The 144,179-nt window shown below is 37.2% G+C and overlaps 6 protein-coding genes and 4 pseudogenes across 7 annotated transcripts; 5 read left to right on the plus strand and 5 right to left on the minus strand.

The window, feature by feature from the left end:
• Nucleotides 1-11,073: 11,073 nt before the first annotated feature.
• Nucleotides 11,074-22,275, plus strand: LOC148193394 (uncharacterized; annotated as a pseudogene).
• Nucleotides 22,276-27,627: 5,352 nt separating this feature from the next.
• Nucleotides 27,628-28,594, minus strand: LOC148193395 (receptor like protein 21-like; annotated as a pseudogene).
• A 28,644-nt stretch (nucleotides 28,595-57,238) lies between these two features.
• On the plus strand, nucleotides 57,239-61,793 carry LOC148193396 (uncharacterized; annotated as a pseudogene).
• A 3,998-nt stretch (nucleotides 61,794-65,791) lies between these two features.
• LOC124844076 (cuscuta receptor 1-like) lies at nucleotides 65,792-71,056 on the minus strand. Its single transcript, XM_088098211.1, has 10 exons — nucleotides 70,134-71,056; nucleotides 69,904-70,038; nucleotides 69,628-69,786; nucleotides 69,383-69,532; nucleotides 69,219-69,296; nucleotides 68,949-69,104; nucleotides 68,686-68,760; nucleotides 68,373-68,528; nucleotides 68,143-68,292; nucleotides 65,792-67,999 (listed from the first exon to the last, which is right to left on the minus strand). Exons 1-10 carry the CDS (start codon nucleotides 70,486-70,488, stop codon nucleotides 65,844-65,846), a joined length of 3,570 nt encoding a protein of 1,189 aa, XP_087954337.1. The 5' UTR covers nucleotides 70,489-71,056; the 3' UTR covers nucleotides 65,792-65,843.
• A 791-nt stretch (nucleotides 71,057-71,847) lies between these two features.
• DET2 (3-oxo-5-alpha-steroid 4-dehydrogenase family protein) lies at nucleotides 71,848-72,977 on the plus strand. The gene has a single exon (XM_047311936.2). It carries the CDS (start codon nucleotides 72,003-72,005, stop codon nucleotides 72,783-72,785), a length of 783 nt encoding a protein of 260 aa, XP_047167892.1. The 5' UTR covers nucleotides 71,848-72,002; the 3' UTR covers nucleotides 72,786-72,977.
• A 1,347-nt stretch (nucleotides 72,978-74,324) lies between these two features.
• CAC3 (acetyl Co-enzyme a carboxylase carboxyltransferase alpha subunit) lies at nucleotides 74,325-80,037 on the minus strand. The gene is made up of 12 exons (XM_047311935.2): nucleotides 79,747-80,037; nucleotides 78,997-79,372; nucleotides 78,770-78,844; nucleotides 77,967-78,074; nucleotides 77,684-77,844; nucleotides 77,448-77,562; nucleotides 77,212-77,366; nucleotides 76,589-76,640; nucleotides 76,414-76,482; nucleotides 76,101-76,178; nucleotides 74,922-76,011; nucleotides 74,325-74,624 (listed from the first exon to the last, which is right to left on the minus strand). Exons 2-11 carry the CDS (start codon nucleotides 79,333-79,335, stop codon nucleotides 74,923-74,925), a joined length of 2,241 nt encoding a protein of 746 aa, XP_047167891.1. The 5' UTR covers nucleotides 79,336-79,372; nucleotides 79,747-80,037; the 3' UTR covers nucleotides 74,325-74,624; nucleotide 74,922.
• Nucleotides 80,038-83,593: 3,556 nt separating this feature from the next.
• Nucleotides 83,594-83,989, plus strand: LOC124841626 (uncharacterized). The gene has a single exon (XM_047317929.1). The coding sequence runs from the start codon at nucleotides 83,594-83,596 to the stop codon at nucleotides 83,987-83,989; it is 396 nt and encodes a 131-aa protein (XP_047173885.1).
• Nucleotides 83,990-84,040: 51 nt separating this feature from the next.
• Nucleotides 84,041-84,517, plus strand: LOC148193397 (uncharacterized). Its single transcript, XM_088099411.1, has one exon. It carries the CDS (start codon nucleotides 84,041-84,043, stop codon nucleotides 84,515-84,517), a length of 477 nt encoding a protein of 158 aa, XP_087955537.1.
• Nucleotides 84,518-101,108: 16,591 nt separating this feature from the next.
• On the minus strand, nucleotides 101,109-113,828 carry LOC124841627 (RING/U-box superfamily protein). 2 transcript variants are annotated; one of them, XM_047317930.2, is made up of 4 exons: nucleotides 113,602-113,828; nucleotides 112,768-113,115; nucleotides 111,436-111,494; nucleotides 101,109-102,299 (listed from the first exon to the last, which is right to left on the minus strand). In XM_047317930.2, the coding sequence occupies exons 2-4, from the start codon at nucleotides 113,020-113,022 to the stop codon at nucleotides 101,306-101,308; spliced, it is 1,308 nt and encodes a 435-aa protein (XP_047173886.1). In that variant the 5' UTR covers nucleotides 113,023-113,115; nucleotides 113,602-113,828; the 3' UTR covers nucleotides 101,109-101,305. The 2 variants fall into 2 exon arrangements, with proteins under 2 accessions (XP_047173886.1, XP_087954582.1); XM_088098456.1 differs by lacking the exon at nucleotides 113,602-113,828 and adding an exon at nucleotides 110,925-111,037 and having other exon boundaries at nucleotides 112,768-112,850.
• Nucleotides 113,829-121,750: 7,922 nt separating this feature from the next.
• Nucleotides 121,751-122,275, minus strand: LOC148193398 (uncharacterized; annotated as a pseudogene).
• Nucleotides 122,276-144,179: the final 21,904 nt, after the last annotated feature.

A 144,179-nucleotide genomic window follows, 5' to 3' on the forward strand; every position in this document is an offset into this window, starting at 1 on the left:
CTTCATATTTTTAGAAATAAGAGAGCTGGACAGGTTTATGCTTGATTTCAGTGTTTTTGTGCAGGTTTTAAGGTGAATTTGGTGAAAGAAGTGAAGAAGGAGAGAGATGAAATCAGAAAAGACATCAAAAAGTGCAAAAGGAGAAGCCGAAGTCACCGCTCAGCGGCAGTTTACCGCTGAGCGGCACTCAGGCACTCACGGGAGATCCGCTGAGGGGCAAAATGGCCGCTGAGGGGAGAAAACAAGACACGCACTTACCGCTGAGCGGTAATTTATCGCTGAGCGGCACTTTAATGGGCTTGGACCTAAGTTTTTGTAATTTACGAATGGTATTTAAGCTTTAGGGTTTCCTAGGGTTAGGTATCTTTGGCTGGAACGAAGCAAACACTCTCTCTTCCACCCCTTTGAAGGAGGATCTTGGATGCTGAGGCTTCCTCTTCACCTTTTTACGGTTTATTCTTTCATTCTTTCATTGTAATTCATCTAGGTTCACCATGAATATGGTGAACTAAACTCTGTATGTTTGTTGGGGAATCAATGTAATCTTGTGAAACTCTCATATATGGAATCTTTTTTACATCTTTTAATTAAGACTTATGCTTTCTTTCATCATTAGTTAGGGTTTTTCCTCTTTGCTTAATGCTTGCATTGTTTAACTCATTCGATGCATGATTATTGGTTTTGTCGATACGGGCACGTACGGGGAAGTCTAGATCTAGGGAATTTCTCCCAATATGATATTGGTTGTCGTTAAGCTCCTGCACTTATGAACTGATCATTAGGAATGCTAGGAATTGTATGAACTCCTGATTAGGGAGAAGCCTTCTAGAAAGGTACTTTAGAGAGTGGCATTAACAATGATGATTTGAATGTTGAATTCCTAAAATATATGAGAGTGGATAAGATGAAATTGACCCCCAACAACATATTCATACATTAATATCATTGAAAGTGTTTATCTTTTGCTTTTTGCCATTGATCAAAACTTCATGCATACATGTTTATTTTCTGTCTTGCATATTAAACTCCTAATATTTCATTTTTAAGTCTTAGCTAATCAAGAAACCACATAACTAAACTAGGCCGTGAGTCCTTTGGGAAGAACGATACTTGGTCTTACCAAGTTTATTACTTGAACGATTCGGTCATACTTGCCGATTGAAAAACAAGTTTGTGACATCATATTTTGGTGTTCATAAATTTGTCCATCAATATCCATGCTTAATTGATTGATCATTCATGAAAAATAGCATTTGTTGAAATTTAAATGACTTTGTGAACATTAAAGCATATGCACATCTTGATTGAATTCTTGGTCATAAGTTTGATTGATGTTTTTACTTATCTTGAAAAGAAGATTTTTGAATGAAGTGAACCATCATATGAATTGGTTGAAGATGGAGTTACATCTTGTTTGCTTGAGGACAAACAAAGTTTTAAGTTTGGGGTTGTGATAACAGTTGAAAAACTATTATTTTCATGCTTAAAATTGATACTAAAAGCAACCTTTATACTTAGAAACTAGCTTGAAATCATGCTTTTCTTCATATTTTCAGAAATAAGAGAGCTGGACAGGTTTATGCTTGATTTCAGTGTTTTTGTGCAGATATTAAGGTGAATTTGGTGAAAGAAGTGAAGAAGGAGAGATATGGAATCAGAAAAGACATCAAAAAGTGCAAAAGGAGAAGCCGAAGTCACCGCTCAGCGGCAGTTTACCGCTGAGCGGCACTCAGGAGCTCACGGGAGGTCCGCTGAGGGGCAAAATGGCCGCTGAGGGGAAGAAACGTGACACGCACTTACCGCTGAGCGGTATTTTACCGCTGAGCGGTATTTTACCGCTGAGCGGCACTTTAATGGGCTTGGACCTAATTTTCTGTAATTTACGAATAATATATAAGCTTTAGGGTTTCCTAGGGTTTGTATCTTTGGCTGGAACGAAGCAAACACTCTCTCTTCCACCCCTTTGAAGGAGGATCTTGGATGCTGAGGCTTCCTCTTCACCTTTTTAGGGTTTTATCCTTCATTCTTTCATTGTAATTCATCTAGGTTCACCATGAATATGGTGAACTAAACTCTGTATGTTTGTTGGGGAATCAATGTAATCTTTTGAAGCTCTCATATATGGAATCTGTTTTTAACATCTTTTAATTAAGACTTATGCTTTCTTTCATCATTAGTTAGGGTTTTTCCTCTTTGCTTAATGCTTGCATTGTTTAACTCATTCGATGCATGATTATTGGTTTTGTCGATATGGGCGCGTACGGGGAAGTCTAGATCCGGGGAATTTCTCCCAATATTATATTGGTTGTCGTTAAGCTCCTGCACTTATGAACTGATCATTAGGAATGCTAGGAATTGTATGAACTCGTGATTAGGGAGAAGCCTTCTTGAAAGGTACTTTAGAGAGTGGCATTAACAATGATGATTTGAATGTTGAATTCCTAAAATATATGAGAGTGGAAAAGATGAAATTGAACCCCAACAACATATTCATACATATATTTCATTGAAAGTGTTTATCTTTTGCTTTTTGCCATTGATCAAAACTTCATGCATACATATCTAATTTTCGTCTTCTGCATAAAAAATCCAAATATTTCGTCTTTAAGTCTTAGCTAATCAAGAAATCACATAACTAAACTAGACCGTGAGTCCTTTGGGAAGAACGATACTTGGTCTTACCAAGTTTATTACTTGAACGATTCGGTCACACTTGCCGATTGAAAAACAAGTTTGTGACATCATAATTTGGTGTTCATAAATTTGTCCATCCCAATGATACAAGATTCTTTACATTTGAAGAGTATCCTTGTGGTACCTTAACTTCTTTAAGACATTTACAGAAACTTGTTCTCTCCTTTTTGGACAAAGTGTATGTTGCTAACAAATAATTTCTGTTACCAACTTCTTTCGGTGCTAACTTGTTTCATATATTAATTTCAATCAAATCCAAACGACGATTAATCCTTCGTCTTCTCTTTTATATATAAAAGTGTTCGAATCAAACTGTCACACACGTTGATCTTGAAATAATCTTTGTAGTTTTCGAGATGGTAAAGTTGGTTCTAAAGAAATATTAATGGTCTTCAAAATCAATTTAGAGAAAATTCAAAGAAAATAAATATAAAAAGATAATATTTTTTTATGAAATGAATAATAAAAGGATTAAGTTTTTAATTTATACCATTAAATTAACTTGAAATTTAATATTTGTTATTTAAAAGTATTTCATCCAAAAGACAATAGTCCTTGACATTTAGTGTTTAACAAATGCATTTTATAAAGAATATTAATATTGAAATCAAATAAAAATTAACATATACATGAAACTAGCATTGAAGAAGAAGACCAAGAGATAATAAGATGACACAGGCAAGACAGGAATGAGGAAGAGGCCTCGAACAATGACAAAAAGCAAGGCAGTGGCGACATGAAAAATAGTGGTAGTGAAAAATAACGAACAACAACTTCAAAGGCTTAAAATGTAATAAACGAACAACCAAACATCTACGAACTCGAATGTAGGCAGCACGACGGTGAATGACGACGAATGGTGTCCTAAAAATATATTTGAACTGTGCTAGCAGTGCTACATCGACAATGGGAATTGAATACGAAGAAACTGTTCAGATATAGGGAAGTGAAAATTGAAAACTATTTAACCCTGACATGTTTTTTAATGACAATTTTTCTATTAAACCGTCATTATATACTATTAAAAACTTTATAACTGTTAAAAACTTTATAACGACGGTTTAATAGTTAATCATTGTCATTTTTTACATTTTTAACAACAATGTTACACTAGCTGTGGTTGTTTCATCATTTATGGCATATAATGACGGTTAAAATGACCATCGTTGTTATAAAGTTTAATCTAATTACTATCATTGCATTTTTATTTTATTACGTAAGTTTAGTAAACATTGTAATTGCGTGTCGTCGTTTTGTTGTTTTTGCACTAGTGTATTTTGGTAACTCACTTGCTCATATATAGACTCAACTTTGAAGATAGAAAATTTATCATGTGTCTTCAAATCATAATATTACACGCTTATAGGCCATAGAATATTATGTGAAAATAACACTTAAATATATATATATATATATATATATATATATATATATATATATATAATATGAAATCCATCATAACCATAATTCAAACATATATTTCAAAATTATAAAAATTCAAATTAGGTTATTAAAATAATTGTCTTGAAGTCATTAGTAAAGATCAACTAATCAAAGTTAAAGCTACAAACACAAAACTATCTAGAAGAATTTCTTTACTACATAACAACAATTTCATAGTCTTTTTATAACGTGTGATTTTAAGTGTGGCTTCCAAGTATCCAGTCCAAGAATTTTGTCACTTTTCTTATCATGAAGGTGCCCAATTTTCAATGAACCCTCTCTAATTTGGCTCCAAAAGTTTTCTTCCATCTAATTGTCTACCCAATATGAACCAAACCGAGACTCATCCAAGTCAACGTCCCTAAAACTTTTGTTGGAACTATATCTCCGCAATATGAAAATGGAGAATGCATGCACCTTAGCATATTTGTAGTTTGCTTTATCACAATGTGGCCTCTCACCAATGCTTACCACTTCACCAATTGCTTAGGTGCTTAAAATCCCTTCATGCCTTCCTAATTCATACCAAAAATATTACTAAAAATTTAAACTTCCATAAAATTTTTTAGAAGATTTAAAGAGCAAGAAGACAAAAAAATAATGAGAAAGGATAACAACATAGTTGCATAGTTTTACAATAATTTAGATACAAGAAATTAACATGTAAAGCTTGTACAGCATAATTTGATCATACATTGTTATGCTACTTTAAAGTGATAAAAATTAAACTCGTATACTACAATAAGCATACAGTTGCAGTGAAGAAATTAATTCTAGGCCAAAAAGATCGATGATCAAATTTGAAAGTGAAATGAAGCTTATAAACAATGTTCATCGCACAAGAATGTAGCTTGACTCCTTGGATGTTGGTTGCTAGTAGAATTTACCAAATGGAGAATGGTGGATAGCACAATTATATGAGCAGATGCACGCCTAGCTGAATACCAGGGGAAACTGTTGCTATTGGAGGCCAAATAGGGAGTTGTTGGGAATCCAAGTGAGTTAGAAATGAGAAAGTAGAGCACTATATAAAGATAAAAGACTCATTAACCCATTGTCTTAAGGTTTTGGGTAGAGTGTGATGACAATCTCTTATATAATTGGGCTTAGATGTCATTGGTATTGGTTTCCTCGGTGAACCTCCTCCTCGATCGACCCAATTGATTACTTGAATTTCCATATTTATGATTTTTACAAGATTATTAAATTAATGATTTGTTTACAAAGTAAGAAGAAAAGGAAAAATAAAGTTTAGTTATAGTATTTATACACCTTACTTATCATTTTGCTTAGGTTTTAGTCTAAAATCTCCTAAAAAATTGTTCGAGTAGTTATAATGTTCTACTTAATATATATTGAAAATAAAGCCTAATTTGACAAGAAGGGTTATCGGTTAGAATGATTTTAACTCATTTTTGAAAGTAGATTGTTTTCTTTGTTGTTGAAATTTAGAAGTTAACCACCATGCACTAGTACAAAAAGAAGAAAAGACACCGGTTCTTTTTGTTTATAGGCACTGGTTTTACAACCAAGGCATATACGACCGAGGTAAAAAAAGTAGGCTATATGTCTTGGTCACGGACCGAAATAAAACAAGATAGGATTATGCTTCAGTTTTTAGAGAACCGAGGCAGTAACGTGTTCTTTTTTTCAGATTTTAGAACTCGCCACCGTCAATCAGTGAGATTCAATTTCTGAGGCTGAATCTGAATGTAAGAAAACCCAATAAATTATCAGCAGGAAGACAAGACCCTCGCCACCGTCACCACTGTCACCACCGACACCAGTTTCCTTTGCTCGCCGCCGATCCGCACCGGGGTCCAGTGGTTCAAGCCTCGTTCCTCGATCTGCACCGTGGTCCATTGGTTCAAGCTCTCTACTCATCGCCGATCCGCACTGGGGTCCAGTGGTTCAAGCCTTGTTCCTCGATCTGCACCATGGTCCAGTGGTTCAAGCCCTCTACTCGCCGCCGATCCGCATCGGGGTCTAGTGGTTCAAGCCTCGTTCCTCGATCTGCACCGTGGTCCAGTGGTTCAAGCCCTCTACTCCACTACTGGAAAAGTGGGAATTACAGACGGCATTTTACCGAAGGCCTTGAAGCCCTCGGTATTTAGACGTTTACCGAAGGCTGTGAAGCCGTCCGTAAGGACCTGAATAACTTAAGTCCCAAATTGGGTTCTTCGATGCCCAATTTCATTTTCTTCAGCATCGTCGTTTTTGTCCGTCTCCTCCCTCTCTTCACACAGTTCCCTCCCAAGCTTCACGCTCCGTCAGTTTGTCCGTTAGTCACCGGTGGTGGTCCGTCACGGTGGTGAGTGGTGCGTTGTTCGATCTTCGTTCACGGTGCGTGGTGGTTTTGGGGAGTCGGGAGCTAGGGTTCGTCCTAGGTTGGTTGGTTCGTTGAGGGCTGGTGGTGTGGAGGTTGAGGGACTCTGTCGGAGGGGCCGTTGTGGGCTTCTGTTGCTGTCGTGCTCGTGAAGCAGTATCTTGGTAGAGGTAAGTTCCACAGAACTTCATTCACACTGTCATGTTCATTTTGCTGAAGCCTAGACACTGTTGCTGCCTTCATCTACTTTTCATTCACTTGTTAGTATATGATTGAAGGAACTTGGTTGAGGGACTTCGTTGGAGTGGCCATTGTGGGGCGTCGCCGTCGTGGTGTACAAAGGTTGCCATCGTCAAGGGCTATCTCGGTTGAGGTAAGTTGTGCGTTTAAAAATTCATTATGAGTTATAATGTTCTTGAATCTGTTTGATGTTGTTGTGGCATCAGTGTATGTTGTTGTTTGATTGAGAAAGATTGGTTTTTAATTGGAATGAGGGGCAAGGAATTTAGTTGGCAGTGAAAAGGTTATATAACCTTAACCGTAGTTTAGGGAAAATAAAAGCAAACGAGGTGGTGAAGCTTGAGCAACAGTGGCAATTGTTGTAACTGTTGCGTTTGCTTCTAATGCCTGCAAGTGTGTGCTCTAAGTACGCAAAACTTCAACTATGAACCTTTGAACCTGTAACCTCCCCTTGATTTGCTTCCAATCAACGTACACATAATGTTATATATTGTAAATGGTTGATAATATAGCAGTACGTAGCGGTCCAAACTATAACTCCTTAAATTACGTTTTACACTAATCCTTAAATTTGTCATCCAGATATTGTGTAGGTTGAGCATTTTGATTTTGCAGACATTTTCAAAATTCTCATATCTATTATCTCAAAGCTTAAAGAGAGTAACTCAACACGAACAGGCATGCCATATATGAGTTGAGCAAACAATAGGTATATTTAAGAAACGTCCACGATTATTGTATATCACTTTCATTTGTGGTACGTAAAATATTAAAGGATTGGATAAAGACAGGGATATATAATTTCAATGATAAAATCTATGTGCAATAGTAAAAGATTTTTAACCTGTTTTACATTATAAGATAGAATTTAGAGTGGTAGATGAGAAGGTTCTTGTATCCATGGAGTCAAAGCACATGTTTTAAAACTGAGTGAAAACAATAGAAAGAAAAGTATTGAGATATTAAAAGAAAGAGTGAAAGAAGTAGTAGATGTTGCTAACAATTAACCTATAAGGGTAATGACACGCTTCAAACGCACTTCATCCTTTTGTGTAACACTTTGAACAAATTCTAGTGTGTTGACCCTTGACATATATATCATTCATATATACTTATCTCTTTTGCAAGCGACAGAATCTATCTCCTACCTTCTATTCCCACAACCCAAATCTTATCTCAACAGCTAATCTTTCACATCAATGCATGGTCTACGTTATCTATAAATATGTAAACTTGTTAGAAGAGAAGGAAAAGAAGGAGAAAGTTTATCAGTATTCCTGCAATTTTTATCTGTTCAAAGCTGATTTTCATGGAAGAGTGAATTGGAAAATGTGAGCCAAGGATGACTTGCCGGTTGTTGTGTAATATCACTCGGTAAAGTCTTTCTTGGCTCTTATTTACTATTTTTCTTTTCATGTAAAATCTTTGAACATTTGTAACACAAGATTTGTAATAGTTGTGCAATGTCCATGCAATCCAACAACATAAACTCAAATTTTAACCTAGCAGTAGATTACAGTTTGTTGCTTATGATAGACCACCATCATCATTCCTCTACCAACAACATTATCTGTACCACAAAGACTCAAATCTCGGGAGTCCTCCTATCAGATCTATTTGCTACTGCAGAATAGTTCTTCTTTCGTAGACCTCCTTCTGTTCACTAAGATGGGCTGCAGAATAATAAAATGGGCTGCACCAACCTCTCAACAATGTTTCACTGACACAGCTCCATAATATATATGTATGTAATGGGTGAAACAATACCAAAAATTTTAAAGAAAAGGAGGAACGAAAAACAGTGACAGGTTAGTAAAAAGGGTACCCAGTTGGGTACAGGGGATTGGGTAATATGGTATTGTACGTCACTATATTTTCTGTCTTAAGGCTTCATTCATTCAGCTTCTCCACTCATATCTCCCCAAAAGCTTTTGTTTCTTTCTACTTATGGAAGGCCCTTAAACTTTCTCACTCTGCTTCACTTTCTCCCTTTAGCATTTTCTTGGGAAAAATTTCCACAAAATCAGTAGCAGTTTTTTTCGGTCTCTGATATACCAAAACTCCTATTCTGTTTCTTCTTCTTCTTTTTTTTCTGAAAAAAACTGTTAAGGAATTTGCGCGAGCGCGGATCTACTTAGCTTTTGAGCTTTGTGTTTACTTATTATTTGCTGAAGAGGCTGAGGTTGCAAAGAAGAGTGAACTAGAAATAGGAAGGGAGTAGTAGGGCATCCTATTTTGCTAAGTCTTCCTTTAATTACAAACTCGCAAGGTTGTTTATGTGCCTTAATGTTGTGATTCTGTTATATCTATCTTTTTTTATGCTTAACTCTGTAACAGTAAAACCATGCTAATTATTTACTTTTACTTATTTGTTTTTCACTGTGATTGGTTGTTGGCTGAGTTGCTAGTTAATGGCATGATTGTTATGACTGGACCTTTTTTTCATCATGCTGAAGCCCGATTTTCTCATAAATGGTGTTTTGTCGTTAGCATAGGGCTTTTTGGGTTGCTGTTAATTTGGAGTGAACGATGGATTTGACTTTTACTGTTTCAGTTTTTGGCACTTTTTGGATTGCTAGTTAATGTTTTGCAACATGAATGTTTTTTCATATTTACGTTAAATATTATACTAGTTTAATCCCTCAAACATTAAAATATAGATTACTATGATGTATTATCAAGTTTATATTTTCAAATCATAAAAGTTAACAAAAGCTTAAGTTCTTTCTATACAGCATCAATACTTTTAAAAAGAATTACTGTAAAAGTTAACAAATTTATTAACCAACTAAAATTTCTTTACACTGTTAATCCACAAACTATTCACATAACTGATGAAGAAAGAATGGATTAAGGTATGTAATAGACTAATTAAGATTGAGATGATGATAGCATGAAGGATTAAGTGAAAGAGAAGTAATGTGAAGGTCTTAGATAGAAGGGTGTGTGTCTTAGGTTGGTTTGACCTTACGGCTTCAACAAGAAACATTTGAAAATGGGCTATTAACAAACCTTTTTATCATCACTCAATCACATCTATTTTCTTACTTTAAATGTCTTGTATACAGCTCTAAATATATAAAACATGTTACACACATTTTGAAGTCTAACTTAAGATGTGAATATAGTTCAAAATACCAGGATAGAAAATCAGGTTATTTTTCTTTTATTCTAAAAGAAGTTCATACCATCTATAACTCAATAAGTTTATCACAAGTAACAAATTGATGAAATTATTCTTGTTTAATAAGTATCTCGAGTTTAAACTTTCTCTCTCTCTCTCTATATATATATATATATATATATATATATATATATATATATATATATATACACATACACACACACTTGCATTAACTGTTAAAAATTGTCTTTATGTAGTCTTGTACCAAAAAAATAACAGATATAAACCCTGTATGTTATTGTAAAAAAGCGAAAATAAAATGCATTTGTATTTTCCTCCTTAGTTTTATTTTTTTGGTGCTGAGCTCCCATTTTTTTTATATACTGAAATTCATATACTGTCAAGAAAATTAGATACCAATGACATATTTTTCATGAGCAGAAGTTAATAGTTATTTTTTTCTTTCCTTACTTTACAATTGATTATGGTTTTGCCAACTTTGATACACAGTACTTAAACATGCAGATCCTAAACTATGATGTTTTAGTATACAACGTTACATGAAAGACAGTTACCAACCTCCAAACTTCTTCTTTTTCACTCATTATATAGTCCTCTGAGTTCATAAACGGCTAGACACTCATCCCACTAAGTTAATCATGGAGAAGTCAAGCACTAAATGTGCTTTTAATGTTTAAATGCTTAGTTTCATTTGTTGTTTTGTTCTTTTCCTCAATAACATTTCCAAACTGTTTCACTATTGTTTTTTCCATTTTCCATAATTTTCCATGCATTTAGACCACCAATGAATGTTCATCTATATGTTGTATGTTGATGTATATATTGTATGCTCCTGTATATTGTATGTTAATTTATTAGGGTACTCCTTCATTAAGTTAAGTAGTCATTTAATGTCCTATGGTACTAAAAACATTCTCAATAGAATGAGAAGGGTAACAGTACCTTAAACACTGACAATGTACAAAATATGTAAAAGTACTCTATAAAAGAGAACTTTAATAATGTCAGATTATTGACTCCCCCAAATTGTACACACAACCACTTAGGATGTCAAAGGCATTTCAATACTGAGGACTTCTCTTTGGATGCCCTTATTGAATGCCTATGACAATAGTGTTGAAATTGCCTTCCATGTTTGACTTGAGTAGTAATAGGTTTATTACTTATGTCTCATGGAGTGTTGCTGTTTTGGCTAAGTTTTTATTTGTTTGGCTTGTCACAGAACATGGCCCATTTTCTCAACCATCATGGATGGATGTACGACCGTTGTTATAGTGGAAGGAGAGGTTTGAAGGAATCTTTTGTCATCGGAGTTGAAGAGTTTGTGGAGACGGCCCGACGAAATAAATATTATGTTGTTGATGGAGGGATTCGATGTCCATGCATCAAGTGCAAATGTACAAGGATTTTGAAAGATGAAGTCGTCAAACTTCACCTATACCAAAAAGGGTTCATGCCAAATTACACGGTTTGGACATTTCATGGTGAAGAAATTCCTTCGACCTTTGCAGCTGAAAAGCGGGTTGCATCAGGTTCGAATACTATTGTACATACATCTGAGATAGATTAATTTGCCGATATGCAAGAGATGGTCGACAATGCTCTTCGTCGCCATGCTGAACAAGAAGCAAACGATATTAATTATGAAGAGCCTCCAAATGAAACCACTAAGAGGTTTTACAATTTACTGACAGAGGCAAATCTACCTGTATTTGAAGGTTCAACTGAGTCAAAATTATCAGTGTGCATTAGACTCATGGCTGGCAAATCTAATTGGAACGTGTCCATTCAAGCAATGGACTTTTATACAAAATTGATGTTAGATTTGACACCACCAAACAATTTTATGCCGAAGAATTATTACCAAGCCAAAAAGTGTGTTTCAAAGTTGGGATTGGAAGTGAAGAAGATTGATTGTTGTGTTAATGGATGTATGTTATTCTACAACAATGAAAGTGGCAAAAATGATGCATTGTTGGTTGAATGCAAGTTTTGTGGCTCACCTCGATATCATACGATGCATGCTGGCCGGAGGCAAAAAAAACCCATTCCCTTAAAGTCCATGTTCTATTTGCCTATAATTCCAAGATTACAAAGAATGTTTACTTCAATGCAAACATCAGAACACATGACATGGCATGATGGTAACAAAACTGAAGGATTTTTGCGTCATCCTTCTGATGGTGAAGCTTGGAAGCACTTCAATCGTAAACATTCATCCTTTGCTAGTGAACCGCGGAACGTCAGACTTGGTCTATGCTCTGATGGGTTTACCCCGTACATTCAGGCGTCTGCATCACGATATTCATGCTGGCCCGTGATAGTTACCCCATACAATCTACCACCTGAGATGTGTATGACAAAGCCTTACATGTTTTTATCGTGTATAATACCAGGTCCATCTAATCCCAAATCATTGATTGATGTATATTTGGAGCCTTTGATTGATGATTTGAAGAAGTTATGGAATGGTGTTTGGACGTATGACGTTTCAAGGAAGCAAAATTTCCTTATGAGGGCAGCCTTGATGTGGACTATTAATGACTTCCCAACGTACGACATGTTATCTGGTTGGAGCACGCATGGTCAATTAGCTTGTCCACATTGCATGGAACATACAAAGTCATTCCAATTGAGTTATGGTCGGAAAAGTAGTTGGTTTGACTACCATCGACGGTTCTTGCCCATTGATCACCCCTTTAGAAGAAACAAAAAGGCATTTCGCAAAGGGCAAGTTGAAACGGATTTGCCCCGGCCCAAGTTGACTGGATCACACGTTTGGAGAAGAGTTAAAGAATATCCAAAAGTCACTGAATCTGGTCACAATAGGATAGAAGGGTTTGGAAAATGGCATAATTGGAGTAAAAGAAGCATATTTTGGGAACTTCCCTATTGGAAAGACAACTTGCTAAGACACAACCTCGATGTCATGCACACAGAAAAAAAATTCTTTGACAATGTCTTTGATGGACAAATTTGTAAGCACCAAAATATGATGTCACAAACTTGTTTCACAATCGGCAAGTATGACCGAATCGTTTCAAGTAATAAACTTGGTAAGACCAAGTATCGTTCTCCCAAAGGACTCACGGCCTAGTTTAGTTATGTGATTTGTTGATTAGCTAAAACTTAAGAACACAATAATTGAAGTTTAATATGCAAAGACGAAAATTAAATATGTATGCATGAATTGATCAATGACAAAGACAAAAGATAAACACTTTCAAGGAAATATATGAATGAATATGTTGTTGGGGGGTCAATTTCATCTCATCCACTCTCATATATTTTAGGAATTCAACATTCAAATCATCATTGTTAATGCCACTCTCTAATGTACCATTCTAGATGGCTTCTCCCTAATCAAATAGTTCATACAATTCCTAGCATTCCTAATGATTAGTTCATGAGTGCAGGAGCTTAAAGGCAACCAATATAATATTGTCAGTATAATATTGGGAGAAATTCCCCGGATCTAGATTTCCCCGTACGTGTCCGTATCAACAAAACCAATAATCATGCATTAGAATGAGTTAAACAATGCAAGCATTGAGCAAAGAGGAAAAACCCTAACTAATGATGAAAGAAAGCATATGTCTTAATTCAAAGATGTACTCAACAAATCCATATATGAGAGCTTCAAGAGATTACTTTGATTCCCCAACAAACATACAAGGTTTAGTTCACCATATTCATGGTGAACCTAGATGAATTACAATGAAAGTATGAAAGAATAAACCCAATAAAGGTGAAGAGGTAGCCTGAGCATCCAAGATCCTCCTTCAAAGGGGTGAAAGAGAGAGTGTTTGCCTCGTTTCTGCCAAAGATGCTAACTATAGGACGTGCAAGCCCTTATATACTAATCTAGAGTTACAAAAGATTACAAAAGTCCAAGCCCAAAAAGTGCCGCTCAGCGGTGATTGCGCGTCTTCTTTCTTCCCCTCAGCGGCCATTTTGCCCCTCAGCGGTTCCAACGTCACCTCTTGAGTGCCGCTCAGCGGTAGTTTGCCGCTGAGCGGTGCCTTCGACTTCTCCTTTTTGCACTCTTTCTTGTCTTTTCAAATGTCCTCTCTCTTATTCTTCACTTCTTTCACCAAATTCACCTCAAAACCTGCACAAAAACACTTAAATCAAGCATAAACCTGTCCAGCTCTCTTATTTCTGAAAATATAAACAAAAGGCATGATTTCAAGCTAGTTTCTAAGTCTAAAGGTTGCTTTTAGTATCAACTTTAAGCATGAAAATAACAGTTTTTCAACTGTTATCACAACCCCAAACTTAGAACTTTGCTTGTCCTCAAGCAAATAAAATGTAACTCCATCTCCAACCAATTCATATGATGGTTCACTCATTCAAAATCCTCTTTTCAAGATAAGTAATAACTTCACTCAAACTTAAGACCAAGAGTTCAATCAAGATGTGCACATGCTTTAGTGTTCACAAAGTCATTTAAATTCCAACAAATGCTATTTTTCATGAATGATCAATCAATTAAGCATGGATGTTCATGTGCTTATGGAATATTTCCTCACTAGGTAAAGTGTTTCACTCAACACACAAGTGTATAAGAGGTAAAGTGTTTCACTCATTCACTCCACTATCACAATGTCACATGAATCAACTTTGCCTTTCATTTAACCACAATCAAATACATTCACAAGCATGCATCATCACAAGGACTTTTCAATGGCTTATAATGTGGCTGGGCTAACAAGAAAATTGGTTTTTCTGGATCACAAAATCCTTGAGTTAAGAGAATCATAACAACACAATCTTCTTATTCATTCCCAACTTTCTTTTGCCTTTGCTTTTGCATTTGCATTGAGCTTTGCTTCTTTTTCTTTTCTTTTCTTTGCATATTCTTACTTTTTAGCTGTTAGCTCAATGTTTTTTCCTTTTTCATGTTTCCCCAATAACCCCAAACTTGAACATTTAACAATACCACACAAGATCTTCTACTTAACTCAAGGTAAAGATTTTCAATCAAGGGTGTTCAGTGTATATTTAAGGCTAAGGGTTCAAAGGATAGAACACAACGTGTTCTCTTTTAGAAGGCTAACTTTATGAATTTGGCCAATAAAAAGGGTTTCAAAAACACGGCCTTTGATCATATGATGCAAAACAAGCAATTGATTCAATCATAGAAAACCTGGGCAAAGTCATTCATGCTTTCAAAGTAATAGCATTCAACAATAACAACTCTGGAGCTCAAAACCTCACATATAAGCTCATTCACATTTGACATACACATCCTGCTTAATTTCACAATCACAATCATGATATTATGCATTTGTTCACAAAGCTTGTGAATCACCTGTATAAGCATTTTAATGTGCACATCATCTCAACATTAATCAATCAATAAGCATCATTCAATCATTACTTATCACACAATCACAGTTAATAGCAAACCATCATAAGGAACCAGGTGTTCAATAGAGTACATCAAACCCTAATCTAAAAACAAAAACAAATAAGTTCAGAAAACTTAAACCACAAAAGCATAATCATATGATAGCATTCATCAGTAAATGTTATCTCAGCTCCTCATCAGTCCGAGCTCTCTGTATCTTCCTCTTCCTCTTCATCATCATCTTCATCAAATGCATCCTCCTCCTCAGCTTCATCTTCATCCATGTCTCGGGCTGAAGCTTCAACTGCTTCAGCTCCTCCATGCCATGGTTCTTCTGGCCAAGCTACCACATTATGGAATTCATCCATAGTCCACCTGTGTGCTGGAGGGGTATCATACATCCCCACTATCATCTCAGCCGTGGCCACCTGCCCTCTGTGGATGGACTGCAACTGAGCACCTATAAGAGACATATACATGTCCCTCATCTGGAATGGTTCTGCCTCATGAGTATCAGCAGAAGTCCTGCTCTGTGCTGGCCTTCTCTCTCTACGAGCCTGGCGTGGTGGCACTGGCTGGGCTGCCTCCTCACCTCCACAGTACTGTCTGTAATAGGCCTCATCTATAGCTTTTCTTGGCCTCTCAAATGGTGGAACAGAAGTGTCCACCCCAACTAGCTTGCAAAGGTGAGTGATCAAAGAAGGATGTCCCAGTGGTGCTTTGTTGTTTGAGGTGTTAGCACACACACTAATCTCATCAGCTATCACCTGCCCAATATTAACATTCAAGTTTCTGATAGCACAGTAGATGAAGAGTGCCCTGCTGAGAGTAATATCTGACACATGTGAACATGGCTGAATGTTGGCATGAGAAAATGCCATCCAATACTTTGCAAGAGGAGTCAAATCTGTCCTCCTAATATTAACCACTGAGCCAGATCTATTCCTTTGGAAGTGTCCTCCAGGTATGCACAATACTCTCTCAACATCCTCAAAGTCAGCACCTTCCTCCATGCTAAGAGCAAACTGGCATTGCTCACCAGCCCACACAGTATCCAGAAAGTTACTGATGGAGTCAGGATCATACCTGATAGCATGGCCTCTAACATAGCCCAAATAATTCTCAGCTGGATAATCACCAATCTTCTTTGCATTGGTGTAGAATTCTTTCACCACAGCTATGTTGGCAGGTGATGGATAAGTGGCTAGCTTCCCCCAATCATTCCCTAACACTTGCTCTCCAAATTGAGGAGCAAAGTTAGGTATCATTCCAACCTTTCTCTCCATTAGAAGTCTCCTGTCCTGAACCACCCTAAAGTGCTTCTCATGTTTCCTAGAGAGGAACCTGCCATTATGGGGCTGCTCTGGTTCCTTTTCCTTTCTCTTGGTTGCCATGGTTTTCAATCTCTTTCCTGAAGAGGATGTCATTCCTGCATTCAAACATAAATCCAAAACCACAGAACACGATGTTAATCATTAGTAAACACAAAACAAAACTCCTTTTGAAGCTAAACCACCGCTGAGGGCCAGAATTTCCCCTCAGCGCCACCAGTGCCACATTCAAACACGCAACAAACCAGAAAAAGCAAATCTGGCAGAGTGCCGCTCAGCGGTGATCTGCAGATTTTTGCAAATCTCGTTTTTAAACTGTCCTAACTCCACCCAAATGCAATTTTCAGTTTTCCAGTTCATAATCAAGCAGTTTAATCGGTTCAAACATCAAATATATCATCAAATCATGCATAGAAATCAAAACCCCTAAATATTCATGCTTTGACAATCACAGTCAATTTCAAGAACCCTAGAATGAACAAAATGCATTTTACTTACTTGGGTGGAGATGCTAGATGATATGAGAATGCTTCCAAACTAGAATGCTCTCTTCCAACCCCAAACTTTGATAGCACACTAGTGTAAAAGTGAGTGGAAGAGAAATTTTCTAAAGAGGGAAGAGTAAAAAGATGTGGGAAACCTAAGAGGAGATATGTGGGAGTCTTAGTGCAGAGAAGAGCTTGAAAGAATATAAAAACGCGCAGCTTAGGGTTTAAAAATACCCCAATGGGCTCGGGTTCCGCTAAGGGGAACTTAAGCCCATCTGCGATAGTACCGCTCAGCGGCACTTTCGTGATGTGCCCTTCTCCTTCTTTTCTTGACCTACGTGCCTTCCTAGTATACCCCTCATAGGTTCCCTGCAATTCAATGTTAAAAATGCTTATGCAAATCCTAAAAATAAACAAACAGAAAACAATCAATCAACTGGGTTGCCTCCCAGGTAGCGCTTGTTTAACGTCACGAGCCTGACCCAAAATCCACCAACACCCATCAGTAGGTGTTTCCAACTTACCAGCACCCATCAGTAGGTGCAAAATTTTCTCACCAACACCCATCAGTAGGTGTTACAAACCTAACATCCTTCAGTAGATGCTGGATCCAACAAAAATATTTACAAAACTAATGTTCACAAATTAAAAATTACAAAACCAAATCAAAAGTTTTTAAATTCACTGGGTTGCCTCCCAACAAGCGCTCTTTTAATGTCATTAGCTTGACCCAGTAAAGCTCAAGTTCCTTCTTCTTTTTCTTCTTCTTCCTACTGAACTTCTTCAGAAATTTGATCAAACCAGGAACCTGTTGCAGTGTCTCAATCATAGGAACTTTAATCTCCAATTTTTTGAAGATTTCCATGAAGCACTTAAATTTCTTTTCCTTCCTATGATTCTTCTTTAGATGAGGATGTGATTTTTCATGTGATTTCTTCTTCTTTCCTCTCATCTTCTTTTTCTTCCTTTTTCTCTCCCTAAATTTTCTCTTTTTCTCTTCTTTTATTTTTTTCTTCCTTTCTCTTTTTCTCCTCAACTTCTTTATCTTCACACAAATTTTCTTTCTCTCTTCTCTCTCAACCAATTCTTTTTCTTTTTCTTCATCTTTATCTTTCTCACTCAACTCTTCTTTCTCTTTTCTCTCTACCCTTTCCTCATCTCCCTCTAATTTTTCCTCATCAAGAATCTTGTCACTTTCAGTGATAATGACTTGCCCTTCCTCCTTAAGGTTAACATCAGTATTAACATCATCATTTAATATCTGACTAATGTGACGAAGTTGCATCTCCATTCTTTTACATGATTCTTCAATGCTTTTCTGAGTAGAGTCGGAATTTTTCAAAAATCGTTGAAGGGTGTCCTCCAACCTATCCAAACTTCCTGATAGAAAGGGTTGTTGCTGCCATTGTTGTTGTGGTTGGTTCTCAAATTGTCCAGCAGCTTGCCAAAATTGGCTTTGATCCATGCTTGAGTGAGGTTCCCACCATTGGTTGAGATTACTTTGGTAGAATTGAGTGCCCCTATAGTTAAACTCTTGACCAAATTGCATTCTGCAGACATTAGGCACAAAACCCTAAAAACAATTGTTAGCACAAAAAGATAGAGAAAAGAAAAAAAATCAAAGGATATAATTGAAAAGATAAGAAGATAGGAAATAAAAACAGAAAAATAAAAACATAAAATAAAATAAAATAAAATAAAATACAAACAGAAAATTATAAACAGAAAAATAAAATAAAATAAAAATTCGAAATTTAAAATAAAATAAAAAAAATAAGTCAAAGATAATCAATAATCACACAAATTAACCAGTTAAACCATGAATCCCCGGCAACGGCGCCAAAAACTTGATGGACAAATTTGTAAGCACCAAAATATGATGTCACAAACTTGTTTCACAATTGGCAAGTATGACCGAATCGTTTCAAGTAATAAACTTGGTAAGACCAAGTATCGTTCTCCCAAAGGACTCACGGCCTAGTTTAGTTATGTGATTTGTTGATTAGCTAAAACTTAAGAACACAATAATTGAAGTTTAATATGCAAAGACGAAAATTAAATATGTATGCATGAATTGATCAATGACAAAGACAAAAGATAAACACTTTCAAGGAAATATATGAATGAATATGTTGTTGGGGGGTCAATTTCATCTCATCCACTCTCATATATTTTAGGAATTCAACATTCAAATCATCATTGTTAATGCCACTCTCTAATGTACCATTCTAGATGGCTTCTCCCTAATCAAATAGTTCATACAATTCCTAGCATTCCTAATGATTAGTTCATGAGTGCAGGAGCTTAAAGGCAACCAATATAATATTGTCAGTATAATATTGGGAGAAATTCCCCGGATCTAGATTTCCCCGTACGTGTCCGTATCAACAAAACCAATAATCATGCATTAGAATGAGTTAAACAATGCAAGCATTGAGCAAAGAGGAAAAACCCTAACTAATGATGAAAGAAAGCATATGTCTTAATTCAAAGATGTACTCAACAAATCCATATATGAGAGCTTCAAGAGATTACTTTGATTCCCCAACAAACATACAAGGTTTAGTTCACCATATTCATGGTGAACCTAGATGAATTACAATGAAAGTATGAAAGAATAAACCCAATAAAGGTGAAGAGGTAGCCTGAGCATCCAAGATCCTCCTTCAAAGGGGTGAAAGAGAGAGTGTTTGCCTCGTTTCTGCCAAAGATGCTAACTATAGGACGTGCAAGCCCTTATATACTAATCTAGAGTTACAAAAGATTACAAAAGTCCAAGCCCAAAAAGTGCCGCTCAGCGGTATTTACCGCTCAGCGGTGATTGCGCGTCTTCTTTCTTCCCCTCAGCGGCCATTTTGCCCCTCAGCGGTTCCAACGTCACCTCTTGAGTGCCGCTCAGCGGTAGTTTGCCGCTGAGCGGTGCCTTCGACTTCTCCTTTTTGCACTCTTTCTTGTCTTTTCAAATGTCCTCTCTCTTATTCTTCACTTCTTTCACCAAATTCACCTCAAAACCTGCACAAAAACACTTAAATCAAGCATAAACCTGTCCAGCTCTCTTATTTCTGAAAATATAAACAAAAGGCATGATTTCAAGCTAGTTTCTAAGTCTAAAGGTTGCTTTTAGTATCAACTTTAAGCATGAAAATAACAGTTTTTCAACTGTTATCAATCTTCAACACAGTTATGAATGTTAAAGGTAAGACAAAAGATAATGAGAAAGCAAGAAAAGATTTACCTTTGTATTGTGGACGAAAAGACTTAGAGTTGAAGGCGCAAGGTAATGGCCGATTATTTAAACCAAAAGCAAATTACACCATGTCAAAAGACGAGGCAAGAATAGTGTGTGGATGGATCAAGGAGCTTAGAATGCCATATGGATATGCTTCTAACTTGTCCAGATGTGCCAATGTTCAGAACGGTACTATTCAAGGGTTGAAGAGTCATGATTGTCATGTATTCATGGAGACTTTCATCCCTCTTGCGTTCAGTTGTTTGCCAATGCACGTGTTAAATCCACTGATAGAAATTAGAAACTTCTTTAAAGATTTGTGCTGAGAAACAGAGCATCTGAAAAGGGTGGCACCCTGCATACTGGTGGGTCAATAACCATTCATGAGCATGCCATTCGTATGGTAAAATTTCATTCCCTAACTTTTTCTTTCATATATAAGTTATGTATTTTCTATTCCATATATGCACTTCAAATCGTAAATTATGTTACAGGCACAAGCTCTGGGACGGGCGGTCCATGTTGATGAGGTCTTTGCACAGACTCATGTAAGGAAGGGCACTAATCAATTCGTTGATGAAAGATCTCGGAAGACTCATGTAAGCAAATAACACTATTACTATTACTAATTTTTCATTTATGTTATTCTATCATTCCCTAACATTGCTTTTAATGTTTCAACAGGAAGAATTTTCTACGAGACTTTCACAGGTCAGATCTGAACATGAGTCAGCTCCTACACCGGATGATGGCAGTAATGCAGAAGACGACATACGTAGGACACAGTGTTGGGTTGAGATCGTTGGTGGGAAGAAAAAGGGTCGACTGTACGGTGCAGGACAACTTGCTGCAAACTATACAACATCCAGAGGAGGTACTCTGAAGCACCAACCTTCTTCTTCCACCACTGCTCCTGACGAGGTCGTTCTCCGCCTCACGCAGGCACTGGAGCAACGTGACCAGGAAATCACTGATTTGAGAGCATAGTTTACAAACTTTAAGGCCCTGGTCATGAGAGTTTTGCCAGAAACTTCACAGGACGTACAAAATATCCCTCCGACCCAGCCACGACCCTCCTCGTCACCCGCTGCCCCTCATGAGCCCACATCAGTCCAACCCTCATCAGTCCAACCCACATCAGTCCAACCATCAATAGAGGAGGAGGATGATGAAGATCATTCTGATGATAACTATGTACATTATTAGTTTCATTTTCTTATTACTTGTTATAGAAACATTTGGATATTAGAACATTTGAAGTTTAGATCATTTCGATGTTAGATCAACTTGGTGACTTTGGATGTTAGAACATCATTAAGATTGATTGTTTTATGTTTTAACTATAAATACATGTTCTATGGATTAATGGATATTCTATGGATTAATGTTCCTTCTATGGATATTGATCAAAGATTGCATCTTTGAGATGCACATTATGCAGGTCTGTATGTGCTTGAAAACTGTTATGCAGGTTTGATTGTGCTTGAAAACTCTTATGCAGGTCTGTTTGTGTTGTTGGTTTCGCCAGAAATACAATTGTCCCTTACAATTCTCTCCAACTTACCGAAGGCTTTTGCCCTTCGGTAAATACCCACGCTAGGTAATTACCGAAGGCTTTTGCCCTTCGGAAATTACCGAGGGCTTTTGCCCTTCGGTAATTACCGAAGGCTTTTGGCCCTCGGTAATTACCGAAGGGCAGAAGCCCTCGGTAATTGTTAGCGACAATGGATTTACCGAGGGCTCCTTGGCCGTCGATAAGCCGTCTGTAACTACCCTTTTCCGACGGTTTATGGCATTTTCCGAGGGCTTTTGGCCTTCGGTAATGCCCTTCTTTTTTGTAGTGCTCGCCGCCGATCCGCACCGGGGTCCTGTGGTTCAAGCCTCGTTCCTCGATCTGCACGGTGGTCCAGTGGTTCAAGCCCTCTACTCGCCGTCGATCCGCACCGGGGTCCAGTGGTTCAAGCCCCGTTCCTCGATCAGCACCGGGGTCCAGTGGCAGCAAGCTTGGCGAGACAAATGGAGGTAGCCGCGACAAATGGAGGAAGAGGCAACAGCGAACCCAGAAATGAGAAGCACTAGCGACGGAGATGGAAGCAAAGGCGCGCTCCAAACGTTGCAGAGGAAACAACCAAAGCACTTGGCGGTGGTGAAGAAGATGAACAGGAGAATGGTTCTGTTTCGCGCTGAGAAGAAAATGAACAGGAGAGAAGAGTGGTTCTGTTTCACGAAGCAATTTAAACAGCTTACTACCTCGGTTCTCCACTTAACTGAAGCATAAACACCTTACGACCTCCGTCAACAACCAAACCGAGGCGTAAACATCAGACAGAATTACGAGAAAAGGCATCGGTCTTCGAACACCCGAGGCATGCAAACGTTACTACCTCGATCAGCAATGTAACCGAGGCGCAAAGAATCGACAAAAAAAAAAAGTTGCATCATCACCTCGGTCAGTATGGAAATGCGAATTGCAGGCCTTTTATGCTTCGGTTCTGAGTACAACCGAAGCAGTAGCTGTACATCAGAACAGCCAGCCGGCAGAGCAGTCCCATCTAGGCAGGCGGAGCAGGTATGGAGCAGAGTTTTATGCCTCGGTTTAGCTTAGAACCGAGGGAGTAGCAGGCTTTAGGCATCGGTGTCGGGGCAGCCGAGGCATATAGATCTATACACTTCGGTTCCTATAAAATCGAAGCCTATATGGCGCTTTCTACACTAGTAAAAAAAAGGGATTAGAAAGCGCAATATACGCTTCGGTTTAAGCGAAACCGAAGCGTATAAAAGTACGGTGGCAAATTCGTAATAATAGCTTAAGTATATGCTTCGGGTTTCCCATGACCGGTGCCTAAAATGTGCTACTAACTCGGTTCTACGTAAAACCAAAGCATAAACCGGTGTCCAAATCTGCTCCACTTTACAGCTGATGGGACTGATAAGAGCTACTAACTCGGTTGCCCAGCAACCGATGCCTAAAGGGCACTACTAACTCGGTTTTGATAAAAACAGAGGCATGTGCTCCTACTAACTCTCCATTTCTCTGATATTTTTCACTTCCACCGCCCAACATCTTCTTCTTCCCTCCCTCGTGCTCTCACTTCTCCCAACATCTTTCGTGCTTTCTCTGCCGTGCTCTCCCACTCTTCCCTCCGTTCTCTCCCATTCTACTGTAGCCTCCGCCACTGCTACCTTCGTCGCTGCTGCCTCCGCCGCTCCAGATCGCCATCGCCAAGCCGCTCTAGATCGCCAAGCTGCTCCAGATCGGCGAGCCCTCCGCCATTGCTGCCTCCGAAAACGAGATCCCTTCGGCTGTTCGCGAAAACCCTACCGTTGGGAGCCACCACCTCGTCGTGCGACGCCTACGCAGCTTCCACCTCGTCTGAGTGCGTCACCTCTGGAAGAACAAGCGGTGGCCGTTAGGGTTTGATGTTGATGGTTGTGGATTCGCGGCGTCGTCTGAGGTTGCTGATTCGCGACGGCCATGGAGGTTGAACAGGTTGCGATTGGGGTTTTTCTGATGTTGATGGTGGTGGTGCGAGTTAGGGTTTGATGACGGCGGAGGAGGAGGAGAAGCGGCAGAGGCAAATGCGGAGGGCACGGCAGCTCTGCGGCGGAGAATGTCTCGGTCTGAGAAGGTGAGATTTGGGTCTAGGATTTTTATTTGATCTGTGTTTGGATTTCTTTGGGATTTTTGCTTGATTTGTGTTTTGGGCGCGGCGGCTCTACGGCGGGGAAGTATGGAAAACTGGACGAACAGCAGGGCATAGGGCAGTACGTGGACAAAGTTGCCGATTATCTGCACCAGTATGAGGACAAGGCTGTTGCACCTTCTCAACCTGCAGATTCCAAACCTGAAGAGGGTGGTGGTTTGGGTGGTCTTGCAAAACTTTAGTGTTGTTGTTCTTCTTCTATGTAATATTGAATAAATATGATATGATCTCGTGTTTGTAGAAGAAAGATCTTTTCTTAGTTCCACAAACATTAATCATTGAATGGATTTGCCTGCAAGGTGCACTATCAGATTTTGTTTTTGTTTGTGTTCAATGCTTTTTGCTTTCAACATTGCATTATCAGATTTTGTTTGTGTTCAATGCTTTTTGCTTTCTGCTTTCAACACAATGCTTGCTGCTTTCACTGTACTGCCTCGGTTCAGGTCCCAACCGAGGCAGGAGAATATGAGATATTGACTCGGCTGACAACCGAGGCAAAAAGAGATAGAGTTTTTACCTCGTGTGGATATGCACCGGTTATAGAACCGGTGTTTATAAACGTAAGTAACCGAGGCCATATCCCTCGAATGTACTAGTGCTAATCCCTTTATTTTACTAGTGAGGTTTGCTTTTTTATTTTTCTGTCACCCTTCGCCAACACCCAATTTTCTTTTTGGAAGATAACAAAATGAATTGACCGATTTATTTTGACCATTCAATGAAATGTAGGATTCATATTTTATTTTATTTTCTAAACTTACACAAAAAACAACAAACAGCCTCTCATCGTTTTCATCATTTGGAGAAATGGTTGGGGCTTAAGGACAACAACTTTTTAGCAATGGAGGTCTACAAAAGAAGAGAATTTCCTTCATCACTGTTTTCATCAATGGTATGGCTTTTTCGCTCGGGTGTATCACATGATAAGTTGTTATGTGTAACACTAAATACAAGAGAGCACAATTGATTTAGTTGTAGAGGAATTTTACCACTCAACAGTTGAAAGAAACATCCAAACTTTCTATCTGTACTAAATTGGAGAATGCAACTGGAATTTGTCCAATCAAATCATTGGTGAGACAAATTCAATGCTCGAATTCTAGTTATGTTTCCAAGCTTGCAGACATATGAGCAAGGTTGTTTCCCTATATATGTGTAGGATCTTTTCTTCGTAGTGAAGTTTGCTTTCTATTCTATATTTGATAACGAAGCATAGCTATAACTTTTACCACGAAAGCCATTAAATGTAGCCATTGGTCATCATTATCAAAAGCATTTTACCGAAGCAATAGGGTATTGGACCAAAGAAATTATTATAAGAAAGATCTAGTATACCCAAATCTGCCCATTGGCATAGTTGCTCTGGTAAATGTCTTGTAAAGCAGTTACCTTTCAAACTTAGTATGTTCAACCTTATATGAGCAAGGTCTTGTATCAGATCTAGAATGCTATAGAAAATTTCATTGTAGCTAAGGTACAAACTTGTTAAGAAAAATCGTTTGCTAAATATTCTTTTGGATAAACTACTTAAACTGTTGTTGCTCAAACGGATGTATTCACTGAAGCATTGACAAAAGATGGCACGTAACCTGTCAAATTGTTGTATGAGATATGTAGATATGATTCCACTAACCTTTTCGAAACAGACCTGTTCTAGCTAATAGATAAGTTTCTGATAGGGTGTTAAGGGTTTATGGGAGGAGGAAGAGAAATTAATGAAGAGGTTAGGAGGTTAGGGGTTTGTAACTGTTCGGTTAACAGTTGGATAGTTAGTAAGGGTTGCCTTTATAAGAAGGCAGGGGCTCTTGTAAGGTGGAGAGCTTTGTGAATTCCTTGTATAGACAGGACTATTTCCTGTGAAGGGAAAGTGTTCCCTCTAGAGTTTTGAACTGTATCATTTTATTCTTTGATTACAAGAATAATACAGTTTTGTTTTTCCAGTAATCTGGTTGTGTGTAATGTTTTGAGTGATAGATTGATTTCTTGACCAAAGAAATCTATCAAATTGGTCCAACCTACTAGATACTTGCGGGTGAGGAGCGTGATGGAAGCAAGAATGGGTGTTGTGGAGGGAAGGTTGGATTCGCTGGAAACGACGGTGGAGGAATTAAAGGCCGAAGCACGGGGGATATACCAAGAAGTCAAAGAAATCACGTGAATTCTTGGAATAAGGGAGAGGAACTAGGATAGGAGCTTTGAGGGGAGTCAAGGATCGGTGAATGGAGATCGGTTAAGAAAGAAAGAAGGCTCTGAGAAGGAATTGGAGGAGGAAAGGCTCTGGTTGGCTTACATTTGTATGTAGGGAGGCACGAGACTGGTTTAGGTTCTGGAAAACGAAAATCAAGAACCCTTCTTCGGAAGACCTGAGGGAGGCGCTGATCAGGAGGTTTGGGGGAAGTAACAGAGGGTCTGTGTTTGAAAAACTGGCAGCAGTGAGACAGAAGGAGACGGTAGAGGAGTACGTTCAAGAGTTTGAGATGTTGGTGGCTCAAACTACCGAAGTAACCGAGGAGCAGCTTCTGGAGGTAGCCAGATTAGACCCCATAATCCAAAGGACCTGCTAACAGCCATGGAGGTAGCCAGAGACGTGAAAGAGGTCAGTAAGAACCCAAGAATGAGTGGGGGAATGACCAGTAAGAAAAATCTGACATGGGGAAGGTATCACGGGGGTTCTGGGGCGGTATTTACGACCGAAACATTCAAGGGAGGCCAGAGTGGACAAAGGTCCACAAGCAATGTGAGTACGACAAGGAAGGAAGGAACATTGAGTACGGTGGGGTCCAAGGCAGGAATTAATGCAGTCGCGGAGACTCGGACTAGGGGTGAGGAATCAACCCTATCCGGAATATATAAAGAGAAGGGAAGAAGGGAGGTGGCATATTTTAAAAAAATTAATTGGAATGGATAATCTTTCAAAAATATACATCCAACAACAAATAAAAATTTTAAAGATGCTCTTATTCTTTAAGACATTGATCACTCATTTGATTTAAGGTGTATCATTGTTGGGATTTATATTCTTCATTTAATTACTATTATAACATTTGTTCTAACTTGTGTTATAAAATGGGTATTTGACCTTGGTGGAAAAGCATACAAAACTCCAAAGAAGATAAGGAAGTTTGCCTTGTTTCATGTTGAAAATTTGAAGGCAAATCCTTTTCAAGAGGGACGGAATGACGGAAAACCACTTAGCCATGGTCAAGCACTTTCAATGAGGGCAAATCCTTTGGAGCCATCATGAAGCATGGATTGAAGAGTAGTGTAGGAATTTAGGCCATGTAGTGTAGGTTTGTTTAAAGCTTATATTAAGGCCTAAGTAGCATAGGATTTTCCTTGAAAGTTAGACATCTAAATCAAGTGGAAAGTGTGTGCCAAGTGTGATGCTTCCATTGGAGATGATTTACTTTTTAAAAGGTAGCCACATGGATATTTACTTTCTTGTTTTTGCATTCAAAACCCTAAATTATTCTTAAAAGTCTTAAATAGTTAAGTAATTACATGATTGTTTAGTGTTGTGAGTCTCTTGGGAAACGATACTTGGTCTTACCATTTATTATTACTTGATACGATTCGGTATACTTGTTGAGGTCTTAAAATGTGACATACTAAGAATTGATCTTGGAGTCAATTGAGTGTATCCTAAATTTAAAGACTTTAGAAATGAAAGTCCACTAATAGCATATGCAATCACTGTCACTCAAGTTGTTTCCAGACAAGTCAAAGACCTCAAGATTCTTTAACATAGAGCATAAACCTGCAAGGTAAAGTGACACTACATACGTTTATTTTTATCCTAAAGCTATTATCCCTACAAATGAAATAGGAAAATTACTCCACCTTGAATATTCATATCCGAGTCCAATTCATTGTCAGACAAATAGAGTTCCTTCAAAGATGTGAATCCCCCGAGAGATGGCAACATCTCATTAGTCAAATAGTTCTCACTTACGTCAAGGATTTCTAATCTAAGCAACTTCGATGAGAGAGTTTCAAAAACTTAAGGCATACACATGTGTTAGTGATCATAGTAATTATAGAGATGCTTATCACATCATCATAAGAATACATATCCTTACCGTTGAATGTTGCATTGAACCCATTTTATGTTTTATCGAACCCGTTGGATGATTGATATAGAGCCTTGAGAGCTGGAAGGCCATTCAAACAAACTAGAATGTCGGAGAAAGCGTACATGCCACAATTAGTCAAGTCAAGGACTTCCAGATTTTCTGACCTTGCAAAGTATTAAAATTAAATGGAAATAATTATTCATGTTTCACACAGTGATCAAGAAATAGAATGTGTAGGATAATAACCTTCACTGTCCGCACAATCTAATGTTCAATCACTATAGCTCAAGTTGAGACTCTTCAAATCTTTGAAGACAACAAGATCAGCGTAACTTATTCTTAGACTCCCTAGGCCATGAAGATCAAGTTTGGTCACTCTCCCTGGGGAGGAGTTGCACTCCACTCCTTCCCATTCACAACAATTTGTTCCTTTCCTTTGCCGAGATGAAGGGAAGCGAAGACGGGGATTTAAACTCCAAAGAGCTTCTCTCTCTTCCTTTCAACACCCTTCGCACCATATCACTTCCATCAAAACAAAAATCAATAAAGTCACACTAACGCTCTTCATTTTCATCTTCATATTTTGCAACAAAGGATTTGGGCGTTTAAATAAGAAGGAACCAATTATGTAAAAGGAAGAAAAAAAGGAGAAAATTTGTCTTATTATTTTTGAATGAAAAATCAAAGATATATACAAGAGAGAGTATCTATAATTCTGCTATTTTATTCCTATAATTACTCTAATTTGATCCTATAATAATGCAACATTATTCATGTCAATCAACTATTTAATATGGATAATAATAACAATATATTCTCTCAATAATCTCTGGATATGATTTATTTTCTAACACTCCCCCTCAAGTTGGACAGTGAATATCAAGAACTCCCAACTTGCGCTTCATGATAGAAAACACTTCTTTTCCCAGTGGTTTGGTGAACACATCGGCAAGTTGTTCAGCTGAAGGTACATACTTAGTTGCGACTGAGCCATCCTCAATCTTATCATGAATGAAGTGGCAATCCATCTATATGTGTCTAGTTCTTTCATGGAAAACTGGGTTAGTTGCAATATCCGTAAGGCTGCTTTATTGTCACAATACAACAATGCCGGTTTAGGATGCAATATCCGTAAATCTTTCAACAATGATTATAACTAAGTCAACTCACAACAAGTACTAGTCAATGCTCTATATTCAGCTTCTATTGAGGATAGAGACACCATCTTCTGCCTCTTTGTTCGCCAAGAGATAAGGGAAGATCCCAAAAAACACAATAACCTGTAGTTGATTTTCGGGAAACTGGGCAACCTCCCCAATCTGAATCACAGAAAGCACGCAAAGATAATTCATTTTGTGAAGGGAAAAACAAACCTTGACCTAGGTTATTTTTTAAATATCGTAGTACAGTATTGTAGCTTTCATATGAGGCTTGCATAGAGCGTGCATGAACCTTCTCAATATGTGTACCGCATAGGTGATATCTGGATGGGTAATTGTTAAATAAATTAAGCGACCAACAAATCGCTTATATATTGACGGGTCCTTTAATAATTCCCATTCATCATAAAGCTTTATATTTTGTTCCATAGGAAAATCCATGGGCTTAGCTCCAAGATACCCACGATCTTTAAAAATTTCCAAAGCATATTTCCTTTGTGATATGAAAATACCTTTCTTAGAACGAGAGACCTCAATACTTAGAAAAAATTTAAGATCACCCAAATCTTTTATCCGAAAATGATTGTGTAGGAATTGTTTAAGATTGGATATTGCAATAGGGTCATTACCAGTTATGAGTATATCATCAACATAGATCAACAAAGTTGTACAGGACTTGCCTTTTGTACAAAGTTATGAATAAAACCAACACTTGGTGAGTTTCAAGATCATATAACTTGTAAGCTTTTTTACCAAGAGGATAACCAAGAAAAACACATCTTTGGGCACGAGGAGCAAACTTATGAGAAACATGAAAATTATTATCATAAGTAAGACATCCAAAAACTCTAATGTGTGAATAAGAAGAGATTTTACTATATAGGCGCTCAAAAGGTGTCTTGCGTAAAAGAAGAGGTGTGGGCAACCGGTTAGTTATATGGACAGCAGTAGAAACACATTCTGCCCACAACTATAAAGGAAGATGAGCTTGAAAACAAAGAGCTCGTGCTGACTCAAGGATATGTCTATGTTTACACTCGACAACCCCGTTTTGTTGTGGTGTGTAAGTGCAAGAATGTTGGTAAGTGGTACCTTGTTGTTTAAAAAAATCTTGCAGAGAAAAAATTTCTTTCCATTGTCAACCCGAATATTGGCTATATTGGTATTAAATTGAGTTTTGACAAAAGAAAAAAAATTGGTAAGAATAGCTCGTGCTGACTCAAGGATATGTCTATGTTTGCGCTCGACAACCCCGTTTTCTTGTGGTGTGTAAGTGCAAGAATGTTGGTAAGTGGTACCTTGTTTAAAAAAATCTCACAGAGAAAAAAATGTCTTTCCATTGTCAACCCGAATATTGGCTATATTGGTATTAAATTGAGTTTTGACAAAAGAAAAAAATTGGTAAGAAGATGTTGGGTTTCACTTTTATGGTGAACGAAAAAAACCCAAGTAAAGCGAGAAAAATCATCCACAATGGTCAAAAAATACCTAGCACTAGAAAGAGAAGGAATTTTATACGGTCCCCAAATATCAAAATGAATTAATTGAAAAGGTTTAATGGAATAAATTGAACTAGTTGGAAAAGAAAGTCATGTATGTTTTATAAGAGTACAAACATCACAAGTTTTATTTGACTCTAAGGAGAGATTTAACATAGTTTTAGCCATGAAGTCTAATCTAGATGGAGATAGATGTCTTAGTCATCGATGCCATAAGGTAGTAGAAGTGTTTGAAGGAGAAGATGACTTGGTGGCATGGGCTGCTATGGGTTGAATGGGAGTTTGTGACTTATTTGATGTCATTGCAACCAAGTAACAGAGTCCGCCTCGTTGTTTACCCAAACCAATTGTCATCATCGTCATCAAATCCTGCAAAATACACCCAAAAGGAAAAAAAGTTATTGAACAGTTTAAATCTCGTGTGACTTGACTTACCGACATCAAATCTACTTTGCAAGATGGCACCCCAAGCACATTTTTTAAATAAACAATTGGGCTCAAAGGTAGAGTGCCAGTAGAGATAATTGGGGCCCAATCACCATTTGGCATAACAATTGGTGGTAAAGAAGTGTTTTCTTTACTGTTAACAAGCAAGGTTGGTGAAGAAATAATGTGATCGGTAGCCCCACTATCAATTATAAGTTTGGGTAGTGACAAACCTGAAGAAACATTAGCATTGTTGGCCTTAGGACTAGCTGATTGAGATGATTCATTACCCTGTATAATAGACAATATTTGTTGGAGTTGCTGATGGACAAATTTATGAACACCAAATTATGATGTCACAAACTTGTTTTCAATCGGCAAGTATGACCGAATCGTTCAAGTAATAAACTTGGTTAGACCAAGTATCGTTCTTCCCAAAGGACTCACGGCCTAGTTTAGTTATGTGGTTTCTTGATTAACTAAGACTTACAAACGAAATAATTGGGGTTTAAGATGCAAGACAGAAAATAAACATGTATGCATGAATTTTGATCAATGGCAAAAAGCAAAAGATAAGCACTTTCAATGAAATATAGATATGAATATGTTGTTGGGGGGTCAATTTCATCTTATCCACTCTCATATATTTTTAGGAATTCAACAGTCAAATCATCATTGTTAATGCCACTCTCTAATGTACCTTTCCAGAAGGCTTCTCCCTAATCACGAGTTCATACAATTCCTAGCATTCCTAATGATCAGTTCATAAGTGCAAGAGCTTAATGACAACCAATATAAAATTGGGAGAAATTCCCCGGATCTAGACTTCCCCGTACGTGCCCGTATCGACAAAACCAATAATCATGCATCGAATGAGTTAAACAATGCAAGCATTAAGCAAAGAGGAAAAACCCTAACTAATGATGAAAAGAAAGCATAAGTCTTAATTAAAAGATGTAAAAACAGATTCCATATATGAGAGTTTCACAAGATTACATTGATTCCCCAACAAACATACAGAGTTTAGTTCACCATATTCATGGTGAACCTAGATGAATTACAATGAAAGAATGAAAGAATAAACCCTAAAAAGGTGAAGAGGAAGCCTCAGCATCCAAGATCCTCCTTCAAAGGGGTGGAAGAGAGAGTGTTTGCCTCGTTTCTGCCAAAGATGCCTAACCCTAGGAAACCCTAAAGCTTATATATCATTCGTAAATTATAAAAAGTCAAGTCCAAGCCCATTAAAGTGCCGCTCAGCGGTAAAATACCGCTCAGCGGTGAGTGCGTGACTTGTTTTCTCCCCTCAGCGGCCATTTTGCCCCTCAACGGACCTCACGTGACTTCCAGAGTGCCGCTCAGCGGTAAACTGCCGCTGAGCGGTGACTTCGGCTTCTCTTTTTTGCACTTTTTGTTGTCTTTTCTGATTTCAACTCTCTCCTTCTTCACTTCTTTCACCAAATTCACCTTAAAACCTGCACAAAAACACTGAAATCAAGCATAAACCTGTCCAGCTCTCTTATTTCCAAAAATATAAAGAAAAGCATGATTTCAAGCTAGTTTCTAAGTGTAAAGGTTGCTTTTAGTGTCAATTTTAATCATAAAAATAACAGTTTTTCAACTGTTATCACAACCCCAAACTTAAAACTTTGCTTGTCCTCAAGCAAATAAGATGTAACTCAATCTTCAACCAATTCATATGATGGTTCACTCATTCAAAAATCCTCTTTTTCAAGATAAGTAGCAACTTCACTCAAACTTATGACCAAGAGTTTAATCAAGATGTGCACATGTTTTAGTGTTCACAAAGTCATTTAAATTCCAACAAATGCTATTCTCATGAATGATCAATCAATTAAGCATGGATGTTCATGTGTTCATGTAATATTTCCTCACTAAGTCAAGTGTTTCACTCACACTCAAGTGTATAAGAGATGATCACTCATTCACTCTACTATCACAATGTCACATGAATCAAATTTGCCTTTCATTTTACCACAATAAAAAACATTTACAAGCATGCATCATCACAAGGACTTTTCTATGGCTTATAATGTGGCTGGGCTAACAAGAAAATTGGTTTTTCTGGATCACAAAATCCTTGAGTTAAGAGAATCATACAACACAATCATCTTATTCTTTCCCAACTTTCTTTTGCCTTTGCATTGAGCTTTGCTTCTTTTCTTTTCTTTTCTTTTTCTATGCATATTCTTACTTTTTAGCTCTTAGCTCAATGCTTTTCATGTTTTCCCAACAACCCCAAACTTGAACATTTAACAATACCACACAAGATTTTCTACTTAACTCAAGGTAAAGATTTTTCAATCAAAGGTTTCAGTGTATATTCAAGGCTAAGGGTTCAAAAGGATTGAACACAAAGTGTTCTCTTTTAGTGGGCTAACTTTTACAAATTTGGCCAATAAAAAGGTTTCCAACAAACGGCCTTGATCATATGATGCAAAACAAGCAATTGATTCAATCATAGAAAACCTGGGCAAAATCATTCATGCTTTCAAAGTAATAGCATTCAACAATAACAACTCTGGAGCTCAAAATCTCACATATAAGCTCATTCACATTTGACATACACATCCTGCTTAATTTCACAATCACAATCATGATATCATGCATTTGTTCACAAAGCTTGTGAATCACATGTATAAGCATTTTAATGTGCACATCATCTCAACATCAATTAATCATAAAGCATCATTCAGTATTACTTATCACACAATCACAGTTAATAGCAAACCATCACAAGAAACCAGGTTTCAAATAGAGTACATCAAACCCTAATCTAAAAACAAAAACAAATAAGTTCAGAAAACTTAAACCACAAAAGCATAATCATATGATAGCATTTATCAGTAAATGCTATCTCAGCTCCTCATCAGTCTGAGTTGTCCTCTGTATCTTCCTCTTCCTCTTCATCTTCATCATCTTCAAATGCATCATCATCATCAGCTTCATCTTCTTCCATCTCTCTAGCTGAAGCTTCAGCTGCTCCAGCTCCTCCTCCATGCACTGGCTCCTCTGGCCAAGCTACCACATTAGGGAATTCATCCATAGTCCACCTGTGGGCTGGAGGTGTATCATACATCCCCACAATCATCTCAGCAGTGGCCACCTGCCCTCTGTGAATGGACTGCAACTGAGCACCTATAAGAGACATGTACATGTCCCTCATCTGTCGCAACCGGAATCGCGACGGGACGACGATCCAAAAAGAAATGCGGGTTTTGAAAAGAGATTTTGGAGTCGCCACCATAGTTTATTCTGGAAAACTACGGAAAAACCATAAAACGATAAAGCACGGTCCACGAAAACCAAAGATTGGGTTCGGGAGTCGGTTACGCGTGGGGAAGGTGTTAGCACCCCACAACGCCTGCCCTAAGGCAGTACCTTTAACTAAATGCACGAATATGATGTGATTTTCAAAATGTTTAACTATCCCCTAAAATAAAATTCTAAAATAAACAAAACATATTTTTTAGTTTTTGGGCCCGACAAGGATTGACCTTGCTCCTACGTATTCTCATTCAAAATGAGAAATCAGGGTTACGTAGTTCTTTTAGAAAACTGCTTGAAAATTTCTTTGAAAATTGTTTAGAAAATTTTGTTTGGAAAATGATTATGGATAAGTTTGGATTTTTGGGAAAGTGAACCTGACAAGGGCTAGCCTTGCTCCTACGTATCTCCACTTTTGATGGAGAATCAAGGATCACGTAGTTCTGGGTAGCAAGACTATTTGTTGTTTAAAATTGTTGATGTTTTCGGGTTTTTTGAAGATTTTAGACCCCTTTTTTTTTATTTTGTTTAAGAAAGAGAAAAGGTTGTTAGCACAAGGACGATGCGTGCGATCACACATGTGCATAAACCTTTAAAACATATTTTTTTTGGTTAATTTTACTTAAGGAAAAGAAAAGGTTTTTAGCACAAGGACGATGCGTGCGATCACACATGTGCCTAAACCTTTAAAACATATTTTTTGTAATTTTAATTAAGAAAGATAAAAGGTTTTCAGCACAAGGACGATGCGTGCGATCACACATGTGCCAAAACCTTTAAAACATATTTTTTGTAATTTTAATTAAGAAAGATAAAAGGTTTTCAGCACAAGGACGATGCGTGCGATCACACATGTGCCAAAACCTTTAAAACATATTTTTTTGTAATTTTAATTAAGAAAGATAAAAGGTTTTCAGCACAAGGACGATGCGTGCGATCACACATGCGCCAAAACCTTTAAAACATATTTTTTGTAATTTTAATTAAGAAAGGGAAAAGGTTTTTAGCACAAGGACGATGCGTGCGATCACACATGTGCCTAAACCTTTAAAACGTATTTTTTTTGTAATTTTAATTAAGAAAGAGAAAAGATTTTCAGCACAAGGACGATGCGTGCGATCACACATGTGCCTAAACCCTTAAAACGTATTTTCATAAATTCCTTTATTTAAATTGTAAATATTGCATTATTAAATATATATTTTAGGATAAGTAAATATCTAGAATAAGTAGATAGAACAAAATAAAATAATAAATAAAAATAAAAATAAAAATAAAAGAAATAAATAGGACAAATGAAATAAGATAGACAAGAATAAATGAAATAGAATAAAATAAAATAAGAAAAACAAACAAATAAAAATAACGAGCGTTGGGTGGATCATAAACGGACGTTGAGAAAGAGGAGAAATAACGAGCGTTCGTTTCGGGGATTAACGAACGTTCGTTGAAAATGAGGAGGAATAACGAGCGTTGGGGGATCATAAACGGGCGTTGAGAATGAGGAGAAATAACGAGCGTTGGGGGAATTATGAACGGACGTTGGGAATGAAGTGAAATAACGAGCGTTCGTTTCGGGGATTAACGAACGTTCGTTGAGAATGAGGAGGACGAACGAGCGTTGGGGGGATTAACGGACGCTCGTTGAGAATGAGGAGAAAGATCGAGCGTTCGTTTGGTGGATTAACGAACGTTCGTTGAGAATGAGGAGGAACGAGCGTTGGGGGGAATTGACGAACGTACGTTGAGAAAAGTAGCCTGGATGACGAGCGTTCGTGGGTGATATGACGAACGTACGTTGAGTACAGGAGGGTAGATGACGAGCGTTCATTGGGACAGGAGGTTGAGTGACGAGCGCTCGTTGGGGACGAGCGTTCGTTGGGGAACTGACGAACGGACGCTCGGAAAGGGGCTGAATGACGAGCGCTCATTGGGACGGGCGTTCGTTGGGGAATTGACGAACGGACGCTGGGAAAGGGGCTGAATGACGAGCGCTCCTTGTGGACGAGCGTTCGTTGGGGAGTTTGCAAACGGACGCTGGGAAAGGGGGCCGAATGACGAGCGTTCGGAATGGGTTGAAAAACGAGCGTTCGAAAAGAGGGAGTAACGAGCGTTCGAAAAGGTTGAAAAACGAACGTGAGAAAAGAGGGAGTAACGAGCGTTCGTAAAGAGTTGAAAAAACGAGCGTTCGGAAATTCTAAAAGACGAGCGTTCGAAAAGGGGGAATAACGAGCGTTCGGAAAGAGTTGAAAAACGAACGTGAGAAAAGAGGGAGTAACGAGCGTTCGTAAAGGATTGAAAAACGAGCGTTCACCTTTGGGCTTGGCCTAGCACCGGCCCAGGGTGGCCTTTCTGACCTAGAATCCCCTAGGGGTTCTCTCACTCTACACTCAATGCTGCCTTCCTCCATCGAGACCCAGGTCTCTTTCTCTCTGACCAGGAAAAGCTAGGGCTGGGATGCATGCCCCGCCACCTACGCCACTACTTCTTCCAACCAGCCACCGCGCCACCACCTTCCACCCGTCTCGGCGTCGGCGGCGACCCCAAGCACCACCGGAACCACGGCCGGCCACGGCGTTCTCTCCCCCTCTCTCTCTCGCACTAGCCTAGGGTTGAGGCTTTTCCACCTTGGGCACCTCCTGCCGCCGCCTCTGCCAGAGCCGGCCACCGTCGCCTCTAGCTGGAGCGCGCTTCTTCACCGGCGCCACCAGTGTCACTTTCCTCCCTCTCCGTCCTGGTTTTCTTATTGGCTGCTATTCACTGGTTCAAATCTGATTTTGTATGGAATTGGTTGATGAACAAAAACATTGAAGACTATGGAAAATCAGAGAGCTCGCTGCTCCATGTCTTCGAAAAGGAGAGACCGAAAATGGATTTTTATAGCTTCATTGTACAGGATATGCATTGGAATGTGTTTGTGTGCGTATGAGTAGGAATGTGATAATTGATTCTCTACTTTTCAGGTGATGGGATACAGCAAAAACCATGTTCATGGTGTTGGAGTTGGGGATGAATGAGTGGCAAGGGAGGGCATCCATACGAAGTTACAGAACACAGCCAAATGCAACGAAACAAATACCATTCCAGATACTATCCCAATGACGATATGGCTTCAGAAACTGAATTTTTTTTGGTTTTCTTCACGTGGTTATGGCTTTGGATGGTTTTCTTTGCCTCTTGTAGATGAAAGGCAGCTGTAGCAACAGGGAATGGATGACGGTTGCAGATTGGGTGAGGGGATATCAGTTTGCAGGTTGGTGGTGAGGCATGTTTTTGTTATTAGGATGGGTGACAAGCAGTATACGAGGCCAAATCAACTTAAAGGGAAACAAACAAAAGCAGACATCACGAAGCATAAACAGATGTGAGACCAAATCATCATCATCAGATGGAAATAAATAGGAGCACATATCACCCAACATACACATACGACAAAACGTCTACCATTAGCAGTGAAGCTTTAAGAAGAGGAACTTACCTTTTGCATTCAAGTTTTCTTCTCTTTGTAATTTCTAGTAACCTTCCTCTTCTGATTAAAACCTTCTCCCTCCTATTCCTTCGATTGCTCCCTTTCTTCTTTGTTACCAATGATGAATGGTTCCCTCGGAATTTATGGTTGGTCTTTGGGTGAGGGGAGTCAAGGCCTAGTTGAGAATCCAAGCATGGTGGCTTGAGAGTAAGACAAGGGTTGGAGTGGGCCGAGGCTCCGAAAATGAGTGAATGATGATGAAGGTTGGGGGAATGGATTTGGGAGTGAAAAAAGGAAAAGTGGTCGGGGTGGTTACAGGTCAGAGGAGCAGAGGAGTGGAGAGCCAAAACGGGAGTGTGAGTGTCAGAGTGCGTGTGATGGAGGAAAATAGAGAAAAGGGTCTGAGGTCAATGGTGGATCTGTTGGAGGTGAGGAATTGGGAGTGAAAGGGAAATGTGGTTGGGAGTGGTTACGGACGAGGGGAGCAAACAGGGGCGTCTGTCAGTGTGCGTGGTGCTGCCTCCCCCCGCTCTGTAGTCCTTACCTGCATCAAACCGTTTTCTGTCCCCTCCCCCCTTTAACACACATACACGCGATAAAACATTTATTTATTTTTTATTATTATTTTTCACTAAAGACAAAATGGTACGTTCCAAGCCTTTTCCTTTTCATTTTTTTTAAAACTATGTTAATTCAAATTAACCATATTAATTATATTAGAACAAAACTAAAACTAAAAATAAAAGTAAAACAAAGTTAAAAAATGGAAATTATGAAAGGAAAAGTAAAATAAAATAAAAATGGAATACTAAAAAGAAAATAAGAATAAAATAAAAGAAAAGGAATGAAAATGACAATGTAAATGAAAACGAGTAAATAATAGAATATAAGACAATAGAATACGATGAAGCCAAAACCAATCCGGACGAAATTTGGTATTGACACTCTGTATCTTCCTCTTCCTCTTCATCTTCATCCATAGTCCACCTGTGGGCTGGAGGTGTATCATACATCCCCACAATCATCTCAGCAGTGGCCACCTGCCCTCTGTGAATGGACTGCAACTGAGCACCTATAAGAGACATGTACATGTCCCTCATCTGGAATGGTTCTGCTTCATGTTCAAAATGCTTATGCAAACCCTAACTAAAACAAATCAACAAAAAATATTCAATCAACTGGGTTGCCTCCCAGGTAGCGCTTGTTTAACGTCACGAGCCTGACCCAAAATCCACCAACACCCTTCAGTAGGTGCAAAATTTTCTTACCAACACCCATCAGTAGGTGTTACAGCCATTGTATCCTTCAGTAGATACTTAATCACCTAACATCCTTCAGTAGATGCTATATCCAACCAACTAAATACAAAAATAAGGTTCACAAATTAAAAATTACAAAACCAAATCAAAAGTTCACTGGGTTGCCTCCCAGCAAGCGCTCTTTTAATGTCATTAGCTTGACCCAATAAAGTTCAAGTTTCATCTTCTTTATAGTTGATGTTGTCATTCCACCAACTCCTCAGCTGTTTCCTTTGAACTGTTTTGGTTCTTCTAGAATATGGAGACTCTATCTCTATCATCTCCTTCTCTTTAAAGCCCTTCACAACCCACAACTTGTTCTTGATTCTTACAGGTGTGCCAAGTTGGAGTCTTCTTTTCTTCCAGTCTCTAGGAATTTCTTCTCCTCTTCCAATCTCTTCTTCCTTGGGTACCTGAAACAACAAACAATGGTTACCTGAAACCTCAAGATTTTCATCTTTACGGCTAGTCATGGGTGCATCTCGAAATGCAGCTTTATAACTAGCTTCTTCCTCCTTTGCTTGCGTCTCATCTTTGAAGACATCTACCACCACTCTCTCCTCTCTGTCCTGGAGCACCACTATACCTTCATTTACATCTATGATAGCCCTGGCCGTTTTCATAAACGGTCTTCCTAGTATGATAGGTATCTTCTCAGTCTCCATCTTCATCACCACAAAGTCTGCCAAGAACTGAAGTTTGCCAACACAAATATAATGTCCTCTCTCTCTTCTCTCTCTTTTTTTTCTCTCCTCTCCTCTTCTTCTTTTTTCTTTTTATCTCTCTCAACTCTTTCTTTCCACTCACATGTTTCTTTTTCACTCTCACTCTCATTTTCTTTCTCCTCTCTTTCTTTTTGTCTCTCCTCTAACACTCTACCACTTCTCGTCACAACAGTTTTACACTCCTTTCCGAGATTATCATGTTTCATCTCGTTAACTATTCTCTCAACATAAACCTCCATATTTTTAAATGCAACATCCACATTATGACAATAAGACGCATTCGTCTTCAAGAATCTTTGGAAAGTCTCTTCAAGCTTTGTTGTTTTCTCAACTGGAGTAAATTGCATCTGCCATTTTTGTTGTTGCACTTGAACCATTGAGACCTGTTGTATTTCCTATGGGATTTGAGAAAGTTTCATAGTTACTTCTTCAAGCTGTTGAGAGATAATTCTATTTTGAATAAGCAAAGCCTCATTTGATTGTAACAACTCCTTCTGACTAAAATCTCCTTTTTCAATGTTGAGTTCGTTGTCACTAGTAGCCATATTTTCAATAATTTCAGTTGCTTCCTCTGGAGTTTTCCATTTAATGTTTCCTCCTACTGAGGCATGAAGCATCATCTTAGTTTGTGAACCAAGACCTTCAAGGAAAGTTAGGACTACTTCTTCTTCTTTGAAGCCATGCATGGGTGTTTTTCTTAGCAGACTTTTGTATCTATCCCATGCATGCCCTAGTGATTCTTCCATGCCCTGCTTAAATGAAGATATCTCTTGCTTGCCTTTTGTCACCTTTGATTGTGGAAAGTACTTGTTCAAAAACTTTGTTACCACTGCTTCCCACTCTGTGAAACTTCCTTCTGGAAAAGAATTCAACCAAAGCTTAGCATTGCCTCCCAATGAGAAAGGAAACAAACTAAGTTTGATCGCTTCGTCTGGCACCCCCTTAATTTTCACTGTGTTGCAAATTTCATTAAATGTAGTAAGGTGCTCATATGGGCTTTCATGAGATAACCCATTAAATTGATTACTCTTCACCAGTTGGATCAGTGCTGGTTTGACCTCCATGTTAGCTGCATTGACTCTAGGTCTAGCTATGCTGTTAAAGTGCTGAGGTCCAGCTATATTGGTGTAATCAGCAAGAGTTCTTCTGATATTATTGTTCTCCATATTTTCTATGCTATTGTCAGAACCTTGTGGTGATGGTTGCACCAGAGTTTCCGGAGGAGGAAAAAGTTCTCTAGATGTTCTGATTCTTCTCCTCCGTCTACTGTCTTCTAATCCTTCAAGTAGAGGTTCTGTTGTTTTCTTGCTCCTAGTTCGAATTGCCTCCTGCATACACAAGAACACAAAACCCTAGAAAAGATTTGGTTAGCACAAAAAGATATAAGAGAAGATATAAGATTTAGAAAATAAAAACAGAAAACAGAAAAACAGAAAACAGAAAAATAAAATAAAATAAAATCCAATAAAATACAAACTGAAAAATAAAAACATAAAATAAAATAAAATAAAATAAAAATTCGAAATTTAAATTAAAAATAAAAAAAAATAAGTCAAAGATAATCAATAATCACACAAATTAACCAGTTAAACCAGAGTCCCCGGCAACGGCGCCAAAAACTTGATGGACAAATTTATGAACACCAAATTATGATGTCACAAACTTGTTTTCAATCGGCAAGTATGACCGAATCTTTCAAGTAATAAACTTGGTTAGACCAAGTATCATTCTTCCCAAAGGACTCACGGCCTAGTTTAGTTATGTGGTTTCTTGATTAACTAAGACTTACAAACGAAATAATTGGGGTTTAAGATGCAAGACAGAAAATAAACATGTATGCATGAATTTTGATCAATGGCAAAAAGCAAAAGATAAACACTTTCAATGAAATATAGATATGAATATGTTGTTGGGGGGTCAATTTCATCTTATCCACTCTCATATATTTTTAGGAATTCAACAGTCAAATCATCATTGTTAATGCCACTCTCTAATGTACCTTTCCAGAAGGCTTCTCCCTAATCACGAGTTCATACAATTCCTAGCATTCCTAATGATCAGTTCATAAGTGCAGGAGCTTAATGACAACCAATATAAAATTGGGAGAAATTCCCCGGATCTAGACTTCCCCGTACGTGCCCGTATCGACAAAACCAATAATCATGCATCGAATGAGTTAAACAATGCAAGCATTAAGCAAAGAGGAAAAACCCTAACTAATGATGAAAAGAAAGCATAAGTCTTAATTAAAAGATGTAAAAACAGATTCCATATATGAGAGTTTCACAAGATTACATTGATTCCCCAACAAACATACAGAGTTTAGTTCACCATATTCATGGTGAACCTAGATGAATTACAATGAAAGAATGAAAGAATAAACCCTAAAAAGGTGAAGAGGAAGCCTCAGCATCCAAGATCCTCCTTCAAAGGGGTGGAAGAGAGAGTGTTTGCCTCGTTTCTGCCAAAGATGCCTAACCCTAGGAAACCCTAAAGCTTATATATCATTCGTAAATTACAAAAAGTCAAGTCCAAGCCCATTAAAGTGCCGCTCAGCGGTAAAATACCGCTCAGCGGTGAGTGCGTGACTTGTTTTCTCCCCTCAGCGGCCATTTTGCCCCTCAGCGGACCTCACGTGACTTCCAGAGTGCCGCTCAGCGGTCAACTGCCGCTGAGCGGTGACTTCGGCTTCTCCTTTTTGCACTTTTTGTTGTCTTTTCTGATTTCAACTCTCTCCTTCTTCACTTCTTTCACCAAATTCACCTTAAAACCTGCACAAAAACACTGAAATCAAGCATAAACCTGTCCAGCTCTCTTATTTCCAAAAATATAAAGAAAAGCATGATTTCAAGCTAGTTTCTAAGTGTAAAGGTTGCTTTTAGTGTCAATTTTAATCATAAAAATAACAGTTTTTCAACTGTTATCAGTTGCAATTCAGTTAATCCATGCATTGGAGACTGCATCTGTTGCATCATTGGAATCGTTGTGACAATATTAGCTAAAGACTGACTACTCCCATTGTGCTTAGAGTAAGCATTCTTGGTTGCTCCATGCTTTGGGTGTTCAGGAGGATAACCATGTAACTTCCAGCATGTGTCTTTTATATGATGATCTCTATCATAGTGAAAACAATGTAGCGGCTTTTGATTAGATGAATTACGACGAGAAGAAAAGCCTTGTTTGCATAGAACAACAAGGGCTACTGGTTCTATTGTGTCACATGTGGTGCCCAAATGTCGTTGTTTTTCTTCTTGAATGATGGAAGAATAAGCTTGTGTAACATCAGGCAATGGATTCATTAAAAGGAGTTGGCCACGAATAACACTATAAGAGTCATTCAACCCCATAAGAAACTGCATCAATGTGTTGAATTTAATTTGGGAATATCAACAGAAAATATCTTCCAAATAATTTTATCATTATCTAAATCTTTTAGTTATTTGGAAGATATAGGATATAAGATAATTGAGTTAATATCTATCAAATATTCTTTAAAACTGATTTAATCTAATGAATATTTGAAAGATATAATATATCAACAGAAAATATCTTATCAACAAACTATTCAGAGTCCAAGCCCAATCAAGCCTATACAAAGAGACCCAAGGGAGGCAGAAAAAGGGGACTTCATTCAATTCATTAATTCTCTCATACTCCTCTCACTTTTCTTTCATCTTGTATTCAACTCCATTCATGGAGAGCTAAGCATCTAGGGCTATTCTGCTGTAATTCCATGACGGATTCTGAGGTTACGTTCAGTTAATGCAATTGTTTACTTTGATTATTGATTTAAGTTGTTCTTTCTATGTCTTTCATCTCTCTATCTTGTTAAAAGTAAAGATTTTTGCATCATAATGTGTTTGAATCTACATGCATATTGATTATATGAGTTTTAGGGTTTCTAGGTTTAATTGAGAATCTACTTTGATTTAATTTAGAAACTTTCATATGATTAAATGGTTTTTACTATCAATTGAGAATGTACTTTGATTGATTAGTAATAATTTCAACTAAAATCAATTGAGAATTTACTTTGATTGATTAGCTTTTAATTTGGTTAGGAGATTTAAGAACAGACATGATTAAACACAATAGAATTTGATTGAGAATGTACTTTGGTTGAATTTATTGTGAATAATCTAGAAAGGTTTTGCATTTGATTGAGAATTTACTTTGGTTAAGTGCATGATCGCCCTCAAATTAATTAAGAATGTACTTTAATTAATTTGAAACTTAAACAATAATCAATTGAACAATTATCCGTGAATAACCGATGATGAATCTATCTTGGAAAAGCAGTGGAATTAGCCTATTTCATCGTAACTGTTTTTAAGTTTCTTATTTATTCTTTAAACACTCTTCAACCATTACTTTTATTCATAAGCATTGCATAGCATTCGTAAGAGTCACAGATATTCAAAAGCAATTCGGTGTTCGTTGGGAGACGACTCAGGGTTACTTCAACCCTGTCTACTTTCTTGAATACTACTTGGCAATACTGAAGTTGCCTTGAAAAGTAGTATTAATTTGATAGCTTCAACGACAGCCTATCAAATTTGGCGCCGCTTCCGGGGAATACGATTAGTATTTTGAATATTTTGATTCTTATTTTTACTTTTATTTTTACTTTTATTTTTATTTTTATTTTTTTTGTTTTTTATTTTTTTTGTATTTTTTTATTTAACGCACATACATTTAATTTAATTTGAGTTATTTTGTAGCCTTTAGTCATTCTTGGTTTAGCAAAAAAAACTTTGTTCTTGTTTTTATTAAGAATTTCTCTTGAGAAATACTTGAGGCTAGTTTGAATACACTCTGGCTAGGAAAGACTTGGTACTTAAGTTGTCCATTGTGACGCACCTCTCTTTCCTGGGAGTGGACCCAACAAGTCTCTCTTATCTCTTATTTGAAATCTTTATCAAAAGCAAGAACAAAAGAAAAAGAAAAGTAACAGAGGAACAACTTCCAGCAGATTGTGTAATGCATGACCAGAGCTAACCCGGGAAAATTTTATCAAATTAACCCGGAAGTTCAAAGGAATTTGCGTAAGCTGCGGAGATGATTGAAATTTGGGTGTTCTACTGAGGGAACACTTCCTACATCTGAAGTCATACCACCTTCATTATCTCTCATCACAAACATACCATCAAATCCTTTACCTGATCCTAACCCAAACAATATGGCGCAAAGAACCATCAGACAGTTAGCCACCTCCCACAATACAGCTATCCGAAGTAACATTGAATACCCTAATGAGGAGTGGGAGTTGAGACCTGACCTGTTAAATGCCTTACCAAAGTTCAATGGGTTATCAAAGGAGAATCCACACAAGCACTTGAGACAATTTCACATGTTGTGTGAAAACTTTAGATCTCCCAGGATCACAATAGAGAGCCTTAAAATGAGAGCTTTTCCATTTACTCTTCAAGGAGCAGCTCAAGATTGGTGGTATTATCTCTCTGCACGGATTACAAATTGGGAAACTATTGAAAGACTCTTTCTTGAGAAGTATTTTCCTGCATCCAGATTATCAGCTATTCGCAGAGAAATTCAAGATATAAGACAGAGAGATAGAGAGAATCTTAGTGAATATTGGGAAAGATTCAAGAAACTATGTTCTTCATGCCCTCAACTCCAAATGGAAGATTTTATTCTAAGCTTTTATGAAGGCTTAAGTCCTACTGATAGGTCATGGGCAGATGCTGCAAGCGGAGGATCTTTCTTAGACAGGTCACCAGAAGATGGTATAGATCTAATAGAACGGAAGGCAGTAGACAATCAACAGTATGGCACAAGAGAAAATTCAGTGACTTTGTTGAAGGGAGTGCATGAAATTGATAACGGTGCAGTTGATGGAAAGAGGATAGATGAAAGATTGAATAAGCTAGAAAGCAAACTTGACGAGATTGCAAGTTTGTTTAAAACCTCAACTCCACAAATTGCTAAGAAGTGTGGAATTTGCATTTCAACTAACCATTATACTGATGAATGTCCTAGCTTGGTGGAAACCACTGTGGAAAATCCATCTCAAGCTTTTGCTGCAAACATGATTGAAGGAAATAGACCATACCAGAATTATCATGATTCGTCCTCCAATAGATATCAGCAAAACAGACAACCTTGTGTTCCACCTCAACGAAGGCAGCAATCTGAGCCTGAAATGTCAATGCAAGATTTCATGAAGACAATACTTGAGCAAAATTCAGAAATCAAGAAATCAATTGTAGAGTTGACTCAGAGGGTGGAAAAATTAGAGGCTAAGGAGTCAAATAAATTACCTGCACAAACAGTGATCAACCCGCAAAATGTAAGTGCTATTATTTTGAGAACGGGTAAGCAAGTAGAAGACCCTGAAGGAGCCCAAGAGGATGAAGATAAGGAGAAAGAAGGAGCGCAAATTGATGACAATAGAGGATCAAGTGAACCATCACCTGAGACTACCACTGATAAATCCAGGTTAATATCCTCTAACTCTTCTTCTAAAACTTCTTCTTCTTATTCTCCACCTCCTCCATATCCAAATCGGTTGAAGCCGAGAAACAAAAAAATGGAGGAATTAGACCAAGAGGTTTTAAATATTTTCAAAAAGGTGGAGATCAATATTCCTTTACTAGATGTTGTTAAGCAAATTCCTAAATATGCCAAGTTTTTGAAAGAAATTTGCACAAATAGAAGGCATTTTAGGGATAATGAGGTTGTGAATTTGGGAGAAATGTGTCAAGTTTGATTAAGAAGCATATTGAAATACCGCGAAAATGCAAGGATCCAGGTATGTTTTCTGTTCCATGTGTTATTGGAAATTCAAAGTTTGACAATTCCATGCTAGATATAGGGGCTTCCATAAATGTAATGCCTTTATCAGTGTTTACTTCTCTATCTTTGGGACCTCTTAAGACTACTGGTGTGGTCATTCAACTGGCCAATCGTAGCACAGTTAACCCTGCAGGTGTGCTTGAGGACGTCCTTGTCCGAGTAGACAAGTTAATTTTTCCTGCAGATTTCTATATCATGGACATGAAGGATGATGAAGGAATCAGTCCAACAACTATTATCTTGGGAAGACCTTTCATGATGACAGCACAAACTAAGATAGATGTGCATGCAGGATCATTGACAATGGAGATAGGAGACGAGAAGGTGCGGTTCAACGTGTTGGAAGCTGGGAAGCACCAGATTAAAGATCATTCTTTGTTTTGTATTGATTTATCAAGTGATGTTGTAAACAATTTTTCTTTTTCAAATATGTCGTGCCTAATTTTGGACGAAAAAGGAAACTGTAAAGCATGTAATATTGAGGACGCGGTATTAATAGATGATACCTCTGTGGCGTCCGAGTGTGATGTTGAGGTGGCTGAGATTACCTTAGGCAATAAAAGTTTGCCATCTGTGGTGCAGCCACCCATTTTGGAGTTGAAACCTTTACCATCCCATTTGAAATATGCTTATCTTGAGAGGGATGGGAAACTCCCTGTTATTATATCTGCATTGCTTACTGATGAGCAGGAAAAACAACTATTACAGGTTATCAGAGACCACAAGAGAGCAATAGGCTGGACTTTAGCAGATATTCCTGGTATTAGCCCTTCTTTTTGCATGCATAGAATACTTTTGGAGGAGGATGCTAAACCAGTGAGACAACCACAAGGAAGACTAAATCCTCAACTGATGGGGGTTGTAAAGAAAAAGGACACCAAGTTGCTACAAACAGGTCTTATATATTCAAATTCTGACAGCACTTGGGTGGACCCTATACATGTGGTTCCCAAGAAATATGGAATCACAATGGTCAAGAACGAGAAGGACAAGTTGACTCCTATTCAAGACAGAGGTGGGTCACAAAATGTAGTAGTTGATCATCTTAGTAGGATTGAAAAGGGAAAAGATAACATTCCTATCCAGGATGACTTTTCCAATGAAGTCCTACTAGCATTCCTTCCACCATGAAGGAGGTAAGTTCCCTCATACTCTTTCTTTGCATTTTATATATAAGGCATACATTGAGGACAATGCATAGTTTAAGTGTGGGGGTGTGGGGAAACAATTAATTTTGTTCCCTATTTTGTTTGTCTATTTTGTTTGTTTTTAATAAATATTTGCATTGGATTTGAGAGTTTGAATCAGTAACTCGAATGATCATGAATTCAAGAAGAAGAAAAAAATGAGTCATGTTGATATGAGTGGATTGCTTTTATGATTTGCTGGTTGAGTTGACTTGAGAATTTCCTGATTAAATCTTTTGTGAAAGAAATTTGAAACCATGTGAGTTTTGGGCTTAATGTTAAGGATGGACCACCATGTGCCATACCAATTTTTTTTTGTGTGATTTGCCCATGTTTTGTTGATACTCTAATAGTTAGCTTGATTCTGTGTTGTGCAACTAAGGAGAATATGCATGATTTGATATGATTGAGGCATTTCTTGTTTTAGCTACCTGGCCAAATAAACTTGTCCTAACATTAATCCATTGGAACCCCCTTTGACCCTTAAGCCTATTTTTCTTGTTTCCAGTCATTGTCAAATGAGAAAAGAAGAATCATATGTTCCTTACCTTAGGAAAGAAGAAAGAGTAATGGATTCTGTTAGAAGTAAAGTTATGAATAAGTGTGTGGGTGAGTACCTCACCCACAAAACAATAAAAAGGGTAAAAAGGAAGATGAAAAGTCGAAGTTTTAAAACAAAAGAGAAAAAAAAAAGAAAAAAAAAATCTTCCTTAAAAGAGCAAGAAATAGAGTTGTTTTTGAAATCAAGTGTCATTACTCTTTCTATATAAATTTCAAAAGCTCATAAATTCCAAGAAAATTTCCTACCTTTGCCTTGGCCTCAATACAACCTTTAAAAAGCCCTCATGATCAATAATTGCATGCTTTCTGAAGTATGTGAATGATAGTGTCTTGTTAATATCAAGGGTGTCTACTTACATGGGTATTTTGAGTGTAAACACAAGCCAAAAACACTTGAGAGAGTTGGAGAGGAATAGATACATATTGACTTGAGTGTTATCTTTCATATTTTATTTTCTTGGGAATTCAAAAAGGTCCACTTATGTGTGAAGAATAGAGTGATTTCATTTGCATGTCCATGACAAAGTAATGTCTAGATGATTGATCTATGTCTAGTGCTACTCATTCTTTTGATTCAAATGCAAATATGGAATAAAATGACTTAGAACAAAGTCTTGGAATTAATCAATTTTGCCCAGGAGTGCAAAAGGATAAGTGTGGGGGTGTGATGAGTGCATATTTATGCCCACATTTATGCTTTAAAATTCAAATTTTTGATGGGATAATTGTGCTTAAATGGTTGATTTTAAGTGAATTTGTGATGATTCGAATTGTTGGGTTTGGGAAATAAAGAGACGTAAAAAGTGAGTTTTAGCGCATAAATTATTCTTGGATGTTCTAATGTTTATTTGTGCAGCTGAGAATATAATTTTATTGGTCCAAATAGCAATTCAAGGCCCAAAATCAGATTTTATTTGGAAAATTCAGAACGGGCTAAAGTGCAGATAGAAGAAATTTCAGGGCATTTGTGCAATTTTGGAAAGTCAGAAAATCTAAAAGATAAAATTCAGTTGTTGAATTTAATTTGGGAATATCAACAGAAAATATCTTCCAAATAATTTTATCATTATCTAAATCTTTTAATTATTTGGAAGATATAGGATATAAGATAATTGAGTTAATATCTATCAAATATTCTTTAAAACTGATTTAATCTAATGAATATTTGAAAGATATAATATATCAACAGAAAATATTTTATCAACAAACTATTCAGAGTCCAAGCTCAATCAAGCCCTATTTAAAGAGACCCAGGGGACTTCACTTAATTAATTCTCTCATACTCCTCTCACTTTTCTTTCATCTTGTATTCAACTCCATTCATGGAGAGCTAAGCATCTAGGGCTATTCTGCTGTAATTCCATGACGGATTCTGAGGTTACGTTCAGTTAATGCAATTGTTTACTTTGATTATTGATTTAAGTTGTTCTCTCTATGTCTTTCATCTCTCTATCTTGTTAAAAGTAAAGATTTTTGCATCATAATGTGTTTGAATCTACATGAATATTGATTATATGAGTTTTAGGGTTTCTAGGTTTAATTGAGAATCTACTTTGATTTAATTTAGAAACTTTCATATGATTAAATGGTTTTTACTATCAATTGAGAATGTACTTTGATTGATTAGTAATAATTTCAACTAAAATCAATTGAGAATTTACTTTGATTGATTAGCTTTTAATTTGGTTAGGAGATTTAAGAACAGACATGATTAAACACAATAGAATTTGATTGAGAATGTACTTTGGTTGAATTTATTGTGAATAATCTAGAAAGGTTTTGCATTGGATTGAGAATTTACTTTGGTTAAGTGCATGACCGCCCTCAAATTAATTAAGAATGTACTTTAATTAATTTGAAACTTAAACAATAATCAATTGAACAATTATCCGTGAATAACCGATGATGAATCTATCTTGGAAAAACAATGGAATTAGCCTATTTCATCATAACTGTTTTTAAGTTTCTTATTTATTCTTTAAACGCTCTTCAACCATTACTTTTATTCATAAGCATTGCATAGCATTCGTAAGAGTCACAGATATTCAAAAGCAATTCGGTGTTCGTTGGGAGACGACTCAGGGTTACTTCAACCCTGTCTACTTTCTTGAATACTACTTAGCAATACTGAAGTTGCCTTGAAAAGTAGTATTAATTTGATAGTTTCAACGACAGCCTATCACTCACATTGCATTGCATTCGAAAATTATGTTGTTGATCATCTAACTTTCATATGAACATGACTCTAAAGATTATTTTATAAATAATATATTTGATTAATTATTGAAATAAAATCCATATTCACAGTTAAAACCATAAAAAATTAAAAACATAGAGCGAAGAAAATTTAAAACAAAAAACAAAATTAAGAATAAGATAGAAACAAAATTAAAATAAAATTAGAAACATAATAAATAAAAAATGGAAACAGAAAAATAAAAATAAAATTAAAAATAAAATAATAGAAATAGAAATAGAATAATAAATTATAAAAAGGAAAATTTGAAACCAGCAACATCAAAAACTAAAAATAAAAATAGCACAATAAAAGTAGAAACAACAAAATTAACTAGAAACAAAAATAAAAATGAAAGAAGATTAAATAAAATATAAGATAATAAAATAAGATTTAAATACCATATGATAAATATTAGATTTTTTTCAAATTTAAATATTTTTCAAATTTATAAAGCTAAACACAGAATTTAACTAAAAGATACGTTAAAAAAATTTTCTTTCCAAATATTTTTTTTTTAATTTTAAATTTTTTTTTTAAATGTGTACTTTGTAGTATCCGAATAAGAAAATGGCTACAAACTGAACAAACTAATCATTAGTAGAACAAAAACACAAATAAAAAAATTAACGTAATTAGTAAAACAAAATTTAATGTAAAATATTTATGCTCTATGTATGAGGTGGCATTGGCTTATAAAACTCCACTTTTGCTAATCTTCTTGTTTCTTTGAGTCACCGAAGTTCTTTGATGTAACATAGAGTTTTCCTAACACAAAAATAGATATTAAAAGAGGGAATTAGAGTCATATTTATAAGAGTGTAGTCTAAAATATAGATAAACACAAAAACAAGATAAAAGAGATTATTTAAGCAAGTAATAAGTTAAAATAGAGTTGATTTTGTGAGGATGTAACTCAAATAATGATTAGAATTAACATTATTAATATCACAATATATTGTCTTTAAATATCTTAGAGATAGAATATGATAATTAATTACGATATTATAAGATATTACCTGTGAATATATTTTTAGATACTTCATATAAAGGTAGTATAAACGATTATGTACTTTTCTCAAATACATGTATGAAATTTGACATCTCACTTATGCTTACATCCCAGAGACTATTTATCATTTGCCATCACACAAACATTATTAAAATATAAGAATAAAGATAAAAGAATACAAAAAAAACATGGGGACCACATCAAATCCATGATAAGAAATTAAATTGTCCGAAATATAGACAAACTATACTTATTATGAAAAAAAAATCTAAAGAAACAAATCGTGGCAAGATCAAACTACTCATACTCTTCCTTATGTGTAAAACCCAAGAAAGATAACTTATCGGTATTATTATTATCCTCACGAAAAACTTGAGAAACATCAAACTGCATATTCCGAATGAAAGACAAACACATGTCCCATCTTCCTCTAAGAGCTCAAGGTACCACTTCTTGATCCACAAAAACCTTGACAAAGCAAAGTGTTTCTGTACGAATTTATGGGACCGAGAAACTAACATGTTCCGACACGTCTTCCTTCCTTCCGAAAGTTGGGATCGCATGAGCTGCTCGCCTTTAATTTGTCTGAGCCGTTCGGTTGACTTTCGTCTAGACCGTTTGGTCACATCAGTCTTAGCCGATCGGTTGCCTTCGTGCTCCACGGGGGGGGGGGGGTACCTGCAAAAGATACTTTGACGCTCAAGTTAGGCGTGAATTTAAAGAACCTTGGTTCTTAGTTGAGTATTTAGTGAAGGGTTATCGCTATTGAATGTTTGGGTGTCATGAAGTGTGAGTTGAACGTACCTCGCTAGTGGCCTTGGCTCTCTATTTATAAGTTGTCTCATGGACCTTAAGCTGACATAAGCCCAATAAAATATAAACAGACTTACCTAACAATCTGGTTGGTTGTTTATAACCTGCTTATCAATATCTTTAACTAGATTTTCTTTAATTATTTTATCATCTGCTGGACTATTGGCCCAATTGTGGCCCAATCTTTCACCTGGTTGACTGTAGCGGATGAACCGAATGGTCCTGAGTGGATGGACCGAACGGTGCCAAATGTTAACCGTTCGGTCTCCACTAGGTACGATACATTATGCCCCCCAAGTCCGAGTTAAGCGTTCGGCTTTAGCCGTGGTTAACTATAGGACTTATGAGTTTGAGGGATGTTGTTTTTAGTCATTGCTCGCTACTACCGAAACGGTGGACTTTATAACTTCTCTTTTGAACTTTTCAATAGGGCGAGCAGCTTATGATGGGAGTTCTTTTTAGAACTTGTTTTTCTTTTTTGAAGCAAAATAACGATCGAATTTGAAGTGTCAAAAGAATGTAAATAATTAGACTAACCTATTTTATAAGGTTGAATGGCCAAGCGGGCGAGAATGCTTTATTGAAGATGCTCGGTTGAGAATGAGTGTCCCTCAGCTCTTGGTGTTCGACCTAGGAGTTCCTAGAGAACTTCCTAGTGACAGGGTTTTACCTCTCGGCTTTGTGACTTTGAACTAGGAGTTCTTCCTAGGGAACGGGATTTACCGTTCAGTTTATAGTCCATGGGGGACTGTATTTATCGCTCGATTTATAGTCCATGGGGGACTGTCTTCACCGTTCGGTTTATTGTCCATGGGGGACTGTCTTCATCGTTCGATTTATAGTCCAAGGGGGACTGTCAAATCGAGTCAACCATGACCTAAGGTCGAGCTCAGTCAGCCTAAGCCGAAGAATCTAACTTTGAGTTGGCCTAAATTAGATTGGAAGGAAATCAAAATTTAGTTGATCTAATTAACTTAAGTTGGACTTAATTCTGATCCATTTCCTACCAAATTTTCAAACCAGTCATTTGTAGGGAGGGACAATAAATCTCCATATTGGTAAAATATTGTTCGCTTTGGGCCAAGCTCTCACGGATTTGCTTTTGGTACCATTTCAAAAGGCTTTTTATCAATGAAGGTATCTTATGTGTATATAACCCCATGTCCATCTCCTATTTTATCCGATGTGGGACTTTGTTTCTTATCTTCATATATATCTTACCAACATATATATAGACTTGCAAGATTCTGATAAACATCCATCATGTCACGACTGTTGTTAGTTATCTTCATAAGACGCAACAAACGCCAAGATCAGTAAGAATCTTCAAGATGAATCGAGAGAAAGAAAGCACGAATGAATGAAAAACTAGGTACACAAGTACGCAGGAAGAACATGCAGAGCGGAAACAGAGCGAGATTAACCCGCTCTAATACCATAATGGAATCCCTCCATAGTAAGCAAAAACAGAGAAGCATAAACATCCAAGGCAAGGAAGAAAGAACTCAGTATTTTTTTATTAAACCATCTTACTCCAACGAGAGAGATAAATATCAAATGGTTTGTGAAACTGTTTGATATCAGTTCCAGGAACAGAAAAATACAAACAGAAAACCAATTGCTAAAAACTGGCAACATCAATGTCAAACTGTTTCTTTATTCCAGATTTTTGTGTCAATAGTTTAGTAAGCAGAGATGACTGATAACAGTTGAAAAACTGTTATTTTTATGATTAAAATTGACACTAAAAGCAACCTTTACACTTAGAAACTAGCTTGAAATCATGCTTTTCTTCATATTTTTAGAAATAAGAGAGCTGGACAGGTTTATGCTTGATTTTAGTGTTTTTGTGCAGGTTTTAAGGTGAATTTGGTGAAAGAAGTGAAGAAGGAGAGAGATGAAATCAGAAAAGACATCAAAAAGTGCAAAAGGAGAAGCCGAAGTCACCGCTCAGCGGCAGTTTACCGCTGAGCGGCACTCAGGCACTCACGGGAGATCCGCTGAGGGGCAAAATGGCCGCTGAGGGGAGAAAACAAGACACGCACTTACCGCTAAGCGGTATTTTACCGCTGAGCGGCACTTTAATGGGCTTGGACCTAATTTTTTGAAATTTACGAATGGTATTTAAGCTTTAGGGTTTCCTAGGGTTAGGTATCTTTGGCTGGAACGAAGCAAACACTCTCTCTTCCACCCCTTTGAAGGAGGATCTTGGATGCTGAGGCTTCCTCTTCACCTTTTTAGGGTTTATTCTTTCATTCTTTCATTGTAATTCATCTAGGTTCACCATGAATATGGTGAACTAAACTCTGTATGTTTGTTGGGGAATCAATGTAATCTTTTGAAGCTCTCATATATGGAATCTGTTTTTACATCTTTTAATTAAGACTTATGCTTTCTTCCATCATTAGTTAGGGTTTTTCCTCTCTGCTTAATGCTTGCATTGTTTAACTCATTCGATGCATGACTATTGGTTTTGTCGATACGGGCACGTACGGGGAAGTCTAGATCCGGGGAATTTCTCCCAATATGATATTGGTTGTCGTTAAGCTCCTGCACTTATGAACTGATCATTAGGAATGCTAGGAATTGTATGAACTCGTGATTAGGGAGAAGCCTTCTAGAAAGGTACTTTAGAGAGTGGCATTAACAATGATGATTTGAATGTTGAATTCCTAAAATATATGAGAGTGGATAAGATGAAATTGACCCCCAACAACATATTCATACATAAATTTCATTGAAAGTGTTTATCTTTTGCTTTTTGCCATTGATCAAAACTTCATGCATACATGTTTATTTTCTGTCTTGCATATTAAACTCCAAATATTTCTTCTTTAAGTCTTAGCTAATCAAGAAACCACATAACTAAACTAGGCCGTGAGTCCTTTGGGAAGAACGATACTTGGTCTTACCAAGTTTATTACTTGAACGATTCGGTCATACTTGCCGATTGAAAAACAAGTTTGTGACATCATATTTTGGTGTTCATAAATTTGTCCATCAACACTTATCAGAATCATTACAAGACGAGTAGGAAAAATTAATAGGTTAAATGGCCAATCTGAAAAAAGTAATACATCTGTGAACAAGTTTAGCTTTGTCTAAAGTGAAAAATGTTGTAGTGTGAAATCAGAAAAGCAAATGATAATTAGAAATAATTAGAGAAACATTCGTCATTTTGAATTTTGCTTTTATAATTTGTGCATGGGTTCTAATCAAGTGTTCTATCAGACCTTGGAAATTGAACACCAAACCCCACCCGTTAGCTTTAATTATTACTCCCAAAACCCTGCTCAGGTGCATTTAAAACGCACTCCCAAACTCTGCACACTGACACCAGGTGTCAAGAATGGAAGGTTCGAAAATCAGTAGTGGAAGACAGGTGTCAGTGTAAGAGAGTGTGTCCGTTTTACCTTGGGAAGAAAAAGGATTTTCTGAAACCTTCTTCCCACTCTCTCTGCGTGCACCCTTCTTGAGGTGTCCTTATCTAATTGGATTCGGCCTAGAGCCTCCCTACTTAAATTATTCTTTGAGGAATGATTTGATCTTCTTAGAGTTAGTTCATTGAACTGATTCGAGTAGAAAATGACGTTCGTCAATTATGAAGTGTCGGTTTTATTCGGTTCTGAAACGAGGGGTTCTCGATCTCGTTTTCACGTTCGTCCTCGTTATGAAGAGGGCTGAACGCTCGCTATTTTATGTAATTGTAATGGAAGACGAAAATGAGGTTAAAGTGAAAAATTATAAGGAATGAACAGTATAAGAGATGAAATAATGGTTGTGGAATTTGAACGAGCGTTCCAGGGAGGAACGACTCATGTATGAATGAATATGGAATTTTGTAAAGTATGACTGTGGGCATGCTAATGCTGGTTGTTCATCCTGATGTTCTGTGAGTACTCGTCCTCACGTAGAGGAGGGTAGGTCATGTGTGGGAACGGTAGGAGGTCCTAGTCCTTAGGGGTACTTTGGATAGGGCTAACCTCGGGTGGCAGCTGATGTGATTATTCCAGTTACTACATCACCCGAGTGCAAGAACGCCTGTAGCTACACAGATTCATACAGTCTAGACGGTCTGGCTAATGAGAGTTTTTGGATGGTTATATGTGTTGAAATATTCTTGTGTGATTGGAATGTTTAAATTATATGTTGACGTATGAATTAAATTACATAAGCTTACCCTGTGTTCTCTCCTTGCGTTGTTTCGTTCTTGTACGTCCGTCCTGTCAATTGCAATGATCATCCGTGTGGATGTGAGCAGAAGGAGATGCCTTGTTGGAAGATATAATTGAAGAGGAGAATCTGGTAGATGTGGAAGTCAAGGCCGAGCCTTAGAGAGCGTCCGATTATTAATAGATGAGAGCTAATTAATTTTGATTTTTGAACGTTCGGTTATTTGGTTTTGTAAAACCATTCATCCCGAACTCTTGTTACCTCAGTATTAATGTATTAAATTTTGTACTTAAAGTCGTTCGGTTTATGATCGTTGTTTTCTTTTTAGTGTAAGACTGCATTGTTTGATTATGCAATGTAATTAATTCTAAATTATGGTTATTACTGTATTTTGGGATGTTACATTAGTGGTATCAGAGCAGTTTTGTTCTCTTAAGGACACTGTAGGTTATGAGTGCACTATGTTTTGGCTGTGTGCTTAATATGTGTTTGATGAGTTATTTTAAACTCTTTGAACATAACTAACGTTCGTTTTCTCTGCTTCTCAGAGAACTAATGGCACCAAGACTTCCTCCTCCACCTCAACCCATCGACCATGATATGTCCGACAACACCAGGTTGTTGGAGACGGTAATCGATAGGTTGCAACAACAGAACGCTACCCTGATGGAACAGAACGCGGCTGCCTTGCAGAGTTTGGAGGCCGCTCGCGCCAACTCTGAAGCTACACAGAGGCAGCTGATGGAGATTATTGCCGCTACTAGGAATACATCGGGAGCGTCCTCTTCCAACGCTACCCAACATGCTGAGTGGAGCTTGGAGAGCTTCCTTCAACACCATCCAACCAAACTCAGTGGGAATTGCCTCCCTGACGAGGCAGATCAATGGCTGCGTGACATGGATAGAATCTTTAATGCCAAGAGATGCCCGGACGAGAATCGCTTGGCATTCACGGAGTATCTATTGACCGGGGAAGCAAGCCACTGGTGGGCGAGCATGAGGACCACCTTGGCAGACGCTCACAGTCCCATCACATGGGAAGTATTCAGAAGCAAGTTTTATGAAGAATATTTTCCTGACAGCGTTCGTTTTGCCAAGGAAGTGGAGTTTCTGCAATTGGTACAAGGTGGAATGTCTGTTTCCGAATACACGAACAAGTTCAAGCACTTGGTTCGTTTCAACACTATGGCTACCAGTGAGGAGTTGCAGTGTAGAAAGTTTGAAAATTGGCTGAGGAGTGATCTGAAGGTGTTAATCTCCAGCCTGTGTATCCGGTCATTTCCTGCAATGGTCGAGAGGGCCAAAGTATTGGAGAAGAATATGGCAGAAGCAGAACGACATAAGAAGCAACAACAGGTGGTTAGGGGACCGATCGTATCTAGAAACAATACTAATCTGAGAAGGACCCCCTACACTCGTCCAAATCAACCACCAAATTCAAGTGGGTCTCAAGTGGTGGTCACTGTTGGACAGACTGGGCAACCAGGAAACGTGACCTGTTTCCAGTGTGGAGGACCGCATTACCGCTCGTCATGTCCTCAACTAATGGGAGGAAAATTCTGCGCTCGTTGTAGAAGAAGTGGACATTTGGAAAATGAGTGCAACACGGGAGGACGAGCCGTGATGAGACCACCGAACGCTGGAAGGAATCAGCCAAGAGGTGGTCGGGCTCAAGCAGTTGGGCGTGTATATGCTATAACGGGCGTTGAGGCAGCAAGCTCAGGTACACTCATCACCAGCACCTACTTAGTATATGGTAGATCTTGTTGTGTATTGTATGATTCGGGAGCAACACATTCCTTCATCTCGAAGGCATGCGTTGGCAAACTGGGTTTAGAAGTGAGAGAGATGCAGTTCGACCTAGTGGTGTCAACCCTAGCGGCTGGCGAGGTTAGGACGTCCACTATGTGCGTCAGATGTCCTATAGAAGTGGAGGGGCGTAAGTTTAAAGTCAATCTCATCTGCTTACCTCTTCAAGGTTTGGAGGTGATTTTAGGAATGGATTGGTTGGCTACCAATCGCATTCTCATAGATTGTGGTAAGAAGGAATTAGTATTTCCTGATGAAGAAGAAGAAGAGTTATCAGTGACGCTCGGTCAATTGAAGGAAGACATTATGGAAGGTGTCAGCTGTTTCCTGATTATGACGCATGAAGATCAGGAGTTCGGAAGTTTGATGCAAGAACGATCGTCCAATAGTAACAGTAACGGACGATCGGTGGTGGATGAGTTTCCGGACGTCTTTCCGGAAGAAATACCTGGACTACCTCCTACTCGCGAGGTTGAGTTCACGATCGACTTGGTGTCGACGGCAGCACCCATCTCTGTTCAACCATATCGGATGTCGCCTGCAAAGTTAGCTGAACTCAAGAACCAGATTGAAGAGTTGATGGACAAGCAGTTTATTAGGCCGAGCGTATCACCTTGGGGAGTGCCTGTTCTCTTGGTGAAGAAGAAAGATGGCAGCTCTAGACTTTGCATTGACTACAGACAATTAAACAAGCTGACCATCAAGAATAAGTACTCATTGCCAAGGATAGATGATTTGTTGGATCAACTGCATGGGGCCACAATATTCTCGAAGATTGACTTGCGATCTGGATATCATCAAATCAGAGTTAAGGAGGAAGACATCTAGAAGACTGCTTTCAGATCTCGTTACGGACACTACGAGTATGTAGTGATGTCGTTCGGTGTGACGAATGCACCAGCAATCTTCATGGATTATATGAACCGCATTTTCAGGCCATACTTGGACAAGTTTTTGGTCGTCTTCATAGATGATATCCTCATCTACTCCAAGACCCAGGAAGAGCATGAGGAACACTTGAGGATAGTACTTGGAGTATTGAGGGAGAAGGAGTTGTACGCCAAGTTGTCCAAGTGTGAATTTTGGATGAAGGAAGTGCAATTTTTGGGGCATGTAGTGTCGGCTGGAGGTATCTCTGTAGACCCAGCTAAGGTACGAGCGGTACTGGAATGGGAGAGTCCACGTTCAGTCACGGAGATCAGAAGCTTTGTAGGACTCGCGGGTTACTATCGGCGTTTTATTGAAGGATTTGCTAAGATAGTAGCTCCGTTAACTTAGTTGACCAGGAAAGATCAACCGTTCGCCTGGACCGATCGGTGTGAAGAAAGCTTTCAAGAGCTGAAGCACAAGTTGACGAGCGCTCCAGTTCTAATTATTCCGGACACAGCTAAACCGTTCGAGGTATACTGCGACGCTTCTCACCAAGGTTTGGGTTGTGTGCTGATGCAAGAGAAGAGAGCGGTAGCGTACGCTTCTCGTCAACTGAAGATTCACGAGAGAAATTATCCAACGCACGACCTAGAGTTGGCAGCGGTCGTTTTCGCACTGAAGATTTGGAGGCATTACTTGTACGGATCTACGTTCCAAGTCTTTAGTGATCACAAGAGCCTCAAGTATCTATTTGATCAGAAGGAGTTGAACATGAGGCAGAGGCGTTGGCTGGAGTTCTTAAAAGATTATGACTTTGAACTGCTGTATCATCCGGGAAAGGCTAATGTAGTGGCGGACGCGTTAAGCAGAAAAGCAGTTCATGTCTCGGTCATGATGGTGAAAGAACTCAGTCTGGTTGAGAGCTTTAGAGATCTAAGGTTGCAGTTCGAATTGGAACCGAACAACATCAAATGCTGTAACCTTAGAATATCCAGTGATATCTTTGACCGGATCAAAATGAAACAAAGGGAAGACGAAGACCTGGTGAAGATTTTGAATACGCTCGTTCAGATCAAGCTAAGGAATTCAACACTGGAACGGACGGCCTATTATGCTATATGGGTAGGAGGTGCGTTCCAAACGATGGAGATCTGAAGAGGATTATCTTGGAGGAAGGGCATCACAGTCGTCTTAGCATACACCCTAGTATGACTAAGATGTATCAAGACCTCCGGAAATCCTTCTGGTGGCCTGGAATGAAGAATGATGTCGCTCGTTTTGTGGTGTCATGTCTAACATGTCAACGTGCGAAGGCGGAGCACCAGAGACCGGGCGGTTTATTGCAGCAATTGAAAATTCCTGAATGGAAGTGGGACAACGTCTCCATGGATTTCGTGACCCACCTACCACGCACGGTCAGAAATCATGATTCAATTTGGGTAATCGTGGATCGACTAACGAAGAGCGCTCACTTCCTGGCAATCAACTTGAAGATGTCGATGACCAACCTAGCCAAGCTCTACATTAAGGAGATCGTTCGTCTACATGGAGTACCTTCGAGTGTCATTTCTGACCGAGACACGAGATTCACATCTCGGTTTTGGCAATCTTTGCAAGGCGAATTGGGAAGCAAACTGCAGATGAGTTCAGCTTATCACCCTCAAACGGACGGCCAGTCTGAAAGGACAATCCAGACGCTCGAAGACTTACTGAGGACGTGCGTCCTAGATCACTTAAGCGCTTGGGATGAAGTTTTACCGCTAGTGGAATTCACCTACAACAACAGCTTTCAGTCTAGCATCGGAATGGCGCCGTTTGAAGCTCTCTATGGGAGAAAGTGCCGAACGCCACTTGTTGGTTCCAAGAAGGAGAGAAGGTGTTAATTGGACCCGAGCTTATCCAGCAAACGACCGAGAAGGTGAAGCTAATCCAAGAGAGGTTGAAGACGTCACTAAGCAGGCAGAAGTCCTATGCGGATAAGAGAAGGAGACCTTTGGAGTTCGCTGCAGGAGATCATGTTTTCCTTAGACTCAACCCTATCACTGGAGTAGGCAGAGCCGTTCGTCCAAAGAAGCTAACCCCTAAGTTTGTCGGGCCTTATCAAGTTTTGAGAAAGATCGGGCCAGTGGCGTACGAGTTGGCCTTACCACCTCAACTGTCAAACCTTCACCCAGTCTTCCACGTTTCCCAACTTCGGAAGTACATAGCCAACCCCTCTCACATACTGGAGTTGGAAGACATTCATCTTCGTCACGACCGAACACTAGAGTTGCAACCAGTTCGTGTGGAAGAAAGTCGCACCAAGTTATACAAGGGAAAAGACGTTCGTTTAGTGAAAATGGTGTGGGACATAAAGACTGGTGACTCAACATGGGAAGTGGAGGATGCTATGAAGGACTTGTACCCCCACCTATTTCCGGGTAAGTGCTAATTTTCGAGGACGAAAATTTTTGTAGTTAGGGGGAATGTCAGACCTTGGAAATTGAACACCAAACCCCACCCGTTAGCTTTAATTATTACTCCCAAAACCCTGCTCAGGTGCATTTAAAATGCACTTCCAAACTCTGCACATTGACGCCAGGTGTCAAGAATGGAAGGTTCGAAAATCAGTAGTGGAAGACAGGTGTCAGTGTGAGAGAGTGCGTCCGTTTTACCTTGGGAAGAAAAAGGATTTTCTGAAACCTTCTTCCCACTCTCTCTTTGCATGCACCCTTTGATAACAGTTGAAAAACTGTTATTTTTATGATTAAAATTGACACTAAAAGCAACCTTTACACTTAGAAACTAGCTTGAAATCATGCTTTTCTTTATATTTTTGGAAATAAGAGAGCTGGACAGGTTTATGCTTGATTTCAGTGTTTTTGTGCAGGTTTTAAGGTGAATTTGGTGAAAGAAGTGAAGAAGGAGAGAATTGAAATCAGAAAAGACAACAAAAAGGGCAAAAAGGAGAAGCCGAAGTCACCGCTGAGCGGCACTCAAGAGCTTGCGGGAGGTCCGCTGAGGGGCAAAATGGCCGCTGAGGGGAGAAAACAAGTCAAGCACTCACCGCTGAGCGGTATTTTACCGCTGAGCGGCACTTTAATGGGCTTGGATTTGACTTTTTGTAATTTACGAATGATATATAAGCTTTAGGGTTTCCTAGGGTTAGGCATCTTTGGCAGAAACGAAGCAAACACTCTCTCTTCCACCCCTTTGAAGGAGGATCTTGGATGCTGAGGCTTCCTCTTCACCTTTTTAGGGTTTATTCTTTCATTCTTTCATTGTTATTCATCTAGGTTCACCATGAATATGGTGAACTAAACTCTGTATGTTTGTTGGGGAATCAATGTAATCTTGTGAAACTCTCATATATGGAATCTGTTTTTACATCTTTTAATTAAGACTTATGCTTTCTTTTCATCATTAGTTAGGGTTTTTCCTCTTTGCTTAATGCTTGCATTGTTTAACTCATTCGATGCATGATTATTGGTTTTGTCGATACGGACACGTACGGGGAAGTCTAGATCTGGGGAATTTCTCCCAATATGATATTGGTTGTCGTTAAGCTCCTGCACTTATGAACTGATCATTAGGAATGCTAGGAATTGTATGAACTCGTGATTAGGGAGAAGCCTTCTGGAAAGGTACATTAGAGGGTGACATTAACAATGATGATTTGACTGTTGAATTCCTAAAAATATATGAGAGTGGATAAGATGAAATTGACCCCCAACAACATATTCATATCTATATTTCATTGAAAGTGTTTATCTTTTGCTTTTTGCCATTGATCAAAATTCATGCATACATATTTATTTTCTGTCTTGCATTTTAAACCCCAAATATTTCGTTTGTAAGTCTTAGTTAATCAAGAAACCACATAACTAAACTAGGCCGTGAGTCCTTTGGGAAGAACGATACTTGGTCTAACCAAGTTTATTACTTGAACGATTCGGTCATACTTGCCGATTGAAAACAAGTTTGTGACATCATAATTTGGTGTTCATAAATTTGTCCATCACCCTTCTTCCTCCTGAAAACTGATTTTCATTTTCTCCTCCTTCTCTCTAGAAAGCTTCCCTCTTTTCTCTACTGTAACTCACCATTCTCTTCTCCTATCAACATTCAGAGACCGTAGACGTATTCCAGGCGTCATGAGCTTCATTCTGTACCGAACAGTTCCAGATTCTGAAACTGGTAAGTTTCTTGTCCCTAGTCGTTCGTTCTTGGGTTACATGCAAAACCAAGTTCTGGTTGCATGCATGGGTTGTAAGTCTAAGTTGTTCCTGATTTTTATGTGGTTAGATTAAGTTGGAATAGTTAAGTGATCTTGAGGATAGAAAGCTGTAAGCGAACGAACCAAAATCTTGCGCTTAGAACGTTTCACTCACGAATCCAGGTAAGGGAAGCTTATTAATTTAATTTATATGAATATGTGTTGCATGAACGTTCGTTGAATTGATTTGGATATGAAAATATGGGGCTATGTTATGATGCATGAACTGTATGAGATTTTTGTGATTTAATGATATATGATATGATTATTTGAATATGGTATGATTGTATATGGGTGAGACTATATGTTAAAACTGAAATTTGATAACATTGACTATGATAAGAAATTCCCTTATGAGTGTGTACGTACGTTACTGGACGGTCCTTGACCGTTCGGTTTTCTAATGAAAATGATTTGGTAATGGATTCTTTCATTCGGAAAGAATCCTAGTTGAGGACGAACGCCCTCTTGTATTAGTGCTACGTTTGAGCGTTCGGCCAAACGTAGATGCCCTGAGTATTATGTGAGGAGTTGAGAAACTTTATAAATATACCTTTGAACACTCAGTTATTCCTAAATCCTAACTTCACCATCTCGTATTACCTTTATTTTTATTTCTATTATGAGTACAACTCCGCGATGGGTCTTGACCCAAAGCGTACGTTACGAGTGGCGCTCGGTCTTATACCGAACGCTCGTCCTTGTCGTTACTTACCAAACGGGTGGAAATAGCGTTCGTCCAAAATTCTGTAAATCCGTGTACCGCGTTCGGTCATTGACTGGCAGTCGGCTTCTATAATTAAATTGTTCTCGGTATGGTCATTTAATCATCTTGAGGTGTCCTTATCTAATTGGATTCGGCCTAGAGCCTTCCTACTTAAACTATTCTTTGAGGAATGATTTGATATTCTTAGAGTCAGTTCATTCAACTGATTCGAGTAGAAAATGACGTTCGTCAATTATGATGTGTCGATTTTATTCGGTTCTGAAATGAGGGGTTCTCGATCTCGTTTTCACGTTCGTCCTCGTTATGAAGAGGGTTGAACGCTCGTTATTTTATGCAATTGTAATGGAAGACGAAAATGAGGTTAAAGTGAAAAATTATAAGGAATGAACAGTATATGAGATGAAATAATGGTTGTGGAATTTGAACGAGCGTTCCAGGGAGGAACGACTCATGTATGAATGAATATGGAATTTTGTAAAGTATGACTGTGGGCATGCTAATGCTGGTTGTTCATCCTGATGTTTCGTGAGTACTCGTCCTCACGTAGAGGAGGGTAGGTCATGTGTGGGAACGGCAGGAGGTCCTAGTCCTTAGGGGTACTTTGGATAGGGCTAACCTCGGGTGGCAGCTGATGTGATTATTCCAGTTACTACATCACCCGAGTGCAAGAACGCCTGTAGCTACACAGATTCATACAGTCCGGACGATCTGGCTAATGAGAGTTTTTGGATGGTTATATGTGTTGAAATATTCTTGTGTGATTGGAATGTTTAAATTATATGTTGACGTATGAATTAAATTACATAAGCTTACCCTGTGTTCTCTCCTTGTGTTGTTTCGTTCTTGTACGTCCGTCCTGTCAATTGCAATTATCATCCGTGTGGATGTGAGCAGAAGGAGATGCCTTGTTGGAAGGTATAATTGAAGAGGAGAATATGGTAGATGTGGAAGTCAAGGCCGAGCCTTAGAGTGCGTCCGGTTATTAATAGATGAGAGCTAGTTAATTTTGATTTTTGAACGTTCGGTTATTTGGTTTTGTAAAACCGTTCATCCCGAACTCTTGTTACCTCAGTATTAATGTATTAAATTTTGTACTTAAAGCCGTTCGGTTTATGATCGTTGTTTTCTTTTTAGTGTAAGACTGCATTGTTTGATTATGCAATGTAATTAATTCTAAATTATGGTTATTACTGTATTTTGGGATGTTACATGTTCCTTTTGCTCTTTCTCTTTTTCCTTTTTCAATTAGAAAATAATAAATTCATAGTGTTACATGATCTGTTCAAAACTCAATTTTAGCTTCATTTTTTTTATCTTCGTTTAATGAATTGATCCACAAATATTAGTTCTCCACATATGAAGAACACAAAAATGACATTTAGAGATGAGGAAGAGTCAAAACAAAAATTTGAGAGATTTTAACAAAAAGGACATGAGGAGACCACGATTGAATCAATTTTTAACAAACAAGACAATCTAAGGATACAAGATAAACTATATTACAAATTTCTAGAATTTGAAAACCTCCTCCAGTTATCTTGCATAAAGTAATAACAACTAAAGATGATCAATTCCATAGAGGAAAACCATGCTCGCCTCCAATAAGGATTAATGTAGAGAGTGGCAACAATTACTAGCAATATCGATGTGTATGCCACACCAAAACTTACAACAAAAGCATGCATGTCAATAGGACTGTCATCGTCTTCATCATTTGGAGAAATGGCAGGTGATTGTGCATAAGGATGGCAACTTCTTGTTAATGGAGGTCCACAAAGAAGAGAATTCCCTTCGTAGCTGCTTTCATCAAAGGTAATAAATTGGCCTTTTTGTTCGGGTGTATTGCCTGATAAGTTGTTATGCGCAACACTAAATACAGCAAGAGAGCTCAATTGATTTAGTTGAGGAGGAATTTCACCACTTAACATGTTGAAAGAAAGATCCAAACTCTCTACGTGTTCTAAATTGGAGAATGTAGTTGGAATTTGTCCAATCAAATAATTGTGAGACAAGTTCAATGCTCGAAGTCTTGTCAAGTTTCCAAGCTCATATGGAATACTTCCATTTAGTTTATTTTTGGATAAATCAATTCCGGACATATAAGCAAGGATGCTCGCTGAATATGTGTAGGATCTTTTCTTTGTAGTGAAGTTTGCTTTCACGTTTATATTTGGTATCAAAATCCCTGAATGTGCATTTTTTCCACGAATAAACCCATTGAATGCGCCCCCTAATGAGTCATCATTCTCAAAAGGCATTTTACCTAAGCAATTGGGTATTGGACCATAAAAAGTGTTATAAGAAAGGTCTAGTATATTTAAATCTACCAATTGGCATAGCTGCTCCGGTAAACGTCCTGTAAAGCGGTTACCTTTCAAAAGGAGTATGTTCAACCTTGCGTGAGCAAGGTCTTGCATCATATCTTGAATGCTACCAGTTATTTCATTGTAGCTAAGGTCTAGCATCATTAAGAAAGATCTATTGCTGAACATTCTTTTGGATAAACCACTTAACCTGTTGTGGCTCAAATGGATGTAATTCACCGAAGCATTGATAAAAGATGGCACAGAACCCGTCAAATTATTGTCTGAGATATCTAGATACGATAAATTTTCAAGTTCCACTAGCCTTGTCGGAATAGACCCTTCAAGATCATTGTTGGACAATGAAAGTGTTTGCAAGTATGACAAATTTCCAACCACACTTGGTAGTTTCCCCACTAAATTATTATAGCTTAGATCCAAGTGAATGAGAGATGAGTCAAGAAAGCTACTTGGTATGCTACCATAAAAGCTATTGTAATCTAAATACAACTCCTCCAAGTATTTCAAAGTTGGAAATATGGGTCCATCTAGCTTATTCTGTGAAAGTTTCAAGTATTTAAGCAATGACCCATGCCCGGATAAGTTCTTTGGAATCTCTCCTGATAAATGATTATTTGATAAATCCAAAGTCTGCAATAAGCTCATTTTCCCAAACTCAGGAGAAATTGAACCTTGGATGTGATTTGTGGACAAGTTTAGAGATTGCAAATTTGGTAAAATTGAACTAATATTGTTACTGGGGATTTGGCCGGTTATGTTATTGTTGGACACATCAATTCTCCTCATCTTAGTAAGGGGATGCAATGGTAACAGGATTTCACCTGTGAAAGAGCAATTTCTAACAAGAAGCTCAGTCAATTTTGTGTTGTTGTTAAACAACCAGTGAGGAAACTTTCCTTCCAACCTCCAACTAGAGAAATCTAAGCTAGTCAAATTGTTTTGATATAGAAGAAACCTGGGGAGCGGAAGAGAATCAATATCAGTTATTGAAGGCAAACTAAGCACTTGTAATTGAAATTTAGGTATCCAAGTTTGCATACTAGGTTGTAAGTCCAATATGACTTTGTTGCCTTCACCATATATGAACTTAAGGTTTGAATGATTGGCAAATGGTGTAAAAGAAACAGGAACTTCAAACTGATTGTCTGTAAAACCAAAAGATTCAAGTGATGTAAGACTAGCAATATTAGAATCAAATTCTCCACTAAATTGATTTCGTGAAAGTTCCAACTTTCGGAGAGATGTCATGTTTAAGAAAGAAGAAGGAAGTGATCCCACAAATAGATTTTGACTTAGATCTAACTCTTCGAGATTCTTCAATTTAAACCAATCTGCAATATGAAATTTTGAAAATATAAATCATCTTAATGAGAACACGGTGTAAATGATATAAATTTTCAGAGAAAAAAAGTGTAGGATAAATATGTGATGCTTAACGAGGAAATCCAAAAACTATAATGACAAATTTAATTACCAGCAGGAGGAAGGGTGCCATTTATTCCACATCCAAAAACAGATAAAACTTTTAGAGAAGTCAATTCCCCAATACTTCTGAAAAATTCATTGTCAAGGTCATAATTATTGTCCAGTGTCAATTGTTCAAGGTTACCTAAATCACGAAAATCTGCACAATGGAAAATAAAGTTATAATTAGTATAACAATGAAACTAATTTAGTTTAGAGTACAATCAAAAGTATTTCTACCTCCTGCAGTGATTGTTCCTGTAATCTTATTATTGTTCATAGAAAGCATCCTAATAGATGAGAAAGCTTGAAGTGATTCCCTCAGTTTGCTTCCATTTATCATATTGTAATCTAAGGTAAGGACATCCAATTTGCTTAGACTTTTTGAGCCTGAAACTAAAACATGAAAATGGTGTTTAATTTGGAAAAACATGAAATAGCAAATACAACAACTAAACACAGTAAAGAAATAAATAACATGCTTTCCAACAGGATTAAAATTGTATTCTGAAGACAACCGATTAAGACTTTATTTATCAATTGCTTTAAATACCTTGATGGACAACAAAACTGCTAATTCGGTTATTACTTAGATCAAGAATCTCCAAACTGGTTAAAGCCAATAATCCTGTTAGAGACAAACAGAGAATGGATGTTATAATCATTCAGAGAATAAGAGTATTACTCTTTTGCTAATACAACATAAAAATAATTCTCTGTTTCACAGTCTAAGTCCAACCGCCATAAAATAATTATTACGAGAAGTCACTGCCAACGTGATCAACCAATCGAATACATTAAATTAATTATACTAACCACTTATATCGAGCGACCCATTTAATTGATTGTAGTTTAAATCAAGGAATTTGAGACGTTGAAGCCCAGTTAGAGAAGGGAGAAATTCATTGGTAAAACTGTTCGAACTCAGCTTTAGGACTTGTAAATTGGATGGCCATGTAAATCCATTATTCTCTGATAAAAACAGAATTGACAGCATATGGTAATGAGTGTACACACTAAAGAAGGAGCATGAATATTTTCAGAGTCAAATCTACTCTAATTAAGTAAAGAATAAGGACAACTAACCTAAACGCCTCAAGATACTCTCATTCAACTGGTTCCCTTCTAGGTCAAGAATCTCCAGAGACCTTATTTTTGATATATCTGGCAACATATAAACTGATCACGCTCACATATATTTTCAACCAAAAGCAACGACGAAGATTTGAATTATAGGAAGTGTGACATACTAAGAATTGATCTTGGAGTCAATTGAGTGTTTCCTAAATTTAAAGACTTGAGAGATGAAAGTTGACTAAGAGCAGATGCAATATCACTGTCATTGAAGTTATTGCCAGACAAGTCAAGGACCTCAAGATTCTTCAACATAGAGCATAAACCTGCAAGGTAAAGTGTCTTACATACGTATATATATTATCCTGAAGCTATTATCAGTATCCTTTGCTTTACAAATGAAATGGGAAAATTATTCCACCTTGGATATGATTATCTGAGTCCAATCCAGTGTCAGACAAATACAGTTCCTTCATAGATGTGAATCCCCCGAGAGATGGCAACATGTCATTAGTCAAAGTGTTCTGACTTATGTCAAGGATCTCTAATCTAAGCAACTGCGATGACAGAGTTTCAAAAACTAAAGGTATACAATGTATTAGTCAAAGGTTGTAGAAGAAGCCAACCAATTTTGAAGTAAATATTAAAAAGATGCTTATCACGCCGTCGCCATCATCATAATAATCTATATCCTTACCGTTGAATGTTGCATGGAACCTGTTGTATGATAAATACAGAGACTTGAGAGATGGAAGGCCATTCAAACAAACAAGAATGTCGGTGACATCCATATTACTGTAACTCAAGTCAAGGACTTCCAGATTTTCCCACCCTACAAAGTATTAAAATTAAATGGAAATAATTACTCATACTTTGCTTTTTAGTGAGTAAAGAATGATCAAGAAATAGAATGTGTAAGAGAATAACCTTCACTGTCTGCACAATCAAATATCCCAGAACTACGGCTCAAGTTGAGACTCTTCAAATCTTTGAAGACAACAAGATCAGCGTAATTTAAATGCCAATCTGATGGGATGAACGCTACACTCCACAGGCGTTGAAGATCAAGTTTGGCCACTCTCCCTGTGGTGGAGTTGCACTCTACTCCTTCCCATTCACAACAATCTGTGTCATCCCACTGCCAAGACAAAGGGAAGCCAAAACGGGCATTCAGACCCCAAAGAGCTTCCCTCTCTGCCTTCCAACACCCTTCACACCATATCACTTCCACCAAAACAAAAATCAATAAAGTCACACTAACCTTCTTCATTTTCGTCTTCATATTTCGTAACAAAGGATTTGGCCGTTTAAATAAGAATGAACCAATTAAAGTAAACTATTTTATGGCTGAGTCAAAGTTGGTGGCGACCGCGGTTTCCTACTAAGCTTGTTCTCTTCATCAACACTTTTAAACAGTGTATATTAATATATCTATATATATTTTTTATTTGATGAATTCGAAATTGAAAAAGAAAAGAACACAACATTTTCTAGAAATCACTTCCACGGTTTTGTGTATACATAAATAAATTCTATTGTTCAGCTTTTTTTTCTTGGCAAAGTATTATTTTAATATACCTAAAGGTCCATTAAGGTAGCTAAGTGTGAAGGATGACTTGACCTCAACCCAATTGCCGTGACTACTGCAAGTACTACCAAGCAATACTTTCCTCGTAATTTCGTCGAACAAGTTGTCTTCTGCCATGATTGCAATGATTTTGGGTGGTTTATAACTTTTTTTTCTGTTTGGGTGAATTCTGGTGAGGTTGTCATGTAGTTTTTCATGATGTTTGGCTCCATATTTTGAACAATCTCAATCCTGGATAGCTTGCTCAAGTTACTTGTACTTCTTCTACATGTTATATTATATTATATATCAAAAAGTTTCCTCGTAATTTAGTCGAACAAGTTGTGCTCGTCAATCATAATGATGGTGGGAATTAATACCTTTTGAGACCACTTTTGTGTAAGCGTATACCCAAAATGGAAGTTTTTATTTCCTTATCTATATTTCTAAAGACAAACATTTGAGTTAGACCAGAAGAAAAGGAAAATAGAAGAAGGGATTGATGAAGAAATATAATAGAGAAAAACAAAACTTCACTTAGTCAAAACAAACATTTGTCTGTAAAATAGAAAAATACAAAATCTTAGATATTCTCAGGAAAAATCTCACTCTTAATTTTTCTCTAAATAACATGAAAAATATAAAGAAGGAGGACGAAGGAATTTTGAAAAGACTCCACCACATATATACTAGTAGTTTAAGGTTATTTATAATTTTTTTAATCTTTTTAGTCACAATATTATTTCAAGACATTTAGATTGTGTTGAGTTATATGAATTTACTGTTCAAATAACATATAAAATATTATTTTCATATTCAATAATAAATGACATATAAAATAACAAAAAATAAATAAAGATAATCATTAAAAGATATAAATATATCAAAAACCAATATTTCAAAAGATATTTAATTAAAAATATTTATATTTATGAGTGAATTAAATCTTAATTAAATCTATTTTAATTATTTTTTTAAAATGTAAATGAGTCGAAAGAGTAAGACGATAATAAATTTACTGCAATAATAATTTATAATTAATGCTGGCATGAAATGAAAACTTCCCTCTGTCCTTTCCACAGGTCCCCTTCCCCCAATCCCCCATTCCCCCATTCGCTTTTTATTAGTCATGACAGTCTGACCAAACCCCAAGAACAATAATAAGAGAACTCCTTCGTTCCACTATCTGTAATCATACTCTGAAATCTCACTTTCTCAGTGCAACAATTATGATCCAAGACGAGGCATCCCTCTTCCACAACTCCCTCCTCGCTCTCTTCCTCATTGCACCCCCTACCTTCCTCTCCCTCACCTTCCTCCAAGCCCCCTACGGCAAGCACCACAGGCCCGGCTGGGGGCCCAACCTCCCGCCCCCCCTCGCCTGGCTCCTCATGGAAAGCCCAACGCTCTGGCTCACCCTCCTTCTCTTCCCCCATGGTCTCCACTCCCACAACCCCAAAGCCCAAACCCTCATCACCCCCTTCCTCCTCCACTACTTCAACCGTACCATCATCTACCCTCTCCGTCTCCTCTTCACCCCTTCCAGAAAAACCGCCTCGGGCTTCCCACTCTCCGTCGCCCTCATGGCCTTCGTCTTCAACCTTCTCAATTCCTATCTCCAGACCCGTTCAATCTCCCACTACCACGCCCATTATACTTCCTCGGGCTTTTTCTGGGTCCGATTTTTTATTGGGCTTTTGGTGTTTTTGTGTGGGATGGGGATTAATGTGTGGGCCGATAGGGTTTTGCTGCGGCTGAAGAGCGAGGGGAAGGGCTACGTGGTGCCCAGGGGAGGGTTGTTCGACCTCGTTGCGTGTCCTAATTACTTTGGGGAGATTGTGGAGTGGTTGGGCTGGGCTGTCATGACTTGGTCATGGGCTGGGCTTGGCTTTTTTCTTTATACTTTTGCTAACCTCGGGCCCAGGGCACGTGCCAACCGCAGGTGGTATTTGGAAAAGTTTGGAGAGGATTATCCGAAGCAAAGGAAGGGTGTTATTCCCTACTTGTATTGATCATTCTTCTTTTGTTTTTTGTTGCATTGTAATTGGGGATGTGAAATGGGATTAAGGGGGAAAACCACCAATAATTTTATGGTGTTTATGACGATGATGCATTGTTGCTCGAAGTTGTCTGCCTAATCTCATTCTGAGATCAAGGGGTTTTTCTTAAATTTTAAATTACAATTTTGGTGATTTTATTTTTCACATCTTTACTCTGATATATATATATTTTTTGTATATTTATCGATACTATCTTTAGAAGTTATCTAATATGTATAAAATTAACAATTTAATGGAAATAATAATTTCTTAAAGGTGATGATTAAATAAAGAAAATAGGATCAAAAAGGGATATCATAGTTAAAATGGAATGTTGTTGTGATCGAGTGTTTTATTCATTTGTTCTTTAGATGGCAAGAATTTTGAGGTAGCAATGTTGACGTTGTTGGTTGTGGCCCGAAGGCAAAATTTGCAAATCTTTATGACTATAATTGATAGAAATTTTGAGTACTGAACGCTCAAGAACAAATATGTACTATTATTTAAAATCTTGCAATTTTATATGATATATTTTTTGATATAAAAATTTAAAAATCAAATTAAAATATCTCAAAAATAAAAAATATTCATTATGAAGTGTTTCAAGAAAAATAAATTATAAGTCATTAACATTTTCACATTAGTCCTTAAAATTCACAAAAATTTACTTTATACAAAAATATCGTTTTAAAATATCATTCCAATAACTTTAATTTCTATTCACAGCGACTTTTAAAAATTTTTGCAAAAGTAAAAGAAAAACAGTAAAGATTATAGCTGGAAGACTACATAGAATTTTTTTTTCTGTCTCAATATTTGAACTTTATTTCCATTGTAATTTATTGCTTTCTTAAAATTTCCAACGTAGTCTCAATTTTAATTAAAATGGGTAGATATGATTTCTTTCATTATATTCATGTTTTAGCTGTTGAAAGAGTGGCAGTCCTTTCAGATAGATTTTTTTCTTCAATATTCTTGATCCTGATGCCTTTTTTTTCCTTAACACGCATTCCATTTTCCCCTCCTTCAAGTGTAATTAATTATGATACATTGGGGATAAAGAATCTAATTGATATGTTATGAAACTGAAACTCTTTTTCACAATCACAAAAAAAAAATTGACTTTTTTATAATAAGTATTTTAAGAAATATTATTATAAACTTTTTTACCTGTTTGTTGTGTAGTAATACTGTGGCTTGGTACAAAACACTTCACAATTTGTTAGCGTTAATCCAGGATTTGCTTCCATAAGTGTTAAATTAATTAATCCAGGATTTGCTTCCATAAGTATTTGCTAGGATACGTTAAGGATTTGCACTCCCAATGCCTAAAAGCTCATCTAGAAAGTAGGGATCATTCTTGAAAATGAAAATACATTACAGCACCACACTTGGTATAGTTTAATTGGTTCTTTAAAGCAATTTATACAATGTTGTCTAAGTCTATTTAAGGTGAAATCTAACATTTTAAATGATTAAGAAAATAGCAAAATGAACAAGAAAAGAAAAAAATAAGAAAAAACACAAAAGGTCATTCTAAATTTAACTGCAACATTCTGACTCAAACAAATACAAAATGGTTTTCAATTTTATTCCCCTGCTGGTCTTCTATTGGAAGATTATAGAAAAATATTAGCCACCATTAACATGGTATCTCCTTTAAATTACCAAAACTGTTTCTAAGAAACATGGCCTTGATGCTAAATGATACACAACCAGCTAATAGTACCGTATCAAGATTACTCACACTGGTGTAGTTTCCACTATTTCATTCATTCACTTGTTGCAGCCAGCACCATATGAGCTGCATTTCTGCAGTTTGTTACAAAAGGTGCAAACTTTCAGTTTCTAATGAAGTATAAGAAAAAACAGTGTACATATAAATCCAACCTAATTTTTTCACTGCAATAATTTTTAAACCAAAATCACATAAATCCATCTTAGAAGTTAAAACTACCCTTTTCTTTCTGCATGTCAAGACGTAGGTTTCAACTTAGGACCAACAAGAACAACTTTCTATGGCAAAATGCTATGATAAAACCCTCCCTAGAATGTTTTAATGATTCAGAAAACGAACTGAGACTATTTGTGTAGATTAGATGAACTCACATTAAGAAATGGTAGAGTTTGCCCCAACATGCTCTCTCGCCTCCTCATCGGTGACCCTGTCTGCAGCTGAATCAAGACTTCCATTAGACAGCAGAGCTTCATACTGTTCTTTTAAGCCAGACGAGCCAATGACCTCTGCAAGGTTCCGCTTAATTTGTTGCACCAAAGCATCAATTTTATTCTGTGATTCAGAACTTGGTGACTTTCCAGCCTTGGCAACCTCCGATTTCAGTAGTTGCATCTTGTTCTTAATATCTTCCGATGAGTTAACCAAACTATCAATTTGATGTACTATTTCTTCTTTTAATTCTTCTGTACCTGGGTCGGTGGCCTTGTCTTGTTTTACAGCAACATCTAAGCCCATCGACTTCAGAGCAGTAACCATCTGTGAGTCTACCTCTTTCTTAAAGTCAGTGATTTTCTTCTTCAACTCCTCATCCAAACCACTTCCTGAGGATGCACCAACACTTCTAATTTCATCCTTTAATGCTTCAAACTCTTTCTTTAATCTAGGATTACTCAAGACTTGATCAAGTGTCGTCTTCAACTCTTGCTTAAATGTGACAGTGTCCTTGCTTACACCTGACAACTTCTTTGCTTCAGATAATTCACTGAAATACTTAAGATATTTCTGCAGCCTACCATGATTAGGATATGCACGCAATTTCTTTTCAAACTCCACCCTTAGCTTATCTACCTTATCCTTCAGCGATGGATCAAGACTTTCATGATCTGCATTTGCTGCTGAGACTTCCTCCTGTAGTTGCAACAACCTCTCTGTCAAGCCTGCAGCTTTAATTGCCTCAGTGTATTCTTGATTGATCTCCTTCTCCAGTTGCTTTAACATCTCATCTAAATCTAGTTTTGGAGGAATGGGAGAAGATTCCTTAGCTTCCAAAATTTGTTTCTTCAGTTTCTGAACCTCAGCTTGCAGTTCAGCATCAGGCATCTTAGTAATTGAAAGATCCTTCTTCCTCATCTTGACCTTTCTCTTAGGATCTATAGGAATACCTTCCTGGAACCCACCGATCTTTCTGAACTTAAGCATGCGATGTTTTATAAGCTCTTCAGTGTCCATCTTGGTGAGTTCCTGCATAATGGACAAGTAAAACATCTGAAGTTAACACAAAATTACACATATCTGTTTTTCGGTAGAATACTTGCTGCCTTAAAACTTACGTCCATGGTGTCATTGATTGCTTTCTTTATCTGTTGAGATGTCCACTCTGGATTTGCATGTGCCCCACCAAGCGGCTCCTATTGAAAAGAAACAATGAATCTCTACTTAGAGATCTATTCCCAAGAGAACACTGTTATCAATCTACGTAATGTTAAATGCTCTATATATTCATATTTAAACCTGGAGTACATAAAAATTTGCCTGAGTACATAAAAATACTCTATATATTCATATTTAAACCATTAAGATGATAAATTCCATGTACATGAACAAGATTTAAGGGAGAGAAAAAGCATAATCAATAGCACTTACAGGTATAATACCATCTGCAACTTGTAATTTGCACAACTCAGGAGCTGTAATCCTCAGCTTCTCAGCAGCCTGCATAGGACAATAAAAATAAAATAGTTGAATTTAAATATATATATATATATATACACACACATATTATGGATTGAAACAGTCAAAGTACTGGCGTCATAAATACCTTTGGAGCAGCTTTAGCACTCTTCCACAAGATTGCTGCACATGCTTCTGGACTAAATCATGTAATAAATAAAGGTCAAACCAGAAGAAAAGAACAGTAACACCTTTTCAATTAGTAAAATGATTCATGACAGCACAAGTAATCAACCATATCACACACACGGACATACATAACAGTAAATCAAACAAGAACTCATCGTGAGAAACGAAGAAAATAACAAATATAGACCATTAGAACATATTTTAATTGTCAAAATTAAAAGAAAAATGCCATGACTTTTCTAGGTGGTCATGTGACTACTAACTTCTATTCCTGATCATCCATGTATGGTTTGTATAACCCAAATTTATAGTTTTCATTTCTCATAATAAAAGGAGTTCTTTCTTAATAGTAAATTTGAAAATACAGATTCTGTTGTTTTTCTGAATTCTTAAAGTGAGAGATAAAATTTATATAATACAACCATGAAGCTTGCTGCAAGCTTCTCTGATGTGGGACTAAACTCAACAATATGTAACAATTGAAATCTAACATGCACATGTGAGGGGCTTAAAAGCATGTAATTGAAATAATTATTACAACATTATAAATTTTGCAAATAGCAAAGTAAAAAAATAAATCACCTTGCAACATAAAAAACAGCATTTTCAAGCATCAGTAGCTTATTAGCACATCCAATCGCAAGGGCGCCACCTGAACCACCTTCTCCAATAACTATAGATATAACTGGAACCTTCAGACCAAACATGGATCTCAAATTGTGAGCAATTGCTTCACCCTGAAAGATGAAAATTAACAAATTGATTAACCTTGTAACAAAAGAAAGCCAAAGAATCTTAGAGCCTAACTCACAACATACCTGTCCTTCTTCCTCTGATTTAAGATCAGCATAAGCACCAGGTGTGTCAATGAATGTAACTATGGGGAACCCATGATGATCTGCATATTCCATCAAACGAAGAGCCTTCCTGTAACTGTTTGTTTCAATTGGAAGTTTACCATCAGTGCGCAGATAAAATCAATGTAAATTAGAGTTCAGATCTTATCTTAAATCTAGTAATTTGTTGTATCAACTAGAGTTCCTAGTGGACATACCCATGAGGAGTTGGCATCCCAAAGTTACGCTGAATATTTTCTTTAGTATTTCTACCCTTTTGGTGACCAATGAACATGTATCTTCTACCATCTATCAACCCTATACCAGTAACAATAGCTGGATCATCATAACCTGCCCGATCACCATGGATTTCCATAAACTGAAACATGAAGACACATGGGAATTCAGTTAAAGTGGATCATTCAACAAGACCAATCAAGAATGAAGAAAATGAAATAACTAGAATATTGAAGTTAAAAACAAAAGTAATACTTAGAACACCTTTTCAGTTATGTTAAAGATGTGATCAAGAAAAGTTGGCCTGTTAGGATGTCGTGCGATGTGGACCCGCTGTATAGGAGTCAGATGCGTATAGAGATCCTTTAAAGCCTGAAAATAATGTGAGTGGTGAAAAGATGAGACTTTTGCCAATTTTACTGTTCAAATTGCAATTATTGGGAGGAAAAACAAATATATATATATATATATATATATATATATATATATATATATATATATATATATATATATTTTAATCTTGAACAAAGAAACTCCGAATAATTGTATAACAAAAGAATAACATAAAACAGGTAAAGAACAAGTGCAATGCAAACAAGTCAATAACACTCACTAACACAATATAACAACACAATAATATTATTTAGCCGAAGATACCCAAACAGTTGCTTAAATATAAATAGAAGTATCATCTGGCAAAATAGAAGCAAAATATATACATATAACCAGTTGCAGAAACACCTGAATCTGCATTTCATAAACAAAAACTTATTATAAGCAACTATGAAATCACAGAGAATAAGAATTTTTCTCAGGGATTGCCAACAGGAATGACAATAAGGTTAAACTAGTTTCTTTAAGACAAAAAAAATCAGCGTGAATTAAAATTTAAAAAAATGGTATATATTCAATCATGCAAGTAGCAATCAGAGAGCAGCATCGTTGCAGTATTCTCATGAGAACTCTTGTTTTAAGTATGAGACTGAGCCCACAATCATAATCATCAACAATTTTCACAATAATTCAGTTTTCTTAAGAACAAAACTTATTCGTTAAGACAGGCAAACCTGCTGGTACTTAGTCTCCAATAATTGAATCTGATCAGCGAAGTCCAGCCCAGTTTCGTCTGCCATCTTTTGTACCTGTTTCCAACCATAAAAAGCACTCCTATTAGCCATTTTCATTCAGCACAACCTCCATGAATCAGAAAATTACTACAAATTAACCCTCACTCAAGCAAACAAAGCACTCAGCAACACACACACAGACACAAAAAGATTAAATTAGGAGTTACATCAAAGATCTTCTTTTGTAGATCAACAAGAGGCTTTTCAAAATCCAAAGTGGCAGGCTTTGGCTTTTCCTTGAGTGGCTTGAAATAGGAAAGGTGGGTCAGCAACCCACCTTTCACATTGGGATCAGGATTAGCAGGCCAAGGATAGTCATATTTCTTCACCTTCCTCAGCTTGGCAGCAACACTAAAATCCCTACTCTTTACAACCAACCTTCCCTTGCCCAAGCTTCTCAAAGGAACACCATTGAAACCGCTGGTTGAACTTCTCAAAAGGTCCGAAGCAGAAGCACCAGCGAGAGAAGCAGAAGCACCAGCGAGAGACGCAGAAGAAGCAGCCATTTCCCCCTTCAAACTCGATCCCCCAAATCCGAAAAATCTAAAATAATAGCAATAATACGAGAAACTCAGAATAAGATCACAAAAACCAACACTCAACAAAGAAAGAACAAGACAAAATCAACAAGACCCAGAAAGGGAATTCGAAAAAAAGAGTGAAAGAAGACAAAAGCTTTATCTCGATCCAAAGAAAAGCAAAGAAAAAAAAAACAAATCTTGTCATGAACCCGTTTGAGTTACTCAACTAAGCTCCATTTTTACAAAATCCAAGCAGCATTGAGCAAGATTTTCAAGTCTCCACAATAAACAGAAACCACAATCATTCATTCACAAAGCATTTAATAAGCTCCTGGAATTGAGGAAAGCAACACTACTTTGTAGGAGAAAAAGAAGGAAGTTTTCTAGAAAAATTACCAGGGAGAGATTGAAGATCCAGAAAAAGAGGGAGAGGAGAAAGTCCAATCTAATGGTAAGTAAGAGAATGCGATATAATTAAGGGGTGTGTTTGAGTGGAAGAGCTTCGTTGAGATCGCCAATGAAAGAGAGGAAAATAGAGAAGAGAAAAGGAGTAGTTGTTGTTGGTTTGTTGCGGGAGTGAAAGGCAAAGGAAGAGATTGGGGTTTTGTTGTTCAAAGAAGGAAAAGGCCAAACACCTAAGTGAAAGGAGGCGATACTTCTTATGCTCAATGACTGTCACAACTCACAATAATGAGCCAGCTTTTTTCGGTTTGGCCGTTAAGCATATACACACACCTCATCCTAACACACAAATTCTTTGTAACATAAACATCACACCAACATTAACACCAAATAAATAAATAAAAATGTTCTTTAGCAGCTCACACAGTTCTTTAGATGGAGTATGTACTTTGAATCAGTTTTAGGGTAAATATGATTTTATAATTGGGGATTAATCCTATTAAATATTCTAACCAAAAATAAATATTTAATATTTTTTTTGTTAGAATAAAAACACCCTAAAAAATATTCTAACCTTTGTATTAATCCTATTAAATATTTAATACACACAAATAGCAAACCAAATAAAGTATTATATAATATAACATAATTTGTGTTAATATAGCCATAGTATCCACTATATTATAAGATATTTCGTGTATAATATATGCATAACAGATTTATATGTGCTATTTTAGTAATATGACCATTAACATGTTATTTGACTTATATATTAATATACTTTTTTAAAAGAAAGAATAAAAACAGCCTAACGAGAAATTAATCTGACTTGATTATATCTTTTTATCTTTTTTGAGGATCACAATTGTGAAAGTTGGTGAAAATATAATTAAACTATGCTAAATTATTTGTTGAACAATACATTAACTATCATACCATTATTTGAATTTCGTGAATAAATTTTATTAAATATTAAAAATAAAAAATTTACAATTATAATATCTATATGTCTCAACTGAGAAAATAGTACAAATATCACCACAAACTAAAATTAAAATTAGTTATAATTTCTAATAATAGATACTGTCAGAACCCATTTAAAACTCATTAAAAACCTCATTTGAGTGGAAGTCAAATGTCAAGGAAGAGATCTGGAAATCAGAGAGTGGAAAACAGGTGACAGCAGGAGGTTGGCCGTTCGGTTTTGAAGGTAGGAGTAAAATTCTGGGTTTTCAAAAGTTAACGCCACTTCTGCATTCACCCTTCTTCCCCAAAGTTCTGAACTCCATTTTCTCCTCCTTCTCTCTGGATTTCTTCATCTTCCCTCTACAAAATCTTACTTTTTTCTTCTTCCGATCATCAAACAGACCACACTTGAGCATTTCCGACGTCGAGGGCGTCCATTTGAACCGATCAGTTTCGGGTTCTGAGTTGGTAAGTTCTCTCTTCACTCAGCCAGTTGGTTTCATGGTACATGCAAACCTAGTTTATGGGTTGCATGAGTCAATCATCTTGTTCTGAGAGTTTTTTTATTGTTGTTTGGTTTAGTTTCTTAAGGCGTGACTGTAGAACGCTAAGGTCTCTGATAGAGGTGAACCCTATTCTGCAACTGTGAACATTCCGTCACGTTTAGATGTAAGGGAAGCTTATATAATTTGATTTAGTTTCTTGCTTTGAATGGATGCATGTTCGTTGATTGCTGAATGAATATGAAATATGGTTATTACTGCATTGTTGACTATATAAATGTATGAAGATAAATGTTGAGGAAGGTATTAATAAGAGTATGAACTCCAAGTCTGCATTTCTAAGTGAAAATTGATGTTCGTCACTGAAGGTCATTGACCGTTCGGTTTTCTTGTGGACTCGGTTGGAACTGGATTCTTTCATTTGGATGGAATTCCAGTTGAGGACCGCGTGTCTTCGTTTTGTAATAATTGTACTTAAGCATTCAACCAAGGATATTCGTTCCTTGGTATTTGGTTATAAACTTCAGTATATCTATATGTATTTGTATATTTCGTTCGTTCTTGAACACTAGTTAAATGATATTTTATATTTATCAAACCTTTATTCTATAAGTTAGTGGTGCTCGGTCTTACACCAAGCGCTCGTACTAAGTAGTGCTCAATCTTACACCAAGCGCTCGTACTAAGTAGTGCACGATCTCATACCAAGCGCTCGTACTAAATGTTGCTCGGTCTTAAACCAAGAGCTCGACCTTGAATCAATAATATGATTTTTAAAATAAGAGCATTCGACCAAAACCAATAGCGTTCGGTCTCTACAGTGCTCGGTATTCGACTAGCACTCGTTTTCCTTAATGATAAACTCATAAATAACCTAAATATTTATAGCGGTCGGTTTCTTCATATACTTCTGTTAATTATCATTATTTGATGTCCTACAGTGTCAGTTTCTAATGGTGTTCGGCCTAGAGTCTTAGTACTCGGCCTAAGCTTATTGGCATTCGGTCTAAATTCTCATGAGTCAGTTCATTAAATTGACTCACCTTGTAAATAACGTTCGATTCTATTATTCTTTGAGAGGTAGTATTGTAATCGGTCTCTTTCACAACCCCGTTAGTAACTCTCTTGATTTTGATTTGTTTGCAACTAGAGACCTCTCAATCTCACTCTAAGTATTCGGTCTTGTCTATGTTGAAGATTAACGTTCGGTATTTGGTATCCTATGGGATTTGTATTCAAATTGGTTCGGCTTAAGATTTTGAAAATGAAAGATGATGGAATATGATGTAGATGAAATGAGTATGAATATGAAAGAGTATTCCGGGGAAGAATGTCTCATGAATGAATATTGAATTTTGGTAAGGTATGAATGTGGATAAAGCTAAGCTGGCGGTTCATCCTGATATTCCGTGATTACTCGTTTCTCACGTAGAGAAGGGTAAGTCATGTGTGGGAATGGAAGGAGGTCCTAGTCCTTATGGTTAATTTGGACGAAACGGACTAACCTCGGGTGGCATCTGTTGAGGGTATCCCAGTTACTACATCACCCGAGTGCACGAACGTCGTAGCTACACAGAATTCATACAGTCCGGACAATCAGAGTCTAGTATTAGGCTTTGCATGCAAGAGTGGATGATTTATCTGTTTAATTGATTTGTGTGAAATATATGTTGATACTTGAATTAAATTACATAAGCTTACCCCATTTCCTGTCTTGTCCATTTTGTACGTTCGGTCGTTTGTCCTGTTGGAATGATCATCCGTGTGGATGTAAGCAGAAGGAAAAGAGTTGCTGGAAGAAGCACTGGAAGAGAATCTGGTCGAGGTGGAAGTTAAGACCGAACAGTAGAACCGTTCGGTCAGCGGTTGGTTTTCTTTGTATGACCATTCGATAATCTTTTGGCTACTTCTTTTGTAGGATCGTTCGGTATAGTTCTTTTGAAAACTGTTCGGCCTAGTTGTAGCTAGTGTGCAGTTTTAACTCCCCGTTATATTGTAAGACTGATTTGAAAACCAATTTGCCCCTCAGCGGACCTCCCGCAAACTCCTGAGTGCCGCTCAGCGGTAAACTGCCGCTGAGCGGTGACTTCGGCTTCTCCTTTTGCACTTTTTATTGTCTTTTATGATTTCATCTCTGTCCTTCTTCACTTCTTTTACCAAATTCACCTTCAAACCTGCACAAAAACACTGAAATCAAGCATAAACCTGTCCAACTCTCTTATTTCTAAAAATATACAGAAAAACATGATTTCAAGCTAATTTCTAAGTGTGAAGGTTACTTTTAGTGTCAATTTTAATCATGAAAATAACAGTTTTTCAACTGTTATCAACTACCCGTTAGCTCTAGTGGGTCCCCTTCTCAGTCTTTGGTTATGGTCGGTCAGTCTAGACAGCAAGGGACTGTGACTTGTTTTCAATGTGGAGGACCTCACTACAGGTCGTCATGTCCTCAGTTGGTGGGAGGAAAGTTTTGCGCTCGGTGTAGAAGGAATGACCATCTGGAGAGCGAGTGTAACATGGGAAGACGAGCGGTGATGAGGCCACCGAATGATGGAAGAGTTCAACCGAGAGGTGGTGGCCGAGAACAGGCAGTCGGCCGAGTTTATGCAATAACTAATGCTGAAGCAGCAAGCTCAAGTAACCTCATTGTCAGTACTTGCTTGTTGTATGGTATTTCTTGCTATGTGTTATTTGACTCGGGGGCGACACATTCCTTCATCTCGAAGGCGTGCGTTGAGAAACTGGGATTGATTGAGAGTGAGATGTAGTTTGACTTGGTGGTGTCAACCCCAGCGGTTGGTGAGGTTGGGACGTCTACTATGTGCATTAGATGTCCTATTGAGGTGGAAGGGCGTAGATACAAGGTAAACCTTATTTGTTTACCTCTCAAAGAATTAGAGGTGATTTTAGGAATGGATTGGTTGGCTGTCAATCGCATTCTCATGGATTATGGTGAGAAGGAGTTAGTATTCCCTGATGAGGAAGAAGAGTATTCGATAACGCTCGGTCAACTAAGGGAAGATATCATGGAAGGCGCCAGCTATTTTCTGATAATGACGTATACGGACGTAATGTCTGAGGAGTTAAGTTATGACCGAGTGATTAATCAAGAGAGAAGTGGAGAACGTTCGGTTGTGAATGAATTTCTGGACGTTTTTCCAGAAGAAGTAACCGGACTACCTCCCCCTCGCGAGGTAAAGTTCACAATTGATTTGGTGTCGGGAGTGGGGGCCCGTCTCTATAGCGCCATACTGAATGTCCCCAGCATAGTTGGTCGAGCTCAAGAGTCAAATTGAGGATTTAATGGAGAAGAAATTCATTCGGCCAATTTCGTTGCCTTGGGGTGCCCCTGTGTTACTTGTCAAGAAGAAGGATGACAGCTCTCGGCTTTGTGTCGACTATACACAATTGAACAAACTGACCATCAAGAATAAGTACCCCTTGCCTAGGATTGATGACTTGCTGGATCAATTGCATGGGGCTACTATATTTTCGAAGATTGATTTGAGATCAGGTTATCACCAAATCCTGGTTAAGGAAGGAGACGTTCAGAAGACTGCCTTCAGGTCTCGGTATGGTCACTACGAATATGAAGTGATGTCGTTCGGCGTTACTAATGCCTCAACAATATTCATGGATTACATGAATCGTATCTTCAGACCTTACTTGGACAAGTTTGTAGTGGTCTTCATTGATCATATCCTTATCTACTCTAAGAACCGAGCGGAGCATGAAGAACACTTGAGAGTAGTGCTCGGCATACTGAGGGAAAAGCAATTGTACACGAAACTCTCCAAGTGTGAATTTTGGATGGAGGAAGTGTAGTTTCTGGGGCATGTAATATCGACTGGGTATTTCAGTGGATCCGGCTAAGGTGAAAGCGGTATTGGAATGGGAGAGTCCTCGTTCGATCACTGAAGTTAGAAGTTTTGTGGGACTAGCAGGATACTATAGATGGTTTATTGAAGAATTCTCTAAGATAGTAGTGTCATTGACTCAGTTGACCAGAAAAGATCACCCGTTCGCATGGACCGATCGGTGTGAATCTAGTTTCCAAGAATTGAAGCAAAAGTTGACCAGCGCTCCAGTCTTAGTTATTCCGGACACGACCAAACCGTTCGAAGTCTACTGCGATGCTTCTCACCAAGGTTTGGGGTGTGTTCTTATGCAAGAGAAGAGGGTAGTGGCATATGCGTCTAGGCAGCTGAAGGTACATGAGAAGAACTACCCTACTCAAGATCTTGAATTGGTAGCAGTGGTCTTTGCATTGAAGATATGGAGGCATTACTTGTATGGGGCTACGTTTCAAGTATTCAGCGATCACAAGAGTCTCAAGTATCTCTTTGATAAGAAAGAATTGAATATAAGGCAGAAAAGATGGCTAGAGTTCTTGAAAGATTATGATTTTGAACTGCTTTATCATCCAGGGAAGGCTAATGTAGTAGCTGATGCATTAAGCAGAAAGGCAATACATGTCTCGGTAATGATGGTCAAAGAACTCAGCCTGGTTGAGAGTTTTAGAGATTTAAGGTTGCGGTTCGAGTTAGAACCGAGTGGTATAAGGTGTTGTAATCTTCGGATATCCAGTGATGTCTTTGACCAAATCAAGGAAAAGTAGTCGGCTGATAAGGACCTGCAGAAGATCTTGAGCTTGATCGGTACGGACAAAGCAAAGGATTTTAATACTGGAACGGACGGTCTCCTACGATACAAAGATAGGACGTGTATTCCGAATGATGGTGAGTTAAAGAGGATAATTCTTGAGGAAGGACATCAAAGTCGTCTTAGCATGCATTCAGGCATGACTAAGATGTATCAAGATCTCAGGAAGTCCTTTTGGTGGTCAGGAATGAAGAGTGATGTCGCTCGGTTTGTCGCATCTTGTCTAACTTGTCAACGAGCAAAGGCAGAGCATCAAAGACCGGGCGGTCTACTACAGCAGCTAGAGATTCCTGAGTGGAAGTGGGATAGCATTTCTATGGATTTTGTGACCCACTTACCCCGTACAGTAAAGAACCATGACGCAATATGGGTTATAGTGGATCGGTTGACAAAGAGCGCACACTTTCTTGCTGTCAACTTAAAGATGTCGATGGCAAAGCTGGCCCAACTCTACATCAACGAGATCGTTCGGTTGCATAGAGTGACATCCAGCATCATCTCTGACCGAGACACAAGATTCACTTCTCGGTTTTGGCAGTCCCTACAGAGTGAATTGGGTAGCAAACTTCAAATGAGTTCAGCTTATCATCCCCAAACAGACGGTCAATCTGAGAGGAGCATCCAGACACTTGAAGATTTGCTAAGGACGTGCGTCTTAGATCACTTGGGAATCTGGAATGAAATCTTATCGTTAGTAGAATTCACTTACAACAACAGTTTCCAGGCCAGCATTGGAATGGCTCCTTTCGAAGCTCTTTATGGAAGGAAGTGCAGAACTCCTCTCTGTTGGTTCCAAGAAGAAGAAAGGGTGTTGAATGGACCTGAGCTTATTCAGCAGACAACCGAGAAGGTAAAGGTAATTCAAGAAAGGTTGAGAGCATCTCAGAGCAGGCAGAAGTCATATGCTGACAAGAGAAGAAGGCCTTTGGAATTCGCTGCAGGAGATCACGTCTTTCTTAGACTGAATCCAACTACTGGAGTGGGCAGAGTTGTTCGTCCTAAGAAGCTGTCTCCCAAATTCATTGGCCCTTATCAGATTCTAAGACGAATCGGACCAGTTGCGTACGAGATAGCTTTGCCTCCTCGACTATCCAACCTTCAAACAGTTTTCCATGTATCCCAACTCCGGAAATATATCGCGGATCCTTCTCATGTGCTAGAGTTAGAAGACGTTCGTATTCATGAAGACTGTTCGATGGAGATGCAACCAGTACGTAATGAAGATAGTCGAACCATTCAATTCAAGGGAAAAGCCACCAGATTAGATAAAGTGGTATGGGACGAGAAGACGGGCAACTCTACATGGGAAGTGGAAGATGCCATGAGAGACTTGTATCCTCGTCTGTTTTCTAGTAAGTCATAATTTTCGAGGACGAAAATTTTTGTAGTTAGGGGATTGTCATAACCCATTTAAAACCCACTAAAAACCCCATTTGAGTGGAAGCCAAATGTAAAGGAAGAGATCTAGAAATCAGAGAGTGGAAAACAGGTGGCAGCAGGAGGTTGGCCGTTCGGTTTTGACGGTAGGAGTAAAATTCTGGGTTTTCAAAAGTTCACGCCACTTCTGCATGCACCCTTCTTCCCCAAAGTTCTGAACTCCATTTTCTCCTCCTTCTCTCTAGATTTCTTCATCTTCCCTCTACAAAATCTTACATTTTTCTTCTTCCGATCATCAAATAGACCACACTTGAGCATTTCTGGCGTTGAGGGCGTCCGTTTCAACTGATCAGTTTCGGGTTCTGAGTTGGTAAGTTCTCTCTTCACTCAACCGGTTGGTTTCCTGGTACATGCAAACCTAGTTTATGGGTTGCATGAGTCAATCATCTTGTTCCGAGAGTTTCTGGATTTCTGTTTGGTTTAGTTTCTTAAGGCGTGACTGTAGAACGCTAAGGTATCTGATAGAGGTGAACCCTATTCTGCAACTGTGAACGTTCGGTCACGTTTAGAGGTAAGGGAAACTTATATAAATTGATTTAGTTTCTTGCTTTGAATGGATGCATGTTCGTTGATTGATGAATGAATATGAAATATGGTTATTACTGCATTGTTGGCTGTATGAATGTATGAAGATAAATGTTGAGGAAGGTATTAATAAGAGTATGAACTCTAAGTCTATATTTGTAAGTGAAAATTGATGTTCGTCACTGAAGGTCATTGACCGTTTGGTTTTCTTGTTGACTCGGTTGGAACTGGATTCTTTCATTTGGATGGAATTTCAGTTGAGGACCGAGCGTCTTCGTTTTGTAATAATTGTACTTAAGCGTTCAACCAAGGATATTCGTTCCTTGGTATTTGGTTATAAAATTCAGTATATCTATATGTATTTGTATATTTCGTTCATTCTTGAACACTAGTTAAATGATATTTTATATTTATCAAGCCTTTATTCTATAAGTTAGTGGTGCTCGGTCTTACACCAAGCGCTCGTACTAAGTAGTGCTCGATCTTACACCAAGCGCTCGTACTAAGTAGTGCTCGATCTCATACCAAGCGCTCGACCTTGAATCAGTAAGATGATTTTTAAAATAAGAGCATTCGACCAAAACCAATAGCGTTCGATCTCTACAGTGCTCGGTATTCGACTAGCACTCGTTTTCCTTAATGATAAACTCATAAATAAGCTAAATATTTATAGCGGTTGGTTTCTTCATATACTTCTATCAATTATCATTATTTGATGTCCTACAGTGTCGGTTTTTAATGGTGTTCGGCCTAGAGTCTTAGTACTCGGCCTAAGCTTATTGGCATTCGGTTTAAATTCTCATGAGTTAGTTCATTAGATTGACTCACCTTGTAAATAACGTTTGATTTTATTATTCTTTGAGAGGTATTATTGTAATCGGTCTCTTTCACAACCCCGTTAGTAACTCTCTTGATTTTGATCTGTTTTGCAACTGGAGACCTCTCAATCTCACTCTACGTATTTGGTCTTGTCTATGTTGAAGATTAACGTTCGGTATTTGGTATCCTATGGGATTTGTATTCAAATTGGTTCGGTTTAAGATTTTGAAAATGAAAGATGATGGAATATGATATAGATGAAATGAGTATGAATATGAAAGAGTATTCCGGGGAGGAATGTCTCATGAATGAATATTGAAATGGTAAAGTATAAATGTGGATAAAGCTAAGCTGGCGGTTCATCCTGATATTCCGTGATTACTCGTTTGTCACGTAGAGAAGGGTAAGTCATGTGTGGGAAAGGCAGGAGGTCCTAGTCCTTATGGTTAATTTGGATGGAACGGACTAACCTCGGGTGGAAGCTGTTTAGGGTATCCCAGTTACTACATCACCCACCCGGGTGCACGAACGTCGTATTTACACAGAATTCATACAATCCAGACAGTCAGAGTCCAGTATTAGGCTTTGCATGCAAGAGTGAATGATTTATCTGTTTAATTGATTTGTGTGAAATATATGTTGACACTTGAATTAAATTACATAAGCTTACCCTATTTCCTGTCTTGTCCGTTTTGTACGTTCGGTCGTTTGTCCTGTTGCAATGATCATCCGTGTGGATGTGAGCAGAAGGAGAAGAGTTGCTGGAAGAAGCACTGGAAGAGAATCTGGTCGAGGTGGAAGTTAAGACCGAACAGTAGAACCGTTCGGTCAGCGGTTGGTTTTCTTTGTATGACCGTTCGGTCATCTTTTGGCTACTTTTTTGTAGGATCATTCGGTATAGTTATTTTGTAAATCGTTCGGCCTAGTTGTAGCTAGTGTGCAGTTTTAACTCCCCGTTATATTGTAAGGTCGTTCGGCCGTATATGTACTGAATCTCTTTTGAAAGACTGAACTGTAATATTATTAGATGTGATTATTCTATTATATGGTTTTACACTGTATTTTTTGGGATGTTACAGATACTATACATGTTTATTAGTATGTATATAGATGTTTATATATATATATATATATGTATTAAATCGTTTTACCATATTGTTTGTTGTGTCCTAGTTTTCATACATCTATAGTTTAAAAAATAAAATGGCATGATGTAAATTAAGAACATGTCTTTTTATGTTAATTAATTTTTGTCATATCTATTAACTCTTCTTTATTTTAATAAAATAGTTAATTTTTTTTATTTTATAATATTTTTTTTACCATATAGTAATTAATATTTTAATTAATCATTTATTCTTAAATTTTTGAAATTTTATAAATATTTTTTTCAAATAAAATGAAGTATGATAGATTTATGTATGATTTTTGAAACTCATACAAATTATATACTTCAAGGAGACTCTTTTAGTTTGATTTAGATTTATTGTTACAAAACAAAATGGTCTGGTTTATTAATTAAAAACTATTTTATATATTACTTTTAAAATAACTATTACTGAAATCAACAATACTTTTAAAATTTCTAATAGACTATTAACTGATAATACATTTAAATTAAATTCTTCTTGCATAATGTTAGTGGGAACGACACTTTATGCTTTCTATATTTTTTAAGAAAAAAATATGGTTAAATAAAAATAAGGGGTTAAATATGTTTTTCGTCCCTTAAGTATCACACGATTTTGGGTTTAGTCAACTTTGATGGTTTTTAGTCCTTGTTGTTTTAAAACTCTTACTATTAGTCCTTAAAATTGGACGGCGTTAACTTTTAGTAGATGTGGCAAACGGCGAGACCACGTCTTATGCCAGCTTTCCTTTTCACTCTTTGTCATGTTGCTTGTGCCTGATAACTTCGTTCGTCTTCTCTGGCAGAGCCTAGCTTCCATCGGACCAGCCGCCATGCCGAACCTTCCGCTCAGTCCAAGGCGTCGCCGGCGACACCAATCGCCACCAGGACCATTGTCGGCCGCGGCGTCGATTTCTCCCTCCTTGCCTTTTCTCCACGCTCCGTCAATCGCCGTCTGAGAGAGCCCAGCCTCCGCGAGCCACAAACTAGGACGGTCACCACCGACGCCGTCCTCGACAACCGGTCAGCGTATCAATTCACTATAATGAGCATTTTTATTGAGTTTTTTCGCCCCTTTTTCACCTTTAAATAATTTTTATTTTTCAGGACATATTAAATGCTCTAAGAATTCCCCATGCACTCGTTCTTGAAAGAAGCTTTGACAGACTAAATTTGAAGTATGAAGTAATTGGCAAGATAAAGGAACCACTAAAGAAGCTCGGACAACTACTAATTGCTCGCTTCAGGAATTAGTGTGGAATTGTTTACTGCCTTTCAAAAAGTGAATGTGTTGAGGTCTCTAAATTTTTAAATCAGAAATGCAAGATCAAAACAGTGTATTACCATGCTGGCTTGGCTGCCCGACAAAGAATAGCACCATGAACAATATAAAAGGTGAGTTATATATTATATCAAAAGAAAGAGAATAAACTGGCTTGTGGTCAATTTGAGTTAGGCCAAGCTGTTTTTAGTTTTAGGTGAGTCACTGCATTGATTATTTTCCTTTTGCATTAGTTTAGTTTAGCTTAGCATCTTCAAGTTTACTTTTACATTTCATAGTTTCAGTCATTGCATCTTTCACTCCATTTTATGTTTTATCATTGTATTTTAGTTAAAGCCAGTTTTAGTTTTGCATTTCCATTGCATTTTCATTTCAATAACCATTCATAATTTCTTCCCTTTTTTGCTGTCACTGTTGTTCAGTTTACATGCATTGCATTTTTTATTTATTTTGCTAACCACTATTCATTTTCATTTTATGGTTGCTGGTTTTATTGCTAAGCATTGATTCTTTTCTTTTATCATTTACTGTTTTCTATTGTGTTTTAGATTTAGCTTTAGTTGTCCAATTCTACCACCAGTTTGCACCAATTCATATATACATTCCATTTCATACACTATTTTCATCTGTAGCTTTTCTTTACTGTTTTTAAATTTTGATCTCAAATTTAGCACTAGTTTTAGTTCTGTTTTTCACTTCTGGTTTACTCCCTTTGCATATTGAGGACAATTTGTAATTCAAGTGTAGGGGGAGAGTTCAAATTTTTGCTTTTCTGCCTATTTTCTCAGTGTTTGCAGTTTTAAATTTTTGTGTTCAACCTTTTTTTTCTACATAGATTAAGGATTTCTCTACTTTGAGAGTTTTTCATTTTATTTACTGTTTTTAGGAATGTAGAACATGAGTAAGTGTTGAAAGGCTTTTAGGTCGCACTAAAAGTCAACAAACCCTAGTCCCCACTAATGTAGTATAGGACAACCAGGGAATCAATCCAAAGACTCGGCTAGAATTAAGTTTAAAGTGTAGAATTAAATCTTGTATTTATTTAACACCTAATTAACTACTAATGCAAGGTGGGGAAAAGAAATGAAAACAATGAAATTATAAAGAGTAAGAAAATTTGGTTAAGGAAAGAAAGAATATGAACTAAAAGGAAAAATAAAAGAAAATGGAACTCTAAACTACCTAAAACAGAAATAGAAATTAAACTAATATGAGAATTACATGCAACTAATATGACCTAAAACTAAATCTGTAAACAAGCAACTCAAATTGGAAATTTAAAAGCTAATCAAAAATCCTAAAAGCCAAATGAATATGAACAGTAAAGAAAGTAAATGTTGCAAACAGAATTGTAAAATCTACAGTAAAGAAAAGTCAATAAGAAACCTAAAACTAATGATTAAAAGCAAAGAATCGAGTGCATAACTTATGAATTAGAACCAAATCTAATCATTACGAACAGAACACAACCTAAACTACTAATCAGGACAAAGTTGTTGGATAAAAGTCACAAAGCTGAACTAAATTTGCTTGAATTGGCATATCAATTGATTTATTATTACACAGAAAGACATCCTGTTCATAAATTGCCCACCTTGGGGTCTCAAGTTCTAATATAGAACTTAAAATGAATAACAATCAATTGATTTCCCAAAACAAAACAGATTCAATTCAATTTTAATGATTTTTAGCCAAATCAGCAAATGAAACACAATTGAACCTATTCCTAACTCACACTAATTAACAGCAACTAAAACAACGTGAATGAAAATATTTTTTTCATTGATTGAACTCATATCTGTCTCGAGAAGACATCTCGTTCACTTACGCCCACCTTGGGTCATATAATTCCAAAAGAAATTATAGAATGCAGAGTGACAGAATTCAAATCATTTTCAATGTAAAACAAGGAACACAAGAACACAAAAATCAAAATAACAGAACAAAATCAACAACAACGAGAATACGAAGTTGAACTTTATTAATATGAAAAAGGAAAATTACAAACACTTTACCAGAAATCACCGAATGAGGAGCTCACGGATTGTCACAGTTCCATGAATCTCATCAGCGAAATCCAGAATCAAGAACAGTATCCTATTCTAAGAAAAGCGAATAAAACCCTAAACTCTAGAACGAAGAACTGTAAACTGAAAAGGTATAAAGTGTATATGAAGAAGTGTTCTCTATCTATATTTACATGCAGAAAAACCCCTTTATATAGGGTTGGAGAACGAAAAGAGAAAATGAAAAAAAATGGGAAAAGGGGAACCTTGCTTCACTTGGACGCTTCAATCTTCGCCCTCCACGTGGCATCTCCGGTCAGCTCCATTTGCTCGCCGGTCAGCTTCTCCGGGCAGGTTCTTCTCTGATTAAATGGCGAGAACACAAGCTTCATGATCTGGGTCACCATCAAGAGCTATTGAAGCTCTCTTTCTCTTGCGCTCTCTGGAACCAAGCCCTAGAGGTTTTCTTTCTTGTCCTCCAAATGAATTTCTCGAGCATTGCAAATGAAAATGAATTTCTAGACCCCTATGGCAGCAGCAGGTCCAGCGCCAAAACGGCCCAATTGCTTTGCATCTGTAACCCAATTTTTAGGGCCTTTCTGCAATAAGAAAATGAATTAATGCCCAAAAGAAAAATAAAAGAAATATTTCAGCAATTCAAAACTTAAAAGAAAAGTAAAGAAAAAGATTTTTATTAAAAGATTTTCTCAAAAAAAAATATTAATATCATAATTATTTACAAATACTAAAAATTACATCTAAAAACCTATTTTTAACTAGAATTTTATAAACCTAAAGAATTAAGAGAAAAACACAAAACTAGCCTAATTCTAAGAAATTAAAAACTAAAGAAATCTAAGAAATGATTTTTAACAGAGAAAAATATGTAAATCTACTGTGTTATCAGTAAGTAGCAAGTCTGTTACTGCTTTTAATTCTAATGTGGCTATTCAGTTTGTTGTTTTCATATTAGTAGCAGCTTACTTTCACCCTAGTTTGTGGCTCGCGGAGGTTGGGCTCTCTCGGGCGACGATTGGCGGAGGAACGAGAGAGCTTCTCTCTTGTGCGCGGAGAAAAGTCAAGGAGGGAGAAATCGACGCCGCGGCCAGCAATAGTCCCGGTGGCGATTGGTGTCGCCGGCGACGCCTTGGACTGAGCGGAAGGTCCGGCACGACGGCTGGTCCGATGGAGGCTCTGCTCTGCCGGAGAAGACGAACGACACAAGCAACGTGACATAGAGTGAAGAGGCAAGCTGGCATAAGACGTGGCCTCGCCATTTGCCACATCTACTAAAAGTTAACGCGCCCAATTTTAAGGACTAATATTAAGAGTTTTAAAACTATGAGGACTAAAAATCATGAAAGTTTCGAGTAGGGATTAAACCCAAAATGGTGTGATACTTAAGGGACGAAAAACATATTTAACCCTAAAAATAATAGTGGTTGGTTTGTAGTGAGTAATTATTTCTTTACTAAAATATATTTTATATATATATTGAATTTTTTTAACATGGAATCTGGTTTCTATTTAACAAATTCTCAATGTGATATTTTTTTACATGTAAAAAAAATATTATAATATTTTTATATATGTAAAATATTATCAAAGTTACTTACCTGTGGACTTTTAACGCTATCTTTAAATATAACACATTTTTGGTTTGGTTTGTAGAATACTTTTAATTCAGTATATATTTGGGGACAAAATTAAGAATGCATGAACATATTTAAAAAATTATAAATTAATATTCTCTCAGTTAAAAATATATAATTGAAAAAATATATACTAAATTGAAATTTTAAAATAATAAATAAAAAAATTATTAAAAAACAAGGGTATAATTGAAAAGATATATATTAAATTGAAATTTTAAAATAATAAATAAAAAAATTATTAAGAAACGATGATTATAAAAGAACAGATGGAATAATTATAGGACTAAGTTGTTAGTTCCAACAGTACTAAATTTTTTTAGTCATGTCTCTTATTATGAAAACAAAAAACCTAATTAAGAAGTAATCAACAAAATTTTCTGATATTATTTAATCATTAAAGAAAATCAGTAGATATATGAAAAAAAGACTTAGGTGTTTTTAATCACTTTAAAACGATGTGTTCTTATTTTTGGTTCTCTTTAAGTCTTTTCTTCTTTGTTTTTAGATTCTTTTAAATTTAAAATCACTACTTTTTATCTTATTAGTTATTAGTTATTAGTAATGAGACACTTGCTAAGTACTAATGTATTAGAAGAAAAAGTCCAATGTGTCCTTAAATAAGGTTTACTTCGATAGATCAGAGCCGTTGAGGTATGTTTGAAAACTTTTATCTTCGCCCTACACGTGCCTGCTCCAGTACCTTCTTTTACTTTCGATTATAAATATACAAGTAACTTAAAGTGCAACTAAAAAATTGAATTTATTAGCAGCATAGATCTGCTTTCTATCATATATAAAGAAATATAAATTAAGATAATATATTTTAAGTTACAATCCCTACATTTATGTATTGAAATAGCGTTTCTAAAATTCCATAAAGTATAATAATATAAATTAAGAGAAAATATTGATGAAAATTTTTAAAGTCTTAATGTCTACATAAATAGATAAACTAAAAATAAAAACTAAACGACATGAAAAACATGTTAAACTATAAACTATTATAAATGTGGTTGAGTGTTTATGTCGTGTTAGGGTTTCTTAAACGGAAGCTAAAGAGGAAATAGACGACGAACAAAAAAGTGAGAAAGTCAAAATACGTTGCTAGGTTTGGTGATCTACAATTCTATTTCGTTTAAACGGAAACTTCTATACGAATTATTTATATATTTTTTTTCTAGTTAGCGTGTTTACTAATAATAAGTTATATAAACACAAAGTGTTTAATATATAAATATATAAATTATTTTCATTTTAAGATTCTAAAACTAAACAGCATAGAAAATTATTTGATACGAAATATTTAGTAACTTTGTACGATCAATTATACATTCTTCGGAAGTTATGAAATCATCAAAATTACTAAGACCGAAGAAAAATATCAAATGTCACGTGACTCAACAAATAACCATAAAAATGTTATTTCATTTTAAAATATAAAATTTCAATAATAGGAATGGAGTGTGGATCATGCCACCGGCCATAAGTAGTGCCAATTTCTTATTTTACACATATTTCAGTAAGCTAGACTTATATTTGATTGAGGAAATCAAGAAAATTCATAATAGTGGCTTTTACTTTTTTACATTCTAAACTTATTTTATGTACACAATAATTTGTATTTTATTAAGAAAAATCATCTTAATTCTATTCATTGAAATATGAACGGTGCTGTGTGATATATAGTCTCAAAAAGACATGAAAATAAATGATAAAACATAGGGGCAAAAATAAAGTGTAAATATAAGATCAAATATTAATTAATATTTTTATTAAATTTAATGGGTTAAATATGTTTTTCGTTCTTTAAGTATCACACAATTTTGGGTTTAGTTCCTACTTGAAACTTTGATGGTTTTTAGTCGTCATAGTTTTAAAACTCTTAGTATTAGTCCTTAAAATTGGACGGCGTTAACTTTTAGTAGATGTGGCAAACGGTGAGGCCACGTCTTATGCCAGCTTGCCTCTTCACTCTCTGCAACATTGCTTGTGTCGTTCGTCTTTTCCGGTAGAGCAGAGCCTCCATCGGACCAGCCGCTGTGTCGAACCTTCCCCTCAGTCCAAGGCGTTGCCGGCGACACCAATCACCATCGGGCCATTGCCAGCCGCAACGTCGATTTCTCCCACCTTGCCTTTTCTCCACGCGAGAGAGAGAAGCTCTCTCGTTCCTCCGCCAATCGCCGCCTGAGAGAGTCGCGCCTCCTTTCGTTACGTTTCCACCATCGTTTTCACCGGCCCCGTCAGGAAGTGGAAGAAGAAGTGGGTCCACGTCACTCCCTCTTCCTCACCCAGTAACACCAACACCAACAACAACGCTCACGCTCCTGCCAATTCCAACGCTTCCTCTCTTCTCCTCCTACGTCGGTGGACCCCAACCACCGACGATGACGTTGCCGCCACCGATGAGCCTCCTAGGAGGAAGTTCCGTTACACCCCTGTATGTCTCTCTCTGTCCCTATCTTTTTCTGGTTTACCCTTTTGAATTTTGGGGTGAATATTTAATTGGGAATTTTTAGTATTTGACTGCTATATTTGTTTTCCTCTAAATATCATGCATGTTAAACAGTCAACACCAGTGAAGCTTTAAGCTGTCATTTTTCTCAGTACTCTGATTCTTTTCTGAGTTCTAACCCCTATTAATGTATCAAAATTAGTCTTGGTCAAAGAATGGAGTCTGATTCAATGGAGTTTAGATTTTCCCTGTGCTATGATGCTTTCGCTGTTCAAATTTTAACACTACTTTTGTTAGGTTGCCTGAATATTTTTTAAATGAATTGGCTTTCGCTCTTAAAAAGAAGTAGTACTCAATTATTGGGGCAAAATATATTCAATATACACTTGAGTTTGTATTTAAGAATGAACTGATTGGATTGCAAACTTACACAGGTGCAAGAAATTTCATCAGTGACGAAGGCTTCTGCAATGCACTCTACTTGATTGATATTGGGCAAAACGACCTTGCTGATTCATTTGCCAAAAATCTGTCATACGCGCAAGTGATTAAGAAGATTTCATCATTTATAACTGAGCTCTAGAATGTTGTTAAGGTAGTTCAATGTTTTTCATAATTGTTTAGTAAACTTATTATCTATGCAGCTGACTAATTTTCCTTGTTCAGTACTGGTGATTTAGGTTGGTAGAAGGGGATAAGTGTAATCACAAAAGGAAGAAAATAGAGAAAAGGAAGTACAGATTAAAGATTAAAGTTTGTGGCTCGCGGAGGCTAGGCTCTCTCAGGAGGCGATTGGCGGAGGAACGAGAGAGCTTCTCTCGCGAGCGGAGAAACGACAAGGAGGGAGAAATCGAAGCCGCGGTCGGCAATGGTCCCAGGTGGCGATTGGTGTCGCCGGCGACGCCTTGGACTGAGCGGCTGGTCCGATGGAGGCTCTACTTTGCTGGAGAAGACGAACGACACAAGCAACATGGCAAAGAGTGAAGAGGCAAGCTGGCATAAGACGTGGCCTCGCCGTTTGCCACATATACTAAAAGTTAACGCCGTCCAATTTTAAGGACTAATATTAAGAGTTTTAAAACTATGAGGACTAAAAACCATCAAAGTTTCGAGTAGGGACTAAACCCAAAATGGTGTGATACTTAAGGGACGAAAAACATATTTAACCCTTTTTAATGATGTAAATTAGTATTTTAATTAAAAGAATTATAAAAACTTACTTTTTTTAAAGAAAATCAGGGTCATGAGTCATAAACTAAACGACACTTCTAATTTTTGGAATTTAGATGCATGAAGTACAAAGGTTGAAGCAAGTGAAATTTAAATGATTTATCCACCCAATTTAAATGTCCCTTATTTCAAACAGAAGTTATGCCCACAAACCATACGAGACAGTAAAAAGAGGCCGAAAATGAGAAAGTGAAGGTTTACTTAAAACTTAATTTGAAATAAAAAATATATAAACTGAAAAAAATTTTAATCAGCAGATATTAAAACATCTATATCATCTCTATATTTTACAGACTTTCATTCTAAAACAAAATATATCATATTATTCTTCTTACATCAAGTTTGAATGCTTATTTCTCTCACACTATAATTAAACTCGTCAAATCTCCTTAATTATATATGTAATTTTGGACTGCATGCATGATTGAACCAAGATATAAACATGCATACTGCCCATATAAAACTGCACCAAAAATGAGTTTGGTATGTCCTAATGATATGAAATATGAGTTTGGTATGCAAGAAAAGTGCAAGAAATTGAATTTTATGTTCCAAAACCAGAAATAGCAGATTTTACTGCACCAAGAATTAAGTCAGGACAGTTTCTGTTTCTCAATGAATGCTGATGCAGAGTTTATATATGCAATGCTTTGAACATGTTTAAAATGACGAATATGGATGGATAATCCTATTTCATCATATAAAACAAGTGCAGAAATATAATTCACAGTTTGGAACGTAATTTGGCAGCAACCAAAATTATGTGCAAATGCTGTCACGGGAGTACAGGTACATTAAGATACAAAATGTGATGGGTTTGGTAAGTCTAAAATGATGAAATGAAAAGGAGAATGCAATTGTCAATAACCATTTTTTTTAAAATTTTTTTGTATGTGGGCAGCGGGTGAACTGCAAATAATACGGGCTAGGCCTATGAAGTTGGCGGACTAGAAATTTCAATCCGTTCCGTTTTATTATTTTTTAAAAATAAAATATTTTGTACTAAATCAAAATAATAAATATAAAAATTAAATTAAATATAAGACACTGATAACTATTGACACTAACACATGATAATAATGACACATGACACCATATTGACTTAAAAAAGCTAAAAAAACAAAAGAAAAAAAATACATGATATATCTTATTCACATGCTATTAACTATTTAAACGCGTTAGAAAAAGGACGGACAAAAATTAATTAAACTTAAGAATTTATTAACTAATAAAAAAAGACCATTAAATAAATTTAACAAAAATAGGAATTAAATTAATACTTAAGTCTAGTAGAAAATTAAATTAGTAAAATAATTAGATGCTAAACTAAGTTGAAAAATCAAAGTATGTTACTAAGTTTTAAATATTAAATATTGGTGTTGTGTCTATTTAATATTAACTAAGTTTTAAAGATTAACTACGTTTTAAAAAAATTGAGTAACATATAAAAAAAACTCAAACTCGTTGTATTAAGATTTTAAATTAAATATTATATTAATCTCTTATAAGTGGATTTGACCTATTGGTTTGTGTCTATTTAATAATTCATTAAAACAAAATCCATCACACCATATATTCCTCTCTTCGTATGAAGTTACAAACAACATTTTATTTCAAGACTTCTCGAGTAACTTCAATTCCTCCACTGTTAGTTTCTCATGACAGCATCCAAGAATAAATGTAAGCGTGGAACACACATTCATCTTACTTTTATTCTCTGTTTGCAATCCTTTATATTTACCTTTTTTTTTTCTCTATTTGTAATCCCTTAAATTCTAGATCTACACGGAAGAAAGTAAGATCCAAGCTTTTCGACCCACAAGTTTGAAAGACGTTGAAATCTTATCTACACAACATTCTTTTGTTGGGTGAGTCGTATAAGTTTAAAGAAACTTGTTATAAAAATACTCAAGGTACTATTTGAAGAACCGATTAAAAAACTGATTATGCTAAGTTAATAAAGAGTTGGAAATATTACTTGTGTCACAGTTACTATAAAAAATTTGTTAATTTACCGAAAACAAAACAAAATTTAGTCTCAACGGTTAGAGTCAGTAGTAAAAAATTCTCTACCCTCTGATGTTGCTATTGGTACAAGTAAAAGATAAAATAAAGTACCAGTTATAAATTCCAAGAATAAGAGAAGAAAAAAGTTAAATTAATTAATTATAAGTTCTTTCAATTGAGATGTATACAAACTAAATTTAACTTAAAAACTATAATTTTTTTTATCTTATTTTCTTTCCCTGTAAAAAAAATTATCCACACAAAAGCTAGCTAAAAGCATGGCCAGGACCACAACCCATGCACAATGAAATGTCTTCATATTACAAGGATTGGATGAGAAACAGATATGCAAAGACCAAATTTGGCACCATTTCTAAATCCAAATTAGACATGACTGGATATTAATGTTTTCAGCCCACGTAAAGTTTTCATTCCGCAAAAGGTACTTTTGGGGAGCAGCAAACTTGACCCACTGGAGTCAGCCAGCAGCGAAGACCATAAACACGTCCACCAACATCACCGCGTGCAAACAAGCTGTTGTTCCTGAAACTCGTGAGGGATAATAATATCATCTGCATCAAACTAATTTCATTGCACATTAACTCCATATACCGAATACTGATTGGAGAGCCATTTCATTATGGTTCCACTTTTATATCGTGATTCTAGTACCCAAGGCGACATAAAAATTTTCGTTGCCTTTCGTAAATGATAATGAAAAGCTCAATGCAGTTAAAGTATACAAATACAAAATAGGCCCAAAAGTAAACGGTTTAATCGCTGTTTAGCGATTCGAATAATGCATGACGAGACAAACATGCGCAGAAACATCCTCAAAAGTAAACAGATAAATCCAATATAGTAACGATAGAAAGCCTAACTAGCCCTGACTACCAAAGCCATCACGGTTATCATGCTGCCACCCATAACCCTGCCCATCATGCCCAATCTCCCCAGAATAGTAGTTTTGTTTCAAATGTGGTGGTGGCGGAGGTGGTGGTGGGAGGCGCATGGGCTGTGGTGCCAATATGCCTTTGCCCTCCCTTGGATCCACAACCATACCACCCTGTGTTTGTTCAAAAGGCATACCACCAATTCCTGAATTCCAGGGCTGGGGATAATTTCCTGGAAAATTTGGGCCATTTGGGGCACCTTGAGGGAATCCCAATAGTGAACTCTGCTCCCCACCCATATCAGCACCTGAGTCCGGCCTAGCCATATCATAGGGAGCACCATAAAATGGTTGAGCTCGTTCATTTGGGTAAGGGGGGTAACCTAATGGCAAAGGAGGGTTCAACAGTGGGTTTGAAGTAACCAGGGAGGGAACATTGGAAGGTTGTCCGGGGTGCATTGTTGGATACTCAGAAAATGGGGTCTCTGGACCCACTACTTGCTGCCCGTCAGAAAACTGGGAAGGTTCTTGTGGGGGTTGCTGCATGTCAAAACTTTGTTGATGAAAACCCTGTTGTCCGCCTCCAACAGAGCCAGACATGGTATCTGAAGGATGTTGTTGACCGTAATATGGTGGCTTTGGCTGCAGGGTTTGCCTTGAAGGTGGTTGCTCCCTAGGTGTCTGTCTACGAGATTTGTCTTCCAGATCATGTTGCTGTGAATTCGAACCAGGAGAAAAAACTGGTCTTTGGGGACCTCTAGCAGTGGAATCTGAAGCTGTAGATTGCCTAACACTCTGTGCTTCTGAGTCATTTCCATCTTCTTTATCAGCATTGGGTCGAAGAAGGTTGGCATGGCTGTCTTGGATATGAGATTCAAAATCAGCTTTCTTTAAGAAAGATTTGAGACAATGAGGGGCAGCACAAATGAGGATTCCTTCCATCATTTTGATTGTTTGAATCTTCTGGATTCGTTCATCACACCTGTTTCCCAAGAATGTAAAAAAAAAAAAAAAATATTTTACATAACCATATGATATTAAACAGAAAAGGTAGAGAACTTTCATACATGGAAGCTATCAATTGAAAAACAAATTCCCTTGGGTTAGTAGTAAGGTCTGTTATGAAGAGACTATCAAGAAAGCTTAAGCCATTGGGTAAAATCTCATGCATGGTTTTATATCCAACATGCCCCTTTATGCTAGGTCGATCCTGACATTTTATGAACCTAAGGTGAAATAATAAATAAGGACACCTAATAATTTTTTTGTTTTTTTGTAAATTGTTAGGTTACTTTATACGAGTAACCTAAATCTACGCTCTCTACTCACTCAAACACTAGAACAATAGAAATGAAATGAAAGTATGTAAGTATGTATTATTGATTCCTTAAAGTAAAGAAAATTACAAGTGTAATCTCCCCCAAGGAAGCCTATCTTCCTCCACTGGCAAATATGCCCAGTCTTTACCCACAAGATAATCACCTCCTGAACAGAAATAAAAGAAGACTATTTATAGTGTCGTCTTCCCGCGCCCTATCCTTTCTGATAACCCAATCTGCTTCCACTAAATACCGTTCGGTAGCCTCTACTTCCCTCCTCCCTTCTGGATACCGTTCGGTCTATACTTCCCCCTTGCCTGACCATTCGGCTTCTCCTCTCACACTGTTCGGCCTCGCTTCCCCATGTCTCTGTTCGGCCTCACTTCCCCCTTGCCTTACCGTTCGGCTTCTCCTCTCATATACCGTACGACCTCACTTCCCCCTGCCTTACCATTCGGTATTAGGTTAATTCCCTCCTCTTTTATTCCTAACATTAATACTGTACATATTGCCTCCTCAGCAGGACTCCAAAGTACGCTTAAAACTTTGGACCTTTAGGCTAGTTATTTATCACACTTCAGAGCTCTTTGTAAAGGCCCTGATGCATAAATATTTTTAAAATAAAAATACATGTTTCATAATGATATATTTTATTGCATATAAAATATTTCCTCTACTCATAAATACAAACTATTACATGTGTAGAGGGTTTAATCATTTTATTCAAAAAGATGAAGTTAAAGCATCATTACAAAATAGAAATAACTTTTTTTTTCTCATTTATGTAACTTTTTTTGGGTCCTCTTCACCATGGGCCCAGGGTGATCTCCACCACAAGCATCCCCAAACTGGCCTTGCCTTACACAAAAAGCCCTTGAAACTTGATAGGTACAAAGGGAAAGTTTACAGTAGAAGAAAAAACTGTATGAATTAGTTTATTGTATGACAGTTTTAACTGTCTATAAGGTAGTTATTTTTATGTAGTTAGTTGAATCTGACTTCTATAAAGTCAGAATGGACAGTTTTTAGCAATTATCTATCTTGGTTTTGGAAGTTCTGTAAATTTAGGAAAGTGGAGAGTCTGGTTCTCTCGAATAACCAGAAGTTGTATGTATGTTTCAGTTTCTTCATTTGGAGGAATTCTAGTTTGTTGCAATAAAGATATACAGTTCTTAAGGTTGTCTTTTAATAAATCTGCAATACCTATCATTGGTATCCTGAGCCACTTTCCTGGTGTTGTGGTGGCTGTTCGGCATGTTCAATACAAGAATGGAGGCAAGATTGGATGATTTGGAGCACCTAGTGCAAGAACAGGAACATGAAAATCAGGGAAGGTTCCACAGGTTGGAGGAGAAAGAAGTCAATGAAGAGGAGAAGACGAGGGCTGCTATAGTGGCTTTGGAAGGAAAAGCCCTGAATTGGTTCTAGTGGTGGGAGACTTGCAATCCGAATCCCACATGGGTGGCTTTCAAAGAGGTCGTTGTTCAACGATTTCAACCAACAATGCTTCAAAATCCTTTTGAAGTCTAGATTGGGCATAGGCAGATTGGACGGGTGGGAGAGTATATTGAACAATTTGAGCAATATGCGAGATTGTTGAAAGGTATAAGGCAAGATTATTTGACTGGCATTTTTCTGAATGGATTGAAGGATGAAATAAGGGTGGAGGTTAAGTTGTATGAGCCCAAGAGCCTTGTTGAATTAATGATGAAGGCTCTAATGGTGGAGGAAAAAATATCACTTCCAAGGGAGAGTCTTGATTGTGCAGCGATCTAATACTAACTTTAGACCCTTGCCACAGACTAGGAGTCATTCTTTGGAGGGAGGAAGTGCTGCCGCGTTTTCCAATTCTTCCAGGGGAGGAGGCGAAGGCAGTGGCTCTGTGAGTACTGTTGGCAGTTCTGCATCTGGACTCCAACAAAAGAGAGCACCCTTCAAGAAGTTATCTCCCGGAGAGCTGCAAGATAGGATAAAAAAAGGCTTGTGTTTCAGGTGTGATGAGAAATTTAGTCAAAATCATACTTGTAGGAACAAACAGCTTAATATGCTGCTGATTTCTGATGAGGACATAAAGGATTTGGAAGGTGGCCAAGACCTTATACCCTTGCCAGCAGAAGAAGGGGAGGACACTACACAAATTTTACAATTATCGCAATGTGCAATGGCGGGCCTCACTACAAAAAAATCATGGAAATTGTGGAGAACAATTGGCAATGAAAATATGGTGATCTTGATTGATTGTGGTGCATCTCACAACTTCATTTCACAAGAATTGTTTACCAAATGTGGGCTGCAACAGCAACCAACCCTACCATATATGGTTGAAGTAGGGGATGGGCACAAGGTGCATTGCCAAGGGAAGTGCCAGGGGTTGATTCTGGAGGTTCAAGGGTTGCAGATTCAACAAGATTTCTTTGTTTTCTCATTGGGAGGTGCTGATATTGTGCTGGGATTGGAATGGTTGGCATCCCTTGGGGAAGTTCGAGCTGATTTTGGCAACTAACGTTTGTCTATTGGGAAAGGGCTGCATGAACATGTTTTAAGGGGCGATCCCACATTATCTAGATTAGAATCCTCTTTAAAATCTTTGTGGCAAGATTTTAAGCAGAAAGGGGCATGTTTTGTTATCAAGTGGGAAGAATTTAAGGACTTTGGGACTGTTCCAGTACCACCACAAGTTCTCTCAATATTGGCAGCCAATGAGGACATTTTCCAAGAGATAGGGGATTACCCCCTAGTAGAGAACATGGTCATTCTATCCACTTACAAGAGGGCAATGTTATTCCTTCTTTGAGGCCCTACAAGTACTCTCATCAGCAAAAAAAAATGAGATTGAGAGGTTGGTCCAAGAGATGTTACAAGCGGGAGTTATTAGGCCTAGCATAAGTCCTTATTCTAGCCCCATTATTTTGGTCAAAAAGAAAGATGGTGGATGGAGATTTTGTGTCAATTATAGGGCTCTAAACAAGGTCACCATTCCCAACAAGTTTCCCATTCCAGTGATAGCAATTGTTGGATGAATTGGCAGGCGCAACCATGTTTTCTAAGATGGATTTAAAATCTGGTTACCACCAGATTTTGATGCGTAAAGAGGATATTGAGAGAACTGCTTTCCGCACCCATGGAGGCCATTATGAATTCCTAGTCATGCCTTTTGGATTGACCAATGCGCCAACAACCTTTCAGGCTTTGATGAATCGGATACTCCAACCTTTTCTGAGGAAATTTGTCCTTGTCTTCTTTGATGATATTTTGATCTACAGGCCAAACTTACCTGCTCATGTGACCCACCTAACAGATGTTTTTAAGGTGCTGCAGCACAAATTGAAGCTCAACAAGAAGTGTGTCTTTGGCCAACTACAATTGGAATATCTAGGCCATATTATTTCCCAACAAGGGGTGGCAGCAGATCCGAAGAAAGTTGAGGCCATGGAGAAATGGCCAGTTCTACGAAATCCTAAGGCTTTAAGGGGATTTTTGGGTCTCACATGTTATTTCAGACGTTTTGTCCAAGGATATGGTAAGATTGCCAAACCTCTAACTCAACTGTTATCTAAAGAGGGATTCCATTGGACAGCAGAGGCGCAGCAGGCCTTTGAGGAATTGAAGAAGGTTGTTTCACAATTACCAATTTTGGCAATCCCTGATTTTTCTAAATCATTTACTTTGGAAACAGATGCTTCCAACAAAGGTCTAGGGGCTGTTTTGTTACAAGAAGGGAGGCCTTTAGCTTTTTGGAGTCAAGCTTTATCGGAAAGGGGCCAGCAAAAGTCTGTCTATGAACGAGAATTAATGGCCATAGTCCAGGCCGTTAAAAAGTGGAAACATTACCTCATGGGCAGCCATTTCATCATACTCACAGACCAGAAAAGCCTAAAGTTTCTCACAGACCAAAGGTTGTTGACCGAGGAGCAGTTTAAGTGGGCTTCCAAGCTGCTTGGATTAGACTTTGAGTTAAGGTTTAGACCTGGAAAAGACAATCAAGTGGCAGATGCCTTGTCTCGCAGGGACTGTTTTAAGGCCATTTCTATCCTCCAACCAGAGCAATGGGGCACTTGGGAGGAAGAATCACAATAGGATGCTGATTTGGTGGCCCTGATTCAGGATTTACTGTTGGACCCCTCATCTCACGAGGGTTGAGTTACGGAAGGGTAGATTGTTCTACAAAGGTAAATTGGTGTTACCAAAAAATTCTTCCAGTTTGTCTGCTATAATTAAAGAGCTACATGAATCTCCTACAGGTGGCCATAGTGGTTATTTTCGAACATTTAAAAGGATAGCGGGGGTCCTTTATTGGAAGGGTATGAAAAAAGATATTAAAGAGTGGGTCCAACAGTGTGCAGTTTGCCAACAGAACAAAGCTAAAACACTAGCTCCAACAGGCTTATTACAGCCTCTACCTATTCTCACTCAAGTCTGGTCTGACATCTCTATGGATTTCATTGGGGGCCTGCCTAAAGTCCAAGGGAAAGACACAATCCTTGTGATGATGGATAGACTCACGAAGTATGCTGTTACGATATAAGGTAGGGGTAATGATAAGGGTTGGAAAGTATATGAGCTGAGAGAATATTTAGTATAAGTTAATTAGAGTAAATAAATATATATTTAAAGAAATATTCAATATAAGATATTTATAATTAAGGATATATGCTAGGATAATATACGGAGAGATATTTATATTAAATATAGGGATATTTATATGGGCGGGAAATAATTAATATAAATAAAGTTAGAGTCTAGGGTTAAAGACAGGCTTTTGATTATTGTGTTTTGTGACAGACATTATTGTCTTGTGAGGGAGGTTATGCTCTCAAAGTAATTGAAGGAGGTTATGCTCCCAATTATTGTTTACCCTTTTTTATTCAGATATTACCATCAATAAAAGAGATTCATTCATCCATTGTCATTCGTTTATTGTTCTGTTACGTGTGAAAGAGTGTGAAAGGTTGTATTTGGCTAGTTTACGTACTCAGGTACGTAACAATTGGTCCGACCTGCCGGATCGTCAAGGGAGGAAACTGCCGGATCCTATTGAGAAGAGGAAAGACATCATGGAGGAAAGAGTGAATGCAATTGAAGGGAAATTGGAGGTCATAGAAATCTCCATGGGAGGATTGGAGGCAGCAGTTCATGAACTAATGAAGGTGATGGGAGAGCGAGGTCGACGACATGAAGGAAATTCATATGGAAGTCAGGGTTCTATCAACGGGAGAAGGTATGAGGAGGATGAGAGAGATGGCGGCAGGCTGGATGGTGGACATCGAGAGGAGCAGCCAAATTGGAGAAGGGTAGATTTACCCCTGTTTGAAGGAAGTGATTCGTCAAATTGGATCAATAGAGCGGACAAATTCTTTGAGCTACAAGGAGTGTCGGAGGAAGAAAAGTTGCGCCTAGCCTATATCAGCATGGAGGGAATCGCGGGACACTGGTTCAGATTCTGGAAGGAGAAGGCCAGGAACCGTGTGGGCAGGATTAAAGGAGTCAATGGTGATCTGTTTTGGAGGAAGAAACCGGGGAACCATCTTCGAGAGACTGGCGGCCTGTAAACAATCAGGAACCGTGGAAGAATACATCCAAGAATTTGAAGTCTTGGTCAGCCAAACGGAAACAATGGCCGACGCACAGCTGATGGGGTACTTTATGACAGGATTGCAGGAGGGGATCCACAATCAACTCAGATTGCTTGATCCGCGGGAGTTGATGGATGTTATGAGACTGGCAAAGGACGTGGAAGAGTTCCAAGGGGGCGTGAAGGCTGGGAGCGGAAGTGTGATCGAGAATCAATCTGGAGAAAAATCGAACGGGGTGGATACGCGACTGGAGCTTAGTCGCCCTAACCAAGGCCGAACGGTAACTGCCGTGGAGAGCCGAGCGGACATCACGGAGAATGTGGGGACTGGACGAAAGGAAAGAAACGTGAGGGATCTACCTTATGAGGAATATGAAAAACGTAGGAAAGAAGGAAGGTGCTTTAGATGCGGCGAGCGGTTCGGTCCTGCTTACCGTTGTCCGGACAAGAGTTTGAGAGTCCTAATATATGCAGAGGACGAGGAAGAATTTCCACCACCCAAACCTCCAGACTTGAATTGATGAGGAGCCATGAGATCAAGCTCCCCAATCCAACCTTGGGGACAAGGTTGTTTTGCATCGGGGAGTAAGGTTACGATATAAGGTAGGGGTAATAATAAGGGTTGGAAAGTATATGAGCAGAGAGAATATTTAGTATAAGTTAATTAGAGTAAATAAATATAGTATAAGTTAATTAGAGTAAATAAATATATATTTAAGGAAATATTCAATATAAGATATTTATAATTAAGGATATATGCTAGGATAATATACGGAGAGATATTTATATTAAATATAGGGATATTTATATTAAATATTAAATATAAGGATATTTATATTAAATGTAGATATATTCTAGAGAAATATTTAATAAGAGATGGGCGGGAAATAATTAATATAAATAAAGTTAGAGTCTAGGGTTAAAGACAGGCTTTTGATTATTGAGTTTTGTGATAGACATTATTGTCTTGTGAGGGAGGTTATGCTCTCAAAGTAATTGAAGGAGGTTATGCTCCCAATTATTGTTTACCCTTTTTTATTCAGATATTACCATCAATAAAAGAGATTCATTCATCCATTGTCATTCGTTTATTGTTCTGTTACGTGTGAAAGAGTGTGAAAGGTTGTATTTGGCTAGTTTACGTACTCAGGTACGTAACATATGCTCACTTTTTGGTACTTGCTCATCCCTTTACAGCAGCAGAAGTAGCTCAATTGTTCACTAAAGAAATAGTAAGACTTCATGGGTTTCCCTCTACAATTGTCTCTGATAGAGACAATATTTTCTTAAGCAATTTTTGGAAAGAATTGTTTAAACAGGCTGGTACAAAACTCAAGTTCAGCACTGCAATGATCCCAGATCTGATGGCCAAACAGAGGTGGTTAATCGTTGTCTCGAGACTTATTTACGTTGCATGACAGGTACACATCCTAGGAAGTGGCCCCAGTGGTTGTCTTGGGCAGAATTCTGGTTTAATACTAACTACAGTATTTCTACTAAGATGTCCCCTGTTAAGGCCCTCTATGGTCATGACCCTCCTTTTCTGCTCAAAGGTTCTACTATCCCATCAAAAGTGCAAAGTGTGAATCAATTTATGCAAAGCCCAGGAGCGAAACAAGGTGCAAGCTAATAAACATCGGAGGGAGGTGGAGTTCCAAGTGGGTGATTGGGTGTATCTTAAGTTGCAACCATATCGTCTGAAATCACTAGCTAATAGACCTAATGAGAAGCTTCGACCCAGATTTTACGGTCCTTATATAGTCCAGGAATGCATAGGATCTGTAGCTTATAGGTTGGACCTCCCTACCCATAGTAGAATTCACCCGGTCTTTCATGTCTCCCTCCTCAAACGCATTGTCCAACTAACCCCTCCAGTTCAACCTCTTCCATCTACACTTACAGAAGATTTGATGTTAGAGGTCTGTCCAGAGGAGCTACTCGATGTTCGCACGTCTTCAAAGGGAGATTTGGAGGTTTTACTTAAATGGAAACACCTTCCATCCATTCAAAACAGTTGGGAATCTGCAACCGCCATCAATACAGAGTTCCCTGCTTTTCACCTTGAGGACAAGGTGAAACTTCATAGAGGGGGTATTGATAGGTACAAAGGGAAAGTTTATAGCAGAAGAAAAATTGTATGAATTAGTTTATTGTATGACAGTTTTAACTGTCTGTAAGGTAGTTATTTATCTATAGTTAGTTGAATCTGACTTCTATAAAGTCAGAATGGACAGTTTTTAGCAGTTATCTATCTTGGTTTTGGAAGTTCTGTAAATTTAGGAAAGTGGAGAGTCTCGTTCTCCGAATAACCAGAAGTTGTATGTATGTTTCAGTTTCTTCATTTGGAGGAATTCTAGTGTGTTGTTGCAATAAAGATATACCTGAAGGTTGTCTTTTAATAAATCTGCAATACCTATCAAAACTTGAAGTGTAAACTATGCACAAACCCACCTTGACTTGTGTTAAAATTCAACTTTCTATTAATATAAAGGGACCAAAAGGTATCAAACTCTAATCCAATTGGTTAGGGTTGGTGACACCTCTTCATTTACTAAATATTCCAAAAGCTTAAGCTATTTAGCAATGGACATACCTCGGGTGCTCAAAAAAACATGGAAAACAGCAAATGAATGAATTAAAAAAGATACATTTTCCATGCTTATTTAAATATTTTTAGTACATTACTACAAATTAATAACATACCAATCATTCACACCTATTCAAGCTGGCAGCGCTTGGTTTGGGAGTAACTGGCCCCATATAAATGTACCCAATAAAAATCATGTCATCGGCCCGTGTCAGGTGCAAATGATGGCAAGCAAGAGGTGTCTACAAATATTTATGAATGAATTCTAATATCATATTCCCAAAGTAATATCAAATTCATCGAAAATCATGTAAAAAGAAAATGTTCAATACAGCCCTTTAGAAATATAACATCACAATGACCCTCTTACTTGAAAATTGAAAGGCATACATAGTTTAACTACAACTTAGTTAATATGTGAAAAACACTGGTAAAAGGACAAAAAAGGGGGATGGAACCATCTAAAGTATCTGCTGAGGAAATATTATGATTCGAAGTGAGGTCCTATATATGATGGACCCAGACAAATAAGTTAAAAGGTTAAAATATTCAGCAAATATTAAGGAAACATTATGATCCAAAAGCCACCAATATTTATTTATTTACTGTATGAAAATCAGTAAGATAGAAATATTCTTACAGGTAGCACATTGAATCACTTCTAGAACAATCCAGACAAAAGGCATGCTCACAAGGGCTCTGCATGACCATAAGCACGTTAATTTAAAGTAACCCAACATCAAAATATTTAACTAGAAGTATCACAGTTTCAGTGGATAAATGACTGAGGTCAAAATTAGCGATGTCATACCACATGTTTCTAAGTTAAATATAGCAAAACTATGGAGAAACTAATTAATGTGTTACACATACGATATAAAAGGATAATAGAGGTTATTTGTGATAGAAAAGTACCTACCAAGTTCAAAGGAAAGTTTTATCTTACTACTGTATGACCAATTATGATAGAGAATGATGGATGGTCTTTGAAGGGATGAGGAAAAAGTAGAGTTGCAAAAAAGAGAATGTTAAGATGAATGTATAGCCAACAAGCACACAGAAGAGGGACAAAATTTGCAATGATTGTGCACAACAAGATATCAATATAGGAAAAACTAACAGATATTCAGTTAAGGCATTTGAACATGTGCAAATAAGACCACGGGAGTCATTGGTGGGGGGAGGATATCATATGGATTTTAGCCCTATGAAAAAGGGGAGAGGGAAACAAGGACATTGTGAGAAATTATTAAATAGGTTCTAAGTTAAATAATATATCCTTGCGAATTTGGTTTTGAACTACGACTATTCTTATTGTTGTAGCACACTTAGGTGAGACTAAGACAAACAACCTACATTTTATACAATGACAACCATGTCAATAAACAGGTCTGCTTCTGAGAGCATGCTTTACATCTAGAACTCTAAAAGAAAACATTCTACATAGAAAAACAAATGTATTTGATGCAGATATTATTCGATATATATTTTTCATTTCAAAAGCAAATTTAAGACAATAAAGCAACACAGTCAATGCAATAACCAGTGTCATGAAGAAATGCTAAAGAATAAAACCATAAGTCCATTATAGGAAAATACTAAGAGGATAATAACTCTATCTCGCACTGAAATACAGAAGCTAACTCCAAATCAAAGGCATAAAGGAACATAAAACTTATATTCCCATGAAAGCTCTGGTCAATAAATCGAATGTACATGAAAAAGAATTGCGTTTCCACTTAATAAACGTTCAGCATTTCAGCTAGCATACTCTATTCAATAAATTAATTTTCTCTTTCTTGCAGAGGATAAAGGCTGGAACTACGCCAAATAATATTTCAATAAACTTTTGAAATAAATCCCACACAAAAGCTAAACTGGAATCAAACAACTTAGATCCTGTCATGATTCAAAGCATAGTAACAAACAGAAATCTCAATTTAAAAACGTGCAACCATGCATAAATAATTACCAGGCGTCCATAAATGGCTACAGGGAAATCACAGCGAACACAGAAATGGACTCGCTCGCCAAGCTGGCGGCGGGACCTACGGCCCAAAGTTTTCACAAGAGAAGTGGCCGTGGCTGCACCAATGCCCTTTGCAACTGGAAGATCAGCAAGAACCAGATGGTCAGGGCACGCAACTGTAACATTCTCAACAGGTGACTGTTTCACCCCTGCTGACCCCTCTGATGCAGGAGCCCTGCTAAGCCGAATCTGAAGCATGTTTCAATAAAAAATGATTCCCCAACTCACAAAATCTTTCCAACCACTGCTCAGAAACGGGTATAGGGTTATCGCAAAATACGCCTCCTCCTCCTTTAACATAAAGAGATTACAAAAATCATATTAAACCCTAAAAAATGGAGAATAACAGATAAGAGACATATATCCAGAGACGACAATTAATGCAAAAAAGAAAAATAAAAAATAAAAGAGAAGGAGAAAGACTATTAGCATTCAACACGTGCTAAGTAAACTGTATATTTATTTAATTTGACGTTTATCACATTAATCAATTCAATGAATATAGAAGATCTAAAAGAACCCAGAGGCATGCAAATGATTTGAAATTAATTAAACTAATACAAACAAGAATGCCGTGAACTAGAGGAGCATCGAATCTGGCGTTAGAAGAATGAGAGGCATTTGTGCTCAAACAGGTTCAAATTCAGGGAAGATAACATAGGGACACCATTAAACCCTTTGAAAAAAAAAGAACAAGGGATTTTGAATCGGTAAACAGTTTAATTGAGGAAGAAATTCAGGAATTAGAACTAAGAAGCTACGATTGAAGAAACAAACTCGCAGTTGACGGAGCTAGAAGCTTCTTGTCTCGGATTTCGTCTTCCTCCTTCGCGACGCAGAGGCCCTCCAAATCCAACGGACTGATGTGCTTTTTACGAACGAATACGACACACTCAGAAAATATAGTAAAGTATTTTAGTGGAGGAAAAGTGTAATTTACACCCCAAATTATATCTCACTTGTTCCTTTGTGTCTCCAAATAAAACTTCAGACAAAATTTAAAGAAAATTTAATCAAGAGTACTGGAAGAGTTCTATTGAAGTCTCCAGAATTCATAGTTTTTAATTTGCTCTCTGATTTACAGATTTAAGTATTAATATTAATAATAATAACAATAATAATTCATGCTTCTAAATTAAAATGAATGAAAAGTCAATTTTTGAGACTTGAACGAATTTAAAAAGTATTTTAAAAAAAATTAAATAAGTTAATTCATTTAAGTATCGGTTTATACTCTGTTATTTACTTATTTTATTGTTTATGTTTTCTTTATAAGACGTTGATTTTATAATTTTGTATATTTTATTAATATGTTAAATAATCTTTTTAATAACATGATTATGTGTAATCATTTATATTTTCCTATTAACTTTTAAAAAGTAATACCTAATTTTTATTTTATTTTCCAGTTCTTAGATTTGTATTTGCTATTATTTTAACAATTATTTAATTCATTTTGTATTATTATATTATTTTTATTACTGTTATTAGTGAAAATGTGTGTTCAGATTTTAAGATAGTAAAAAATAATAAAATTATTATTGTTATTATTATTATTATTATTATAAATTAAATATAAATAATTTTTTATAATTTTATTATAAATAATTGTTATTTATTTATAAGTAATCTTTTAATTCAAAAATAATTAAGTCTAAAAAAGTAGACAAAAACAGTTAAATGTTAAAAAAAATTCATTTAAAATATACAATTGGTAAACTAATTATTTTATTAAAATAAATTATTTAAATGGTAAAATTGAAAAAGACACCAAAGAAAAAAAAAATTGTATATAAGTATAAATAAAATAATTTATCTAAAAAATAAAATTAGGAAATAAATATGAAAAGAAAATGAATCTTTATATACAAGATTAATGGAATCATATGTGCGTTTATATATTTTATCATAATAAAAAAAGTAAACATTTAGTTATAAAAATAAATATGAATACTGTATAATTTTTTGTCGAACATCCAATTTTATCCAAATAAATAAAATTCATCGTAAAAAAATAAAAAATAAAAAATAAAAAATAAAAAATAAAACAATAAAAATAAAAATACGAATAAAAAAATACCGTTTGTTTTACTACTTACACCCCTATTTAATTGTTTCAAAATCTTATTATTTGGTTTTCCATTTTTAACCTTAGCCCAATGATCCAAAATAATTCAATACTGTTTTTACTTCTTCATCACCCTATTTTTTTTTCTCACACCTCACTCTCCAATCAACCTCTTTTTATCTTTTATAAAAAATAAAAAATATGAATCTTTTTTCAAATAGCGACGAAGCCAGAATTACGTAATCCTTGATTTTTCATTGTAAGCGAAAATACGTAAGAGCAAGGCGAATTCTTGTCAGGTTCATCTCCTTAAAATCTAAAGTTCACTTTCCAAAAATTCAAAATTATCCTTAATCATTTCCAAACAAATTTCCAAACAAATTTTCTAAACATATTTTCAAAAGAACTACGTACCCGTGATGTTTCATGTTGAATGATGTTAAAAAAGAATGACTCAATTTCTCATACCAAGAGGGGGTAAATTGGTGAAGTATAAAATTTAAAACTTTCAAAATCTTTTTCACCAAAAATGAGGCCTTTATGACTTTCTTGAAACGCAAGGTAAAAGACTTGTTTATGCAGTGGAAATTAAATTGATTGAGTATAGTAAGAAGTCGATTGAATAAAAGAGTGTAGGAATAGAAAGATCAAACACTGAGTTTTTATACTGGTTCGGCCAAGCCTACATCTAGTGTCCTTCCAACCACAAGAAGCCAATGCACTATAATGATCAAGGTTTTCACAACAAGGCTTTTATAGCGACCTCACGTCAAAAATATAAAACACCTCTCTAACCCTCTAATCAAAATATAGACAGTATACAAACAGACTAGCAGCCAAAATCCCCTCTCTTGCAGTCCAAACCCTTTGAGCCACCCTCAAAGTCAAGAATGCAACACACTCTTCTTCCTGTAATGACGATAGTGAACCTCAATCCAATCTTCACAAGATTGTAGCCTCTGATCTCTCAGTTACACCCAATGTGCAGATATGATCAACCTTTGTACGTGCAGTTAACTTGCTCTTCAAGAATCCACAAGTAGATGATCACCATGGTCACTTCTTGTTTCTTGGAGCTCTTTCTCTCTTTTTGTAAGAATGCACTTTCTGCAAAAGATATCACAAACTGTTAGATTCATAAAAGTTCTTACAGAAATCAAATTCGCGTCAATTTATGGATAAACACAACTCTGACGCATTTTTAATAGACTAAGCTACTAATGCAGTCGAATATAGCAATTCTATTATTGCAGTTAGCAGCAATCAATGCAGTTAATTGAATGTACAATTAATGCAGTCGAATTTCATTTAATGCTTGGTCAACATATTTAAAAATATAGTCATTGTGGCAGTTATATCAAGCATTAACAATTATTCAAAACATAACAAACTCAGTCGAATGCAACACGCATGTAATCGACTTTATAACAGAGTAAAACAGTTTTGAAAACTTTTCTCTTTGAAAAACTCTTACAGCACACTTGAAAAAGCTTGTGCAAAGATACGAGTTTTAATCGACTGTTGATGGAATGACAAGTGTACCAAATCGCACAAGTAATATAAAATGGTAAGACCAAATATGGTATCCTAGAAAACTCTCGGCACTAAACAATTGTGTGATGACTCGATTAATTAAGACTTTAATAAAATGAGATCATTGGTTTAAGATGCAAAGATAGAAAATTAAATATGAATGTAGTTTGATCAATAGCAGAGTAACACAAAGATGAACAAATGTTGTTTATAATGAGATGAGTATGTTGTTGGAGTTAGATTTCACCAAGTTTCCTCTCATGTATGTAAAATTCTTCTTTATGCATTAATGTTAACGTCACTCACTAAATCACCTAAACCCGATCCCTCAGCGAATAAGTCTGTCCTTAACCACCAGTTCATGTAATTCTTAGCTGTTACCAATGAAGAGCATTGATAAATTTGAAGATAAATGATTTTGATGATGCTGAAAGACGATACATTGTTATAGTTGTTTTAAAAGCACTTTGTAGATTATAAATGTATTAGGAAAAGCCTTAAACATGTAATACTTAGAAAAATTCGTATTTCTAGAACTGCTACGCATTTAATCGATTATTAGAAGCTATAATCAATTATCCTGAGCCCTTCTGAAAAACCTCGTTGCTCTAGAATAATCGATTATTACTTCAAATAATCGATTATCACTAGTTCTGATGAGAACTGCCAAAGTCTCTAGAATAATCGATTATTCCTCAGGATAATCGATTATCACTTTTTGAAAAACCCTGTAACGGACTCTAATAATCGATTATCACTAACAATAATCGATTATCTGTGGCAGTTATAATTCATCTTTGCGAACTTATACCAGTTGGCTATATAGGTTAGTTCAAAACTCTTAGAAAACAACTCTGAGCTTTTTGAGAATACAGTGTGTCTGAGGAAGTTCTAAAAAGCTAGTTCAAGTGCTTTGCCTGGTCTCATGAATAGGAGAAGTTCGCGTTTCGTGTATCGATAGTCAGAGCGGTTCTCTTCGAGTTGGCAAGGTGGTCATCTTTTGGTTCGTTCGTCGAAGGAAGGTTTTATCTCTCTGTTTTTTATTCACTCTTATTGTAATTTGTGAAACTGATTTTAGTGAAAACGTTAATAACTTTTTATAGTGATTAACAACTGGACATAGATTCTTTTGAATCGAAGCAGGATAAAAATTTTGTGTTGAATTTTCGATGGACCAATTTATGAACACCAAAATATGATGTCACAAACTTGTTTTTCAATAGGCAAGTATGACCGAATCGTTCAAGTAATAAACTTGGTAAGACCAAGTATCGTTCTTCCCAAAGGACTCACGGCCTAGTTTAGTTATGTGGTTTCTTGATTAGCTAAGACTTAAAAACGAAATATTTGGAGTTTAATATGCAAGACAGAAAATAAACATGTATGCATGAAGTTTTGATCAATGGCAAAAAGCAAAAGATAAACACTTTCAATGAAATTTATGTATGAATATGTTGTTGGGGGTCAATTTCATCTTATCCACTCTCATATATTTTAGGAATTCAACATTCAAATCATTATTGTTAATGCCACTCTCTAAAGTACCTTTCTAGAAGGCTTCTCCCTAATCACGAGTTCATACAATTCCTAGCATTCCTAATGATCAGTTCATAAGTGCAGGAGCTTAACGACAACCAATATCATATTGGGAGAAATTCCCCGGATCTAGACTTCCCCGTACGTGCCCGTATCGACAAAACCAATAATCATGCATCGAATGAGTTAAACAATGCAAGCATTAAGCAAAGAGGAAAAACCCTAACTAATGATGAAAGAAAGCATAAGTCTTAATTAAAAGATGTAAAAACAGATTCCATATATGAGAGCTTCACAAGATTACATTGATTCCCCAACAAACATACAGAGTTTAGTTCACCATATTCATGGTGAACCTAGATGAATTACAATGAAAGAATGAAAGAATAAACCCTAAAAAGGTGAAGAGGAAGCCTCAGCATCCAAGATCCTCCTTCAAAGGGGTGGAAGAGAGAGTGTTTGCTTCGTTTCTGCCAAAGATACCTAACCCTAGGAAACCCTAAAGCTTAAATACCATTCGTAAATTACAAAAAATTAGGTCCAAGCCCATTAAAGTGCCGCTCAGCGGTAAAATACCGCTCAGCGGTAAGTGCGTGTCTTGTTTTCTCCCCTCAGCGGCCATTTTGCCCCTCAGCGGATCTCCCGTGAGTGCCTGAGTGCCGCTCAGCGGTAAATTGCCGCTGAGCGGTGACTTCGGCTTCTCCTTTTGCACTTTTTGATGTCTTTTCTGATTTCATCTCTCTCCTTCTTCACTTCTTTCACCAAATTCACCTTAAAACCTGCACAAAAACACTGAAATCAAGCATAAACCTGTCCAGCTCTCTTATTTCTAAAAATATGAAGAAAAGCATGATTTCAAGCTAGTTTCTGAGTGTAAAGGTTGCTTTTTAGTGTCAATTTTAATCATAAAAATAACAGTTTTTCAACTGTTATCATTGCTCTCTATACTCTTTACATTTTACGCATATCAACTGTTTGATAAATTTTCTCTAAGAAAATTGTTTTTCTAAAACGGACCATCAAAACTTGATTTGTGACCGTAACACGCTTTCCGAATATTTTATTCCGCTGCGCGACTCTATAACGGTACCGATTGTTTCGACATTAGCATTCCTAGCAATTAAATGTGAAGATCAATAGCTTAAGATGACCAAGACTCATACCCTCATCCCTGAGAAATATTACTCTTGGGAGAATTCAACAAGAACCTGAATTGTAAGGAACTTCTCGACACTAATGCAATTCATAAATCATGCGATGAATGAGTTAAACAAAGCATGTAATAAGCATAGATGAATTACTCTAATAATTAATGAAAAAGCATATGGAATTAAGAATCAATTCAAATACATGAGAGTTCACAAGGTTACATCATTCCCCAACAACAAATAGAGTTTAGTTCCCCATAGACATGGAGAAACTAGATGAATAATGGAAAAGCATGATATAGCGAAACCCTAAAAGTAGAGGAAGGACGCTTTCGCATCCAAATTCGCCTTCAGAGAGTGGAAGAGTATGCTGTTGTGCTGCTCCTTCTAGAGATACCAAACCTAGGATGCCTGAGTCCTTTAAATAGAACAGAAGCGGAACAGAAACAAAGCCCAGGCCCGAGTCAACGGCGCTCAAGCGCCACACTTAGGGCGCCCGGGCGGCGAGCGGTGATCTTCCACGCTCAAGCCTCGCAAAGGTCGCCCAAGCCTTCTACATCTGGCGCTCAAGCGCCCCCCGAAGGGGCGCCCGGGCGGTGAGCAACACTTCCTACGCTTAAGCCTTCCAGAGGACGCCCAAGCCTTCTACATCTGGCGCTCAAGCGTCCCCAAAAAGGGCGCTCGGGCGGTGATCGACATTTCCTACGCTTAAGCCTTCCAGAGGACGCCCAAGTTTCTTGTTGTTGGCGCTCAAGCGCCCCAAAACGGGACGCTCGGGCGGTGAGTGGCACTTCCTGCTCTTAAGCATCCAAAAAGGGCGCCCAAGCCTCGAGCTTCTTTCCTTCTGGTGCTTTTTCTAGACCTTTCTGAGCTCTATCTTCTCAGCACTTTATCCCTGCTTTCCATATTAACTCATTTTCTATCCAAACAAAGGGAATTAGTCATAAAATCATCAAATTCAACCTCAACTCTCTTATTCACACAACTTAATAGAAAAACATGATTCCAAGCAAGTTTCTAAGCAGAAAAGGGAGCATTTAATATTAAAATTAAATCACAGATAACTGTATTTTCAACCGTTATCACAACCCTAAACTTAGAACTTTGCTTGTTCTCAAGCAAAACAGATTGTAACTTAGATTTTCAGAACAATCACTAGAATGACTCAACCTTTTTCAAAAACTTTTTCTTCCAGACAAGAAATTACTTTGATCAACTCAGCCTATAGATGTTAGTTAAGATGTACAAATGCCTTAATCAATTAAAATTAGTGTGATGCTCATGTACTTCATCAAATGCTATCTTTAAGGATGATCAATCAACCAAAGAAAGTGTTTAACTCAAGCACTCAAAAGTGTATCACTCAACTCACAGGTGTGTGGTGAAGTGTTGGTGTCTTTTTTCGCTCTGCTATCACAATGTCACACAAATTAATTTTGCCTTTCATTTAATCACAATCAAATAAACTCACATGCAAGTTTTCATCACAAGGGTTTTTCATGGCTTGTAACTTGGCTAGGCTAAGAAGGAAATTGGTTTTTTCTAGTTAGCAAAATCCTTAAGTTAAGAGAGACATTTGTGATTTATCATTCAAGCATACAAACTTACTTTCTTTTCCTAGCTTTCCCTTGCATTGAGCTTTTCTTTTCATTTTTCTTTTCCTTTTTCTTTTGCTTTTCAAGTATTCACTACTTAGCTCAATGCTTTTTCTTTTCCTTTTTCCCAGTAACCCCAAACTTGAACCTTTATCAATACCTCACAAATGTTCTCAACTTAACTCAAGGTAAAGATTTTCACAAAGGGTTTTCAAGACATGCATAAGGCTTAAGGTTCAAAGGATATAATAAACTATTTTCTTTTCAGTGGATAATTTCATGTGAAGGCTAGAAGAATAAGGGATAACAAAAGATGACCTTGATCATGTGAAACCTACAAGCAAGTAGTTCAATCACAGAAAATTTTGGCAAAATCATTCATGCTTCCAAAGTAATAGCAATTATTCACAAAAAACTCTGAAGCCCAAAACTCACACAAGTAAACTCTCAAGTCCTAGAATTCAGAAAAACAACCTGCTTAGTATCTCAATCAAACTTTACCTCAAGCACCTGTTTTATACACTGCGAGTAATCACCTGTATATAAGCACATCATGCATTACCTCAACATCAATCCACACACTAGAATATCACAAAGCAATACTCATCACAAAACAATCACAGATGAACCAAAGCATTGTAGTTCATTAAAGCAAAGTATAACACAAAGCTCATAATTAAAAAGGAAACTAATAAAACAGAAAGAAAATACAGTTAATCAAAGCAAATAACACAAAAACAAAAAAATAAAATAAATCCTGGTCATAACAAAGATGGCACCCTTCAGTAGGTGCCAAATACAAATCATCACTCCTCATCAGAATCCTCATCCTCAGCATCCTCATCCATGGCTGAAGCTTCAGCTGCTTCAGCTCTATCACCTTCTTATGTTAGGTCAGCGGGCCATGCCACATAAGCTGCAAATTCATCCTGAGACATGAACTGTCTCTCAGGGAATGCGAACGTAAGTTTCCTAAGCAGCGCCTACTCGCCCCTGTGTATGGCAGCCATCCTAGCATCCAGCAGAGAATAGTACATGTCCCACATCTAGAAAGGAGCGACCTCATGAACCGGCTCCTGAGCTGGTGGTGGTGCCCTCTTGTGTGCCCTAGGCTACTGTGGTGGTGGCTTTGGATGGCCTGACTCATCCACTGTACAATAATGAGTAAAGTAAGTTGTGTCCAATTCCTTTTTTGGACGCTCTAGTGGTGGCCTAGAAACATCAATGCCTGCAGCCTCACAAAGGTAGGTGATCAATGAAGGATGTCCCAGGGGTGCCTTGCTGGTTGCAACATGGGCATAGCTCTGAATCTCATCAGCTATGACCTGCCCTATGTTAGTGTTAAGGCCCCTAAGAATATAGTAGAGGAGGATAGCCCTATGAACAGTGATGTCAGAAACATGGGAGCAGGGTTGGATGTTGGCATGAGAGAATGTCATCCAATACTTCGCCAAAGGCGTTAGATGAAGTCTAGTAGGGTGGATGGGTGCCCCATACCTGTTTCTCTAAAAATGTCCTCCAAGCACACATAAGGTTTGCTCCACATCCTCATAATCCACCCCTTCCAGCATGGATGGGGCAAACTGACATTGCTCCTGATGAGTGCATATTTATGCCCACATTTATCTTTAAAATTCAAATTTTTGATGAGATAATTGTGCTTAAATGGTTGATTTTAAGTGAATTTGTGATGATTGGAATTGTTGGGTTTGGGAATTAAAGAGATGTAAAAAGTGAGTTTTAGTGCATAAATTATTCTTGGATGTTCTAATGTTTATTTGTGCACCTGAAATTAAAGTTTAATTGGTCCAAATTGCAAATTAAGGACCAAAACCAGGTTTTATTTGAAAAATAATGTACAGATTGGCCAACAAGCAAACTTTACCCTTGCACCTCCTAAATTTCCCTACATACACTCCTATTTCTGAAACAGACCAAACAACCAAGCCCAAACACTAAGCATTTTCTCCTACAACCACTAAAATTTCCTATGCCTACCCCTCCTAAATCAGACTCCACCAGATCATGCCACGTGTCTAAATCCTTTGCACACCAAATAAACCAACCAGAACATGCCACCTCATGCCTCTTGCCACGTCAGCCTTGTCCTCTCTAACAGAGAAACCCTAATCCAGCAGAACCCTAGCCGCCACCATGTGCCGTCGCCGAGAAACTGCGTCGCCGCGCCGCTCTACCACCAACCTTAACGACCATCTTGCACGACCACCATCTTCCTCGCGAAATCTGTCGTTGTTGATGACACATTTATGAACACCAAAAAACGGCGCCACAAACTTGTTTAACCCTCGACAAGTGTGACCGAATCATATCAAGTAATAAACTCGGTAAGACCAAGTATCGTTCTCCCAAAGGACTCACGGCCTAGTTTAGCTATATGATTTGTTGATTATTTAAGACTTGTGAACAGTTGATTGTAGGGTTTAAATGCAAAAGACAGTAATTAAACATGTATGCATGAATGTTGATCAATGGAAAAGAGGAAAACAAACACTTTAATGAATTAAATGGATGAGTATGTTGTTGGGGTTATCAATTTCATCTTATCCACTCTCATATACTTTTAGGAATTCATCATTCTTATCATCAATTGCTAATGCCACTCTCTAAATCACCTTGCAAGAAGGCCTATCCTTAATTATGAGTTCATACAATTCCTAACATTCCTAGTAATTAGTTCTGAAGTGCAGGAGCTTAAAGGCAACCAATATGCTATTGGGAGAAATTCCCCAGATCTAGATTTCCCCGTACGTTCCCGTATCGACAAAATCAATAATCATGGCAATGAATGAGTTAAACAAAGCAAGCAATAAGCAAAGAGGAAAAACCCTAACTAAAGATGAAAGAAAGCATATATCTTAATATAAGACGTTAAAACACAAATTCCATATATGAGAGTTTCACAAGACTACATTGATTCCCCAACAACAATACAAGGTTTAGTTCACCATATTCATGGTGAAACTAGATGAACAATAATGGAAGAATGAAAGAAATAGAAAAGCCCTAGAAAGAGAAGAGGAGAGCTGTCACCATCTCCCAATCTACCCCCAAGGGGTGAAAAGTGTGTTTCTACTTCCTCCCAGCCAAAGATACAAACCCTAGGACGTCCTAAGGCTTATATACTATTCTAAAATTACAGAAAATTAGGCCCAAGCCCAAAATAGTGCCGCTCAGCAGTAAACTGCCACTGAGCGGTACTTGCGACTTCTCCTTTTGCACTTTTTGATGTCTTTTCTGATTCCATCTCTATCATTCTTCACTTCTTTCACCAAATTCATCTTAAAACCTGCATAAAAACACTGAAATCAAGCATAAACTTGACCAGCTCTCTTATTTCTAAAAATATAACCAAAAGTATGATTTCAAGCTAGTTTGTAAGTGTTAAAGGTTGCTTTTAGTATCAATTTTAAGCATGAAAATAACAGTTTTTCAATTGTTATCAGCTGTCCTCCTGTGCAACGCCGTCGGCCACCACGAGTCTTCTGCTCGAACAACAATCGCAAATCGTGATTCCGCCATGGACGCCATCAACGAGCATCATTACCGCAAGACCTCCGTCACGCACAACCGCTCTCCTCCATTCATGCCAACACCTTGTCGCTCCGCAATCGCGCCATGATGGACAAATTTATGAACACCAAATTATGATGTCACAAACTTGTTTTTCAATCGGCAAGTGTGACCGAATCGTTCAAGAAATAAACTTGGTAAGACCAAGTATCATTCTTCCCAAAGGACTCACGGCCTAGTTTAGTTGTGTGGTTTCTTGATTAGCTAAGACTTAAAGACGAAATATTTGGATTTTATATGCAAAAGACGAAAATTAAATATGTATGCATGAAGTTTTGATCAATGGCAAAAAGCAAAAGATAAACACTTTCAATGAAATATATGTATGAATATGTTGTTGGGGGTCAATTTCATCTTATCCACTCTCATATATTTTAGGAATTCAACATTCAAATCATCATTGTTAATGCCACTCTCTAAAGTACCTTTCAAGAAGGCTTCTCCCTAATCACGTGTTCATACAATTCCTAGCATTCCTAATGATCAGTTCATAAGTGCAGGAGCTTAACGACAACCAATATAATATTGGGAGAAATTCCCCGGATCTAGACTTCCCCGTACGCGCCCGTATCGACAAAACCAATAATCATGCATCGAATGAGTTAAACAATGCAAGCATTAAGCAAAGAGGAAAAACCCTAACTAATGATGAAAGAAAGCATAAGTCTTAATTAAAAGATGTAAAAACAGATTCCATATATGAGAGCTTCAAAAGATTACATTGATTCCCCAACAAACATACAGAGTTTAGTTCACCATATTCATGGTGAACCTAGATGAATTACAATGAAAGAATGAAAGATAAAACCCTAAAAAGGTGAAGAGGGAGCCTCAGCATCCAAGATCCTCCTTCAAAGGGGTGGAAGAGAGAGTGTTTGCTTCGTTCCAGCCAAAGATACAAACCCTAGGAAACCCTAAAGCTTATATATTATTCGTAAATTACAGAAAATTAGGTCCAAGCCCATTAAAGTGCCGCTCAGCGGTAAAATACCGCTCAGCGGTAAGTGCGTGTCACGTTTCTTCCCCTCAGCGGCCATTCTGCCCCTCAGCGGTCCTCCCGTGAGCTCCTGAGTGCCGCTCAGCGGTAAACTGCCGCTGAGCGGTGACTTGGGCTTCTCCTTTTGCACTTGTTGATGTCTTTTCTGATTCCATCTCTCTCCTTCTTCACTTCTTTCACCAAATTCACCTTAAAACCTGCACAAAAACACTGAAATCAAGCATAAACCTATCCAGCTCTCTTATTTCTAAAAATATGAAGAAAAGCATGATTTCAAGCTAGTTTCTAAGTATAAAGGTTGTTGAAAAACTGTTATTTTCATGCTTAAAATTGATACTAAAAGACATCAAAAAGTGCAAAAGGAGAAGCCTCAACTGCCGCTCAGCGGCAGTTTACCGCTGAGCGGCACTCAGAAGCTCACGGGGGATCCGCTAAGGGGAAAAATGGCCGCTGAGGGGAAGAAACCAACTCACGCACTTACCGCTGAGCGGCACACTTATGGGCTTGGGCCTAAATTTTCTGTAATTTTAGAATAGTATGTAAGCTTTAGGACGTCCTAGGATTTGTATCTTTGGCAGAAACGAAGCAAACATTCTCTCTTCCACCCCTTTGAAGGATGATATTGGATGCTCAGGCTACCTCTTCACCTTTCTAGGGTTTTATCTTTCATTCTTTCATTATTATTCATCTAGTTTCACCATGAATATGGTGAACTAAACCTTGTATTGTTGTTGGGGAATCAATGTAGTCTTGTGAAACTCTCATATATGGAATTTGTTTTTACATCTTATATTTAAGACCTATGCTTTCTTTCATCATTAGTTAGGGTTTTTCCTCTTTGCTCAATGCTTGCTTTGTTTAACTCATTCAATGCATGATTATTGATTTTGTCGATACGGGAACGTACGGGCAAGTCTAGATCCGGGGAATTTCTCCCAATAGTATAATGGTTGCCGTTAAGCTCCTACATTAAAAGAACTAATTATTAGGAATGCTAGGAATCGTATGAACTCGTAATTAGGGATAGGCCTTCTTGCAAGGTAATTTAGAGAGTGGCATTAACAATGATGAAAAGAATGTTGAATTCCTAAAGTATATGAGAGTGGATAAGATGAAATTGATAACCCCAACAACATACTCATCCATATATTCCATTGAAGTGTTTGTATTTTGTTTTAGCCATTGATCAAATTCATGCATACATGTTTATTTTCTGTTTTGCATATTAAAAGTCCACTTATTTCGTTCTTAAGTCTTAAATAATCAACGAATCACATAACTAAACTAGGCCGTGAGTCCTTTGGGAGAACGATACTTGGTCTTACCGAGTTTGTTACTTGAAACGATTCGGTCACACTTGCCGATTGTTAAACAAGTTTGTGGCGCCGTTTTTCGGTGTTCATAAATTTTACATCAGTATACAAACATAGTATCCTTCAGTAGATACTCTTCTGCCTAACATCCATCAGTAGATGTAAACCCTGTAACGAACTTATAACAAAAACAAAAATACCCAAAAGTTCAAAATTACATCACCAAACCAAAAATTAAAAGTTCTTATATCACTGGGTTGCCTCCTAGCAAGCGCTCTTTTAACGTTACTAGCTTGACCCAATAAAGCTCATGTTCCATCTTCTTTTTCTTCTTTCTACTGAACTTCTTCAGAAATTTGATCAAACCAGGAACCTGTTGCAATGTCTCAATCATAGGAACTTTAATCTCCAATTTCTTGAAGATTTCCATGAAGCACTTAAATTTCTTTTCCTTCCTATGATACTTCTTTGGATGAGGAAGAGGTTTTTCATATGATTCTTTCTTTTTTTCTCTCGTCCTCTTTTGTTTTTCTCTAACTTTCTTTTTTTCTTTTCTTTTTTTACTCACTTTCTCAATCTTCACACATATTTTCTCTTCTTCTTTCTCTTTTCTCTCTTTTCTGTCTTCTTTTTCCAACTCAACTTTTTCAATATTTACATTCACTAGCACTTTACACTCTTCCCCGGGGTTAACCTCAGTATTAGCCCCACAATTCTTGTCAGGCCTTTCTTCCAACTGCTTAGTAATCTGACCACTTGAATCTCCAAGTTCTTAATAGCAGCTTCAGTGCTCTTTTGAGAAGATTCAGTTTTCTTTATGAATTGCTCAAGAGTTTCTTCCATCCTTATTGATCTTTCATTAAGTATAGAAATTTGTTGCCATAAGGTTGGTTGTTGTTGTAGCTTGTGAAATTGCCCTGATTGTCCAGCTTGCCCACTTTGTCCTTGACTAATGCTTGGGTGTGGTTTCCACCCTTGATTGAAGTTCCCCTGACAGTATGGAAATTGATTGGCCATGAAGTTAACATCCTCTAAAGCTTCCACTGGAAAGGCGCATTGACCATTTATATGGTCACCACCACATAATTCACACATCAGTGGTAGAACCTGTGCAACAGTCTTTAACTCTTTTGGAAGTTGTGCAAGTATCTTTGTAAGATTCTCCAATTGTTGAGTTAGTATCTTGTTCTAAGCTAGCAAGGCATCATTGGATTGCAAATGTAGAACTCCTTTTCGTTGAATAGAGGCTCCTCTTTCACTATTCAGCTCATTATCATTAGTGGCCATGTTTTCAATTATTTCCGTGGCTTCCTCTGGAGTTTTCCATTTGATATTGCCTCCAGCTGAGGCGTCAAGCATCATCTTGGTTTGTGAACCAAGACCTCCAAGGAAGATTAGGACTACTTCTACCTCGTCAAATCCATGTGTGGGAGTCTTTCTTAATAGGCTTTTGTACCTGTCCCATGCATGACCTAGTGATTCCTCCATGTCTTGGCTGAAAGATGAGATCTCTTGCTTTCCTTTGTTGACCTTGGAAGAATTGAGTGCCCATATAGTTAAATTCTTGACCGAATTACATCCTACACGCATTAGGCACAAAACCCTAAAAATAATTGTTAGCACAAAAAGATAGAGAAGATATAAAATAAGAGATAAGAAGATAAAATAAAAACAAAAAAAAGTAAAATAAAAAAATAAAAACAGAAAATAAGAAACAGAAAACAGAAAAAATAAAATAAAATAAAATAAAATAAAATAAAATAAAACAAAACAAAATAAAATAAAATAAAATAAAAACCGAAAAATAAAAACAGAAATTCAAAATTCAAAATTCAAAATTCAAGTCAAAGATAATCAATAATCACACAAATGAACTAGTTAAACCACGAGTCCCCGGCAACGGCGCCAACAACTTGATGACGAATTTATGAACACCAAAAAACGGTGCCAAAAACTTGTTTAACCCTCGGCAAGTGTGACCGAATCGTATGAAGTAATAAACTCGGTAACACCAAGTATCGTTCTCCCAAAGGACTCACGGCCTAGTTAGTTATATGATTTGTTGATTACTTGAGACTTGTGAACTATTGATTGTAGGTTTTAAATGCAAAAGACAGTAATTAAACATGAATGCATGAATTTGATCAATGGAAAAGAGGAATAGAAACACTTTAATGAATTAGATGGATGAGTATGTTGTTGGGGTTATCAATTTCGTCTTATCCACTCTCATATACTTTTAGGAATTCATCATTCTTTTCATCAATGTTAATGTCACTCTCTAAATCACCTTGCAAGAAGGCCTATCCTTAATTACGAGTTCATACAATTCCAAGCATTCCTAATAATTAATTCTGAAGTGCAGAAGCTTAACGGCAACTAACCCTCATATTCCTATGTCTAGACAATATGTTATTGGGAGAAATTCCCCGGATCTAAATTTCCCCGTACGTTCCCGTATGGACAAAATCAATAATCATGGCATTGAATGAGTTAAACAATGCAAGCTTTAAGCAAAGAGGAAAAACCCTAACTAATGATGAAAGAAAGCATGTATCTTAAAATAAGATGTTAAAACACAAATTCCATATATGAGAGTTTCAAAAGACTACATTGATTCCCCAACAACAATACAAAGTTTAGTTCACCATATTCATGGTGAAACTAGATGAACAATAATGAAAGAATGAAAGAGATAGAAAAACCCTAGAAAGAGAAGAGGAGAGCCGTCACCATCTCCCAATCTACCCCCAAAGGGTGAAAAGTGTGTTTCTGCTTCCTCCCAACAAAAGATACAAACCCAAGGACGTCCTAAAGCTTACATACTATTCTAAAAATACAGAAAATTAGGCCCAAGCCCATAAAAACAAAAGAAAACCGGTCCAAGCCCACTTAGAGTGGCGCTCAGCGGTTTTTTACCGTTGAGCGGTAATAGCGCATGATCCATTTTGCCCCCAACTGCTGTTTTTTCCCCTCAGCGGTGATTTTGGCACCTGAAAAGTGCCGCTCAGCGGTATTTTACCGCTCAACGCCACTCGGTCACACTTTTTCTGCGTTCTGGTTGATTTTTCAGCATTCTGCTTGACTGGTTGACTTTTCTGGTTGACTGGTTGACTTTTCTGGTTTCTGTTTGACTTTTCAGCACTCCAATCATTCGGTACTTCAATTCTTCTTTCAAATCATTCAATTAGCCTACAAAATCAAGGGAATCTTGCACAAAACCATTAAATTCACTTTAAACTCTCTTATTCACAAAACTAAAGCAAAAATATGAGTTCAAGCTAGTTTCTAAGTCTTAAAGGTTGCTTTTGGTATCAATTTTAAGCATAAAAATAACGGTTTTTCAACCGTTATCAGAGTGCAAAAGACTAAGTGTGATCTATTTTGATGAGTCAATATTTTCTTCACTTCACTTAGTTTATTGTGCAAGAATTAATCGGGGAATTGTGCTTAAATGTCCGGTATTTTTCCATTTTTGCTAATTGTGCCTAATTTGACCAGAAATTCTTATTTTAATTAATTTGAATTATCTGAGTTAATTATTTTCATCATTGATTGCAGGAAAAATTTTGGAGATACATTTTGGGACATCATAAAGAATGCAATTAAATTCAAGACTCTCCACACATACATTTCAGAATTAATTAAATTGTAATTCAGTAGTTTAGAATTTTTGAATCAACTCTTACATTTTGGGTCAATTTTTGGTAAACTAGATTAGACCCAAAATTAGAGGTTAGTGACTTGGACCCCCTAGGGTTTTATTGTGTGGACCCCACCCCTATTAAAGAGAGGACACACGGCCAAGGGCTACAGCCGCCACTTGCCACACAATTTTTTTACGCTCTCGGTCTTTTGAGTTTTGAGGGGAGACTATTGTAGTGGCGGAACTTTTTCTTAGGGGCTGAACGTTGTTTTTGAATTGAAGGAATGGAATGAATTTTTATCATCTTTGCTGAATTCTCATTGCCGCTTCCATTTGGTTACAACACTTTTATTGAATGTTCTTTTTGTCTTTTAATGCCAATATGCTGACGGGTTGGTGATGATGGGATGGAGGGCCTGCTTTCACACGGAGATTGGTTGGGTTTTGGGAGAGACACGCTCAGCTTGCTGCACCCAGTTGGAGCTGCCACGTCCTTAGAGGGAGTGATGCGTCCAGGGGCTCTCGGTTGAAGAAAAAAACATGGTTGTTGAATAGGGAGAGCTCTAGAGAGTGGAACGCGGACACATGGCCGGATGAGATGGTTTAATCTAGAGAGCTCTTGCGTGATTTGAGATTGGATGGAGGGGTGTCACCGAGAAGAGCTGCTGCTGTCACGTCATAAGGGTTTACTCCAAAGTCCATCACGGAAATAGGGGAAGCACATACGGTGTGATTCATTTGGCATTAGCAATAGAAGGGCATTTCATTTGGAGTAGCATTCCAGCATTATTAGGAGGGACCATGTGATGACAAATTTATGAACACCGAAAAACGGCGCCACAAACTTGTTTAACAATCGGCAAGTGTGACCGAATCGTATCAAGTAATAAAACTAGGTAAGACCATGTACCGTTTTCCCAAAGGACTCACGGCCTAGTTAGCTATATGATTTGTTGATTATTTAAGACTTGTTAACAATTGATTGTAGGTTTAAATGCAAAAGACAGTAATTAAACATGTATGCATGAATTTGATCAATGGAAAAGAGGCATACAAACACTTTAATGAATTAGATGGATGAGTATGTTGTTGGGGTTATCAATTTCATCTTATCCACTCTCATATACTTTAGGAATTCATCATTCTCTTCATCAATGCTAATGTCACTCTCTAAATCACCTTGCAAGAAGGCCTATCCTTAATTACGAGTTCATACAATTCCTAGCATTCCTAGTAATTAATTTTGAAGTGCAGAAGCTTAAAGGCAACCAATATGCTATTGGGAGAAATTCTGCGGATCTAGATTTCCCCATACGTTCCAATATCGACAAAATCAATAATCATGGCAATGAATGAGTTAAACAAAGCAAGCTTTAAGCAAAGAGGAAAAACACTAACTAATGATGAAAGAAAGCATAAGTCTTAAAATAAGATGTTAAAACACAAATTCCATATATGAGAGTTTCACAAGACTACATTGATTCCCCAACAACAATACAAGGTTTAGTTCACCATATTTATGGTGAAACTAGATGAACAATAATGAATGAAAGAAAGATAGAACCCTAGAAAGTTGAGGAGGTAGCCTGAGCATCCAAGATCTTCCTTCAAGGGGTGGAAAAGAGAGTGTTTGCTTCGTCTCAGCCAAAGATACAAACCCTAGGACATCCTAAAGCTTATATACTATTCTAAAATATACAGAAAATTAGGCCCAAGCCCAAAATAGTGCCGCTCAGCGGTAAGTGCGTGAGTCGTTTCTGTTGGTTGGTACCAGACAGAGTGTAACGCAGCGGAATAAAGTTGGGGTAGCAGAAAGCGTGTTCGATCACAATTAAAAATAATTTGGTCCTTTTAGTAAAAATAATTTTCTTTCAGAAAATTAATCAAACAGTTGATATGCGTAAAAGATAAAGAGTGTAGGGAATAGAAAATCACACGAGTAATTTTTATACTGGTTCGATTCAACAGAATCTACGTCCAGTCGTTAATCACTATAAAAAGTGATTAACAATTTCACTAAAAAGATGTTTCACAACTTACAACAAATAGTTAATGAAGCAGATAAATAAACCTTCCTTCGACGAACGAACCGGAAAAAGAACACTCTGCCAACTCGAACAGAACCGCTCCTACTATCGACAAACGAAACACGAGCTTCTCCTATTCACGAGACCAGGCAGAGTGATGGACAAATTTATGAACACCAAAATATGATGTCACAAACTTGTTTTTCAATCGGCAAGTATGACCGAATCGTTCAAGTAATAAACTTGGTAAGACCAAGTATCCTTTTTCCCAAAGGACTCACGGCCTAGTTTAGTTGTGTGGTTTCTTGATTAGCTAAGACTTAAAGACGAAATATTTGGATTTTATATGCAAAAGACGAAAATTAAATATGTATGCATGAAGTTTTTGATCAATGGCAAAAAGCAAAAGATAAACACTTTCAATGAAATATATGTATGAATATGTTGTTGGGGGTCAATTTCATCTTATCCACTCTCATATATTTTAGGAATTCAACATTCAAATCATCATTGTTAATGCCACTCTCTAAAGTACCTTTCAAGAAGGCTTCTCCCTAATCACGAGTTCATACAATTCCTAGCATTCCTAATCATCAGTTCATAAGTACAGGAGCTTAACGACAACCAATATAATATTGGGAGAATTTTCCCGGATATAGACTTCCCCGTACGCGCCCGTATCGACAAAACCAATAATCATGCATCGAATGAGTTAAACAATGCAAGCATTACGCAAAGAGGAAAAACCCTAACTAATGATGAAAGAAAGCATAGGTCTTAATTAAAAGATGTAAAAACAGATTCCATATATGAGAGCTTCAAAAGATTACATTGATTCCCCAACAAACATACAGAGTTTAGTTCACCATATTCATGGTGAACCTAGATGAATTACAATGAAAGAATGAAAGATAAAACCCTAAAAAGGTGAAGAGGAAGCCTCAGCATCCAAGATCCTCCTTCAAAGGGGTGGAAGAGAGAGTGTTTGCTTCGTTCCAGCCAAAGATACAAACCCTAGGAAACCCTAAAGCTTATATATTATTCGTAAATTACAGAAAATTAGGTCCAAGCCCATTAAAGTGCCGCTCAGCGGTAAGTGCATGTCACGTTTCTTCCCCTCAGCGGCCATTTTGCCCCTCAACGGTCCTCCCGTGAGCTCTTGAGTGCCGCTCAGCAGTAAACTGCCGCTGAGCGGTGACTTCGGCTTCTCCTTTTGCACTTTTTGATGTCTTTTCTGATTTCATCTCTCTCCTTCTTCACTTCTTTCACCAAATTCACCTTAAAACCTGCACAAAAACACTGAAATCAAGCATAAACCTGTCCAGCTCTCTTATTTATGAAAATATGAATAAAAGCATGATTTCAAGCTAGTTTCTAAGTGTTAAAGGTTGCTTTTAGTATCAATTTCAAGCATGAAAATAACAGTTTTTCAACTGTTATCACAACCCCAAACTTAGAACTTTGCTTGTCCTCAAGCAAACAAGATGGAACTCAATCTTCTACCAATTCATATGATGGTTCACTCATTCAAAAATTTCTTTTCAAGATAAGCAAAGACTTCAATCAAACTTTTGACCAAGATTTCAATCAAGATGTGCACATGCTTTAGTGTTCACAAAGTCAGTTAATATCAAACAAATGCTATTTTTCATGAATGATCAATTAATTAAGCATGGATGTTCATGTGCTCATGGAATACTTCCTCACCAGGTAAAGTGTTTCACTCACACACAAGTGTATAAGAGGTAATCACTCATTCACTCCACTACCACAATGTCACATGAATCAACTTTGCCTTTCATTTAACCACAATCAAAACATTTACAAGCATGCATCATCACAAGGACTTTTCAATGGCTTATAACGTGGCTGGGCTAATCAAGAAAATTGGTTTTTCTGGATCACAAAATCCTTGAGTTAAGAGAATCATAACAACACAATTATTCTTATTTTTCCCAACTTGTCTTTACATTGAGCTTTGCTTTTTCTTTTCTTTTCTTTCTCTTTTTCTTTTCACATTCTTATTCTTAACTTTTAGCTCAATGCTTTTCCTTTTTCTTTTTCATGCTTTCCCAAAAACCCCAAACTTGAACATTTAACAATACCACAAAAGATTTTCTACTTAACTCAAGGTAAAGCTTTTCAACAAGGGTTTTCAATTTATGTTCAAGGCTAAGGGTTCAAAGGATAGAACACAAAGTGTTCTCTTTTAGTGGGCTAACTTCATGAATTTGGCCAATAAAAAGGGTTCCAACAAACGACCTTGATCATATGATGCAAAACAAGCAATTGATTCAATCATAGAAAACCTGGGCAAAATCATTCATGCTTTCAAAGTAATAGCATTCAATCAATAAAAACTATGGAGCTCAAAACCTCACAAATAGGCTCATTCACATTTGACATACACATCCTGCTTAATCTCACAATCACAATCATAATATCCTGCATTTGTTCACAAAGCTTGTGAATCACCTGTATAAGCATTTAATGTGCACATCTATCTCAACATCAATCAATCAATAATCATCATCAAGCATTACTTATCACACAATCACAGTCAATAGCAAACCATCATAACAAACCAGGTTTCCAATAGAGTACATCAACCTTAATCTAAAACAAAAGTAAATAAGTTCAAAACACTTAAACCAACAAAAGCATAAGTTCATGATAGCATTCATCAGTAAATGCTATCTCAGCTCCTCCTCAATCTGAGTTGTCCTCTGTATCCTCCTTCTTCTTGGATCTTATAGTCTTGATTCTCTTTGCCTGATGAGGACCATCCCTGCATCAAACATAATTCACAAAACCAAAAGATACATTGTTAAGCATTAGTACCACAATGAAGAAATCATCCCCTTCAATGATGCACTCTCCCAACCCCAAACTTAGATGCAAAACTAGTGAGCAAGTGAGTGAAAGAGAGATTTTCTCAAGAGGGAAGAGGGAAAAGATGTGGAGAACCTTGGAAAAGGTATGTGTGAGTGAGTGTGCAGAGAAGAGCTTGAAAGTGAGAGCATTTGCTCAGCTTAAGGTATAAAAATACCCTAATGGGCTCGGGTCCCGGTAAGGGGAAACTAAAGCCCACTTTGCGATAGTACCGCTCAGCGGCACTTTCGTGAAGTGCTCTTCTCCTTCTTTTCTTAACCTACGTGCCTCCTAAACATGCCCCTCACTGGTTCCCTGCAATTGAATTCTCAGGTTACTTATGCACAACCCTATTATACTACTACAATGAAACAAACAAAAACAATCAATCAACTGGGTTGCCTTCCAGGTAGCGCTTGTTTAACGTCACGAGCCTGACCCAAAATCCACCAACACCCATCAGTAGGTGTTACAATCTTACCAACACCCATTAGTAGGTGCAGAATTTTCTTACCAACACCCATCAGTAGGTGTTACAGACTTACCAACACCCATCAGTAGGTGTTACAAACTTAGTATCCTTCAGTAGATACTTAACCACCTAGCATCCTTCAGTAGATGCTATATCCAATGAAGTATTTACAAATATAATGTCCACAAATTAAAAGTTACAAAACAAAATCAAAAGTTTTTAAATCACTGGGTTGCCTCCCAGCAAGCGCTCTTTTAATATCATTAGCTTGACCCAATAAAGTTCAAATTCCTTCTTCATAGTTGATGTTCTTGTCCCACCAACTCATCAGTTGTTTCCTGTGTACTACTTTGATTTTTCTAGAATGTGGAGACTCTATCTCTATCATCTCCTTCTCTTTATAGCCTTTCACAAACCACAACTTGTTTTTGATTCTCACAGGTGTACCAAGTTGGGGTCTTCCTTTATTCCAGTCATCAGGAACTTTTCCTCCTCTTCCAATCTGTTCTCCTTTATGCACCTGAAACAACAAATAATGGTTACCTATAACCTTGGGCTTTTTCATCTTTATGGCTAGTCATGTGTGCATCTTGAAATGCAGCTTTATAACTAGCTTCTTCCTCCTGTGTTTGCGTCTCATCTTTAAAGACCTCTACAACAACTCTCTCCTCTCGGTCCTGGAGCACCACTATGCCTTCGTTTACATCAATGATAGCTTTGGCCGTTTTCATAAACGGTCTTCCAAGAATGATAGGTATCTTTTCTGTCTCCATCTTCATCACCACAAAGTCTGCCAAGAACTGGAGTTTTCCAACACAAACTATGATGTCCTCTGCAATCCCACATGGTTCCTTTGAAGATCCATCGCCATTACTAAATTAACCTTTATAGGTTTCATATTAACATCGCCGATTTGCTCCAGTAAAGAGTAAGGTATCAAGTTAACACTTGAACCTAAATCAAGAAGAGCTTTTTTAATCCTTTTCTTCCCTATGGTACAAGGGATAGAAAAGCCTCCTGGATCTGTTGCTTTTGGAGGGAATGGCTCCTTTTTAACAGTTTTACACTTCTTTGCCTCATCATCTCTACGTCTTTTCTCTGTAGAGACGTCTTCACCAGATTTAGTGTAAACCGTAATTTGTTGTAGAATCTGTTCCCAAGGTGCATCATTATCCACCATCTTGAATAATTCTGTGAAATCTAGTTGTTTCCCTTGATGTATTGGAAAAGGAGAAGTATTTTTTCTCTCTATTTCTCTTTTCTCTTCTGTTTCTCCTTTGTCTAACTCAACTATCTCATTTTTAGCACTCTCTTCCACCTTGCATTCTTCTCTGGGGTTAACCTCAGTATTAGCCTCAAAACTTCTATTTGGCCTTTCTTCCACCTGCTTGGTGATCTGCCCCATCTGAATCTCCAAATTCTCTATAGCAGCTTCAGTGCTCTTTTGGGTAGACTCAGTTTTCTGTATGAAATTATTAAGAGTGTCTTCCATCCTCATGGACCTTTCATTAAGCATAGAAATCTGCTGCCATAAGGTGGGTTGCTGCTGTTGCTTATGATAACAGTTGAAAAACTGTTATTTTCATGCTTAAAGTTGATACTAAAAGCAACCTTTAGACTTAGAAACTAGCTTGAAATCATGCCTTTTGTTTATATTTTCAGAAATAAGAGAGCTGGACAGGTTTATGCTTGATTTAAGTGTTTTTGTGCAGGTTTTGAGGTGAATTTGGTGAAAGAAGTGAAGAATAAGAGAGAGGACATTAGAAAAGACAAGAAAGAGTGCAAAAAGGAGAAGTCGAAGGCACCGCTCAGCGGCAAACTACCGCTGAGCGGCACTCAAGAGGTGACGTTGGAACCGCTGAGGGGCAAAATGGCCGCTGAGGGGAAGAAAGAAGACGCGCAATCACCGCTGAGCGGTAAATACCGCTGAGCGACACTTTTTGGGCTTGGACTTTTGTAATCTTTTGTAATTCTAGATTAGTATATAAGGGCTTGCACGTCCTATAGTTAGGCATCTTTGGCAGAAACGAGGCAAACACTCTCTCTTTCACCCCTTTGAAGGAGGATCTTGGATGCTCAGGCTACCTCTTCACCTTTATTGGGTTTATTCTTTCATACTTTCATTGTAATTCATCTAGGTTCACCATGAATATGGTGAACTAAACCTTGTATGTTTGTTGGGGAATCAAAGTAATCTCTTGAAGCTCTCATATATGGATTTGTTGAGTACATCTTTGAATTAAGACATATGCTTTCTTTCATCATTAGTTAGGGTTTTTCCTCTTTGCTCAATGCTTGCATTGTTTAACTCATTCTAATGCATGATTATTGGTTTTGTTGATACGGACACGTACGGGGAAATCTAGATCCGGGGAATTTCTCCCAATATTATACTGACAATATTATATTGGTTGCCTTTAAGCTCCTGCACTCATGAACTAATCATTAGGAATGCTAGGAATTGTATGAACTATTTGATTAGGGAGAAGCCATCTAGAATGGTACATTAGAGAGTGGCATTAACAATGATGATTTGAATGTTGAATTCCTAAAATATATGAGAGTGGATGAGATGAAATTGACCCCCAACAACATATTCATTCATATATTTCCTTGAAAATGTTTATCTTTTGTCTTTGTCATTGATCAATTCATGCATACATATTTAATTTTCGTCTTTGCATATTAAACTTCAATTATTGTGTTCTTAAGTTTTAGCTAATCAACAAATCACATAACTAAAGTAGGCCGTGAGTCCTTTGGGAGAACGATACTTGGTCTTACCAAGTTTATTACTTGAAACGATTCGGTCATACTTGCCGATTGTGAAACAAGTTTGTGACATCATATTTTGGTGCTTACAAATTTGTCCATCAAGTTTTTGGCGCCGTTGCCGGGGATTCGTGGTTTAACTGGTTAATTTGTGTGATTATTGATTATCTTTGACTTTAATTTTGAATTTCTGTTTTTATTTTTTCTGTTTTTATTATTTTATCTTTTTAGATTTTATTTTTATCCTTTAGGTTAGATTTTATTTTTATCTTTTTAGATTAGATTTTATTTTAATTTCGAATTTTTATTTGTCTGTTTATATTTTTCAGTTTGTATTCTATTTGATTTTATTTTATTTTTTCTGTTTTCTGTTTTTCTGTTTTCTGTTTTTATTTTCTGTTTTTTATTTTTCGGTTTTTATTTGATTTTATTTTATTTGATTAGATTATATTTTATTTTATTTTATTTTATTTTCTGTTTGTATTTTATTTTATTTTATTTTATTTTATGTTTTTATTTTTCTGTTTTTATTTCCTATCTTCTTATCTTTTCAATTATATCCTTTGATTTTTTTTCTTTTCTCTATCTTTTTGGGCTAACAATTGTTTTTAGGGTTTTGTGCCTAATGTCTGCAGAATGCAATTTGGTCAAGAGTTTAACTATAGGGGCACTCAATTCTACCAAAGTAATCTCAACCAATGGTGGGAACCTCACTCAAGCATGGATCAAAGCCAATTTTGGCAAGCTGCTGGACAATTTTAGAACCAACCACAACAACAATGGCAGCAACAACCCTTTCTATCAGGAAGTTTGGATAGGTTGGAGGACACCCTTCAACGATTTTTGAAAAATTCCGACTCTACTCAGAAAAGCATTGAAGAATCATGTAAAAGAATGGAGATGCAACTTCGTCACATTAGTCAGATATTAAATGATGATGTTAATACTGATGTTAACCTTAAGGAGGAAGGGCAAGTCATTATCACTGAAAGTGACAAGATTCTTGATGAGGAAAAATTAGAGGGAGATGAGGAAAGGGTAGAGAGAAAAGAGAAAGAAGAGTTGAGTGAGAAAGATAAAGATGAAGAAAAAGAAAAAGAATTGGTTGAGAGAAAAGAGAGAAAGAAAATTTGTGTGAAGATAAAGAAGTTGAGGAGAAAAAGAGAAAGGAAGAAAAAAATAAAAGAAGAGAAAAAGAGAAAATTTAGGGAGAGAAAAAGGAAGAAAAAGAAGATGAGAGGAAAGAAGAAGAAATCACATGAAAAATCACATCCTCATCTAAAGAAGAATAATAGGAAGGAAAAGAAATTTAAGTGCTTTATGGAAATCTTCAAGAAATTGGAAATTAAAGTTCCTATGATTGAGACACTGCAACAGATTCCTGGTTTGATCAAATTTCTAAAGAAGTTCAGTAGAAAGAAGAAGAAAAAGAAGAAGGAACTTGAACTTTACTGGGTCAAGCTAATGACGTTAAAAGAGCGCTTGCTGGGAGGCAACCCAGTGGATTTAAAAACTTTTGATTTGGTTTTGTAACTTTTAAATTGTGGACATTATTCTGTAAATATTTTTGTTGGATCCAGCATCTACTGAAGGATGCTAGGTGGTTAAGTATCTACTAAAGGATACTAAGTTTGTAACACCTACTGATGGGTGTTGGTGAGAAGATTTTGCACCTACTGATGGGTGCTGGTAAGTTTGAAACACCTACTGATGGGTGTTGGTGGATTTTGGGTCAGGCTCGTGACGTTAAACAAGCGCTACCTGGGAGGCAACCCAGTTGATTGATTGTTTTCTGTTTGTTTATTTTTAGGATTTGCATAAGCATTTTTAACATTGAATTGCAGGGAACCTATGAGGGGTATGCTAGGAAGGCACGTAGGTCAAGAAAAGAAGGAGAAGGGCACATCAAGAAAGTGCCGCTGAGCGGCAATTACCGCTGAGCGGTACTATCGCAGATGGGCTTAAGTTCCCCTTAGCGGAACCCGAGCCCATTGGGGTATTTTTAAACCCTAAGCTGCGCGTTTTTACATTCTTTCAAGCTCTTCTCTGCACTAAGACTCCCACATATCTCCTCTTAGGTTTCCCACATCTTTTTACTCTTCCCTCTTTAGAAAATTTCTCTTCCACTCACTTTTACACTAGTGTGCTATCAAAGTTTGGGGTTGGAAGAGAGCATTCTAGTTTGGAAGCATTCTCATATCATCTAGCATCTCCACCCAAGTAAGTAAAATGCATTTTGTTCATTCTAGGGTTTTTGAAATTGACTGTGATTGTCAAAGCATGAATATTTAGGGGTTTTGATTTCTTCGCATGATTTGATGATATATTTGATGTTTGAACCGATTAAACTGCTTGATTATGAACTGGAAAACTGAAAATTGCATTTGGGTGGAGTTAGGACAGTTTAAAAACGAGATTTGCAAAAATCTGCAGATCACCGCTGAGCGGCATTTACCGCTGAGCGGCACTCTGCCAGATTTGCTTTTTCTGGTTTGTTGCGTGTTTGAATGTGGCACTGGTGGCGCTGAGGGGAAATTCTGGCCCTCAGCGGTGGTTTAGCTTCAAAAGGAGTTTTGTTTTGTGTTTACTAATGATTAACATCATGTTCTGTGGTTTTGGATTTATGTTTGAATGCAGGAATGGCATCCTCTTCAGGAAAGAGATTGAAAACCATGGCAACCAAGAGAAAGGAAAAGGAACCAGAGCAGCCCCATAATGGCAGGTTCCTCTCTAGGAAACATGAGAAGCACTTTAGGGTGGTTCAGGACAGGAGACTTCTAATGGAGAGAAAGGTTGGAATGATACCTAACTTTGCTCCTCAATTTGGAGAGCAAGTGTTAGGGAATGATTGGGGGAAGCTAGCCACTTATCCATCACCTGCCAACATAGCTGTGGTGAAAGAATTCTACACCAATGCAAAGAAGATTGGTGATTATCCAGCTGAGAATTTTTTGGGCTATGTTAGAGGCCATGCTATCAGGTGATAGCTGATGAGATTAGTGTGTGTGCTAACACCTCAAACAACAAAGCACCACTGGGACATCCTTCTTTGATCACTCACCTTTGCAAGCTAGCTGGGGTGGACACTTCTGTTCCACCATTTGAGAGGCCAAGAAAAGCTATAGATGAGGCCTATTACAGACAGTACTGTGGAGGTGAGGAGGCAGCCCAGCCAGTGCCACCACGCCAGGCTCGTAGAGAGAGAAGGCCAGCACAGAGCAGGACTTCTGCTGATACTCATGAGGCAGAACCATTCCAGATGAGGGACATGTATATGTCTCTTATAGGTGCTCAGTTGCAGTCCATCCACAGAGGGCAGGTGGCCACGGCTGAGATGATAGTGGGGATGTATGATACCCCTCCAGCACACAGGTGGACTATGGATGAATTCCATAATGTGGTAGCTTGGCCAGAAGAACCATGGCATGGAGGAGCTGAAGCAGCTGAAGCTTCAGCCCGAGACATGGATGAAGATGAAGCTGAGGAGGAGGATGCGTTTGATGATGATGATGATGAGGAAGAAGAGGAAGATACAGAGGACAGCTCAGACTGATGAGGAGCTGAGATAGCATTTACTGATGAATGCTATCATATGATTATGCTTTTGTGGTTTAAGTTTTCTGAACTTATTTGTTTTTGTTTTTAGATTAGGGTTTGATGTACTCTATTTGAAACCTGGTTTCTTGTGATGGTTTGCTATTAACTGTGATTGTGTGATAAGTAATGCTGAATGATGCTTATGATTAATTGATGTTGAGATGATGTGCACATTAAAATGCTTATATAGGTGATTCACAAGCTTTGTGAACAAATGTGTAGTATCATGATTGTGATTGTGAAATTAAGCAGGATGTGCATGTCAAATGTGAATGAGCTTATATGTGAGGTTTTGAGCTCCAGAGTTGTTATTGTTGAATGCTATTACTTTGAAAGCATGAATGACTTTGCCCAGGTTTTCTATGATTGAATCAATTGCTTGTTTTGCATCATATGATCAAAGGCCGTGTTTTTGAAACCCTTTTTATTGGCCAAATTCATAAAGTTAGCCTTCTAAAAGAGAACACGTTGTGTTCTATCCTTTGAACCCTTAGCCTTAAATATACACTGAACACCCTTGATTGAAAATCTTTACCTTGAGTTAAGTAGAAGATCTTGTGTGGTATTGTTAAATGTTCAAGTTTGGGGTTATTGGGGAAACATGAAAAAAAAAAAGGAAAAAGCATTGAGCTAAGAGCTAAAAAGTAAGAATATGCAAAGAAAAGAAAAGAAAAAGAAGCAAAGCTCAATGCAAATGCAAAAGCAAAGGCAAAAGAAAGTTGGGAATGAATAAGAAGATTGTGTTGTTATGATTCTCTTAACTCAAGGATTTTGTGATCCAGAAAAACCAATTTTCTTGTTAGCCCAGCCACATTATAAGCCATTGAAAAGTCCTTGTGATGATGCATGCTTGTGAATGTATTTGATTGTGGTTAAATGAAAGGCAAAGTTGATTCATGTGACATTGTGAGAGTGGAGTGAATGAGTGAAACACTTTACCTTTTATACACTTGTGTGTTGAGTGAAACACTTTACCTAGTGAGGAAATATTCCATAAGCACATGAACATCCATGCTTAATTGATTGATCATTCATGAAAAATAGCATTTGTTGGAATTTAAATGACTTTGCATGTGCACATCTTGATTGAACTCTTGGTCTTAAGTTTGAGTGAAGTTATTACTTATCTTGAAAAGAGAATTTTGAATGAGTAAACCATCATATGAATTGGTTGGAGATGGAGTTACATTTTATTTGCTTGAGGACAAGCAAAGTTCTAAGTTTGGGGTTGTGATAACAGTTGAAAAACTGTTATTTTCATGCTTAAAGTTGATACTAAAAGCAACCTTTAGACTTAGAAACTAGCTTGAAATCATGCCTTTTGTTTATATTTTCAGAAATAAGAGAGCTGGACAGGTTTATGCTTGATTTAAGTGTTTTTGTGCAGGTTTTGAGGTGAATTTGGTGAAAGAAGTGAAGAATAAGAGAGAGGACATTAGAAAAGACAAGAAAGAGTGCAAAAAGGAGAAGTCGAAGGCACCGCTCAGCGGCAAACTACCGCTGAGCGGCACTCAAGAGGTGACGTTGGAACCGCTGAGGGGCAAAATGGCCGCTGAGGGGAAGAAAGAAGACGCGCAATCACCGCTGAGCGACACTTTTTGGGCTTGGACTTTTGTAATCTTTTGTAATTCTAGATTAGTATATAAGGGCTTGCACGTCCTATAGTTAGGCATCTTTGGCAGAAACGAGGCAAACACTCTCTCTTTCACCCCTTTGAAGGAGGATCTTGGATGCTCAGGCTACCTCTTCACCTTTATTGGGTTTATTCTTTCATACTTTCATTGTAATTCATCTAGGTTCACCATGAATATGGTGAACTAAACCTTGTATGTTTGTTGGGGAATCAAAGTAATCTCTTGAAGCTCTCATATATGGATTTGTTGAGTACATCTTTGAATTAAGACATATGCTTTCTTTCATCATTAGTTAGGGTTTTTCCTCTTTGCTCAATGCTTGCATTGTTTAACTCATTCTAATGCATGATTATTGGTTTTGTTGATACGGACACGTACGGGGAAATCTAGATCCGGGGAATTTCTCCCAATATTATACTGACAATATTATATTGGTTGCCTTTAAGCTCCTGCACTCATGAACTAATCATTAGGAATGCTAGGAATTGTATGAACTATTTGATTAGGGAGAAGCCATCTAGAATGGTACATTAGAGAGTGGCATTAACAATGATG

The sequence above is a fragment of the Vigna umbellata genome, chromosome 9 (genome assembly GCF_029865625.1).
Source record: "Vigna umbellata cultivar VRB3 chromosome 9, Vumbellata_1.0, whole genome shotgun sequence".
In the NCBI taxonomy this organism is placed as follows: domain Eukaryota; kingdom Viridiplantae; phylum Streptophyta; class Magnoliopsida; order Fabales; family Fabaceae; genus Vigna; species Vigna umbellata.

Excerpts from the sequence above, each read along its gene's own strand:
- DET2 (XM_047311936.2), top strand. The coding sequence starts at position 72,003 with ATGATCCAAGACGAGGCATCCCTCTTCCACAACTCCCTCCTCGCTCTC.
- LOC124841626 (XM_047317929.1), top strand. The coding sequence starts at position 83,594 with ATGGTCGGTCAGTCTAGACAGCAAGGGACTGTGACTTGTTTTCAATGT.
- LOC148193397 (XM_088099411.1), top strand. The coding sequence starts at position 84,041 with ATGTGCATTAGATGTCCTATTGAGGTGGAAGGGCGTAGATACAAGGTA.
- LOC124844076 (XM_088098211.1), bottom strand. The coding sequence starts at position 70,488 with ATGAAGACGAAAATGAAGAAGGTTAGTGTGACTTTATTGATTTTTGTT. Across the intron at positions 69,297-69,382 it reads GACTCCAAGATCAATTCTTA|ATATATCAAAAATAAGGTCT; the intron begins GTATGTCACACT and ends ATATGTTGCCAG. Across the intron at positions 68,293-68,372 it reads AGGAACAATCACTGCAGGAG|ATTTTCGTGATTTAGGTAAC; the intron begins GTAGAAATACTT and ends TCCATTGTGCAG.
- CAC3 (XM_047311935.2), bottom strand. The coding sequence starts at position 79,335 with ATGGCTGCTTCTTCTGCGTCTCTCGCTGGTGCTTCTGCTTCTCTCGCT. Across the intron at positions 77,563-77,683 it reads GGGATGCCAACTCCTCATGG|TTACAGGAAGGCTCTTCGTT; the intron begins GTATGTCCACTA and ends TGAAACAAACAG. Across the intron at positions 76,641-77,211 it reads GCTGTTTTTTATGTTGCAAG|TCCAGAAGCATGTGCAGCAA; the intron begins GTGATTTATTTT and ends TACATGATTTAG.
- LOC124841627 (XM_047317930.2), bottom strand. The coding sequence starts at position 113,022 with ATGCTTCAGATTCGGCTTAGCAGGGCTCCTGCATCAGAGGGGTCAGCA. Across the intron at positions 111,495-112,767 it reads TAGCCATTTATGGACGCCTG|AGCCCTTGTGAGCATGCCTT; the intron begins GTAATTATTTAT and ends ATGGTCATGCAG. Across the intron at positions 102,300-111,435 it reads AGTGATTCAATGTGCTACCT|GTGTGATGAACGAATCCAGA; the intron begins GTAAGAATATTT and ends CTTGGGAAACAG.